The sequence below is a fragment of the Hemiscyllium ocellatum genome, chromosome 7 (assembly GCF_020745735.1).
Source record: "Hemiscyllium ocellatum isolate sHemOce1 chromosome 7, sHemOce1.pat.X.cur, whole genome shotgun sequence".
NCBI lineage: Eukaryota > Metazoa > Chordata > Chondrichthyes > Orectolobiformes > Hemiscylliidae > Hemiscyllium > Hemiscyllium ocellatum.
In genome coordinates this window covers 46,397,690-46,519,643 of record NC_083407.1, presented here as the reverse complement: position 1 = coordinate 46,519,643, position 121,954 = coordinate 46,397,690, and the positions used below count along the sequence as shown (strand labels likewise).

General features: G+C 38.8%; 2 protein-coding genes across 2 annotated transcripts; one reads left to right on the top strand and one right to left on the bottom strand.

Annotated features, from left to right (window-relative positions):
- Window positions 1–3,308: 3,308 nt before the first annotated feature.
- On the bottom strand, window positions 3,309–83,996 carry osbpl11 (oxysterol binding protein-like 11). Its single transcript, XM_060827157.1, has 13 exons — window positions 83,693–83,996; window positions 59,713–59,781; window positions 55,523–55,698; window positions 50,814–50,893; window positions 50,241–50,423; window positions 48,658–48,862; window positions 42,854–42,999; window positions 31,013–31,156; window positions 23,550–24,042; window positions 18,154–18,340; window positions 15,050–15,232; window positions 6,624–6,777; window positions 3,309–5,054 (listed from the first exon to the last, which is right to left on the bottom strand). The coding sequence occupies exons 1-13, from the start codon at window positions 83,809–83,811 to the stop codon at window positions 4,977–4,979; spliced, it is 2,217 nt and encodes a 738-aa protein (XP_060683140.1). The 5' UTR covers window positions 83,812–83,996; the 3' UTR covers window positions 3,309–4,976.
- A 7,679-nt stretch (window positions 83,997–91,675) lies between these two features.
- LOC132817425 (glycerol-3-phosphate dehydrogenase [NAD(+)], cytoplasmic-like) lies at window positions 91,676–118,201 on the top strand. Its single transcript, XM_060827859.1, has 8 exons — window positions 91,676–91,836; window positions 97,538–97,715; window positions 104,567–104,707; window positions 109,342–109,480; window positions 112,848–112,960; window positions 115,057–115,290; window positions 116,643–116,749; window positions 117,391–118,201. Exons 1-8 carry the CDS (start codon window positions 91,793–91,795, stop codon window positions 117,485–117,487), a joined length of 1,053 nt encoding a protein of 350 aa, XP_060683842.1. The 5' UTR covers window positions 91,676–91,792; the 3' UTR covers window positions 117,488–118,201.
- Window positions 118,202–121,954: the final 3,753 nt, after the last annotated feature.

The following is a 121,954-nucleotide window of genomic DNA, read 5'->3' as shown; positions in this document are numbered from 1 at the left end:
CTACTCCAATGAACTCCGATGAGACATCCAGGTTTTGAAATGTTGGACTCCAATAACCACAACCTGATCCTATGTGCCAGGTATGATTCCCACCAGCCTTTAACCCTCTAATTTCAGTTTTGCTGGGGCTCCTTGACACTACATTCTGTTTCAAAGCAGCCTTGATGTCAAGGGTTATCATTCTCACCTCACCTCTGGAATTCAGCTCTTTTTGTCTATTCAAAGTTTGGCAGAAGATTTCTAGCTCGGGTGCTCGTTGTTGTGGTTGTGTTCGCCGAGCTGGGAATTTGTGTTGCTGACGTTTCGTCCCCTGTCTAGGTGACCACCTCAGTGCGTGGGAGCCTCCTGTGAAGCGCTTCTGTGATCTTTCCTCCCGCATTTGTATTGGTTTGAATCTGCCACTTCTGGAAGTGGAAGATTCAAACCAATACAAATGCCAGAGGAAAGATCACAGAAGCGCTTCACAGGAGGCTCCCACGCACTGAGGACGTCACCTAGACAGGGGACGAAACGTCTGCAACACAAATTCCCAGCTCGGCGAACAGAACCACATCTTTTTGTCCATGTTTGTATCAAAGCTGTAATTAGGTTAGGAGCAGACTGGCCCTGGTGGAACCCAAACTGGACATCATTGATCAGGTTATTGCTGAGCGTATGCTGCTTAATAGCAGTGTTGATGAAACTTTTATCTCTTTACTGTTGATCGAGAGTAGATGGATGGGGCAGTAACTGGCTGGGATGGATTGGCCCTGTTTATTGTGCACAAGAGATACTAAGGAAACTTTCTACATTATTGGGTAGATGCCAGTGTTGAAACTATACTGGAAAAGCTTGGCTAGGAGAGTGGAAAGGTTTCAAACACAAACCTTCAGTACTATTGCCATAATGTTGTCAAGGCTCAGTCTTTGCAAACCTAAAGTCTCTAATTGTTTTCTGAGATGACAAGGAGTGAATCAAATTAGCTGAAGACTTGTATCTGTAATGCTTGGGGCCACTACAGGAAGCTGCGATGGATCATCTTCTCAGCACTTCTGGTTGAAGATTGCTGCGAAAGCTTTAGCCTTATCTTATGCACTGATGTGCTGGGCTTTTCCATTCTGGAAGCTGGGATATTTGTGGAGCCTCCTACTTCAGTGAGTTGTTTAATTGTCCACCACCATTCATGACTGGATGTGGCAGGACTGCAGAGTTAGATCTCATCTGTTGGTCATGGGGTTGCTTAACTTGGTTTGTCACTTATACTGTTTGGCATTCCAGTAGTCCTGCTTGCTACCGTCATTAAGTTGACACCACATTTTCCAGAATGCCATATATAACTGCATTAAAGCTGGCTCTTAAATGATCCCTGAGAAAACCATTCAATTATATGAAATAGGAATAAAAAATACAAATAATAAAACCACTTATCATCCAGCATCAACCTAGATTTAAAGAAACCGAAACTTATCTTTATTTGGAACTAGCAGAGGCCAAGTGCTATAATTTCCACCACGTCCCGGGTGTTCCAGCGCATATGGATAGTAGGACAGGCTGTGCATACAATGCCCAGCATTCTCAATTCTCTCCATTACTGCAAAAATCAGGCAGTGCATGATCATTCACAGAGTAGTGAACCTGCCTGGTATGGGGCCCAAGATGGCAATAAATAGCAAATTCTGTGAAATGTTAGTCACATGAAGCACAGCAGAGGAGTAGGCTCCATTCAAAAAAGTGTTGCTGAGAGGAGTGTCATTGGCTTTGGGTAATAGGGTTAGGAAGCCGTCCTAGGAGCCATTTTATTTCTCCATGTAATTAGTGCTTGGGTGGAGCTATGGAAACCATTGATCATGCACTGCAGCTGAGAGTGTGGGTAAAGGAAGACCACAGGTGAATTTGCTTAGTGCAGCTGAGAAGTATTGGAGCAATGTCAGTTTGATAAAGCTAGTTGTCTGTGGAAGAGCTCGAGGGGAATCTTGGGGGAAAAGATTGAATTACCAGAACATAAGCAGTTGTTGAATCTGTGAGGGGGAATGGCTTTGAGGGAATTTCAATACTTGATCTTTGAAGATGAAGAATTGGAATATTTCAATCATAAACAAGAAATTGTTGTAGAGATTTCATAACCTAAAATTTCACTAACGTCCAAGGGGACTGCTGAGAAGTCTATGGGACTCTTAAGCCATATTTATCACCACGTTAATTCTGGATTTGAGACAGAGTATAAATTACATATATGCTGTAATGTGTTTTACAAGTTTGAAAGAAATTTTTGTTTGCTCAAAACCACGGAGTTTGATTCTTTATTTGTTGAGTAGGCAGCTGTGATCTAAACTTCATCTAAATAAAAGCGCTGCTCCCTAACTACATCACTTTTTATTTGATGATTTTTCTGGAATTACCCAGTTGACCCTGAAAAACTTCCTTACTAAAACATGGAGAAAGTTATCCTCTCAACCCATTAAAAAAAAGTCACAGAATTACCGCTTTCAGCAGCATTCAGATCCTCTATTATCCTTGTGTATTCCTGTCTCGTCTGAAAGAGGCACATCAAAAGATGGCAGCACTGTGGTCAGGAGGGTATAAAATATGTGCTGGCCATACCAATTACACTTTCATCCATGAACAATAAAAAAAAATTGAAGTTTAAAACCATTTTGCTTCAAGTCAGGAACCTGCAAGTAAAATTAATAGTTAAGTTATTAAAAGAATCGCTGAGATAAAATCACAATCTCAAGCATTTGAGTGTAAATTACGAACACAGTTGTCATACCAGGTGTGACCTCATTCTACGCACAAGAAAAAAGGTTTGTTTGAACAAACATATAACACAGGATTTTGACTGTTTTTAACTGTAAAATCTACACATTGCATCAGTTTAGCTTGGTTGTAATTTCATATTAATGCAAGACACAACATTGATATTCCCTTAAGATCCTAGTCTTATCCTACTGAATAACTAGACTAGGGCAGGAGAAAAGATGATATCACATCGGAATGATTTCTATCTGCTTCAGGATTAACCAGTGATCTTTAACACAAAAAAACAGCAGAAGTCGGCATGGACGGGTTGGACCGAAGCATCTGCTTTCATGCTGTACATCTCTAGACTCTATATCCCAATATTTTTGACTAGAGGTTATTTTATACTTGAAACTGAGAAACAGTTCTTTCCGAAGCATAGCTATATTAACTAATTTGGTGCATTTATAATGACTTGAGACATTTTTGAATTCTTATACATCAATATCATTTTTGCATCGCATTCTGCATTTTCTTTGACAACTCCCGAGGCGCAACTAGATAAATTTTTAAAAGAAAATATCACAAAATTGAGCGTTTTTGCAGTATGTTTAATTCAATCTTTTCACACTTGCTACTACTACAGGAGTGTCATTTTGAGTTTCCTTCAGTGCATTATATATGATTACAAAATATACAGGACTGCAGCCTCAAAGTGTTGTGTAACAATCAATATGCTTTCAAATTCATTTCTGATTTTAAACGCAAGTAATAATGTTTTCTGCTTTTACTGTCTCATGATCAAGAACTCAAAAAAAGTACTGCTCATTTCTTGCCTAAACATCCCAGCAACAAAACATTCTAAGATTCTTTTGAATTCAGATCTAACCTGTTAAATTACAATTAAAGTTATAAAAAAATTATACAGAATCTCACATAAATGTGTGCTTAACATGGAATATTGCACAACATGTAAGCTTATTTTGTAAGTTATGTTTTCTCACACATTAGAAAATACCAACTTTCAACTGTCAATGCATAGATGACAAAATTTATTCTTTGTAGCATGAATGGTACTGTCATTCTCACAAGATCAATATTTATATTTGTGTGAGACAACAATTAAATGGTCATGAATAAACTGACATTTCAGATTTATTGCAACTCTCAAGAGCCATACACACACACACACACACACACACACACACAAAACAGAATATCTCACCAGTGATGACAACATTTGAGTCTTTCTTAAACCCTAGTGTGCTCAACTACAGTTTACCAATGTGTCAACAGCATTATTAGGAGAGATATTCTCCACATTGTTCCCTTGAAAGTAATTCAGTTAAAATCACATTCTCTTTTTTAACACTCATATTATGGAGATTTGCTTACTAAGTTGCTTCTGCAAATAAATTGAAACAAAATCAATTCATAAAATTCTTTACATTTTCACTTCATCATGAAACATTAACTCAGCCATAATTCAGCTACAAAGATCACACACTCTAATCAGAACACAATACTAAAAAAATACAATATAAGGCACAACACTTTGGATACAAGGTATTTTGAATGACATTACTCAATGTAACAAGTATACTGTTTTCAATTTGCTTACCCTGTTTTGGGAATTTTTAAAAATTGCCTGCAATGTTTAAAGAAATGTACTTAAAAGGAACTTCATATGACAAATTTCTCCTGAATAGACTTTTTTTTAAAAAACAGCTTAAATAATAGATTAAGTCAAAAAGGTCACCCTGGCATTTTTTTAGTTACAACAATTTCAGACTGAATCAACAGTCCTGACTCTCAGCTATTCTTGTCAACTGCATGAACAAGCCGAAAAAAAAGCACTACACTGTGCCAGTTAGAAATAAATCTTTGTTTTGAGGCAGCAACGATCATTGAAGCAATACCTCATTCAAGTACTGGTGTCAAAATAATACAAGATCCTTGCCAAAAAGTAATTTAAGTCAAAAGGCTATAGATAAGATACAAAACGTAGTTGAGGATAAAAATTGCTTTCACTTGTTTTTTCCCGTAGCATTAAAGTGCCCTTCACGTTACCATGCCAATGTGTACTTGGAGTACGCAATTTATCATACAGACACACAATATTGGGTAAAAGCAGCTGAAAGATTAACTGCATTTTACATTTTAATATTAAACCCCATTATAGCTAAACAACATTGGTCACAGCTATGTTTTTGAATGATTATTTAATGCCATGTTGCTCTAGTCCAGTTGCAGAGAGTCTAAGGTGTCGGTGCACTTATCTCAATGTTGTCTCTTGTAGACCTCCATAGAGGCTTGTAGTAGATCCAACCGTCACCCTAGAAAATATGGATAAATAAAAATTAAGGTGCCTGTAACAGGTTTAAGCTTGTAAGTTAAGAGAACTTTTATTTAAAATAAAGGAGGCTAAAATGTTGCAGCAAGATCTGGAGGAAACTTTCTGATTTGAGTCCAAGGAATGTACAAGTATAGCAACATGAGGTAGCAATTGTTACATTAACCTTTACATCAGGGGATTTAGAGTATATAGGGTAAGAAGGTTAAAAACAATTGAAATTATATATCTGGCATTTAAAAGAATATGGTCTAATAACTAAACTAAATAGCAGATTTATTTTTTTAAAAAGTATTAAATAATTAAAGTTATCTGATGAAGCAACGGAGAGAGTTGATGAGGATAGTGCCATTGATGTTGGTTGTCAAAAGAGTTTTGGTAGTCTAAAATATTACATGTTAAACTTTTTGGAAAATTAAGGTCAATGAGATTAAAGGCAGAACAACATGAAGGAAATACGTATAAAAAAAGCAGAAAACACTTTTTGTTTGCAGATTACAGAGAATTTTTTGAGTTGGATTCCACAACTGTCTTTTTAATTGGTAGCAGGGAAGGACAAAGGATACAAGGTGTGTGGAAATTCAACAGAACTGCTGACATAGGAGCTTTAACTTGCTGTAGTTGAGTGGAAGCAAGTGCTGACATGGGATCATAAGGGACCATTATGTTGAGTTGAGGGGCATAGGTTGAAATGTAGGGCACGAGGGACCACTGGGGTTAGATGAAGTCACAAGTTGACATGAATGGGCATGGGAAATGGATGGGGTGGGTATGATCTAGAGGATATAATACAAAAGCTCACAATTGGCATATAATCCAACAGCTTAAGGTGGGCCTGTTAACCTGCCTACACTGGCATTTGGTAATTTATGGAGCTGGCTATGAACTGTTTTCTGGGGGTGGTGGGCCTGTTTCTAGCACATAACTCTTACCATCCCACCACATCATGTCAGAACGAAGATCTTAGGGCACCCTTTTCTCTCAGCGAGCTGGGAAGTTTCATGACTCTGCGCAAAACTTCAGGATAGAAAATCTAGGCCAAATGCTGAATGGTCTTCTTTAATAAAGATTTGAGACAGGGTTGGTGAAGAATGTCAGACATTAGATTGGATTGATCTATCGAAAGGGCTTGCACAGGCATTAAAGAGCCACATTGTCTCCTTCAGTGTTGCAATACAGTTAGTGAAAACTAAATTTCTTATTGACACCAACTTATAGTGTAAAATAAATCCTGCGAAAATATTCACTGAACCAGCAAGTTAGAATCATCAGCCTGTTAAAGTTCAGGTAAAGTCACACACACAAAATAATTCTAGCACGGAACTCCCAAAAGGTAGCAAAATTGGCGGAAGTGGAAGCAATAAACAAAATGGTAGTGAGGCTTCCTCCTTGACAGTGAAAAATAGCAGCAATTAAAACAGCATAAAATCAATTTCACAAATCTATAATTCTACAGCTTGCAACAAACACGCTATTTATATTCTCAAGCCTCTTTTGATGAATTGCAAAAATTTACAATTAACAGCAAAAATTTACAATTAACAGTCATCACCTCCTGGTGGAAATATTTCGTTTCCCATGGTGTCTCTGTCTCTGCACGGTGTCGTGCTTCTGATCTCTGACGTTCCTCCAATAAGCTCTTATATTCAGTTGCCTTATCTATGTTGTTTACCTCCAAAGCTTCAGTAACATGTTGCCACAAGCGTCTGTCAGAACACACAAAATACTTAAGTGAACATAATATACAGAAGTTTTTAAAAATTCACTTTCAGGAGAGATGTTCAATTTTTTTTTAAACTACTGCAGTAACCATTACAAAGATTAAGGTAAGTAGCTCCAAAATTTTGAACAAGTCCAATGGATGAGCATGGCAATCAAATAGATTGCTTTGCCCGAGACAGCATACAACTTCTTGAATACTTTTGGAACTGCACCAATACAGGTAAGTGAAGAGTATCCAATCACATTCCTAACTTATGACTTCTCTGTGATGAGTAGGTTTTGGCAAACCAGGCAGAGAGCCCGCCACGACAGAATACCAAACCTCTGACCAGCTCCAGTGACCATGAGATTTATGTTACTGAAACTGGTGAACTGAAATAATTCCTCAGAATGTTGAAGGTGTGGGACTGAGCAATTTTGTCATTATTGAATGTCATATGGAGGTAGTTATAATCTATCTTGTTGTAGAAGGTAATTTACTTGTCAGTAAATATGAGTCAGATCTTGATCCAGAAGTATCTGGCTCTGTTGTATATTATTGAAAATAGAGATGTTATTAATGTGTACAAGAGAATTTTCTAATTCACTATGTGGACGTACCTACTAGAGAAGGTGCAAAACTTGACCTACTCTTGGGAAATATGGCAGGGCAGGTGACTGAGGTGTTAGTGGGAGTGCACTTTGGGGCCAGCAACCATAAATCTATTAGATTTAAAATAATAATGGAAAAGGATAGACTGGATCTAAAAGTTGAAGTTCTAAACTGGATGAAGTATTTGACGGTATCATACAAAAACTTTCAAAAGTTGATTGAGGCAGATGTTTGTTGGTAAAGGGACAGCTGAAAAATTGGAAACTGAGAATCCAGACACAGTAAGTTTCTATTAGGGTGAAAGACAAGGCTGAGAGGTATAGGGAATGTTGGATGACTTGAGAAATTAAGGTTTTGGTCAAGAAAAAGAAGGAATTATGCTAGGTATGAACAGCAGAGATTGAGTGAATCCTTAGAAAAGTATACTTCTACTGCTTTATACTCAACAGGCAAATCAGGAGGACAAAAAGGGGGCATGAAATAGCTTTGGAAAATAGGGTTAAGGAGAATCCAAAGGGATTTTATGATTATATTAAGGAGCAACGGGTAACCAGGGAGATAACAGGGTCTTTCAAACGTCAGCAAGGCAGCCTGTGTGTGGAACTGCAGGAGATGGGAAGATATTAAATGAGTATTTTGCATCAGTATTTATTGTGGAGAAGGGTATTGAAGATATAGAATGTGGGGAAATAGATGGTGACATCTTGAAAAATGTCCATATTACACAGAGGTGGTGGTGCTGAATGCCTTAAAACGCATAAACGTAGCTAAATTTCCAGGACCTGATCAGGTGTACCCTGGAACGCTGTGGGAAGCTACAGAAATGATTGCTACAGGAGGTGCTGGAAGACTGGAGATTGGCTAATGTGGTGCCACTTTTTAAGAAAGGTGGTAATAACAAACTAGGGAATAACAGACCAGTGAGTCTGACATCGGTGGGGGCAAGTTGTTAGAGGAAGTACTGAGGGACAGGATTTACATGTATTTGGAAAGGCAAGGACTGATTGGGGATTGTCAACATGCTTTTGTGTGGGAAGTCATGTCTCACGAACTGGATTAAGTTTTTTGAAGTTGTAATAAAGAGGATTGATGAGGGCAGAGCAGTGAACGTGATCTATATGGACTTCAATAAGGCGTTCAACAAGGTTTCTCATGGTAGACTAGTTAGCAAAGTTAGATCTCATTGAATACAGGGAGAACTAGCCATTTGGAAACAGAACTGGCTCAAAGTTGGAAGACAGCGGAGGGTTGTTTTTCAGACTGGAGGTCTGTGAACAGTGGTGTGCCACAAAGATCGATGGGTCCACTATATTTGGTCATTTATATAAGTGATTTGGATGCAAACATAGCAGGTATAGTTAGTAAGATTGCAGATGACACCAAAACTGGGGGTACAGGGACAGGCAAAGGAGGTTCTCTCAGTGTACAATGGAATCTTGATCAGATGGGCCAATGGGCCAAGGAGTGGCAGATGGAGTTTAATTTAGATAAATGTTAGGTGCTGCATTTTGGGAAAGCAAATCAGAGCAGGACTTACACCGTGTAAATCCTAAGAGTCCTTGGAGTGCAGGTTCATAGTTTCTTGAAATTGGAGTCGCAGGTAGATAGGATAGTGAAGGCAGCGCTTGGTATACTTTCTTTTAATGGTCAGAGCATTGAGTAAAGGAGTTGGGAGGTCATGACATGGTTGTACAGGACACTGGTTAGACCACTTTTGGAATACTGGGCGCAATTCTAGTCTCCCTCCTATTGGAAGGATATTGTGAAACTTGACAGGGTTCCCAAAAGATTTACAAGGAAGTTGCCAGGGTTGGAGCACTTGAGCTATTGGGAGAGGCTGAATAGGCTGGAGCTGTTTTAGCTGGAGTGTCAGAGGCTGAGAGGTGACCTTATAGAGGTTTGTAAGCTCATGAGGGGCATGAATAGGGTAAATAGACAAGGCTTTTTCCTTCGGGTGGGGGGTGGAGTCTAGAATTAGGTAGCATAGGTATCAGGTGAGAGGGTAAAACTTTAACAGGGACCTAAGGGGCGACATTTTCACACAAAAGGTAGTGAGTATGGAATGAGGCAGTGGCGGAGGCTGGTACAATTTCAACATTTAAAAGGCATCTGGATGGGAATGTGAATAGTAAACGTTTAAGGGCGATTTGGGCCAAGTGCTGGAAAATGAGACTAAGTTAGGTTAGGATATCTGGCCAGCCTGGATGAATTGGATCGAAGGGTCTGTTTCTGTGCTGTACATCTCTATGACTCTATTGATCATTTTTGTCTTTAACTCAAGACAAAAAGAAACAATACCAGATTTCAAATTATCACAAACTGCTTCTGGTCAGTTATGACAACAGCTTTGCTGCAGGCAGGTGTGGACTGTTTTATTCTAAGTTATGAATGGAAATAAACATTGTGCAATTACCATAATGAAGAAGCCAACTGGACTCCAACAACCATAACTGTTTCCGTATTTTAGCATTCCTCCCAAGTGTCTTTAACTTCAGTTTGACTGAACGCTGCTTGGTGCCATAACCCACTTATGAAATTCGGGCGACATCCATGCTTGGATTAAGACTAACAAAATTTGAACACAGTACTCTGGTGGAATCCAAACTGAAAACACTGGGTAGCTAACCAATTACTTCCATGAATTTGATGATTGGAAGAAACAAGATGAACAAAATGTTTTGGGTTTGTGTTCTGCTTTTTGGGGGAGAAGTAGTATGAGAAAGAAACAGCTATTTGCTGTCATGGGTGGGGGATAGTGTATACAGGCACAGCAACCTGGGAACCCCCCCAGAAAGGGTCAAAACACTTCTTAAATGTGACCTCCAGCATTTTCATTTCAGAAAAGAATGTGACCAAGTCTAGTCAGCATTGACTTAATGCTGACACTCATGTCTCTGAGACAGAAGATCATAGATTACTTTATCCCATCCCCATAATTCCAAGGGACTATTCCTCTTCTCTTGAGCATAGATTTCCATTTTTTTTAAAAATAGGAATCCTAGCTCCTTGGTGATACCATCTCTGGGCGTGGCTGCTGAATAAACAGCTTCACTGTCGGAATGTAACTTTTTTTAAACAAAATTCATGAGATATAGCACTGCTCCTTGCCTTAATTACACTTGAGGAGGTTGCTCACTTAAGTGTACATGGTGCAGGTATACCCTTTGCATCGTTAGGAAGGGATTAGGATTTTGACCCAATGACAGTTAAGGAACAGCAATATATTCCAAGTTTCAGCGTTCCAGTAGCCCAATGTGGCAGTCTTGCAGCTTGTACTGTCTCCTCCTGAACCCAGGAGCTAGGAATTGAACCAAGATGGTTTTTGTCTTTTTTTCTCTCTTATCTATGCCTTCTGTCTATTAATAAAGGTGCTGTTATATGGAAATTTAAAGACTCGTTTTTGTAAAACATCGAAGTGACAATAAATGACTATTCTATTCAAAAACATGGTTGAAGTTTAACTTGGAAATGGTGGTTTCCCCATGTAGCTGTTGTTTTGTCCTGTTAGATGGCAGAGGTCACAGTTTGAAGATGCGGTTGCCAGTTAATGCAAAGCATCTTGTAGATTAGGCTTGGCCACCTTTTTCCACGTGGAGGCAATCATATTTAACTTTACTCTTGCACAAGGAACAGATGAGCAAATTTCAGAAAGATAATGTTTGCCACAACAGTAAACTTGAATTCCAGAAAGAAACAATTCCTGAGCAATAAACTGATCATTTTTAGTTTAATTATTATTAATTATAGAATAATTATTAAAAAGCATTATAAAAATGCTAAGCATCAGAACTAACTTCTTTTTGGCCTTGTCACCTGAAGAAGAAAGTAGAGGAAATGTAAGACTAGCCCGAAGTCCTGACAACCAGGGAAGAGGTAGGGGCCAGAATGAAATTTAGGAGTCAGGTTGAACTAACATTGACCTCTGTTAAGGCACACTGAGCTTGCAACAATGGATTTGCATACAAAAGTAGGGTTTGTTGCAGGTTGCTGCTTTGTGGATAGGTTTTCGTGGGTGTTTACATGTACATTGATATTTGATATTATCAGGTATGTGGGCAATTACTCACACCCTCCTCCTTTTGAATTCCCTCATTCATCCTCCTACTTTCATATCCTCTCACTAACCCACATCCCCAATGATTCCCTCACTTATTCATCTAATCTCCTGCCTCTCCTTTTATGCACACAACTGCACCTCCCATAGCCATGCTAACAACCCCCATGCCCACCTCCACAATTTCACTTTCACCCACTTACCTTCTCATCCACATTCTTACTCACCCACCCAACCCACATTCACTCCTCCCTCTACCAATAGCATGCCTGACTCTCATTCTGACGTCCACCCAACTCTCAACACTACCCTCTCTCTCAAAAAGGTCTGACTCTCATTCCTGTCAAGTACCAGTCCTTTAGCAGAATGTCAAGATGATGGTACTTGAGGGTTGTTAAACTGGACAAGATTATAGAGAGTTAGTGGGAGTCTTTAACAACAGAAGGATTTGAAGATGCATGGAGAAATTTAAAATCAAGGTATTGTCCAGGAGTCAGTGCAAATCAATGAGCACAAGGATGAAAGGTAATTAAGATTTGGAGCCAATTCACATAAGTGAAGTTGATTCCAGGGACGGAATGTGGGAAGCTGCCCAAGTGTACAATGGAATAGTCAAAGAGTGTGGTGCTGGAAAAGCACAGCTGGTCAGGCAGCATCTGAGGAGCAGGAAAGTCGATGTTTCGAGTATAAGCTTTCTGCAGTCCTCACTTTCTCCTGTACAACGGAATAGTCAAGTTCAAAGCTCAAGAGCACAGACTTAAGGTGAGGGGGGAAAGATTTCAGAGGGACCGGAGGGGCAACTTTTTCATGCAGAGGGTGGTATGTGTATGGAACAAGCAGCCGGTGGTCAGTTCAATTACAACAATTAAAGGGCATTCGGATGGGTACATAGTGGGATATCAGCAAAATGCTAGCAAATGAGGCTATATCAGTTTAGGATATCTGTTGTGGTTCTGTTCGCCGAGCTGGAAGTTTTTGCTGCAAACGTTTCGTTCCCTGGCTAGGGAACATCATCAGTGCTATTGGAGCCTCCTGTGAAGCGCTGCTGTGATGTTTCTTCCGGTATTTATAGTGGTTTGTTCTTGCCGCTTCCGGGTGTCAGTTTCAGCTGTAGTAGTTTGTATGTGGGGTCCAGGTCGATGTGTCTGTTGATGGATGTTCTTGCCGCTTCCGGGTGTCAGTTTCAGCTGTAGTGGTTTGTATATGGGGTCCAGGTCCATGTGTCTGTTAATGGAGTTTGTGGATGAATGCCATGCCTCTAGGAATTCCCTGGCTGTTCTCTGTCTGGCTTGTCCTATGATGGTAGTGTTTTCCCAGTCAAATTCATGTTCCTGGTTGTCTGAGTGTATGGCTACTAGGGATAGCTGGTCGTGTCATTTTGTGGCTAGCTGATGTTCATGGATGCGGATTGTTAGCTGTCTTCCTGTTTGTCCTATATAGTGTTTTGTGCAGTCCTTGCATGGTATTTTGTAAACTACGTTAGTTTGGCTCGTGCTGGCTATTGGGTCCTTTGTTCTAGTGAGTTGTTGTCTGAGTGTGGAAGTTGGCTTGTGTGCTGTTATGAGTCCTAAGGGTCGCAGTAGTCTGGCTGTCAGTTCTGAGACGCTCCTGACGTATGGTAGTGTGGCTAGTGTAGTTTACAAAATACCACGCAAGGACTGCACAAAACACTATATAGGACAAACAGGAAGACAGCTAACAATCCGCATCCATGAACATCAGCTAGCCACAAAACGACACAACCAGCTATCCCTAGTAGCCATACACTCAGACAACCAGGAACATGAATTTGATTGGGAAAACACTACCATCATAGGACAAGCCAGACAGAGAACAGCCAGGGAATTCCTAGAGGCATGGCATTCGTCCACAAACTCCATTAACAGACACATGGACCTGGACCCCATATACAAACCACTACAGCTGAAACTGACACCCGGAAGCGGCAAGAACATCCATCAACAGACACATCGACCTGGACCCCACATACAAACTACTACAGCTGAAACTGACACCCGGAAGCGGCAAGAACAAACCACTATAAACACCGGAAGAAACATCACGCAGCGCTTCACAGGAGGCTCCAATAGCACTGATGATGTTCCCTAGCCAGGGAACGAAACGTTTGCAGCAAAAACTTCCAGCTCGGCGAACAGAACCACAACAACGGACACCCGAGCTACAAATCTTCAACCAGACTTTAGGATATCTGGTTGACATGGACTAGTTGGACCGATCTATGTTGCATAACTGATTCGATAAGTCAGAGATAAAAAAGACAAGGATGTGGATTTCACCAAAGATGAACTGATATAGGGAAAAGTTAGCAATGTTCCAGAAGTAGAAGCAGGCAGTCTTAGGAATAGACCAGATAATGTGATTTGAAGCTACTCATAGTCAAATTTAATAACATCGTTGCAAACAGCCTTCTACAACATTAAACAGTTATCGAAGGGAATGGAGATGAAAGCTAAGAAACAGAACTTGTAGTTAGAATCAAAGATAATGGTTTTACTGTATCTGATATCTAATTGTAAGAATTTTCTGCTCATCCAGTAGTGAACAAACAATATCATAGTTTAAGAGATGTGGAGAAGTGGTTAGGTGGGGCTGAATTAGTCAAGTTACATGTGAATACAAGTGCGTGTTATTAGGTTGTGTTGCTAAGGGACAACTTCTAAACAATAAACAGGGATCTTCGAGCCAACAATGCAGTAGGGGGAAACCACTGTAGATTCACAACACTGAGTGATGAAATACCCCCTCATTTCGGTTCTAAATGGCAGACCCTTTGTCCTGGGGCTATACCCTAGTGTTTACCACTTTTAACTCCCTCAAGAATCTTGCATATTTCAATGAGATCATCTCTCATCACTCAGCAGACTGAGTTGTCTCATCCTAGAAACTAATCCATTGATTCATTGCTGCATGGTCTCCAAGGCAAACACATCAATCCTATTATATGAAGACTACAGTTGTGCACAGTGGTCAGCTTTGTGTAGTTCCTCCCAGAATAAATTCTCCAGATTATAAGAAAATAAGAAATTGGATCAGGAGCTCACGGAACTTGCCATTCACTAAGAGCATGGCATATCTGATTTTGGATGACAGTCACAAATGGTACTGAATATTGCAATCATTGGTGAACGTGCCCACTTCTATTTGTGGCTAAAGCGAGGACCAGTCAATATTTCAATTAGACATTAGTGTAGTACCAGAAGTGACAATACCATGCCAGAGGAACCTTGATTATCTGAAGTACATGGGCGGGGAATATTTTGTTCGGTTAATTTAATGCCGGATAACCTTGTTTCGCTAAGCATCGGGACCTTGCAATCTCACCGGATCATCCAAAATTCGGACAATCGCGGTTCCTCTGTACTGTGCTTCAATACAAGCAAAACTATTCATTGTACATGGGTACATATGGCAACAATAAATCAAATCACCCATCATTATTAGTTTCCTTACTGCAAAAGTAAAAAGAATTCCGGATGTTGGAAATCTGAAATAAAACAATAATATTGGAAAATCAAGCAGATAAGATAGCAGGTGAAGAGGAACAGTTAACATTTGAGGTTGAGTAATATTCTTTTATTGATTTCCTTACCTAGATTCAAAAGGGCCTTGTTTTTCAATTGGTCGCACTCGCTTTTTAGTGACAGGAAGTTTAGTTACATCTACAGTTCTACTGTTTCCATTGTTGTAAGTAAATTCGAGCAGACCATTCCATTCACCCTGCACTCTGCACACAACAGTGTTCGTCGCATTGTGTTTTACTTCAGCTGTCACCCTGAAAGGAGAAGTTACACATTTTTGTGAGATGTAGAAATGATTAAACTAAAAAGAACTACATTTCTAGTTTCTTCTTATGCTATTAATACTCTCAATCACAATGGCTTGGAGCAAGAATGAATGTCATCATCTTCACCCAGCGTTATCTTCATCTCCCTCAAGTGGAGCTCCAAAATTTAGACAGACTGCCTTTATCTTAACTTTTATCTCCTTTCCCACATAATCTGGTCCAGCTCCTCAATCATGATACGCCTGATTCCCTGTAATTTTGCACCTTCCCCATCCTCTTGCAGCTCATCTCTTTCAGGAAACCAACAGCTGACTATTGACTCTCCCCAACTCAACCATTCTAACTCCTGATAGTAGATACTGCATGGTGTAGTTAATAACTCTTTTCCCTCAAACCATTATTCACCCTTATTCAAACCATTATTATTCTTTGTTATGAAAAGTGCAGTCTAGAATCACCCATCCTTCTTCAACTGGCAGGAATGTGCACCTGTAACTAGAATTTTAAAGGCGGCGGTTTTAGGTTTCTAGGACATTGGAAGAAGGTAGAATTAATACTGTTCAGATGGGTTTTCCTGAACTCAGCCAGAACCAATGTATTTGCAGGGCAATGTCCTAGCACCTTTGTGAAGGGTTTCAACAATACTGCTAAAGATGGTAACTTGGATGTAACATTAGAGAGGAAAACTAAACAGCACATGAAATGGGGGTTAAAATTACACAAGAATAAGAAACAGTCAGCTATGCGTAGTTAGAATAAGAGGAAATAAAGTAAGATCTAAATTTGGGATACAGTGCATGAAAGTAAGCGTGCAGAATATGGTAAATATGGTTAATTATCTGCAGTTGCAAAGAATCAAGAGGGAATGTTATGTCAGGATGAGGTCAGAAACCTGGCTCAAAAAATGTCAAAAAATGTAGATTTTAGCATTCTTGGATAAAAGATGTTCTGATGTATGTTTAACAGAAACATCAAGATCTCGAGGTTTTTGGCCAAGCTTGACCTACTTCCAATGGCTAGTTAGGGATAGTGATCGTATGGTTCAGCATGGGTGTGGAATAGAACAAGTTATAATCTGGATAAAAGACTGACAAATAATTGGTCAAGAGCCAATTACAATTGAGTGGGAACAGATCTGATCCAAGTAAATAGAATTGCAGACTGCCAGGCAAAACTAAATGAAGAATACGACTCTAGCTTATAGGCTAACAGGTTTATTTGAAATCACAGCAGCTTTTGGAGGGCAGACCCTGCACCTGACGAGGGTCTGCACTCCGAACGCTCGCATGATTTCAAATAAGCCTACTGGACTATAACCTGGTGTCGTGAGACTTCTGACTTTGCCCACCTGAGTCCAATACTGGCACCTCCACATCATAAATGAAAAATAGCTAGTTTTTTAAAAGAGAAGATATTTTGGGTCGAGTAATGGTACATGCCCACAATGGGGGAAATGTAGGGAAAACAAAGTCAGTATTCCTCAAATGATGACAAAAGATGAAAAGTCGGACAAAGCATAAAAAAGATACACAAGACAAACTCCCCTGTGAAACTAAAATGAAATAAAACAAAGACCTGTTGATGCGAAACAAGCAAAATAGGAATTTCTGGGGAAACTCAGCAGGTCTGGCTCTGGCAGCATTTGTGAAAAGAAAACAATATTCATGGTTTGAGTCTGGTGACCCTTCTTCAGAACTAATAGTAGCTATGAAAAGGTGGCATCTATGCTGATGATGGTGAGGGTATGGGGCCAAAAATGGAGGAGTGAGCGGATAGATGGAGAGGGAGTCCAGAGACAGAGAAAAACAGAAAAAGGAGTAGACAAACGGATTGTTAATAGAAAGGTGGCTTCTCTTCTTTCCAGGCAAAGTGATAGTAGAGCTATGAGTAGGTGAAAATGGGTTGCCTCTACTGAAAACATGACAGGACCTGGCGGGTGAGGGTGGGTAGTGAGCATAGGTGGTGTTCGTGCTCTAAAATTATTAAGTTTAATATGAATCTTGAAGGCTTTAAAGATCTCCAAGTGAAAAATTAGGTGTTGTTCTTCCAGCTTGAGTTGAGCTTTGCTGGAGTACAGCAGCTATCCTGAGATGGAAATATTGGCATAGGAACACAGCAATGTGTTGAACGGGCAGGCATTTGGAAACTCAGGGTCATTTTTTGACAGAATGTAGGTGCTCTGCAAAGTGGTCATCCAGTCTAGTCTGCACTTCAACTCCTCTTTTATTTGCTCATTGTCTCCATTAACACCACATAGTACACCTGGGCAGAAGAGAAACTATCAACAATCCCTTTGTCTGCCTGTATTTTTTCTCTCTGGACTCCTTTCCCTTCCTATTTCCAGTACCAGCATAAATACCATCTTTTCCCAGCTTCAATCAGTATCAAAACATTAATACTGTTTCCTCTTCACTGATGTTGCCAGACCTGCTGAATTTCTCCAGCAGTTTCTGTTTTTGCATGTTCCCACATGAAACTCTTTTCTCTAGCTCAATTTAGCTTTGTTTTAATTCAAACTCACATTCAATCAAGCATTCCGTCACTTCTCATTATGTTTTGATCTTTGTTTCAAACTCCTTATATCGCATTGGAATGCTATTTTAAGTTAAATGCAAACTATTTCTGGTACTGTAATATTATCTTGAAATGATTTCAGAACATTAAACAAATTAAAAACAAAGATCATCACTTTAATCTTTCAGTGATAGACTGAAAAGAATTGAATGTCTATCCTTAAGCATTCCTCAATTATAGATGATTCATACTTCATAGTTTAATGGCTTTCATTAGCTTTTCTTTACACATTTTGCAATTTTTTTTACACTTACAAGAAAGTGTTAAAATTCTGTGCATTTCTATTAACCATGCCACCGCAGATCATTGGTGCATATAATTAGGAATAAGTGTACCTGTGAAGTTTGCCACCATAAAATGGTTTTGTGTGGAAAGTAATAGCTGCAGAGTAACCAGTCTTTACACAGTTGACATTAACTTTTCCTCCAAGTTCTACCCAAGGAACAGTCAAAATGGAACGAGCATATGCACAAGGAAGAGTAAATGTGTACTCCTCGCCATGTTCCAAGAGGCATAGAAGACCTAAATGGCATAAAAACCATTCACTTATTATGTTGTCATTTGCATATTTGTAAGAAACTACTGCAACACACTGTTTGAAAACATACCAGACAATTAAATTTAGTCAACAGTCGCAGCCTTAAATAAAAGCTCAACACATTGAACTAGCAAATTGTTACAAATTAACTTGCATATTCTAAGTTTGAAGAAAAACGCCTATAAAAATACATGTTGAACATTGGCTTATGTATTCATTTAGAAAACAGGGAACTATTTCAAAATACCCAAATTTCCCTGTATTGGGATTAAGGACTACCTAATATTACCACACAGGAGAATTCAAAATACAATATTTCTTCATATTTTCCAATGTGGTATTTAAAAAAAAACATCAGGTGTTATAGAAGTGACTGGAGTACCTAGTTTCAGTCTCAATTTAAATTATTGAATAAATTGTTCTGCTCACGGTTCTCAGGAGGGTTAATGCATTGCATGGTACACACATTCATATAGGATAGCCCAGATTCATCCTCTGGCTTAATTTGTTGCCAGGTCTCAGTGTTTAAGGCAAATTCAATGCAAGGTGCAACGTAGAGGGTTTTTGCATTAGGGTTAAAAAGAAAGTCAGTCAATCATGATTTGTCCTCCTAACCTCTCAAGGAAGATGTGATTATTTGGATCTTGATTAAAGAAAGGCCCAGATCTAATTCAGATATCATCATTGCACTCCTAACCTAAGCTTAGAACTAAACTCAAGCACCATACAAGGCTGTTTCCATGGAACCAGTATCAGTCACTACCTTAAGAGGAGAAAATTCAAAACACGATTAACATATACTGACTCAAATAAAGGTAAGCAATTCCCTACCTTGCATAGCATTCTTCATTCTTCAAAAGGATGCATCCGCCATTCCACAGGATCAGTCCAGGTTGTCAACAGGGAAAATCACAAGGGCCCTTTAAGATAGTTTTGACATCATGTGATCTTCCCTTCTTGCGCCATATAAAGGCACCTCCCTACGTTACTTTGTAGCTCTTAACCAGAGGGAGTAGAACAAAGAAATTGTAAACAGATATACATTTAGGTGGATATATGGATCTTAAAACCCTTCAAAGAATTGGGAATAGAAGGCCTGAATCAAGTGATCCTCAGTACATGGAGGAAACTATAAAAAAGAAAGGAAGATAATCTCATGGGTAAATACTCATTCTGGTAGCTGCCATATATGATCGGGGTTTGACCTGGTGTTTCACTTAGTGGGACAGGGGTTTTAGATGGAGGCTAAGAATATGTTATTAGAACAAGTCATCCAAATTAGAAGGTCATTCTTGACTCCAAGCTAAGTCAAGACAAACTTGATATAATTATTTTCAGATGCATGACTGCAGATGCTGTCTAAGGTAATTTCTAAAGTGGAAATTATATGAGGCTCAAAATGTACCACATCAGAACTCTTGTTTCATGAAAGTTTCTTGACTAAAATTATTAGGAGGATAAAATTAAATAAGTTAATCATTGTTTGGAAATCCTAGTTCTACATGAGGCAAGAAACCAGATTTGCACTTTGTTTTTCCATGTAAAATAGAACCTTGTGTATACAACCTGTGTTCTGATGGGTCCCTGGGCCCAAAATGTTAACTCTGATTTCACTCCACAGATGCTGCCAGACCTCTTGAAATTTTGCAGCAATTTCTGTTTTTGTGTCAGATGGCCAGCATCCACTTTGGTTTTAAAACAAAACCAAGTCCATTTGACATCGACATATTTGCATCTACAAACAGCCGATCTTTAGAGGTAATTAATAAGAAAAATTATTTCCTGTGGAGAATTAAATTCTAATAGCACAAATTAGGGATGGCCGTACAGTTACTGGAAGTTTTGCAAATATGGACAATTTAATCAACAGTGCAAGCTTTTACCACGACTATATATGGCCAGTGTTATAGAGTGCAGATGTGCATTAAATACAACTAAAACTAAGTCTAACTGGTATCTGAGAGCTGTATTATATAACCATGATTCTTGCATATACGTATAGGGATATTCTCCTCAATATGTAGTTATACTGAAATGAATCATTTCAATATTATGTTGTGCAGGGAACCAAAATTGCAAAGCTTCACTAGTTACTTGCATCTATTTACCTTTAAACTTTCTTCTGTGTGCTAATGCTTTTACCCTATTTTGTTTACAATTACATTTATAAAAACTTAAAACAACTGCCATGTTTGTTCCTCACTCAAGAACACCTCAGCCTGCACTTTGCTCTCAGAAAAGAGATGTAGTCCCATTCTCACTTTGGGCTTTGTTATGGATACACAATTTGCAGCCCATCAGCCGTCATCTCAGGTCAGACATCATTCCAATAAACCTATTATAATAATAGGTTATGCATAATACTTCTAAATCCAGGCTGCCCAAATCAATTATCAATTGAAATTAACTCTACCAAATACCAGTAAGATTTGCTAGGCCCTAGGGTAATACTGATTATAGACAACCTTTATGACCACCTTTGGGGCGTTAGCAAGCTACTGTACCATTGACAGAGTGGCAGTTCATAATACATATCATTTCACAATTAGTAACACTGAATTTCTGTCCTCAGGTGAACTGTTCTCCTTGAGCTAAAGTTGCATTTGAAAGGCAAAAATAGGATTGCTTGCCAGTGCAATGTACACATTCTAACGAGGTTTGTAAAAACACGTTCTAACGAGGTTTGTAAAATCTCTGCACATATTGTCCGTTTTGGATTTAATTTGTTTATTGAGCCAGTTTCAACTCCACTTGCCCTCTTACAGGTTACAGGAATAACGAGAAAGAAATGCCTCTGCAAAACTGGGAAGTAGTGACATAATGCCTAACAATGTTCTAGAACATTTCATCTTCAGGGCTTAATCACACTGAGAACAATGCCTTAGCAATTGAATTAATTGTTCTACATGTAAAATCAGAAACTGGTAGAAAGCATTTTAGCAAACATAAACTAAAAGTTTTGAGACCTAACGTAGCCTAGAGTATGCAAAAAGAGGTCCTGATAGGAACTTGCCTCACAAACAATGTTATAAATGCAAGAGGCACTGTCTCACACCAAAAGTGAAACACAATCAATCCTAATCTCACAATGCTAAAGTAATGTGGAGGAAATTCAGTTCCTCTGTAACATCAAAAAGTTAACGCATGGCTGTTTTTATAAATCCTTTCCTGATCTTTACATCCGTAGTTTGCTGTGTTGTAAAGGCAGCTACCTTCAGGTACAACTGACAAATCAGAGGACAGTAAATGCTAACAAAAGATAAAATTCCTGTACCTCAACAGTCACTATGGAATTTAGAGTGCTCAAATCTCAAAAATGATTACTGCCTTACAAATTACATTTTTGTAAACTAAGTGAGTGAAAGTGCAATATTTCTTGTTTTCTTCAAGAATTTACATAATATGAAAACTCCTAACAGCAATGATAGAAATAGTTCTGTTGAACAATAGTTAATAGAACTGAACACCACCTTAGGGAGGATCATTTACATAGCACAGTCATCTGGATAATATACAAACAAACACATCTTAAAAAGATTGGGTCCTTATGATTTTTCCTCAATGACAACTTGGCTGATCCTACAGAATGTAAAGGATGCTGAAATGAAGGAAATGAAAATGAAAACTATTTCTCGTAAACTTGAAAATGCAAAGCTCATGTTGACTCAATCAAAATTCTAACACTAGCTGAAACATTGACATTTATATTAAGCAGATGTATACAAGACAATGGAGATTCACCTTGAGAACCTACAGAGGTACAATACTGGAGACCTTTAGTCAGTTTTAAGAAAACACAGTATAAAATAAACCTGTTTAAGATAAAGCAAGGCAAGTTACAAGTAATAAAAAACAGAAATCACAAACCATAAAGAGCAAACATTTAAGTGGGTTAAAACAAAATAAAGTCTGAAATGAAACCATGACCTCCCAAGTCAATTATTGCTATCTATTGCAAATGTATGAAACTTAATAGTTTTCATACAGTTTGTAAAATGTGAAGATAAATGATGTGATATGATACAGGAGAATTGTCATTACTGACTTCCTCATAAGAGAACTGAAGGTTTAAATGAATGAATTGACAATATCTGCATTGTTAATGTCAGTACAACATACAGAATTTGATCCACCAAAATTGTCGTGTGATCCATTAATCTATATAACTAAAATGATAACTACCAACAAATCAGAAAAGTGCTGATCTATGCTGACCAGGAACTGAACATCTCAGATACAAAATATATTCACAGTAAATTAAATCTATACAACTCTGAAACATCTCTTCAGGTTAGTTATAAATCTGTGACTTGGGTAACACAACATTTCAAACTTGACGTCTGTCAGACTTTTAGTTGGTTTTGTTTAAAGCTTTTGGGTAGTCTTAATGTTTTCAAAATAGAGATAACTGTCATGCATGTTCAAACACTACTTACTTGGCAAGATAATTAAAAGGAAATCAAATGTTTTCAGCTATAAAGTAATGCTCTCACTGACACTCATGATTACTGAAACATGTTTATAAATTTTGGACTAATGTTAACTCTATTCAAAAGAGAAGGCAGGTGGACCAGTTATTAGGTGGCTCAACAAGTTACAAACAGTAGCTTATCAAAAATCTTCCACTGTCTACAAAGGTAATTGGATATTGGATAATAGATCCTCCACAATTTTATTAATCATTTTCTCTGTATTTTAATTATCTTCTTCACTACTCCTAATAGAGAGAGAGAGAGACAAAGCTGTTAGAAAAATCCTGACCATTAACATTGTTTCCTTGAATTTCTCTGACAAAAAAGGGGAAAATCAACAATTATACCATTCCTTGAAGCAAAACATTAGAAGTGCAGTTTAAAGTGCTAACATGGATCATGACGTGGAGGTGCTGGTGTTGAATTGGGGTAGACGAAGTGCCATCATGGTGAACTATCTTTAGCTTTTAATCAAACATCATAGGGTGCTTAAATCCTATTATATTGGTGTTTGTTTCAAATACCACACATGAACCCTTAAATTCAAATTGAATTCAACTTTAAAAAAATCAGAACCCAATAATGGTAAATTTCAGATTTCATAATCAAACCCAAATAGTTGGTCTGTTCTCAGTCCTGTGCATATTAGCTTTAACAAGGTGACATTTACATTGCAACCAATTTCTTTCATTTTTCAAGTCAGAAGCAATTACATCCTTACCTTCTCCAATCATTACAACTCCAATAGACATGCCCATAAACTTGCTTTTCGTCCATACGTGTGTATTTGCACACATGTTTTTCTCTTCACACTCTACATAAAATCCTGAAACAGGTGGATGGTGGGACACCTGCTCTGCCACAAATCTCAAATGATAGTCTGATTGGCTTCTTCCTTCTGTCCCATCAGAACATTTTGTCTTTTGCTGACAACTCTGTGATGAGGTATTGGATGATTTATTGTTTAATGTGGTTTTTGGTACATTCCATGAACAGTGAAATGTTTCACCAATAATTGGATTGTACGGTTTCTTAGCAATGGCTCCTTTGCGGCCTTCATGGAATGAGGTGAGGTAATACTCAACAAAGCAGATCATCCTTTCTTCAGGGGTAGCACCATCTGTGATAGCAATGAAGAGGTCTGGATGGGACATAAAATCAGCATACATCTCCAGTAATGAACGTTTTTCCAATATGAAGGTTGGAAGCACTACCTATGTCAAATACAGGAAAGCACACTTCAAATCAATGCACCAGTCTGATAAAATTTAACAAAATGTAAATTAGCAAAAATGGGCTCTTTATAAATTGACTAAAAAAAACTGTGTGGTCCACCTGTTTTACATATTTGAGAGACTTTACGAGTGCCACAAAATCACAGCTTAAAAGATGCAATTAGTTCCATCACAGGTGTGCTGCTACTTTAAAAATGAGATTCAATTTGTCCCACTTCCCCCACTCTTTCCCACTGATGTACAAATACTTTTACTTTCTTTTCACTGTTACTACCGAATCTGGTTCTACTTTCTTGCATGTAATGATTCCACATCACAGTAAATTACTGCATTGAAGAAACATTTTCATCTGTTCTTTTTGTCAGTTGCATTAAATCTCTGTCCTCCAGTCAAGCTCTTTTGTCAATGGAAAGTATTTCTCTTGGTTTACATTATCAGGCCTATTACATAGCCCTAAGATATCATAAATGCAACCCAGGTCAATAGGCAACCCATGACACTTAATATGCCTCTTGAAATCTCACACAGCAATTCATTGATACTTAAATTAGAAATATTGTCATAATCATTTTAAAAATAAATTTAAGAGGACTAGAAAAACAATTTTTTAATATTCTTATAAAATTTAATTATGGACTGCAGAATGCATGCCCATATTTGATTGGAATGTTATGTATACTTTTGAAAGTAATTGCGGTTTCTTTTCATTGGGATTTTGTTCAGATTACTTTAGCCTATATTTTATTTCTACACAGTATAAAGCTAATGTGCTAAACATTTACCATGACAAAACATTCATAAGTGATTATATTTTGCTTCTACAATGTTTATAACATCAATTATATATGAAATACAAAGCAATTTATGCAAAATACAATGTAATTGTATTTAAAAGCAATTTGTTTTAAATACATTCTGCATTCCATTTTCATCCCAAATTCCAAACCAGTTCTCGCCTGGCAAAGCTCTCACCAAAGATGCATTTCTCCTTCTCAAAGTAAGTCAGTCAATATGAAATAGAAATCATTTAGCATGTTTGAACTCAAGTCAAGAACGCTGTCCCAACTTGCAAGCTTCAGCAAATGCATAATGTGCTTCTCTACTTGCATTCACCTGTGGTCTAATGGCTAGTATGTGAAAAGAATAGAGAAACACACTGTGTTAAGAGATAAAAACAAACCAAAGCTGCATAAATCACCACTTTGGAGCCTTAACTTGAATGTCTATTTGAACTAGAATCAGACTAAGTTTACAGCATGGAATAAAACACTTAGCCTTTTCTGTCTGAACTAACCAAAAGAAATGGGTCAACCAGACTAATCCCAGCTTTCAGGTTTTGGTCTGTAGTCCTGTACTGTTTAGGACTCTGATTGAGAAGCTTTCTCAGGTTATAACAAAGAAATTACAACTTCAAGAGTAATCACTGGAATATACTCAAACTAGTATAATTTTAAGCGTATCTTGTGGGAATAGGTGGATCAACTTTCTGTTAGGAACCTTAAATTATTCTTAGTGGTGATTACCATTCTGCAATCAGAATACAGAAAGACGATCCTTTGTCCCGCAAGGGATTGTGGAGTAATCCGTGGTATTAAATGAAACTTAATTTGGATGAATGTAAACACATTCTTAGTTTTTGTTGTCCATTAGATCACTTGCAACTTGTAGAGTTGGATGATCTAGGTAGTTGCCCGAGTCTTAACAAAACAGCTTAAAATATATCATTCAGGTATTTTGCAAGACCTCAGCTTTCATTATGCATTTCTAAACAATTTACCAGTGTATGATCTCTTACTAAAGTTTTATTAGCTGGTTGTCCAGCATCCCTTGAAATCATGGTCAATTCTGGGTTCAAAAGCCAACTTTTGACTCTTCAGTTTCACAGAACATTCTCTCATACCTCTTAGATGATTTAGCTATTATCTGACCCTATTAATGAAGATTCCTTGCTACATATAACTTATGAGTTAGCATAATTTTAATTCCTCATGAAATGCTATGCTAAAACTTCATCTATTCCTTCAGTAGATCAATGTCAATTCAGTTCTTTTGTATTTACAGGGAGAGCTATTAATACCTTCCATAAATTTAACAAAATTGTCAACTAAGCTTTAAAATTTCCACCCATAATCCTTCAATTTGTCTTTTAGTTGATATCATTTTTGAATTTAAATTCTGATTTTTTTTTCATCTCCCTCTGATAAAATGTCACCAAGCAGCTCAATTTCTCTTTGGCACCACAGATCTGTTTTCACCCCAATAATTCTTCAATCTCAGAACTACTGTATTGAATTTTGCACTTTGTTTGTTTGATCCAACCAACTTGCGAGAAAACTAGAAGAGCACGCCTCTCTGATTGGCAGAGTCTCCTATCTGCAATTACAATTCACACCAATTTTTCTAATCTACCTTCCATGCAACTTCCTATAACTTTTAACAGTTCTATCATGTTCGGGGCTCCTCAGTATGTTTTTTCTCATGTCTAAATTATTAAACAGAGAACAATTCAACCTTTCTCTATTTATCTGGTAATAAAGTGAGTTATTTCATCATCCCTAGGCTGACTTTAAAATCATAAATGCTCTCATCCATTAGTCTTTGGTTTATCCTACAATATGCAGGTTTTTGAAATTTAAGTTTTGGTAGATGTAATCCAGTAGTACTTTTAGATGATCCTCATGCCATTTGTGGCCTGCAACCCACTCACCAACCCGCCACTCATTGTTTCTCTCTATTTGCTGCCTCGCTCCTACTTGCCAACTGCCTTGCTAACTCTTCCACCTGTAGCTCCTATCATCCCCTTGTTTGCTTCCGATCTCTCATCTCGCAGGAGAAATGCAATCCGGCCAATTACTGTCCTATCAGTCTACTCTCCATCATCAGTAAAGCGATGGAAGGTGTCCAAGTGTCATCAACAGTGCTTTCATGGAGCACCTGCTCAACGACTCCCATTCTGGGTTTCGACAGGGCCACGTGGCCCCTGATCTTAGCCTTGGTTCAAATATGGACAACAGAGCTGAATTGCAAAGGTGAGGTGAGTGACAGCTCTTGATATCAAGGTTGCATTCAACTGAGTGTGACATCACTGAGCCTTAGCAAAACTGGAATCAATGGGTATCGGGGGCAAATACACTGGTAGCTGGAGTCATATCTGACACATAGGAAGATGGTTGTGGTTGCTGGAGGTCAATCATCTTAATTCCAGACATCTTTGCAGAAGTTCCTTAGGTCCCAGGCCCAAACAGCCATGCTGCACGTCTCTGTGACTCTATGCTTCATCAATGCCCTTTGTTCTGTTGTAAGGTCAGAAGTGGGGTCGTTTGTCAATGCTTGTACAATATTAAGCACCATTTGTCACTCGTCAGATACTGAAGCAGTCCATGTTCAAATGCAACAAGGTTTGGACAATATCCTGGCTTGGGCTGAGAAGTGGCAAGTAACACTGGTGCCACAAATACCAGGCTATGACCATCACCAATAAGACAATATAATCATTCAATGGTATTACCATTACTGAATCATCCACTATCAACATCATGGGGTTATCATTACCAGAAATTCAACCGGACTCACCACATAACCAGTAGCTACAAGAGGCTAGGAAAACTGCACAGAGTAACTCACCTCCTGACTCCCGAAACCCTGTCCATGATCTACAGGGCATAAAATCAGAGTGTGATGGAGTACTCCCCACTTGCCTGGATAACTGCAGCCCTAACAACACTCAGCAGCTTGACACCATCCAGGTCAAAGAAACCTGCTCAATTGGCATTACATCCAAAAGTATCAACTCCCTCCACCACCGATGCTCAGTAGCAGCAGTGTTTACAATCTACAAAATGTACTACAGAAATTCACCAAAGATCCTTAGATAGTACCTTCCAAACCCACAACTTCTTCCATCTGGAAGGACAAGGGCAGCAGATATATGGGAACACCACCATCTTCAAGCTGCTCACTGTCCTGACTTGGAAATATATTATCAATGCTTCACTGTCACTGGATCAAAAATCCTGAAGTCCTTTCCTAATGTCATTGTGGGCCAACTCACAGCTGGAATGTAGTGGTTCAGGAAAGCAGCTCATCACCACCTTCTCAAGGACAACTAGGGATGGACAATAAATGCATGCCAGCCATATCTGTCCATATCCGACAAAGGAATAAACTTTTTATTTAAATATCCCACTCTGTAGCTCTCAAGGATTTTGAACAGGAAAGCATCAGGTTGAGAGGAAATATTGATTGGGAGAGGTAAGTGGAGAGTAGCAAGCAAGAGGTAAGTTGAAAGAGGTAGTAAATTAGAACATAGAACAGTACAGCACAGAACAGGCCCTTCAGCCCACGATATTGTGCCAACCATTGATCCTCATGTATGCACTGCACCCTCAAATTTCTGTGACCCCATGCATGTCTAGCAGTCTCTTAAATGTCCCCAATGACCTTGCTTCCACAACTGCTGCTGGCAACGCATTCCATGCTCTCACAACTCTCTGTGTAAAGAACCCACCTCTGACATCCCCTCTATACTTTCCTCCAACCAGCTTAAAACTATGACCCCTCGTGTTAGCCATTTCTGCCCTGGGAAATAGTCTCTGGCTATCGACTCTATCTATCTATGTTCTCATTATCTTGTATACCTCAAATAGGTCCTCTCTCTTCCTCCTTTTCTCCAATGAAAAACGTCTGAGCTCAGTCATCCTCTTCTCAGAAGATAAGCCCTCCAGTCCAGGCAGCATCCTGGTAAACCTCCTCTGAACCCTCTCCAAAGCATCCACATCTTTCCTATAATAGGGCGACCAGAACTGGACACAGTATTCCAAGTGCGACCTAACCAAAGTTTTATAGAGCTGCAACAAGATCTCACGACTCTTAAACTCAATCCCCCTGTTAATGAAAGCCAAATTGGAATAAGAAGAGTGAGGAAGAGGACTTTTGTGCCAGTTTGGTTCAAGGCAACCAATATGATTTTCAGATAAAAACCATTAGGATCATCAATCACCTTATTATTTTCTTATTGGCAACTAACTTTTGTTTAGCATACCATTTTTAGGAACACTTCAGGGAAGTGAACTAAATAAGGGAAAACTACACGGCAAAGTTCATTCTTAATGCATACAGGTTAGATCACACTGAGTACTGTGCACAGTCATTAATTCATCTATCTTCCCTCACTATTTTGTGTTTTGCATTCCAAACTACTTTTTGAAAGAATAAACGTTAATGAATCCAAGTGGTTTTTAAACTTTCTCCTTGTACCCTGGTTAAAAATTTCCAAAATCTCAAACAGATCTCACTGTTTTTCTGGTGAATACTATTGATCTAGTCACTATCTATTGGTTCTTCTGTACAAATCTTTTAAAATTGGCTGTGCACAGCAGTTTCATCATCACCTTCCTAATTTTAAGAAAACCCCCAGTCTATAGCTTATAAATAAATTATGTTTGGAGAAAGCCTTTTAGGGCAGTTGAACTCTGACTTCAAGCACAGGAATGATATTTTTAACAAGCTTGGACATTGAAGAGAAAGCATAAAGGAAAATCTACCATTTGGATTACTAACTTAAATTATAGGTGAATTCATTCCACAAATGGCTCTGTAATTTTAATTGTTAAAGGACATAGTTCGTCTGTCAGGCTCAAAATTCCCTGAATTAATACACTATGGCTATGAACACTTAAATCATACAGACCATCAGGTTCCTTAACTCTTCATTTCAGAAGACCCTACAGACACAGTTGAAGGATGAGGAAAGTATGACAGAAGCCAATCTTTCACTCCTATTCACAAGGAACTCAAGCAAGAAAGAAGGTAGAGTTTTCTTTTAAAAACAAAAGGTTTAAAAATAAGAAACTGAAGAAATTAATAACAATCTAGGTTAACATACAGATACTGAAACAATTTAACCAGCGCTGAAGAGTGTGGTGCTGGAAAAGCAGAGTCAGTCAGGCAGCATCCTTCAGGATCAGGAATGACGAAGGGATCATGCCCAGAATATCGAATCTCCTGCTCGTCAGATGCTGCCTGACCGGCTGTGATCTTCCAACACCACACTCTTCAAATCTAATCTCCAGCATCTGCCGTGTTTACTTTCTCCTAGTTGAATTTAACCAGTGCTGTATGACTGTATAAATCTATACGTAATTTTTTTTACAGCAACATGATCTACTTAAAAACAAGAATGGGGCAACACGGCGGCTCAGTAGTTAGCTCTGCTGCCTCACAGTGCCAAGGACCCAGGTTCGATTCCAGCCTTGGGTGACTGTTGGTGTGGAGTTTGCACATTCTTCCTGTGTGTGAGGGTTCCCTCCGGGTGCTCCGGTTTCCTCCCAGTCCAAAGATGAGCAGGTTAGGTGAATTGGCCATTCTAAATTGCCCATAGTGTTAGGTGCTTTAGTCAGAGGGAAATGGGTCTGGGTGGATTACTCTTCGGCAGGTCAGTGTGGACTTGTTGGGCTGAAGGGCCTGTTTTCACACTGTAGGGAATCTAACATAATCTAATCTCGTGTTTATATCACCAAATAATGGAAGGCATTGGGGAGGTGACAACCAAGTGGTTGTATTACCAGATTGTTAACCCAGAGTACCACAATGTTCCGAGCATCTGGTTCTAAAGCCCAAAGTAGATTGTGGAATTTGATTTCAATGAAAATCTGGCATTAACAGTCTAATAATGTCCGTGACCCACTATCAATTGTCAGGAAAAACCCATCTAGTTCTCTAACGTCCTTTAGAGAAGGGAACGGTCATCCTTACCTGGTCTGGCTACCAGACCCACACCAGGTGGATGACTCTTAACTGCCCTCACTGATAGGTAATAAATGTTGACATAGCCAGTGACGTCCTCATGAATATATTTTTAAAAATTCCAAAGTACTTTATAACTAATTATGTATTATTGCAAACGTTAACATCAACATCATGCTGACTACCTTTTATATTGCATACTTACTCGTGTCAAATCCATGCCAAGCTTCAGCTGAGACAGCAAGTGCAATATAACGCTACGTTGTTCTTCTACAACTCCAAGATCATCCTCCTCATTGTTCTCAAAGGTATCTTCTATTTCTTCATCTGGATTTATTCTCTCAGGTTCCTAAAAACAAAATTATGTCAGTAAACATTATTACCAGTGTACCTTGTTTTGTAAAGTTGATTCCAAATCCATATTTAGGAATCTCCTGTAGTGTTCATATTTTAGCGTGAAACATTTGTCAAAAAAACCAATGAGAGCGCTTCTGTACCTTGAATGACAAGTGCTGGGAGTTAGGTCCAATTATAGTATTTCATACAGAAATCTATAACAAACTGTAACAACAACTTTTACTTGTAGCATACTGAATTTTATTACTTATAAAGGCACAAATGTATGATCACAAAAAAAATAGGAGCAATGCTCTATACTAAGTAGTTCTTTGAGGATGTGACTAGAAAAGTTGATGAGGGTCAAGCTGTGGACTATATGGACTTCAGCAAGGCATTTGATAAGGTTCCCCATGGTAGGCTCATTCAGAAGGTCAGGAGGAATGGGATACAGGGGAACTTAGCTGTCTGGATACAGAATTGGCTGGCCAACAGAAGACAGAGAGTGGTAGTAGAAGGAAAATATTCTGCCTGGAAGTCAGTGGTGAGTGGTGTTCCACAGGGTTCTGTCCTTGGGCCTCTACTGTTTGTAATTTTTATTAATGACTTGGATGAGGGGATTGAAGGATGGGTCAGCAAGTTTGCAGATGACATAAAGATTGGAGGTGTCGTTGACAGCATAGAGGGCTGTTGTAAGCTGCAGGGTCATTGACAGGATGCAGAGATGGGTTGAGAGGTGGCAGATGGAGTTCAACCTGGATAAATGCGAGGTGATGCATTTTGGAAGGTCGAATTTGAAAGCTGAGTACAGGATTAAGGATAGGATTCTTGGCAGTGTGGAGGAACAGAGGGATCTTGGTGTGCAGGTACATAGATCCCTTAAAATGGCCACCCAAGTGGACAGGGATGTGAAGAAAGTATATGGTGTTTTGGCTTTCATTAACAGGGGGATTGAGTTTAAGAGTCGTGAGATCTTTTTGCAGCTCTATAAAACCTTGGTTAGACCGCACTTGGAATACTGCGTCCAGTTCTGGTCACCCTATTATAGGAAAGATGTGGATGCTTTGGAGAGGGTTCAGAGAAGGTTTACCAGGATGCTGCCCGGACTGGAGGGCTTATCTTATGAAGAAAGGATGATTGAGCTCGGACTTCTTTCATCGGAGAAGAGGAGGAGGAGAGGGGACCTAATTGAGGTATACAAGATAATGAGAGCATAGATAGATTCGATAGCCAGAGACTATTTCCCAGGGCAGAAATAGCTAACATGAGGGGTCATAGTTTTAAGCTGGTTGGAGGAAAGTATAGAGGGGATGTCAGAGGCGGGTTCTTTACAGAGAGTTGTGAGAGCATGGAATGTGTTGCCAGCAGCAGTACTTGTGGAAGCAAGGTCATTGGGGACATTTAAGAGACTGCTGGGCATGCATACGGTCACAGAAGTTTGAGGGTGCATAAATCAGGATCAGTGGTCAGCACAACATCGTGGGCTGAAGGGCCTGATCTGTGCAGTACTGTTCTATGTATGACACGGACACTGATTTTTATTCAATTCTATAAATTTGAAGTATACACCCCCTATGTGAAGCATACCTCAGTTTCAGACTGTATTTCTTTACAAAACAATATGTTCAATAAATTTGTCTGGATATGTTATAATAAACTTCCAAGCAGTTGGGACTTAAAATCTGGACTTTCTGGCTCAGGGATAAATGCTACCAATGCCACTAGACACGTGCTCAGCTGCATTTGCTAGGCAACCAGATCAGTTGGACCAAAGGGTCTGTTTACATGCTGTACATTTCTATGACTTTTTGGCCTCTGGAGAAGATGGAACTTGTACCTGGGTTTTTGAATTCAGAGGTGCAGACACTGCTACTGTACCAAAAGACATCCCCTACCCATGCTTAGACAATCTCCAATTAATGCTCTACTCCTACACAATTAAAATTTGATACATAATTAACAGCAGGGGTGGGCCATTTGGTTTCCTGAGCCCCTTCACCATACACAGGATCATGTCTGATTTTCTACCTTAACTGTACATTTCTGCAAAGATTCATCAGTCTCTCTGGCTTGAATATATTCCACGAATGAGTATCTAATATTCACTGGGGTGGAAATTGTCAAAGATTCAAAAAAACTTAGCTAAAACATTGCTCATGTCAGTCCTTAAGTAGCAATCCTTGATTCTGAAACTCCCAGCTAGGGAAACATCTTCTAAGTTTTCACACTCCCTTAAGAATTTTATGTTTGATGTAATCACTTCTCACTCTTCCAAACTCTAGGGAACATGGACCTAATCTTCTCAATCTCTCTTCAAAGAGCATTTCCAGAATCAATCTAGCAAACCTTTGTTGCATGCCTTGAAGACAGATATATCCATTCTGAGGCAAAAAGACCAAACTTCAAACAATACTGCAAGGTTTTACCAAAGCCCCACAACATTTCAGTAAGACTTCATTTTACATATCAATCGCTTTGTAACTAAGATTGAGATACTATTTGCTTTCTTCACAGCTTGCTGCACCTACATGTCAACTTTGTTATTGACATATTCAGGCACCTAGGGGCCTCAAAATACCAACATTTTAAAATATTCTACCTTTCTATTTTTCCTAAGTGGATAGCTTATACTTTCCCTTTTGTTAATGTATGTCCTTATCCACTCATTTAATCAGTTCATATCTCTTTGCTCCTTCTCTGCATTCTCCTAATGGCTTACTTCAACAATTAATTCTGTAGGAAGAAAGTGCAACTGCATGCCTCTTGGTTGCCTGATCTAAATCATTACGATGTGCTGAAAATAATTGAACACAAACACTAATTCCTATGATAGCCTAACAATTAGAGCCCACTAACACAAAAATTCCTTGTATATTCCTATTTTTGATTTGCTGCTAACCAAACCTTAAGCCATTCTAATATATTGCCCAATCCCTAATTTGATTCCTAATTCTGTGCACTTCCTGTATGTTATTTTGAAAACCCAAATGCACAAGATCCACTGGTTCCTTCTTTTGCATTCACCCTGTTAGAGATCAAGATCAAGTCCTCTTTCACAAATCTGTGTAGCCTTTGCACAAACATATGATTTTTTAAATTGTCTGACTGTGTCCCTAATAATGGAATCTGTTTTCCTCCTTCGCTTTCACAAACTTCATAATTATATATTTGGTGTTTTAAAATTTTTGGTGCCTGGGAGATATAAACCTTTCTATTCTCGATTTCTACAGCTCATCTCTTTAAACCACTGCCCATCCTTATTTGATCTGAAGGCAGTGGTGGGTTGCCCTCTTGTGCCACGACAGGTCTAGGGATACCAACAGCATTGTGAGGAAGAGAGCTGCAGGATTTTAGTCCAGTGACAGCAGAGGAACAGTAATACAGTTCATAGTGTGCAGCTTGAAAGGAACTTGCAGCTGATGCTGTTCCCATGCATCTACTGGTCTAGTCTTTCTAGGTGGTAGAGGTTGAGCGCTTGGAAGGTGCTCTCAAGGAAACCTTGGAAGATATTGCTGTGCATCTCGGTAGATGGCACACAGTTTTGCCATTGTGTTACATTCATGAAGGAAAGTTGAAAGTGCTAGTTAGGTTGCCAAAATAGATAAATTGCTTTGCCCTGGGTGATAAGGTTCTTGAGTGTTGCTGGAGCTGTACCCATTCAGGTAAGTGTAGTGTGTTCCATCACTCCTGATTTGTGCCTTGTCGATGGTCAAGTGTTAGGGAAATAGGAGGTGAGTCACTTGCAGGATTCTTAGCCTCTGACCTGCCCTTGTAGCCACAATATTTACATGGCTGATCCAGTTGAGTTTCCAGTTAATAAATATACTAAAGATGTTGATTAGCAGGGATTTCAGTAATGCCAATACCATAGAATGTCAAGATGCAAGGGTTAAATTAGCTTTTGTCAGAGATGGTAACTACCTTTGGTGCAAATGTTACTTGCCACTTATCAGCTCAAACCTGGAAGCTGTCCAGATCTTGCAATGAACGGACAGAGTGTTTCAGTTTGAATTGTCAGGAATTACGCCAAACACTGCAATCATCAGTGAGCGAAAATCCCCATCACTGATCTGATTATGATGGAAAATTTATTCAAGAAGTTGTTGAATTTGGTTGGGTCTATGATAAAGCCCCATAGAACTCCAGCAATGATATGCTTGGATCATAAGACATAGGAACAGAAGTAGGCAATTCAGCCCAGAGTCTGCTGTGCCAATGAGATCAGGGTTAATCTGATAATCCTCAACTCCACTTTCCTATTTCTCATAACCTTGATTTCCTTACAGATTAAAGATAGAACATGGAACAATACAGCCCAGAACAGGCCCTTCGGCCCTAAATGTTGTGCCGACCTGTGAACTATTCTCAGCTTGTCCCCCTGCACAATCCCAAAATCATCCATGAGCATTTCTAAAGGATTGTTTAAATCTCCCTAATGTGGCTGAGTTGACTACATTAGCAGGTAGGGCATTCCACGTCCTTACCACTCTCGGAGTAAAGGACCTGCCTCTGACATCTGTCTTAAATCTATCACCCCTCAATTTGTAGTTATGCCTCCTCGTACACGCTGACTTCATTATCCTAGGAAAAAGTCTTTCACTGTCTATCCTATCTAATTCTCTGATCATCTTGTATGTCTCTATCAAATCCCCTCTTAGCCTTCTTCTTGCCAATGAGAACAAGTTCAAGTCTCTCACCCTTTCCTCATAAGGCCTTACCTCCAGATCAGGCAACATCCTGCTAAATCTCCTCTGTACCTTTTCCAATGCTTCCACATCCTTCCCGAAATATGGGGATCAGAATTGTACACAATATTCCAAGCGTGACCGCACCAGCTTATTGTACAGTTGCAGCATGATATTGCGGATCCGGAACTCAATCCCTCTACGAATGAAACCTAACACACCATATGCCTTCTTAACAGCACTATCCACCTGGGTGGCAACTTTCAGGGACCTATGTACATGGACTCCAAGATCCCTCTGCACATCCACACTACTAAGAATCTTTCCATTGACCCAGTACTCTGCCTTCCTGTTATTCTTCCCAAAGTGCATCGCCTCACATTTAGCTGCATTGAACTCCATTTGCCACCTCTTAGCCCAATTCTGCAGTTTATCCAAGTCCCCCTGCAACCTGTAACATTCTTCCACACAGTCCACTACTCCACCGACTTTAGTGTCATCTGCAAATTTACTAATCCATCCACCTATGCCTGCGCCTAAGTCATTTATAAAAATGACAAACAGCAGTGGTCCCAAAACAGATCCTTGTGGCACACCACTAGTAACCGGACTCCAGGCTGAATATTTTCCATCAACCACCACTCGGTCTTCTTTCAGAAAGCCAGTTTCTAATCCAAACTGCTAAATCACCCTCAATTCCAGCCCTCTGCATTTTCTCCAACAGCCTACCATGCGGAACCTTATCAAAGGCTTCATTGAAGTCCATTGTACCACGTCAACTGCCCAACCCTCATCTACATGCCTGGTCACCTTCTCAAAAAACTCAATGAAGTTTGTGAGACACAACCTGTCCTTGACAAATCCATGTTGACTAGCTGAAATCAAATTGTTGATGGCTGGATGATAATAAATCTTATCTCTTATAATCCTTTCCAAAATCTTTCCTACAATAGAAGTAAGGCTCACTGGTCTATAATTACCTGAGTCATCTCTACTGTCCTTTTTGAACAAGGGCACATTTGCAATCCTCCAGTCCTCTGGTACCAAACCGACAGACAATGACGACTCAAATATCAAAGCTAAAGGCTCTACTATTTCCTCCCTAGCTTCCCAGAAAATCCTCGGATAAATCCCATCTGGTCCAGGGGACTTGTCTACTTTCATTCCTTCTAGAATTGATTACACCTGTTCATAACTAACCTCAATCCTTTCTAGTCTAATATCTTGTACCTCATTCTTCTCCTCTACAATATTCTCCTTTTCCTGAGTGAAAACCGATGAGAAATATTTGTTTAGCACCTCTCCGATCTCCACAGGGTCCACACTCAACTTCCCATTTCTGTCTGATTGGTCCTATTCCTACCCTAATCATCCTTTTATTCTTCACATACCTATAGAAAGCTTTAGGGTTCTCTTTTATTCTATCCATTTCAGCATATACATTTGTGAAGTTTTTTTAAAAAAAATCTAAAACAGCCATCAATCATAACTCTGAATTACTATTCCAGTCATATGAATTTCTATCAGAGTTACTAGGGACTAGAACTAAAACATGAATAATTTATTTTTCAGTCACTAACTTATCTGGGGAAAACGAGCTCATTCAAAGAGATCAGATCTGGGATCTTCCAGTTGGTATGGCCACGCTATTCTCCACATTTACTTTACGGAATAATCTGGGAGTCCAAACATAACTTTGGCCAAAATAAAACAAAAAGATTACAGCTCATGTATTAAGTGTCAACATAATATTGGATAAATATACTTGCCACCAAAAGAAATACCAATGCACCTGGTATTGTAACATTCATTGAAAAGTGAATATCAGAGTATCTGGACATTCTTTGTGATGGCTCAAGACGTGTTTAGTTAAAACCTCTATTACTAATGGAGAACAGTGAAAATAATATTGTCACATGCCTTACTGCTCATTTCAGTAAGCTGACAACTATTACAGAAGGTCGACCATTTACAGTAGTAGTAATAGGATACATAAACTGGAAATATATTGCAAGTTTATTCTGAGTTGAAAGTAAAAAGTCTGTTCATTCTTAAATTCTTATGCACACCAGTTCTGAATTGCAAGAATACAGAATTTTAGTAAAAAAAGATTGTTAATATTTATCCAAACACATCCTTGTATTGCCAAACAAACTGTAATTTTTCAATATTTGAGCACAGATAAAAATATCAGGTAAAGCTAAATTGAACCGTTTTCTAATTATTCACATCAAATGGAGGAGGCAGACAAGACCAATATTTAATGCTGGTCGCTAATTGCTTGGGACTGTGTGAGTTAATGGGTGCAAGTCATTTCACAATGCTGTTAGGCAGGGAGAGTCAGGTTTTGGCACAGCGACAATGAAGAAAAAGTGATATTGAAGATAATAAATCAGGAATTTATAGGTTTTCTCCACAAATGCTTGCAAGCATCAGTAGGGCAAAGGGATCCTTTAAATTCTTTGGTCACTTATTTTTCAGTTAACATTGAATTTTAATAGTCAGATAGATTATAATTGAACAAATAAATCCAATATACTATATTTTGAGCAGACCCTTGATCCATTATTAAAGCATAGCAATACCAGTGTGTATCCTATGCAAGATGCACTGCTGAGCACCTCTGACCTTTCAAGCCCCAGATGACCAATTAGGACAAGAGCAGATGCACGAGAATGCCACCACTGCACGACTCCCTCAAATCAAACACCATTTGATTTCCAACTATACCACCATTCCTTCACTGTGTCTGAGTTAAAATCTTGGAACTCCCTCCGTGGCAGCACTGTGAGCATACTTACACCATATGGACCACAGTGTTTAATGCAGTGGTTTACCTCAATCTTTGTACAGATGGTTAGGGATGGTCAACAGATGTTGACCTTGCAAGCATCACCCATATCTTGTGAAAAGAATATAAAACTAAAACATGTGTTTCTCTTCCATATATTTATATTGGCATGGCATTGCACAACATATGAAAATATATCGGGTGCAATTTAATGGAGCCAGCCCAGCGGGTCATGATGGTGGGACAGCCAGGAGAATCAGGCAGGAATACCAACATCCATTTCGCAAATTGAAAACTGCTTGAATACAGGAGGAGTTCCATTAAGGAATCCTAATCGCTGATAGCGCAATGATAATTAAGCTCATTAATAACTGACTTAAAACCAATTACTCGAGTCGAACATGATTTAATGGTGGACAGGGATTTTGTTTAACTCAGACATGAGCTTCTCTATCTTCTGAAGGTTGTCCAGCAAACTTCAAGCTTACCAGTAGCCTACCTGCTGACAAGTTGCCGAGTTGAGGGAACTGACATCAGAAATTGTTTGATTGGGTGCGAGGCAGAGAGGTTTAATGTGAAAGACCACCTTCTGTTCTCGTTTCTGACACTTCCATTCCCTCTTCACCAGCTACACTCTTCCTGCAAATCTGTGTCCTGTCCCACCCAACTGTTTCCAGCTGACATTGATTTCTGGCAAAGACTTCAGAGCATTACCAGCAGGAGCTGAGGTGGTGCCAGTAGCAGCAGGATTTCCATCCTACTGTGGCCTTAACTGAGAGATATTTACTATTGCAGAGTACTTCTGCTGCTAAAACTAAATTCTGCCCCTTGTTACAGTTTAAACTTAACATGAACAGTTTATAAAGCTGTTTGTATCCAAATTTTTCCATTACAGTTAAACCAGTTGGAATGTCTCAGACTGGACGAACAACTTTTGGGCGTGAGTTTAACAATTTCATTTACACGCCTCATTGTAGAGACTTGTTTCAACTCGAGCAGTCAGTGAGATGTTTCAGTCAATGAATCACCATGACTCAAATTTACACACACTATTCTTGCTTGATCATTTTTTACAAGTGGATTAAAAGTAGGAATATAGATATAAAAACTACTTAGAAAAACTATCTATTGGTAAACCTATGTGGCAGCTCATAACAAATGTTTATGCAATTGAAACTGCACAAAATAAATGCCTGTCCCAATAGTGCGAAATGAGCTTTAACCGATATCCATACAAGGCTGATGTAGATTTATGTATACAATAAACTATTTCCACCCAAATTTGGTTTGCAATGCTTTCACAGAACATACGACACTTTCAAATTAATATGCCTTCCCAAGCAAACTTAAGAGTATAAAATATGGCATGGTCTCATCATTCCCCCACAGACATCATTACTCAATCACAGGACAGAAACATGAGCTTGTACGACAATATACTTCGTCACTGGAGTGCAGGAGATGGTGGGAAGGATCAGAAACCTGATCCAAATCCTGACAAAATTTAAAATTGATAAAAATAAAGAGCAGCAAGTATAATTGGGTGCTTTACATTTCCTTCTCTTTTTTTTAAAATACATGTACAGGTTTTTAAATTAGCTTTATATATTAAAATTAGCATTTGTACTGGCAAAATAGAGATGCAATCTACAAAAAGATGCTTTGAAAAGAGTTTCAGCAAAATACTGCAATTATTCAGAATGTATCCTGAAGATACTAGGTGCTTATCTGTGCGCACCATTAAATGTAACAAGATATTTCTAACTCTCAAGGAAATCTCAACAAGTAAAATCAAAATCAAAATTTTTCATTGAGAAATCAAATTAGTGCACATATCACTCCAAATGAATTAGCAATTGTATCCAATTGTCTTAAAAGCTAACCTGATTAAAACAGCGATTCCAAGTGTGTGTGAGAATACTGACCTCAAGTAAGTAGTGAAGAGCATCACACTGTACCAAGTCAACGGCATTTATGTAACTACTGCTAAAAAAGGGATTTGTCACAGACTAACTTGGTCAATATATATTGACACTTGCCTCATTTTTCTGAAACATGAGTATGAAATTTCAGATAGCAGGATTTCTTATTCCACCACTCAAAAAGCCAATGGGGAATGCTTTTTCAGAGCAAGGCATTAATTGGCTCAGGAGAAAGTGAGGACTGCAGATGCTGGAGATCAGAGCTTAAAAATGTGTTGCTGGAAGAGCACAGCAGGTCAGGCAGCATCAAAGGAACAGGAGAATCGACGTTTCGGGCATAAGCCCTTCTTCAGGAATTAATTGGCTCAGGACAAGGCATCCATTCTCATCTGTGAAAAAATACCCCATTTTAAGAGTACAGCTGGCCAATCCGCTTAGCCAATAGTGCTGTAATCCAATAGTGCCAGGTACCAGAAGTGGCCACTGCTGGGACTGCAGGCAAGCCCTTAAGGAAAGGAGCTAATGGAGACTGGTGATAAAAGGTAATCAGCGCAATATCCAAATATGCAAACACATGTCTGATAAAGGCAACATCAAATGGCAACAAGTTTAAATTTAATTACGTAGTCAATTGGCTGAAAGATCTAAAGCAGACTTCACAATAACTTGGTGCTTAGCATGGTGTGTTCCAGTGATTTTGATACTTATAACCAATAAAACTCAAATCGCAAAACTGTTCCTCAATCAAAATAGGAGATGCTTCGTAAAACAAAACTCAACAACTTTCTAATACATCAATGATCCAACAAAAGCCCTGTGAATGAGAACAAACTGCAAAGGTTCACAATGCTGCTCTTTCCTTTTGAAAACTGGCTTTCATGTTTGAGTTGGTAACAAGGGAAAGAAAGCCTTCTTACATTTTACAGTTTCTTTTAAATGCAACACTGAACAAATTTGGTTTCCTCATAAAGGCCTGATTGAAAACTAAAATTTCTGAAACTAGCATTAATAGAATTTTACCTCCAAATTGAGAAACTAAATTGAAAGAAAAGAGAAAACAACATAAGTCAAGAAACAGTGATTAAGTGATAGATAGCAAGGACAAAGTTAACAACCTGAAGCTTATGGGAGGAAGGAAAAAAGGTGGGGGGCGCGCAAAGAGTTCCACAGTTTGAAGTACTGTAAAAAAGCAAGTTAGTGCAAAAGACAATATACAAACATTGATTTAAATACAAGGAAGCTGGGAGATGCAAGACTGTCACATTTGAAAAGGAGAAGGAACAAGACAGGACAGTTACAGTACAGTAGCATTTAGTGGGATGCGACAACAAAAGAAGCTTTCACAACAGGATGTGGCTCAAGAAGATCAAATAGAAAAACTGCTGATGCCTGAGAATACAGACCTTAGAAAAATTGCAATGAAGTACCAGAGGACAAGTTACAGCTTTCTTATTGCCTAATGCATTCTCTTGTAACCCTGGCTCAGCAAGTTTCAACTGGTCACTCCACTTCTCCTCAAAATGATGAAAAAGTATACAAGGGCATTTCTGTAAGGAGAGATTGGATTTCAAAATGGATAAAATTTAATTGTGGTTTCAATTCACATACAAAAATCCCATTTAATTATATAAAGGGTGAGGATGAAAACAGTAATAAATATAGCGTTAGGCCAAACTTCACAATAATATTAAAATAAGAAGTGAATGATTCGAAAAAGCTTAAGTGATTTGGAATTTTTGATACGTGCACTCTTCCTAAGTTACCTCACAGTATAAAATTCTTAACCCTGTTTCTTGTGAGGGAATTTCAATGTTTTTAAATGTAAGCTGACAGAAAGTAGTGCTTCCATTCTACAACTTGTAAACAGTCACTTGGTTTTCAAAATTTAAAATTTAAAACTATCACATTATTAAAGCAAAAAGACTTTCCACATTATAACAGAGAGATGAGGTCTATCTGGCTGAGTCCAAGATCAATAGTTTTTGCTACTTTTAAAATCTTTACTAAACTCATCCTAGTACATTTTCAAGGTAAATGGTGCAGTTCTTCATTCAGAGAGCAAAAGAGTAGGGATTCTTTCAAGCAAACCACACCCAACCATTCTAAGATAGGAATGTATTCAAAACAGGATCAAAATTTAAACTACTGACCCAATCGTAAGATACAAGCATTGATATACTTGAACCACCATCATCACTTTCTCACATTTACTGCTTACTTATTTCAGTGGTTCATAGGTCTCAATTTGATACAAGAGATTTTGAAATGTTATAGCATAGATCCAGAATAATTACTTTCTGAAATTACCTTACCCGTGTTGATTGGCAGGGTTCAGAAACAGGCTGTATTCCACTAGCTGCTTTTGTCTGATCTTTTTCAATCGATGGCTGTCGTGCCTTTCCATTCTTAAGATGGTCCGATAGTGGCAATTTAGGTTCCAACCACTCAATTGTTGTCCCTGAAACATATGGCAGTTCAGCTTCAAACTTTTTCATAATCACAACTGGCAGAAGATTACTGCCATTGAAACTAATCGCATTTCTTAGTAACAAATGAAATGTTCAAAAGAAAAACATATGACTGAAGCCTGAGGGAACGCCCATTGTCGTCACTAAAGGTATCAAGATTCTGACTGGTGCATTCTTATTAATCTACGTCTCTCAAAGCTACTGAAATATGATAGGGGCAAGCAGATCTCGAAAATCATTTGAAACTGGAAAGTACAGAAGTAATACTCAAAACCCTTTAAAAGTCAGACTAAGAAACAAATAGAAATGCGATGTAATTTAAGCTAAAACAATTGAACACACTGAATACAAAAATTAAAAATAAAGAGACAAGTAAGGAATCATAGTAAAATGTCCTTTTACAGTATATTGTTGGTTAATAATTAATATTCTTCTGTCATTGATAGAAGTTGAGCTTTGCATTGGCAGAACAGTCCAGTTAATGTTTCATGGATCTCAGGTTGCTGCACCTCTTATCAGAGTAGCCTTGCTTCCTAATAAATTATTTAACATTCATCAGTTTCAAAGACAAAGCAAAATTATAATGATTCAAAATGTTTCCAGGCTAGGTCAACACAACTAATCTGTACCTCATTTCAGAACTTCTGAATTGCTTTCAAAAGCACGGTCAGTAATGTCTTTAGATTCTCTCCTCTGTTGGTTGAGAGAATTCATAAAGGAGCAACATCTCTTCCTGTGACACTCGAGCATCAAGTAAAATTGTGAAGATGAGGAACAATCTTTCCGATTTTCTACATGGAAAAGTTCTTCTTTGCATGCCTTAATTAACAAAGTACGGGCCAAAAGAGGATGAAGACTGTCTTGGCTTTCTGTGCTCTACGGAGAACAACCCCAGTTTCTCCAATCTGCCAATCACTCTCTGACATGATGGATATAATGAAGATTCCCAGAAGATATTTGATAGAGTCCTACCATCAAACATTGGGAATCAGTTTAGCTCAGTTGGCTGGATGATCAGTTTGCAAAGTAATGTGATGCCAACAGCGTGGATTCAATTCCCATCACCAGTCTGAGGTTACTGTGACGTACTCTCCTTCTCAACCTCTTCCTTCACCTGAGGTCTGGTAGCTCTCAGGTTAAATCACCACCAGTTGCTTCTCTCTAAATAGAGAAGACCCTGTGGTCTGGTAAGATAATGTGACACAAAAACAACCACCATCAAACATTACAATGGAAAATAAAGACTCAATTTAGGGAGGTAGTATACTGGCATGGATAGAAGACTGGCTGGCTAACTGGAAGCAAACAGTACATATAAAGGTTTTTTTTAAGATTAGCAAGAGGCAATGAGTTGTGCCGCAAGGATTGATGAGATCTCAACGGTTTACAATTTACATAAATGACTTGGATGAAGGGATGAAAGGTTTGTTGATGTCAAAGATCAACAAGAAAGTAACTCGTGAAGAGGACATAAGGAACCTCAGGAAGATATAGATAGGTTAAGTAAGTAGGCAAAGATGTAGCAAATACAAGTGCAATGGGGGAAATATGAATTTTCCCTTTTTGGGAGGAATCACCATTTAAAAGGTTAGAGATTGTGGAGATGTGAAGCATACAGAGTTATCGGTGTACATGAATTATAGATACAGCAAGTAATTCAGCAAATTAATTGAATGTTATAATTTATTGCAAAGGGAATTAAATATGCTTCAATTACAAAGGGCAGGTGAGGCAGGATTTTACTGATCACCAATATGTTGAAGGCAGTTCAGAGAATTTACCACTTTAAGACCTGAAATGAGAGGGTTGCCTTCTAAGTAAATGTTGGACAAGCCAGGCTTGAATCCGCTGAAATTTAGAAGAGTAAGAGGCTACTCAACTGAAGCACAAGATGTCAAAATGTCAATAGACTAAATGTGAAGAGCATGTTTCCATTTACAGGAGAATCTATAACTACACTCACTGTATAAAAAACAGAGGTAGCACATTTTAAAGAGAGATAAAAGTTTTTTTTCCTCAAAGAAGACTGAGCGTTTTCAAAACTGTCTTCCTGAAAAGGTAGCGGAAATAGAGTCATTGAATATTTTAAGACAGATATGGATGGTGGTGAGATGTTATCATGGGTCAACAGGCATGGGAATTTGAGGTTACAATAATATTAAACAAGATCTTGTTGAAAGCCACAGCAAGCTTGAGGGGCTGAATGGCCTCCACCTGTTACTAATGGGGTATGCTCATATGTATGTAGCAACTAAACACTGCAACAGTTTACAGCTGATCAAAAAACAGCAGGGTGTACTTGCAAATGCCTAATTGAACATTGAGTTTTTCGTAGAAATGTCTAGTATATGTCTAATAATGTCAGGAGAATGTCAGTGGTACTTACACAGACTTCAGAAAGCATTTAATAAATTTCCTAAGAGGAGATATCTGGCTAAAGCTGAAGCACAAAGCAAATTCATGACTTGGTTAAGGAATTAACTGAACAACAGGAAACAGAAAGCAGTGATAATGGGCAGGTGCTCTAATTGGTTGAATAATAATAGTGTTCTATAGAGATCCATGTTATACTTTCAACTATTCAGTGTATTTAATAATAACTTAGATGATGGGATTGAAATCCACACATCCAAGTTTGTTGATACCACAGCTAGTTGACCTTGTACTTAAGCAGCGGAGGTTAAGAGAGGTATTAATGGACATCAATGAATGAGCAAAACAATGGTAAATTATTTCAATGTTGGCAAATGCAAGGTCATCTACTCTATGCCTTTAAAATACGGAGGAGGATACCTTTAAATAGTGAGGCATTAGAAATGGTAGATGCCCAAAGTAATTCAGGAAGCCATGTTTTTAGGACATTAAAATGCCGTGTACAGTAACAAGAAATAAATCAGAAGGCAAATAGAATGGTCACTTTATATAAAGGATGAAAATAAAAGGAAACAGAAGCTGTGCCTCAGCTATACAAAGCTGTGGTTTGACTACACCTGGAGTACAGAGTAGTTACGGATGCCAAGTCTGGAATTATTGACCACAGAGGGAACATAACAGACTTACCGGAATGTCATCTGAATTCCAAAGGTTGAAATAAAAGGACAGAATTACACTATTTACAATTGTATTCTTTGGAAATTAAAAAGGTAAAAGAAAGGTTTGATTAAAGTTTGAGAAATTAAGTCAACAGAGGCCTGTTAGGAGTAAAATTAGTAAACACTGCTCCACAGAAAGGATCTTTGGAGTTTGGGATTCTCCTGCGCAAACAACAATTTAGACTGGATCATTTTGAGTCTGAGACTGATAAATATTTTTGGTTAATAAGAATCTAGAGAGAGACAAGTGGATATACATGAGTTAGTTATGGATCAACCATGAAAACATTGCACGACACAGCAGGGTTGATAAGCTAGAAGGTCTACCCTTGTTCCGATATCTTTCTGAAGCCTCTTTCCACCTGTCATTGCTTTCATCATCAGGAATGTTCATATAATCAGCAAACCTTGACATTATGCCCTGTACATTAAGTTCAGACCATTAACAGAAACGAGAAGAGCAATGATCCTAATAGTAACCTGAGAAGTACCAAAGCATACTCCCCTCCGGTCTGAAAAATAACCAACCATTTACCATCACTGTGCTTTCAGTCCTTTATCTAATTTTATATTTGTGCTGCCACTGTCCCTTCAATTCCACGAGCTTTAAATTTGCTCTATCACTGATACTTTTAGAACTACATTTACACACCATCCACTGTCCTATTTCATTGGTTTATTTTGAATTAAATCATATTTCCCAAACATAACTCGCTGTGGCACTCTCACCTCCATGTCTGAAGGTTGTCAGTCAGAGTTCCATTACAGGATTTGAACGTAACAATCTAGGCTGTCAATTCATTGGATTGATACACTTTTAGAGGTGCTTTCTTCTGGATGAGATGCTTATGTTAACAGAGGATCCCTCAGGTAGAACAAAAAGACCCAACTGTATTCTTTCAAAGTAGACTGGAGTGTTATCCCTGCTTCATGGCCAATCCTTCAATCAACAATACAAAGATAGATAAATCTGGCCCTCATTGCACTGCAATTTGCAGAAAATGTTGAAAATAAACTGAATGCAAGGTTTTCTACATTGGAACAATTACCACACTTCAAAAAGGTACTTCATTGATTGTAAAGCACATCATGAAAGGCTTATATAAATGCAAGTTTTGATTTTTCTCCCTTTCGGGCTGATTTTCACTTTTCTAATTGTCAGCCATTTTTCTCTCAAAGTTTACAATCCATTGACCCACCTGTAGTTGTGAAGTTTCTCCTTTTTTTAAAAAAATGGAGTAAAATATGTGCATTTCTACAGTACTCATACATCTCATCGACATCCAAAAAAAGGGAAATGCAATCATTGCGGCAGAGCCTTGCAATTTTCACTCTTACGTCCCTCCCATTTGGACAAGAGACTTTACTACTTTGAAACCTGCCAAACTTCTAAGCACCTCCTCTTTATCTGTTTATTATATCCAATAATGCTACTGACTTATTCTTTACTGTTACATTCACAACTTTTGGAGATGCCGGTGTTGGATCGGAGTGTACAAAGTTAAACATCACACAACACCAGGTTATAGTCCAACAGGTTTATTTGGAAGCAGTAGCTTTTGGAGCGCTGCTAGTGCTTCCAAATAAACCTATTGGACTGTTAACCTGGTGTTGTGTGCTTTTTAACTTAATTCACAACTTTGCATCTGTCTTCACAAAAAGAAAAAAAAAATACACATTTAGTATTGCATGTAACTGTCTGCACAGGCACATCACCTTTTTGAACTTTAATTAGCTAATTATTTCTACTACATACTTGGAAGTAAAATTCAAAAGATTTTCCTAGTGTCAGCCACTACTGTGTCTTCTTTTAGCCTTTATTTCTTTGCTTAGATCTTCACTGCATTAAGTAAATGCCTTTACATTATCAACTACATTATGAAACATCTAAAAACCAGTTAGTTCATCTGCTAATTTAATCGTTGGTTGAAGGATAAATTTTGGGCAGAGTACCGGAATTCCACCCCACCCCCCAAGTAGAGACATAAATCCTTAACCTTATCTAAATACAAAAGGCAGGGACAGATTTTTCATTTGAAAGTGGACATTCTGTCAATGCTGTATTGTAGTGTCATCTTAGATTATATGATCAAATTCAGGTTTAAACCTACAAACCATTGGACTCAAGAAATGAGAATGTTACCACCTGAACTGGGTTCATTTCCAAAAGGGAATAGGAATGGTCACAACCAATGCTGCAAAATGTATAGTTTCAAGGATTGGCCACTGTTATACTGTGAACTTGGAACCTAAACTCAGATCTGTACAAATGTGACCATGCCAAAAAACAGTGACTACCAGTGCCTTTATCACTCTTTTCTTCCCCCCACCCCCCAACTAGCCATTAACTGTGCGAAAACATCAGTAAAAAAGTTGATACTACAAATGTTGGAAATCTAAAACAAAAAACAGAAAGCGTTGCCAAACTGCTATGTTTCCAGCATCTATACAAAGAGAACTGAGAGAAACACCTTTTCTCTCTCAATTTGCCAGATCGATTTCCAATATTTTCTGTTTTCATTCGATGAAAATAGTTCTAATCTTCAAATGACTAACCTGTAGCAAAGGAATTCCTCTGGTAGGCAGCCTGCTGGAGCTGGAGAATATGAAAGCAATCATTCAAACAGTTCATTGTTGCCATTGTGGTGGCTTTGAGCATAAGCAGGTCTTGGTCCAGTGCTGATATTTGTTCTCCAAAGGGAGGCAATCCTTCAATGGCTCGCACAAGATCCTTATGTTGTCCTTCAGCCTGGTTCATCATCTGCTCAAAGTAAAATGTTTTTGAATTGTAAATGCTTCCTTTGTTTATTCTTTTTAACAAAAATACACAAACATTCTCTGTAATTACAGCAGTGTATTCAAAAAGCATTGAGGGCCAATTGGACATTGGAAAATCAAAATTTATGACAATACAGATTCAGTGCCATTTATTTCTTCAAAAAGGTATCTATCTTGATATATAAAATATTCTCAAAACATAAAAGCACTTCACAAAATGCTAAGTGTACACAGAGCACAAAGTCTCTTCTTTTTACTGCTATCCCTCAGGTAGTCCTCCTCATGTGTACCGAAAATGGTGTAATAAAGGAAAATCATTCTCCTTTTTAAAAAAAAATAATACAAATGGATTTGGTTCCAAACCCGCAGTTCTGAATCTAACTGGGCAAAAGAATTCTCTTGCACACTAATAACTTAAGAGCTGTCAATTACTTACTGGCTCTTTCAGCTTAGCTTCTGCTGGTCATCTCGCTCAAGTTGCTGCTTCATTTCCTATTTGCCCCATTCACCACTTCCCTCCCAATTCTGTCACTTGCCCATGCATGAGGGTTCAGGAGAAAAGCTGTGAAAAGGAAGCAGCTACCAAGGGAATGAAATGGACTGCAAGTGGGGGGATTCTGGAAGGGAGCTGGTGAGCAGGAGAGGATACAACCAGAGGGCCAGGTGTGGAATACAACAGAACAACCAAGGTAATCAAAAACAAATGGTCCAACGTGACTATTTCACTCTGGAATGCCAAGGAAAATATTGCTCAGCGCAACACATCACTGTGCTGTTCCTCACAAGATCAAACTATGTTTGTAGCATAGTGGATGGCCATTCAGCCTAACTTGTTCAAAAGAAATCTTTAATTAACTTCTCTGATATGTTATTATACACCTGAGGCAGATGGGACTTGAACTCAGATCTTCTAGCCCAGAAGCAGAAACACTGTTTCTATTGGGACAATTGGGATGACATCAGATCACTAAGAGATTGTTACTGCGCACACTCAGTTGACGTGCAAATCACTCTCCTCAACACTGTGAAATTCATATATCCAAAATATTTTCTCCACACATGCTGCCTGACCCGCTCAGAATTTCCAGCATTCAGTTTAAATTTTGCTCAGTATTAAATAAATCAAAACTCAGACATTTATTTCTTGAATTATATGACAAGTCTCATGCTTGTGCCTCACTCCAACTTTTCAAGACATAATTCATCAGTGCAACATTAGGGAAGACAAGTGGTTGGAAAATTGAAAAGGCTGTGCTCATTTATCTGGCTAACTAATGCTGAAAAAAAGCCTTAAAATATGAAGAGTAAGATTTTTAAACAAAATAAAATACAACCAATACAGAGCAAACACATACACCAACCTCACGAACATCCACCAAATGATCTGGTTGCAGGACATGGGATCTCTTTGACAGCCCAAGTCCCTTGTGATGAGTTACACCAAAGAAAGCAGCAGCACTCTGACTTGCTCTTCTCTGTACACCTGGAGAACTGTTTCCCTGAGAAGCCAGGGAAAAACTTCGAGATTTCAAAGGGGGATTATTCTACAGATTGGGATTGAAATAAGACACGTACATTCATGTTTAGGTTTGGTATAGTGGCTAATATCATGCTTAAAAAATATACTTGGGGAAGATAAGGTTACTAAAATATAAAGTATTATTTCTCTGTTGCATAAGAAATTAGGCATTGAGCAATGAAAAAAAACTTAAAGCCCTACTGTAATTGCAAAGTTATGAACTGAAATTTACTGATTTGTCACATTACTTGGAAACTATAATGTTAGAATGGTTTTAAGTTATGCAATTAGTATTATTATAAATGTGCTGAACTTATTTCAGTATAAATAAGATGAATATACTGGTTATCATACATGTTAATTAGTATAGAACATGCAGAACAATAAAACTGAGTACAACACAAATGCATCTCACCTTCCCAATAGCTTCTGTATGGTGTTGAGTACATATCTGAAGTCTGCTAACCCAGTGTTGACGTTCCTTTGCATCAGTAGCTAGAAAATAAATTTAGGTTTACATAAGCAGAGGAAGCAAAACGAAATCATTTCCTCAAAACAATTTCCAAGTACCTGCAAAACTAATCCATAAATCATGACAATTACAAAAGATCATTAAAATGAAAATCTGCGAACTATCCGTGAAACTAAATGAGGGAATGCAATCACAAAACTGTGCTCAAGATTGGAAGAAAGCTCATATTCTCAGGATATTTGAAAATAATTCACAACTAATTACTTAAATGAAAAAGGTAAAGTTGTCATAGTCCTAACAGACCACTAGGCTGCTCTCTCATTAAAGAGGGGGGACAAATGGTGGCTTAACCTAAGGGTCACCACACGTCAGGTGAGGGGAGTGGTTGAGAATAAGATTCCTTCATGGTAATCTCAGGTAGTGCAGGAATTGTACCCATGCTATTGTCATCACTTCGCATCATAATCCAGCTAACTGAGCTAACCTCTTAAGATCAGACACTGGTATCATGAAAGCAAATATGGACAGTAAGATCTCAGGCTGCAAGTGAGATAAATGACCAATTTTTATTCTGATGGCAATGGCTAGAGATACATTGTCTAAGAACTACAGTCACTCTCCTTCCTTTTTCAAACAGTGCTTTTTATGCTCAATAGAGCAGGTAAATAACAACTGGCATTTTGTAGAAGATTTGTAGCTCAGGTTGTTGGTTTGCTCACTGAGCTTGAGAGTATGTTTTCAGATATTTCACCACCTTGCCAGATAACATGATTAGTGAGCCTTCGGTGAAGCATTGGCTTTCTGTCCCATTTGCTATTTGGTGTCTTTGTTTGTTGTGGTGGGTGGTATCATTTCCAGTTCTATTTCTGAGGGGATATTAAATAGAGTCCAAATCTATACATTTGTTAATGGAATTCTGATTGGAATGCCAGGCCTCTGGGAATTCCTGTGCATGTCTTTGTTTGCCCTGTCCCAGGCTGAATACATTGTCTCAGTTAAATTGGTGCCCCACTTCGTCTGTGTGTATGGATACTAGTGACAGTTGGTCATGTACTTTGGTGGCTAGTTGGTGCTCATGTATGCTGGTGGCTAGTTGCCTGCCGGCTTGTCCAATATATTGTTTGCTGCAGTACTTGCAGGGTAGTTTGTACGTTATGTTTGTTCTGTTCGTTGTAGTTACAGTGTCCTTTACATTCATCAGTAATTGTTTCAGTGTGGTAGTAAGTTCTTGGGCTACCATGATGTCTTAGGGCTGGAGTAGTCTGGTGGTCATCTCAGAAATGTCTTTGATGTATGGTAAGGTGACTAGAGTCTCTGGGCGTGTTGTGCTTTCCTGCTTGGTCTGTTGTGCAGGAATTGGCAGACTGCACAAATCAGGTAAGCGTTGTCCCTGAATACGTTGTATATGGTTTTCGCCTTGGCCCAGGGGGCTGCAGTGTGTTGTGGCTCATTTAAATAGTGTGCTGATGCAGCTCTGTTTATAAGTGTTGGGATGGTTGCTTCTGTCGTTGAATATCTGGTCAGTATGTGTGGCTTTCCTGTAAACACTAGGGCATCCTGGGCCAAGCCAAATGAAGATACGGTGCAGGAATTCCTAGAGGTCTGACATTCAAACTGGAACTCCATTATCAAGCATACAAATTTCAACTCCATTTACCAATCTCTCAGAAACAGAACCGAAAACGGTACCACCCACCACATTAGACCAAGATACAATTAAGAAGCGGGACAGAACACCAGCGCTTCAGAGGCTCATTAATGATGTTACCTAGCATGGTTACAAAATAAGTGAAAACAAACCCACCAGCTCAGCGAGCAAACAGACAGCCCAAATAACTGGGTTTGACTTGGTATTACATTAAAGCCTCAGCCTGAATTGTACTTTAAATACATAGAATGGAGCTTGAGCCAACTGTGAAGATATGCATGCTATAACCTGAGGCAAATGAAAACAACAAAAGTTGAATAGAAATTACACAACAAAGGCAGCAAGCATATAACATAGATGAATGTAAAGTCACACAAATGTGAAACACATGCAGGTCAAAACATGTATTACATAATTAACACATGAAATTGAATTAACATGGCAACTATGAAAGGAATCCATGAACTTTATCAAACAAAAAATATAAGAAATACTCAGCAGGCGAGGCAGCATTTGTGGAGAAAACAATATTTCTGGCCATTGACTTTTCAAAGCTGGAAAACATTACAGATATGGAGAATAAAAGGAAAGAATTACAAGTAGGTCAGTGGGAACATGGGAGGCAGGAATGATTAATAGAAAAGCAGAAAGAAAGTAAGTATGGGAATAGTGGTTACCAACTCAAACTGTTAAATTTGATGTTCAGACCAGATAGTTGTGAAACGTATGATCAAACAATCAACAGTTCTGGCCCAAAAGCTTCACTGGAACAGTATCAGAGTCCGAGGTCAAAATGGATGGAGAATTACAAAAGCAAGCAAGATATTTAATGAACATGAAATGCATAAGCTTGGCTTGCAAATGCTTCAGTTTAGAAGGTTCCATTGTGACTTAAGGTAATTTAAGTTGATAAAGGAATTCAATATTGTTGAAACAGAAACTACTTCTCCTGGAACAAAGAACTAAACCAGAACAAGGGATCTTAAATGAATAGGAAGCAATTTAACAGTGAAACCAGGAAACTTAATTGCACACAAAAAGGTAGTAGAGTTCTGGAACAGAATTTATTCTCTTTATAAAGGCCAACGATGCTGGTCAATTGAGATTTCACGAAATAGACAAATAGAATTTTATAAGGTAAGTCATAAAAGAATATAGACCACAGTCAGATAAATTATCATCAAGTATCATTCTGCCATGATCTACCTGAATGGCAAATTCCTATTCCCACTTTTAATAAAGTGACTGTTTCAACATATAACAAAATCAAATCAGTAGGCAAGAGTACAAATGCAGTAAACTGCAGCATATATGTCAACCAGATATGCAAGATGTCAATTTTCAGGTCTCAAAGCACATGTTTTTGCCTGTACTCAGTCTATAAATTGCTTCAGATTTATAGCTGCAACATACTATACTCGTGCTCAGAGGCAATCTTAATTTTCATGTTCAAATGCATGTCTTGTTCACTCCATCCTATAGCTCAGTACAACTGATAAAGCTGGTGATAAACTGTGTTGTAAAAATGTACAGGAGCATAAGATATGCCTACCCTTTGTACTGGATGCTGCTGACAATTTAAAACGGCAGCCACCCATACCAATGGTTCATGTTTATGCTCGACATAAGTTGATCCCCCAGAATCACAGAACTGTTATGGTGCAAAAGGCATTTAATTTGGCAGCATCTCTCTGAATGAACATTATGAGAGTGTCATTTGCTTTTAACCCTAAACATTGCTTATAAATGACTTTCAGTAATGTTTCAATTGGACCTGCCTCCACCACACTTGCAGGCAGTAGATCTACAGGCACTACTCACTGTGTGAAAATGTGTTCTCGCAATTCATTTCCTTCTTTTGCAAATTATTTTAAGTCTGTCTTCCCAATCCTTTTATGAATGGGAATAAGTTTTCTATATACTGTACTCTGTTTAAGGTCCCCATGATTTTGAGAACGTTTCTTCAAAAATAATAGATTGGAGAAGTTGAGACTACCTTTACAACTGAAGTTGCCCATCCCTGGAAAGGCTTTTGTCGATCTCTCTTGCTCTCGTTCCAACATGTTCATAGCCTGTCTGAACTAGGATGCCAAAACCTGGATGTAATACTCGTGGAGTTCTAACCAATATTCTATACAAGTTCAGCAGAACCCCCATGCTTGTGTTCTATGCCCCTAATAATAAAGGCCTTTCCTTTTGGGATCAAAGATAAACTTGACAACTGATATTTAATTCTGGATTTAATGCTGGAAGAGCACAGCAGTTCAGGCAGCTTCCGAGCAGTAAAATTGACGTTTCGGGCAAAAGCCCTTCATCAGGAATACACAAGCTGATATTTAACTTGACTTAACAATTAATCTATTTGCATTTCAAAATGTGTTGCTTTCTGTAAACATTTAATTTGTTTGGTACGAAGCAGGCAAGCTGCTTTCAACACAGGGGCCATTTTCATTTTGTGCGCAACATTTTAAAAACAATAAAGTGAAGCTAGAAGCACGGAGAAATGAAACATGGGCAAAATAAATCCCATTTTCTCCTCTCCTACTGCCAAATAACACTCAGTATGGTCAGTTCTATAACATGATGGTTGTGTTCTTGTGCAACCTCATATTATAGAAAAACTGCACTTTAGAAACAGCTCTTAATGTGCTAGCACTGTAATCGCGATACACCCAACACGTTTTAAAAATTTGCACTGTACAAACTGTCCCCAATTCGTCACACGTGTTACAGTGGATTTGCGTTAATGAAATGCACGTTATAACAGAATGACTTGTACTGTTGAACTTCAGTGTACAGCACCCAAAATTTCTATCATACCGCAGGGTAATGGGTGCTGCGGACCCGAGCAGGTTGGGAGGCATAACCCAATCAAGGATGTTCACTGTTTTGCTTCAGCTACAAAAAAATTCATCCCATATACAATGACTGTAACAAGTTACAATCTCAACAGCACAAAGCAATATATGTAAAAAAAAGTGAAGCAGCATCCTTAGTATTGTACCTCTTAGTTTATACTGTTCTCCTATAGCAGCATTAACTGTAAAGGTGTGAGAGTCTTCATCACTTGGTGAGATGACCGCCCCTGCTAGCTGCAAAGTGCCTCTTGGCTTTTGATTTCTGGATTGCTCGTTGACAAAATATTCTAGTAGTCCAGCTTCATTATTTAAAACAAAGAATCTGGTGGAGGAACAAAAAAAAGACAATCACTACAGAGGATTAAAACAATAGCAGCTTGCTTGCTAGTTAGGAAAATCACACAGTAATGATGGGTAGAAAGGAACTTATGTTTCTGTTGAAACTGGGGAAATATCAAAAACTGAAAAGTGATGAATTACTTTCATTTAATGCACAAGTTCATTTAACATGCACAGCATGATTCCAAAAATAGGAAAATAAGCTTATAGCCAATGATTTTATTTAGGTTGATAATGGAAGAGCTCTTCTTCACAAAATCTACCTTTTACATCAACTGAACCATCACATAGGTTTACAGTTTCATACCTAATCCAAAAGTCAACTTTGAGAATGCCGATCTCTCAGATCAGCACCTATTGTCAGCCTAAATAACATATTCAAATGTTGGAAGGGCCAAAGAAAGGTAACATGATTGCAAAAAACGTAAAACTCAGCAGGTCTGACAACACTTGTGGACGGATAAATAGAGTTAATCTTTCAAGTCCAGTTTGACTCTTCAGAAGTTGAATTTAATTTTAAGGCTGAATTAAAATGTTATATTATTGAAAGTACTGGATTGAGAGAATTTTCCTTTGGCGTAGAGTCATAGAGATGTACAGCACAGAAACAAACCCTTCAGTCCAACTCGTCCATGCTGACCAGATATCCTAACCTAATCCAGTCCCATTTGCCAGAACTTGGCCCATATCCATCTAAATCTTTCTTATTCATATAGCTATCCAGATGCCATTTAAAGGCTTGCAATTGGACCAGCATTCCATACATGCACTAGCCTCCGTGAAAAAGTTGCCCCTGGGGTCCCTTTTAAATCTGACCCCCTCACCCTCAACCTATGCCCTCTAGTTCTGGACTTCCCCACCCCAAGGAAAAGACCTGTCTATTTACCCTATCCATGCAGTGGAATAAATAAATAAATCAAGTCACAGCACTAAAGCTTAACTAGTTTTGTGAACAAATGTTGTATTTATTAGGTACACCAACTATTTTTCTAAAAAGCTATTCCAACGTGTAATATTCAAATGTTTGGATTCATGAAATGTTAAAATTGTGTTTCGAGACTAAACATGCATTCAATGTTGCTCCCACTATTTCATGGAGCAGAAGTACCACTTGCAAATATATGCTTGGCATATTATGTTATCAATAACAAACACTTATGCATAAATCACAAATATAGAAACTTTTAAAATTTTAAAATTCTGAATGAGGTACAAATACCCTGCCCACAAACAATCCATCCCACAATGAAGATTTTTAGCCATTCTTTTCTGTCAAGGTTTAGTCAAGTTACTTATTAAATCAACATTTTGACTCATACTTATGGTCTTAAGAATTATGATGTTGTTGAACACACTAACCACAGGAGTCCTATGGCACTGTGGTAGTGGGCTTAGCATCTGGGCTAGACAGGTTCAAACATAACCTGCTCCAGTGGTATACCACAATATGTCTGAACAGGATGATTAAAAATGACCATATAAATATGCCCTAACAGCCAATTTCACCTGTAACATTGCTATCACATCAATCTATCAACTATTTAATCTGTTTCTTTGTTACCGCAATGTTTTTACACGTGTTCTAATGTTCCTCTGAATGATCTTCTATTTTCAATACTCAAACTAGAGTTTGTTTTCTGTTGTCTGTGTTGAGGTGAAATTCAGGGAAAACACCACCTTTGGAATTTAAAATTTAGAACACACTCAATTCCAAAGTGGTTAGACATTGTCATTCAAATCTACCTTGTGGCAGGGGTTGGGCTCACCGCAAGGACTTAAGAAGTCACTCAGAACAATTCAGAGATCACTGAAAAATGGTTCTGGGAATAGAGTTTAGTTACAGACAGACAGGCAGACAGCAGCAGACTCCATTTTACGAGTACTGATTTTTAGCTGCTGCCAGGGAAGAAGTCAAGAATAATTGGATAGCTCCATGCTTTTTAAAAGAAATGCCAAGTTATAGCTGTAAGATTTAGTAAGCAGCTAAAAGTTGGAATTAGGGCTCAAACTGTCCTGAAGAACCAAGAGGGTGGGAAGATCACAGATGTTGCGTGTTGGGAAGTTGTGAGAGGCTCGCAAGAAGCCCGTGAGCATTAATACACAAGTGCAGTTGAGAGAGTAGGGCTTGAAAAGCAACAAGCAGTACTTGCTGGATGCAACATAGCAAGATTAGAGAACAGAGAAAACTCTGGAACAGCCATCAGCTTGGTGAAATTAGCTGTTGGTGAAGAGCTAAGTTAAAATTGTGAATAAAGAGAGTACAGCTTTTGGAGTCCGAGAGGTGTACACAAGATCAGGAACAGTCATCAAGGACGTGGATGACGGAAAATTCCTTGATTGAGAATTGAGATCAGATCAGCAAAGGTGAAGAATTGCATTTTCTTGGGAAGTTTGTTGAGATGTGATAACCATGTATCATGCTAAAAATCACACAACACCAGGTTATAGTCTAACAGGTGCAACCACCTGATGAAGGGGCAGCACTCTGAAAGCTAGTGTTTCCAAATAAACCTGTTAGACTATAACCTGGTGTTGTGTGATTTTTAACTTTGTACACCCCAGTCCAACCCGGCACCTCCAAATTAATGAATCATTAAATTTAGGAGGAGATCTGAGAATTGAGTGGGATCTGCCCTTCTTGCATTTGCTATGTGATGTGCTTTTGGGATGTTTGATCACTGTTTATTACTCATGCTTACAGCATATTAATTCTGTTTGTTAAAATAAGTTGTGGGTGTATTTTAAATTATATTACTGTTCTAACTTAAAATAGTGCTGTCATTATGATTCCATATCAAATCAATGTCCTATTCTGCTCCATGTTTAATTATTTCTATTCTTGGTGACCTCTATTGACTCCTATTCTTTCAACACATCGAAAATGTAAAATTCTCATCCATATTGAAATCACTTCATGTATTTTGTAAAATTTTTTTTTTTTAAAAACCCTCAACTTTGTAACCTTCTCCATCTCTAAAGCTCTTTTGAATATTAGAAAACTAAGCCACATTTTAAAATAATAAAATGGTTACTACACAGATGGAGGCACACAGACTTTCCAAAAAAGCTATTAATCTAACCTCAACACCACCTCCATTTTTTCTCCATAATTTTCATTTTATCTTTAGATGTTTATCCAATTTACCATTGAAAGCAATAATTAATCCACATCCACCACCCAGTGCAGTTCACTCCAGATGCCACCCGACTTGACTTTTTAAAAGTACTTTCTTGGCCAACATTTAAATAAGATGAAATTGTTTTATAATTGTCTCAATTGACATACCCACAATTTGAAATAGCAACTATTTTTACGACCGAAGGCACAGATGCAATCTTCCAAAAAAAATGCTTTAGTCTTACATTCATTGCACAAATTGAGCCAGTTGATAAAAACAGATTTTACAGAGGTTCATAAAATCATGAGGGGCACAGGTGAAGTGAATAGCCACGAACGTTTCCCCAGGGAATTCCAAAACTAGAGGACATAGATTAAATGAGAGGGGGGAAAGATTTAAAACAGACCTGAGGGACAATTTTTTTTCCCACACAGAAGGTGGTCTGCAAATGGATCGAGCTGCCAGAGGAAGTGATAGAAGCAGGCATACTTACAACATTTAAATTACATTTGGACGTGTACACAAATAGAGGGATATGAACCAACCACAAACAAATGGGACTAATTCAGTTTAGGAAACTTGGTCAGCATGAACGAGTTGGGACTGAAAGGTCTGTATTTCCATGCTGTATGACTTGAGGACAATTTTTTCCAAATTAAAATGTAACATTTATATCAGAAGTCTGATTTATGCTAACACTGTAGAGATAAGATACAGCTTTGCAGTAGTTATAGTGTAAGCACAATTTCAATTCGGCTTCATGAGTGAAACACAGGTAAAGCCAAAACTGCATTGCACCACCACAAAATTACACATTAAAGCAATCTAAGTTAATTGAAGATCTTAACTATTTTATAATTTCTGCTAAATGAACTCACCGATACTGCCAGCCTGTGACAAGATTTGTATATTTCATCAAATATCCATGTACATTCTCCATGTGATCACTGTAAGCCAGAAAAGAGAGCAGTGATATGTGAATCTATATAACCAAAACACCCAAGTGCAACCTAAGACCGCACGTTTCACTTCAGTCACGCAAAATATCAAAGCGTTGAGGCAACCATAATATATTGCATTTCGAACACTAGAAAATTTTAAGAGCGATTAACCCTTGAAACTTATGCTATTAAGGATCTGAACCTGAATACAGGCTGAGGTAACAAGTTGTTGTCAGGAACAACTACTTAACTGATGTTCTTAAAAACTTAGGTGGCAGTAAAATGGCTTCTTGATGCAAATAACATGACAAAATGGCTTCTAGGCTGCAAATTGACAATTCTGCTATAGCTGCATTATTGACTAACCACAGTCTGCTTCAATAGAGATTAGCAGACAATGCTCCTTTACAGCACAGAAATAACTAGACTAGATAAGACATGACTGGCCATCCTAACTGACCTTTAGATGCAGGTACAAAGGTTCGGTTAGTGAGGTAAGGATGGCATGAGTGTTGGAAAATAAAACTGCTTCCCAGGAAACATCATTGGATCAAGTAACTGTCAAATAAAGCAATATCATGTATTGATTGGTAATTGTCTAAATGTACTATGTGATCAAAGCCTGCACCCTTCTTTAAGCAAAGTATAAAAATGTCTTTGTTTTAAGCCATGTGCACACCTCCTCTGAGGAACATGAAAGTGTATAACCTCTGTTTCCAGATGTCCGGCCACATGAAGAAATGAAGAATGAAGTCTTTAAAGGAACCAGACTGATTGCAAGTGCTTATTGACTGCTCATGGAACAGAGACACCCCCCCAACCCGCCCCCCCCACAACCGCCAGGGGTCTAGATCTTCACTATAAGCTACCACTGATTTTCAATAAGAACAAAGATCAGAGATTAGAAGGAGGCATAAAATAGATTGGAAAATTGGGTGGGTGCTTTGGATAAAAAAGTAGAAAACAGAAATATACTTTAACTTGAAATAAGTGGCACAGTGGTTAGCACTGCTGCCTCACAGTGCCTGAGACCTGGGTTCAATTCCCGACTCAGGCGACTGACTGTGTGGAGTTTACACGTTCTCCCCGTGTCTGCGTGGGTTTCCTCCGGGTGCTCCGGTTTCCTCCCATAGTCCAAAGATGTGTGGGTCAGGTGAATTGGCCATGCTAAATTGCCCGTAGTGTTAGGTAAGGGGTAAATGTAGGGGTATGGATGGATTGTGCTTCGGCGGGTCGGTGTGGACCTGTTGGGCCGAAGGGCCTGTTTCCACACTAAGTCTAATCTAAGTCTAATCTAATCTAATCTAATCTAAAATTTATGGGCATTCTTAGGCACTCCATTAAAGAAAGGTTACTAGTGCAAAGAAAAAAAACTGCAGCTTAAATCAAATGGCACCAAGATGAAATGAGATACTTGAAAAAAAAGTGAAAAATAAAGACAGTCTAGTTGTTGTGTTGTAAAGTTTGTAAGGATGAAAAGGACAATCAGTAAAACATTATTTCTTTGAATCAGTAAGAGTGCATTAGTTTAAAATTAGTGCTGGAAACAAAAGTGGTTAGAAGTTTTATTTCTCAAGTCATCAGAATAAGCTGAAAACTAATGGAATTTAGTTCAATCAACCTCGTGTCATACATAGATAGAAATTCATTGCTGCAAATTCAGGCTCCAAAATGCCTGAAAATTAGACCATTAATTTCTGTCAGGTCAATTGGCGTACAGAGCAACCTCAATTATCCGAACACCTCGGGCGGGGAGTATTTTATTCAAATAATTGAATGTTCAGATAATCGAATGCTGGATAACACAATTTAGACAAGCACTGGGACCTTGTGATCTTGTCTGAATAATCCAAAATGCAGATAATCAAATGCCGGATAACAGAGTTTAAAGTGAGGGGTGCAGATGCTCCTGATGAAAGGCTTTTGCCCGAAAGGTCGACTCTCCTGCTCCTCGGATGCTGCCTGACCTGCTGTGCTTTTCCAACACTCTCAGATAACAGAGGCTCCTCTGTATATACTATTTCAGTATTATTTCATTTCTCGCTTATTCAAGTCCAGACATCTTAAGCCCCATGCATTGCCAACTAATTCCAAAGAAACACCAAGTATTGCTTTGGTATGGTATTTAAATAATTAAATTGTGATGTTCAGATGGTAATTAAAATATTTTCAGATCTGGAAGAGCTACATTACACAAATTTTCAGGGTTAATGTATTCAGCTTAGTGAGGGCAACATAAGCAATTTTGGCTTTTCCTAGGATGCTCAGTAGAGAGATGTCACAATCATCAGACAGGGTTATAATCAGTGCAGACAAAAATAACCTAAGCATCTTTGGGAAGGCCAAGTCCACCAACTCAAAGATTGTACTTGATGCCAAATTGCCAAGCCATAATATTTCTCCTGACTCAGCCACAATCTTGGGATGGATTAATGGTTGCACACCCAAACACTTACGGTGAACTGACCACTGGACCACAATCACATTGTTTATGTGTAGGGAAATTGCAAAACTCTGCAGTACACAGGCATCTGGTTCTCCTGATAAATGAATCAAAGTTAGTACGTGCATACAACAAAGGATTAGGAAGACAAATGAAGTGCAGTTATTTATTCCAAGGGGAATTGAATATAAAAGAGAGAAGTTTAGCTACAGTTGTACAGGACATTAGTGAGAACACATCTGGAATAATGTATTTAGTTTCAGTCCCATTGTTTAGTAAGCCATATAATTGCATTAGAAGTTTAGAGAAGGTCCATTTGACCAATTCCTGGGATGAAGGGATTGTCAAATGACAAAAGGTTGGACATGTTGGGTCTGAATCCATTGGCATTTGTAAGAAAGAAAAGCGATCTAATTGGAACATTGAAGGTCCTGAGGGAACTTGGCAGGGAGAATGGTGAAAGGATATCCCCCTTCGTGAGTGATGCAAAGGACACAGGTTAAAAATTAAAGCATCTCCCATTTGAGATGGGGACAAGGAGCATTTATTCCCCCCACAGTTTGTTGTTAGTGTATGGAATGGTCTTCCCTCGAGAGCAGTGGAGGCATTGCTTTTTTTTAAAAGGGTGATTAAGACAGGTTCATGACTGACAAAAAAGTCAAAGAGTTTGGAGGATACATAAGGAAGAGGCCAAAAAGCAGAGCAACAGAACGTCAACCATTCAGAACTAAGAATGTTCTTGATTAAGCATAAATGGACGTTTAAACCGGAAACTAATTCACAAGATTAGCTATAGATTCAGATATAGACCAAGGAAGCGCATTTCACAGATAACTGCCGACCATCTTGGAAAAGTTGGGAAAATTGAACACAAGGTGCCACATTATTCTCAGGAGTAATGCAAATCCAATATGCTTGTATACACCAAGGAAAGTATCGCATATATTCTTAGATAAAGTCAAGGAAGAAATAGAATATATGCTCAGCTAAAAAGTTTACATTTTACAATATCAAAGAGATGGTGTTCAGAAATGGTTATGTTCCAAACCCAAATGGTTCAAGAACCTGGACACTCCTAATTACATGTTCCACTGTTCAACTGAAAAGAACAGGTCAGAAAAAAAACTTCATCCATCTGGGTGTGAACCCTGACTTCTGGCAATTATCTCTGACTTAAGACTCGAGAAAGCTGATTACTTTTATTAAGCCTTATGCATTATTGCATAAACCGGTTACACTTTGGAACTGCATCCACATCTGAGAGTTTTCAAAGGTCAATATCAAACACATTGGAAGACAATGATGGGATAATGTGCCACATGGATGACATGCTAATATATATAGCCATAAAAGAAGAACTTAACCAAAGAATTAGAACAGTTGTGGAAGTGCTTCAGAATGCAGGCTTAACAGTGAATGCCAAGTGTGAGCTTGCACAAACAAGATAAATAGTTATTCAACACAAAATCCAGGCTACTAGAATCAGAATAGATGTCTTGAAAACTGGGCCAAAGAACATCTGCCACTGAGACATCACCAAGCTTCCTGTGGATCAGAAACCAGCTGCAAAAAAGTTTACAAACTTTGCAGAAGCAAATGAGCCTTTGATACAACTACTCCAGGAGAATCAACAATGGTGTTAGAATGAAACAGCATTTGACAAAATCAAAAAACTACTGAATTTATCAGGATTCTTCAATGTTATTATCTGGATCTATTGTCCTTAATAGCAATTGATGCAATTTCAACAAGATTGTGCCGGTACTCTTTTAGGTGCAGAAAGGTAGAAAGCATACCTGTTTATTGTGCTCCTAGATCACTCACCAAAATGGAACAAAGGGATGTAGCATACTAAGGAAAGGCAGACTTTCCAGAGAGGGAGTACAATAAAGGTTCTCCATACTATTTCCTGAGAGAGAGAGATTGATGACCGTGACATTATTCTCTCATGTTTAGAAAAAATTAAAGCTAATTTCATTCAAACAGAAATTTTTTACAGGGCTCAACAGGGTGAAGGCAGGAAGAATGCTTGCGCTGGCTGGGACCGGGGTACCTGTCTAAAACCAGGAAACACAGTCTCAAAATAAGCTCACCAACTGTACACCGATATTGCCATGTGGCAGAACTTTACTTTATAAACCTCTATTAGGTCATCCCTTAGCCTCAGACACACCAGGGAAAACAGCCTCTCCCTATAGCTCAAATCCTCCAACCCTGGCAACATCCTTGTAAATCTTTTCTGAACCCTTTCAAGTTTCACAACATCTTCCAGAGAGGAAGGAGACCAGAACTGCACAATATTCCAAAAGTGGCCTAACCAATGACCTGCACAGCTGCAAAATGATCTCCCAACTTCTTTACTCAAGGCACTGACTAATAAAGGAAAGTATACCAAATGCCTTCTTCACTATCCCTACTGTACTGCAACTCCACTTTCAAGGAACTATGAACCTGCACTCCAAGGTCCCTTTGTTCAGCAACACTTCCCAGGACCAAACCATTAAGTGTATAAGTCCTGCTCTGATGTGCCTGTCCAAAACGCAGCACCTCACATTCATCTAAATTTGGTGGACATTATCTGTGGATTCACATGAGCTCCTATACAAACAGTTAAACTGTAGTCGTTGGGTTAGTAGTACATGTTTGTAAGATGTCCCAGTAAGTACACAAGTGTGCAAAAGCTCCAGAGGGCACTTGCGGAGCAATGGTAGAGTCCCTATCTCTGAGCAAGGAGGACTAGTTCAAGTTCCACCTGCTCAAGAAATGTATAATGACATCTCGGAACAGGCTGATTATAAAATATATTAAGGGACACAGTTATTGATGGCCAAGAAGCTAAAAGACATACTTCTGGCCCTATCAAATGCTGCCTATTTGAAAACAAAGATACAGTACAGATCATCGACTAGTAATAACTGGAACAGTTGTAAAGATTACCAGAACTGGTTGATTTAAAGTTATTTCAGATCAACTGTAACCGAAGAAAACATTTATAATAAAATAATGATACATTTTGCTGAAGAACCACCCAAACATTTGGAATTACTAGTAAATCAGCAACTGCCTTTAGGAGAGGGGGATAAAAGATAGAGTATGCCATATTTATATTTCAACCATATTGAAAAACTGCTATGGTAATCAAAACTAAAGATTGCCCTACGTATGCAGGATTTATGCATTTCCGTAATGGGAAATGCATTGATCATGACAATAGGTTCAATGTGTTGTGGAAGTGGGTGAATTATTAAAGGAATAATTGTCAACTTTATTTATCATTAGCATGCTTGCCTTTGTATCAGCTGTATGCTTTTATTACAGGTTTGGAACAAATCTATGTTGACACTCATGCTCCACTGAGGGAATGTTGTGTTGGTAAACATGCTGACTTTTTGAAAAAGATATTGACCCAAGGCCTTATCTGTCTCTTCACGTGGATTTTTTGAAAATCCATGACATGGTACAAGGAAGAAAGGGCATTTTTCTGTTATCTTAGCCCAAGATCTATCCCTCATCAAAATATACTGATCATTTATTTCATTTCCTGATTGTGAAACACTGCTGTGCAAATAATTGGCTGCCACATTTGCCTACAGAAGCAGTGTCAGCACTTAAAAAAAATCAATTGGTTATGAAACTCTTAAGGTTGTCTGCAAGTTGCGAAAAGCAAGATATATAAATGCTGGCCCTTCTTATCTATGTAGTAGCCACTGCTGGCTATCAACAACATAGTTTTAAAGCATTTTAAGAATAATTAGCTTTTGATTCACTATTAAGTCATATACAACTTGAATTAAATGCAAGAACATGATGTACAACTATGAAACAGCATCCCAGAACGGAAGTTAACCTTTTGGCAGAATGTTCATTTTGTCTGTAATCAGCCAACCAGCTACCAATGAATATCAGCGTTGTTTGCATTCCTTCCATAGGCTAATTGATCATGTATCTAACAATATTGCAGAACTACTGGAAATTAATCCAGTTTTACGAGAAAAAGCCAATGCACTGGAATGCTGGCTCAGATAGCATATATTTGTGGATTGTCTGCTTCTAGTTCTCTTTTACATTCAGCATATACATTGACTCTTGTTTTTTAAAAGGATCATTACGATTTCAATGATTGACTTATATGCCAACAACTAGAGTATCTATAAAATCTGGAAAGTCAAAGAGCAGAAAGCGTGGAACCATTTTAAAAAGGATGTCATTATAGGTTGCTTAGATTGCTTTCAAACCCTTCCATGATTTCACACCTCCCTATCACTGCAATCTCATCCAACATTACAATTCTCCAAGATTTGTGTTCCTCCAATTCCAGCATTCTTAAGCATCCTTAACTTCAGCTACCCTAACATTGGTGTCAGTGTCTTCAGCTGCCAAGGTTCTAAGCCCTGAATTCCCTCCGTCAACTGCACTGGCTCGCAAACTCTTCCCTCCTTTACGGGTATTTCATAAAATCTAAACTTTTGATCATTGGCCTCTATCTCCTAATGCAGCTTAGTATTAAAGGTTGTTTGTTATCACTCCTATGGAACACCTTGGGAGATTTACTACATTAAAGACACTATATAAATCTCAGAAGATGCTACTGCTGTTAGGAGGGTTGACTTGGGATGGCGCAACCAAACTCTATTGTTAGCTTTTCACTGACCTTTGGAGTTTACAGGAATGAATAATTATTACATTTTAATGTTAACAGATGGGCAATTATCCAGTGAAAAGCCAAAATGTCTAAATTTCATTTGAACAACTTAATGTCTGAATTATATCCTTATTGCTTCACCAGCACATCTTTCTATTGATTACCAGGTAAAAATTTCAAGTACAAAAGCATCCACACATTTTCTAGACAGGTAATAATTTTATAAAATCAGGAAGGTACATCCCAAAACAATGAAAGATTAATCTAAACATGGTTGTCTAGTTTGCCAGCATGCTGTCCATTTCTGCTGATGCAGTCAAACAATCTGCTGGTTGTCACTTCCTTCATTATATGAGGGTAGTATTAAAGGATTTACAAAATAAAGTGAACACACAAAAGGATTAATGCTCTGCCACAAGCCTATCTTTGAGATAAAAATGCACAATAGTATAAATTCAATTATAGCTTCACAACAATTTAATTTAGAAATAAATTACCAACAATAATGGCACAATTTTTATGCTCCAATATTAAGTTGACACTACACGTGACTGCAAAAGAAACTGCAGCAATAAGCTACAACCTACAGGATTTTAATACAGATCAAGAGTTTAAACACTTTGTATTCCCAATACCGAAGAGAACCACAAAAAATGGCTAAAGACCAAGCTGGCAGGGATGACCTCCACGATTGGTCAGTTGCAGCAAGAATCTGCGTGCCTGGCAGTATTGATGCATCCATGAGAAGTAACAAAAATAGGAGACAAAAGCAACAGCTACTAAGAAGGTGGCAGCAAAGAAACACAAGATTCACAAAAAAGGAGAAAAAATGTGGTCTAAGACCCAGTCAAAACTAACAGAACTAAAGCAAGAAAAACAGCACCCAAACAGAAATAAATACAAAGAGCATAACATAAAAATCTGAATCCAAAGGCTTTTTTTGCTCAGAGCCACCATACCCCTGCAAACAGAGCTGTTTGGTATATGTGTGAAGATGATGGTGTTGCTAAGATTGCTTCTTGTTACAGAAGTGTTTAAAACAGAATATTACTGACCAGTTCATTGAAACAGAACCATATTTAAAAGCTCCATCATGGGAAATATATGGGCAACACCATCTCCGTGACATGAGTTGCCATTCTGTCAATTCCAAAACAGTGATGCTGTGTTGCTATGCATGTGTGCTAACTGCGCTGCCTAGTGGTGTTGATGATAAATGCAGCCTAAATGAACAGTTATGCTGTAAATTATTCCTTTAGGTGAAAATAATTCAGCAAATCAGTTTATGTAATGGTAGATTTTAAAATAAAATTCCACTAAGGTTTAATGACATTGCACAAAAAAGTTCCTTCAATAGTCAGCCAATAGCATTTTCCATAAACATTTCCAAATGCCAGAATCACAGCAATTTTAAGAAAAAAATATTTAAAGTAAATTCTGATACTCAAAATCTGGAATTCAGAAGATGGAAAGCAAAATATACCTACTGATTAAACAGTAGTAAGGTTTCATACACAGTATTAGCATATTAAATTTAAAGAGATTTTAGGATGCTTTATTAAGTATGCTATATAAATGAATGTTGCACTTTCTGCTTTCCAATATGGCATTATTATTTGAACCCTTGAAATCCTCATTTTGCTCTAGTTGCACCCCAAATGAACGCATGGTGAGATGAATTCCCAGTACAGATCATTTTCACATCTTGCTAATCAAATGTTACATTTTATATCCTACATTAATTTCTTACCTCCCAGCTAACTAACAGCCATAAAGTTTAAATGGTTTCAAAATTACGCAGACATCTCCTTCCGAATCATACATCTTCTATCCATAAAGACAACATGCATTCACACTCTTCTATTCATTTTGCCAGTGAATTAATCGTATTAACATGGCATGATCCTCCCTTCTGAAATACATGCAAATTCCATCTGATCACACTACATTTGTCCGAGAGTTCAACTGCTGTCTCGGATAGTAGATCCTAGTAACTTTTGCCACAATGTCATGCAAACAAAATGTGGTAATCTGATTTCTCCCTGCCTCCTTGAATAATAGTGTGGCATTTTCAATTATCTAACCTAGCCATTTATAGGATCAAGAGGTTCTAAATTGATCCAAGGTCAGACCGTTATAAAGCTCATTGAAAGTGGAATAAAGCCTTCTCAGTATCAGAATATGCCATTTGTGAATGGACAAATTACTTTGTAGACTTTCAAATATGTGAGAAAGCTGAGGTTAACATTTTCACCATGAAACAAGAATGAATCAAGATCTTTTGCAAACTTTTATTTGGGAGGTTTTTATTAATATTGGCGAAAGGCACCTATTATCACAATTAACCTGGAATGGTTAATGATACAGAATAAGATTCCTCTACAGCACTAAAGTTATGCATACTGTACTATATGGAACATCATTATTTTTGCTTTCCACATGACTGACCATTTAATTAGAGAGAGATCAAGGATGCCTAGCTTTTTGGAATCTGAAGACAGGTACTCATGTCAAGACAGGTCTAAGAAAATACATACATGCACACACTCACTATATTAGACTTACGTAAAATTTATAAAGATGGCTGTCAACTAGTTAGTAAACATAATGGATGAGATCTTGCTGTGAAAATAACAGTGTTATTAGCACTCACCTTTATTTAAATGCAAAATACACAGCAATATTTGGCAAGGACTAAATGCACAGCTAAATGTTAAAGTTTCTGTTTGGGATCGATCACCTATAGCCATATCTGCAATGATGACAAACTCCACCGTGTTAAAATTATAAAGCAAAAACAAAAAAAAAGATATAATCTCCAGAAGACCACCTTAGACACAAGTAAACAGGCACAGGCTCAACAAGATTAAAGAGGTAAATGTGTGACTCAAAAGATTTGTTGGGGAGAATTTGGTTTGAATTCATGGGATGTTGGCAACAGTACTGGGCAAAGAGAAGGATGTCCAATGGGACAGGCACTACCTGAATCATGCTGAGAGGATACTCCTTGCAAATCATATAACTAGGGCTGTGGATAGGACTTTAAATGAAATACAGAGGAACTCGGGTTTCCGAACAAGATTGCAAGGTCCTGATGCTTGGCTAAACTGTTATCTGGCATTCGATTATCCAAACAATTCCCCTCACCTGTGTCATTCAGGTAATCGATGTTCCTCTGTCGTGTGTTCATGTGTGCACACATGCACGTGCATGAGTGCATGGGGGTGTGCAGCCACGTGGAAAATTATGGAAAAAATTAAAAAGGAGGGGGAAGGCTCAGCAGATGCTCTTACAGCTTCCAAAACAATTATTAGGACAGAGTATGAAAGGGTCAGGAATCTAACTTCAGATACAGTAGATGTGGGGACAACTATGAGAAGTGGAGCATTCAACACAGGATGGAGAATGTTGTACTTAAATGCACACAGAATATCAAATAAAGCAAATAATATTAGTGCAGATTGAAATTGCAGTTACAATGTCATGGGTATCACAGACATGGCTGCAAGGCAATCATGGCTGGGAACTAAATATCCACGGATATATGTCCAATCAAATGCACTGGCAGATGGGTACAGGTGGCAGAGTTACCTTGTTAGTACAAGTGAAACTAAATTGATTGCAAGAAGTGATAGCGAGATGATTTTAATAGGTGATAAAGTGTAGGAAGGCAAAAAAAAGTGGTACAGTTAAGGAACCACAAGGAAAAACAAAAGACCCTAACAAGAGTTATGTACAGGGCTCCTAGCAAGAATCAGGATGTGGGGAAGAAAATAAATGAAACAAAGTAATGTAAGAATGCCACTATTACAATAATCATGGGGGACCTCAATATGCAGGTGGACTGGGAAAATGGAGTTGGTAGCAGATCTCAAGAAAAGGATTCCTGAAAGATTCAGATTTTTTTTTGAGTAGCTGGTGGTAGACCCCAGTAGGGGACAGGGAGCTCTGCATTTGATGCTGTAGTGCTTAACATGAAGGAACTCCGAGGGAGCAGTGGCTGTGACAAGATAGAATCCATCCCTGTGTTGTGGGGGAGAAACTGGAATCAGATTTAACTGCATTACAATTGAATAAAGGTAACTACAAAGACATGAGGAAGGAGATGGCCAGAGTTGACTGGAAGGGGAATTTACCAGAAAAGATAGTAGCCCAGCAATGGTAGGAGTTTGAGGGCAATTCGGGAGATCAGCAGAAATTCATCCCAAGGAAGAAGAAACACACCAAGGGGAGGGCAAGACAACAGAAGGCAGGGAGAGCATAACAGCAAAAGAAAAAGCATACAATGTGGTGAAGACTAGTGGGAAACCAGAGGGTTGGAAAGCCTTTAAATACCAGCAGAGGATAACTAAAAAAATGTAATAAGGGGCGAGTTGATGAAATAGGAAGGTAAGTTAGCTAGTAGTTTAAAAAAGATTGCAAGAACTTTTTTAAAGATATATGAAAGGTAAGATGCGCAAGAGTGGACATTGGCCTGCCGGAAAGTAAGACTGGAGAAGTAGTAATGTGGAACAAAGAAATGGTACTGAATAGGTACTTCGCCTCAATTTTCACAGTGGAATAAACCAGCAGCATATCACAGCTTCAAGAAGAGTCAGCAGGCAAGGTCACGTGTAGTGGCCATCATTAAGGAGATGATGTTGGGGAAACTGAGAAGTCTGAAGGGGGACAAATCACGTGAACTAGATGGACTACACCCCAAAGTTCTGAAGGTGCTAGGTAAGGTGATTGTGGAGACATTGGTAGTGATCTTTCAGGAATCACTGGAGTCAGGAAGGGCCCCAAAAGAATGGAAAGAGGCTTTTTAAGGAACTAAGGAAGATGGAATACAGGAAACTATAGGTTGGTTAGCCTGACCTCTGTCAAGATTTGAGTCCATTATTCAGGATATGATTTCTGAGTACATGAAAGTGCATGGTAAAATAGGACTACATCAGTAGAGCTTCATCAAGGGTAAGTCATGCCTGACAAATTTGTTAGAATTCTTTTAGGTGGTAGCAAGCAAGTTAGACAAAGGAGAGCCAGTGGATCAAATTAATTTGGATTTGACAAGGTGCTGCACAGGAAGCTGCTAAACAGGATGGGAGTCTATGGTGTCTGCTGCAAGGTACTGGCACGCATAGAGGATTGGTCGACTGGCAGACGGGATTTCTTTTCAGGATGACACCCACTGACTTGTGAAGCTCTGTAGGAGTCAGTGTGGGGACCAAACAGGGTGGTGAGGTAGGGATGTGAACACAAGTAGAAGGTATGATCTGGTTGGTCGATGGGAAGAATGAGTCCGGTTGATAGCTGGAAGGAAAGGGTGGTCAGAGGAATGGAAGGGAAGGGGCTGTGAAGACACCAACCCCAACCTCACCAAGGACATCTTCTCCCCAGCCCTCTCTTCCTTCCCTTTCCAGATCTTTGGTTCATGCCACTCTCCCCACCAACCCCCCCAAAGCCCTGGTACTTTCCCCTGCAACCATAAAAGACACAAAACTTGCCAGCACACCACCTCCCTCTCCTCCATCCAAGTCCCCAAGCAGTCCTTCCACATGAGATAGAGGTTAAATTGCCTCTCCTCCAACCTAGTTTACATACCACTGTATGCAGTGCTCCTGATGTGGTCTTCTCTACATTGGGGAGAACAAACGTAAACTCAGGGCACGTTTCGCCGAGCATCTCAGCCAGGCCCGCAGAGGCTGACCTGACAGCCCAGTTACCTCCCATTTTAATTCCCCTTCCCACGCCCTTCAGATATGACCATTCTTGGCTTCCTGCATTGCCACAGCAAATCAGACCACAAATTAGAGGAACAACAGCTCATCTTCTGCCTCACCAACCTACAGCCCGGAGGACTCAACTTGAAATAATCTCCCTTCTCTTCCCTTTCATTCCATTCCTCTGACCAACCACTCATTCCTCCCATCAACCAACCAGGTCATACCCTCTACCTGGATTCACCAATCGCTACCTCACAACCTTGCATGTCGCACCCCCTTTATCTGCAGCTCCCCTTACACCCACCGCCAATCCTGAAGAAGAGTTACACCCGAAATGGTGATTCTCCACCACCTGATCTGTCTGGCTTGATGTGTTCGTCCAGCCTCCTGCTTGTCTACCTTATTTTCCAAATGCAGCCAGGTTTCAGAAATTTGGGAATCCTAGTTCAGAATTGTCGAAGTGAATGTGCAGGTCAGTTATCAGCTAGTTAAGGCAAATACAGGGTTTGCATTCATTTCAAGAGGACTAGAATACAGGAGCAGAGATGTATAGCTGAGCCACATAAGGTTCTAGCCAGTCCACATTTGGAATACTGTGAACAATTTTAGGCGCTGAAGGATGTGTGGCTTCGGAGGGATTCAAGACGAGGTTTACAAGAATGATCCTGGGATGAAGGACTTGTCACACTAGAAGTTGTTGAGGATTCTGGATCTGCACTTCAGTTTAGAAGGATGAAGGGGGGATTATTGAAAATTACAGGATACAGAAAGGCCTGATAGAGTGAATGTGGAGAAGATGTTTCCACCCGGAGGAGAGATTAGGATCGAGAGCACAGCTCAGAATGAAGGGACCATACTTTAGAACGGAGATAACAGCAGTTTCTTCAGCCAGTGGGCCGTGATTCGTGGCACTTATTACCACTGAAGGTTATGGAGGCCAAGTCATTGAGTGTATTTAAGACAAAAGTAGATAACTTTTTGATTAGTAAAGGGATCAAGTGTTACAGGGAGAAGGCAGGAATATGGGGCTGAGAAATATATCAGCCAAAATTGAAAGGCGAAGCAGACTCAAGGGCCGAATTACCCAATTATGCTCCTATACCTTATGGTGGTCTCAGTTCTTTTCGCTGAATCATACACGAGTTGCAGAACTCTTGTAACTATCCTTCCATTCTACGATCAAGTGTACTCATTCAAAACTTTGTTTCACGTAACCTTGCAATTGTTTGCTTCCCAGATCTTGCTCTATTTTACAAACATCATCAGTGCTTTCAAGTTGCAGCATGACATCACTTCACCCCTATCCTGGAACCTCCTCCAGCCTCTTAATCTTTCAATGTCTGCGTTTATCCAATTCTGGCATCTACAATTTTAACTGTCCTGCCACTAATGGCCATGCTCTAAACTTTCTACCGATCCAATTTTCTCTTCTAAGATGCTTTATAAACCTGCTTTTTTGACTAAACCTTTGGTCGGCTACCTGTGTGTAGTTTACACATTCTCCGCACATCTGTGTGGGTTTCCTCCGTGTGTTTAGATTTCCTCCCACAGTCCAAAGATGAACAGGTCAGGTGAATTGGCCATGCTAAATTGCCAATAGTGTTAGGTGCATTAGTCAGGGGTAAATGTAGGGTAGGGGAATGATCTGGGTGGGTTACTCTTTGGAGGATAGGAGTGGATTCGTTGGGCCAAATGGCCTGTTTCCATACTGTAGGGAATCTAATCTGGTAAAGATAGCAGCCATTTTGCTGAAAGTATTTCCTCTCCAAAAAAATCGTAGCATCTTGCTATCTAATTCCTCATTCAAATTCATTAAAGGGCTTGAAATTTGTATTCAGATGTTGCACACACAAACTAAGTTCACCATGACATTTCCTGAGCTTGCTATCATGACAAAAGTCTCAGACATTTGCTTGTGTTTTGGTGAGAACCATCTTTTGTGTGCTAGAACGTCACACAAGCAATCATCTGAAGATCCCAAAACTTATCTGGTTTATGTCTTAAAGAATTAAATTAAACTATTTGCCAGAAGTGTTTTGTGTTCCCCAAACTGAATTGCAGCAGAAAAAAAAATGCAATGCCTCCTTTACCAATATGGGTGTGCACGCATATTTGGATTATTCAGAGGGGTAAACATTTATAGTTTCATACCATAAAAGAAGTATCAGCCAGTTTTGCATCTTGGCTTTGTTCCATAATATATCAATAATTTTACTTATGTTAAAGCCTGGACGAGGGACCTTTTCATTTCAAGCCTGATATCAAGCTAGCACACAACTGACCATATTCAGGACCAGAGTTTAGATCAAAGTGGTGCTGGAAAAGCACAGCAGGTCAGGCAGCATCCGAGGAACAGGAAAGTTGACGTTTCTGACAAAAGCTCTTCATCTGCACCGCATCTGCATTCCTCACTTTTGCCATATTGGTGGAACTAGAGAAAGACAGTGCATTTCTTCCATCTTAGTCAGAACAAACCTTAATGTAGTGAAGTCTCAACTGTATTGCAAGGAACAACAACAGCAAATTAACTAACACAGAGCATGGTTCCAGAAACAATGGTAGTCAGATAATCTGATTCTAGGATGCTGGTTGGGGATGCAAGGTGGTTAGGAAATCACAACAACAACAGGATCTTTAGACAATATGTGCAGGAATAGGCAATGGGCCCTTCGAGCAAGCACCACCATTCATTATGATCATGGCTGATCATCCACAATCAGCATTCTGTTCCTGCCTTATCCCCATAACCCTCAATTCCATTACCGTTAAGAGCTCTATCCATCTCTTTTGTGAAAGTATCCAGAGACTTGGCCTCCACTGCCTTCTGGGGCAGAGCATTCAATATATCCACCACTCTCTGGATGAAGAGGTTTCTCCTCAACTCTATTCTAAATGACCTACTGCTTATTTTTAAGTAATGCGATTTTAGTTTAAACTTTAGTTTTCCAGCTGAAAATGGGAGGCATCTCTGACAGATCAATAACAAAAAAATGCTGGAGATCATAGTGGGTCAGCTAGATCCATTGGGAGAAAGCAAGCTAACAGACAGATTTCAGCACCTGCAGTAACTTGCTCTGACAGCTCAACACTCCTTCAGCACTGCATTCGATGCCAACTTTGATTATGCGTTTGAATCCTTACAGTGGAACTTGCATTCACAATTTTCTGAATCAGAGTGTCAGAAACAGCAATGACTTCATAACTCGTGCATGAGTGTGGTATGAACATATTAACTTATGATCAAAAAAGAGGGGATATAAAAACAAGCTTTCTCTTCTCTTTATCGCTACCTTGTTTTCTGTAAACGTCTGGCTCACTAAGAAACTTCTACAAAGGAAATAATGTTTGGTATGTAAAAGATAAGCACATGAACAAAACAAAAACAAACTATGCCTAGACGCTCAAATATGCATTATCAAACTCTGCAAAATCAGCAAATCAACCACCGTTAAAACACAGAACAGTAACAAAATCAGAACTGTTTTCAATTTGCCCCAAATAACTTCAAGTCCCCTGAATACTTAATCAATAGTACATCCTCATTCTATTTCCTACTAACAAGAGCCTCTCCCTAAATGTTTCTGGTTACCTTTTGTCTCTTTAGTCCTTTTCACCATGGTCATAACTTTTAGTTTCTTCCATGTATTTGTAAATCCCCCAAGCATGTCACATCAATTACATTTTGATCCATTTTTAACATGGCTGCATCACCAATTACTAAAACATTCAATCATATTATTAAAAAGTTTTCACTATCAGAGTTTGCCTTTTGCTCCAAAATACTGACCTTGTCAAACTAGTATAATTCAAACAACCTGAAAAATATGGCAGCTTGCCTCAGTCAATGGCTCTCTCACTGCAACAGATGATTTTCAGTTTTACTCTTGTTTTAAAAGAATGGAACGCAGTTTAAGTTGCCATTCCTCTCCCAAGATATTGTTACCTTTAAAATCTATGCCCATCTTTCCCACAACTCCGATTAAGTTTTCATCAGTCCAACATCCTGACAAAAAAAAAATTGCCATCATTTAGAACTCATAGATCTGTCGGAACACAACTTCTGCTCCTTTTGACTAAAACACCTTCTCTAATCCCTTTCCTCCACTGTACAAACTTATTCAGATTGCCTTTGTCAAGTTCCATTCTTTTGACCTCTAAACCTTCATAGACTTGATGTCAGCTTCAATATGCACTCTCTCCCTACTTCCAGCTCTAAAACAAAGCTTTGACTCTTCCTCAACCCACCTGCTACTTTAACTTTCATCCACGGCTTTTCTTCTCCGGGCTCAAAAACTGCAATTCTTGCAAAGTCACCTTCCACAAACTTTAACTCAGCCAAAGTTTAATTATCTATCCTACATCAAGACTGGTTTCCCAATACAGCAATGACTTCTAGAACCCCCATAGTTCAAATTCAAAATTTTCATCTTTCTATTTAAATCCCATTATGGATTTGTCCTTCAGTCCGACCCTACATTCCTCCCTTCTGTGCTCTGTTTTTTGTATTCTCTTGTTTTGTGTTTTCCTTAGCATGCCATTAGAGAAGTCTAAGCTTTAGAAATCCTTTTCATTTTATCATGTGCGCCTCAGTCAGATTCTCCTAAAAATGCCCTATTTCAGAAAAGGGACTATAATTTCAAAAAAAGCATTACATTTGCTGCAAAGTACTTTGAAATACACAGGTTGTGAAAGGCATTACATTAATGCAGCCACTTCTTACCCAACCTCCCAATACTTTACAAAACATTTTCAACTGCGGATGCTGGAAATCAGAAACTCAGTCCTTGTTAGTTTACTGATTAGTATCTCTGCCTGTCCCACAGGAGACTGGGGTTCAATTCCTCCACAGAGAGGAGTTAACATTTGGAGCTACACAATGGTTCAGTGTTTAGCACAGTTGCCTCATGGCACCATGGACCAGGCTTGATTCCATCTCTGGTGACTGTGCGGAATTTGCACATTCTTCCTGTGTCTGCATGGTTCTCCTCTGTGCGCTCTGGTTTCTTCCCACAGTCCAAAGATGTGCAGGTTAGGTGGATTAGCCATAATAAATTGCCTCTAGTGTCCTCGAATGTGCAAGCTATAGGGTAGGGGGATGGGACTGGTTGGGTAACTCTTCAGCAGGTCTGATCTGCTTCCACACTGAAGGGATCCTATGATGTTATATGCTGGCAATACATAATTCAATCAAAGACATCTAAGATTAATTTATTCCATTATGGATAAGTTAAAATTTATTCAAACAGACATTTAAGATTAAATTGCATGATTATTATAAATGAAAAGTAGAAATTCTATTCCTATTTAAGACTTAATTAATCACCAGTGACTTGGCCTTTGAAATGGTAGAATAAAATATTGGTGATTCCCCATATAACCTCTAATTTCAAATGAAATTATTACTGCGGTTTTTTTGATAAGTAACATTATTTCCATTATCTATCTTCCAAAAACAAACCAAAGCTTTGCAAACAGCATATAAAAGTTTAACAGTTGGAAATTAAAGTTTAAATTATGGTCTTGTTAACAATCAGCACAACCAAGGGTTTTATTCTGCATTTTTAACTCACCATCCTTCTCTCTGCATTATTAGACATGAACATTGATAGATACATTACAAATAGATCATAATATTGTGGTCAGTAGGAAGAATCTTCACAATCCTTCAGGTATCAAGAAAGGGGAATGAAAGCTAGTTAATGCCCAGCTTCAAAAGCATTTAAATTCAAAACTTGAAAAGGTATTTTTCTCCTTTTCCTCTTTGTAGAGATTCTACAGTAAACAATCCATAGTCCAACATAAAACATACAATGGGGAGGGTTTAAATCACTAACATGCACAATGCATAGTCATAAACAAACATCTTCTTGAATTCAATGAACAAAACATCTTGTTAAAAGATTAAATGGGAATGTCTCTCTTGACAATCATGTAATACAGAGACTGAGGGTATGAGCAGGTGGGGAAACAGTTAAATTTTGAGTTCTGTGAAACAAAAGGTTCAGCTGAGCATGACTCAGATCAGATAAGAACTTGCAGTTGACAATGGGGCTAGAGGCAAGAGTAATGGATTAACAAGGTGGAAAAGCATTCATTATGTCAAGCCATTTAACAATATTGGAAGCATTTGGTACGTAAGGTCAGTTTAACAAGGTGAAAAGTATTAATTATGTGCGGGAGCGTACTGGGCCCATAATCCAGAGGTCAATGGATTGAAATCCTCTGCTATTGCTCAATGTTTCCTTAAGCAGCTTTCGTTTGTAACTGTATCTTACCTTTGCATGTGCTTCCTGAGTGTCCAAATAACATGTATCATACCAATGCACTCGCCAAATTCACACAGTTGAAGTGACGGTGGCTTGGTGGCTCACAGCGCCAGGGACCCAGGTTCGATTCCAACCTTGGGCGACTGTCTGTGTGGAGTTTGCACATTCTCCCCGTGTCTGCGTGGGTTTCCTCTGGGTGCTCTGGTTTCCTCACAGTCCAAAGAAGTGCAGGTTAGGTGAATTGGCCAAGCTAAATTGCCCATAGTGTTAGGTGTTTTAGTCAGGGGTGATTATAGGGGAAATGGGTCTGGGTGGGTTGTTCTTCAGAGGGTCAGTGTGGACTGGTTGGGCTGAAGGGCCTGTTTCCACACTGTAGGGAATCTAATCTAATCTAATCCTGGGGACTTGTTATGCAGACGATTTTCTGACTCAGTGATTCACCAACACAATGCAGGGCATTAGTATCTGCATTATCTCAGGGGATGATCTCGTCCTGCCATTGTACCTGGGGTAACTTATGACTGTAACTGGGTTGTCGAGTGGTATGTGACTGTGGGGAGTGGCCAGAGTATCTGTAAGCATGGCCAACCAACCTCGATAGAGAGGATGTGTTTTCTTTGTTCAGGGTCTCACTTTGACACAACCTCACACGCCTGCGGTGGGGGGGGGGGGGGGGGGGGTGGTTGCCAGCTTGTCCGAGCTTTACTAAACTTTTAGCTGTTTGCAGAAGTTGGTATTTGCGAAACTTCAGAAAATCTAACAAAAGCTACTTTCACCTTATACAATAGCATTCAAACATGAATTGCAAAACACAGAAAACATGTTTTTGAAAACCCCTTTGGTTATGGATGGGAAATGAAAATTAATTTAAAATAACATTACTCAGTTTCTGATGTTTCTAAGTTCTCAATTTGAAACTGAACACCAAAGATGACAACTTTTCACAAATTCCCTTTCTCAAATTCAGATTACAAACACTATTAATTGTGGAAAGGGGTACTTTTATTGCCACAACCCATAGAAAATTTCTTAAACAGTCAATGGAAGAAAAAGAAACAGGTGAGATTCAAAAGAAATAAAAGCAACTGGCACTATGCTGCATCAGCAAAGACAAGCCAGGACAATAAAATGGCAAACTGAGGTAACACATCATAAAGCTAATTATTAGCCAAATTTGGATTTTTCTTTAGAATGAGATAACAAGAGTCCCCACAATATTGGTACAGGAAAATATTTGCCTTGATATTTCATCATCTAGGGAGACAGTGGCTGGACGAATAATCTAGAGATAAACACAGAAAATGCTGGAGAAACTCAGCAGGTCTGGCAGAATCTGTGAAAAGAAGCATAGTGTTTACATTTCACATGTTATGACTCTTCGTTAGGTCAAAGGCTGTCATTATACTCAAAATATGAACTCTCTTTCTCTCCACAGATGCTGCCACACTGAACATTTGCTGTATTTATTTCAGATTTCCAGTATCCCTAATATTTTGGTTTAGTATGCAGGTAGTACTCTAATTTCTGCACAACAGAAGGTGGAATTTTCATAAAGAAAAATTGGAATTAAGTCTGATGGTGACCACAAAACCATGGTCATAAAAGCCCATCTGGTTTAATAAAATCCTTTAATGAAACAGCCATCTTTACCTGGTCTGGCTTACATATGGCTAAAGCCCTACAACAATGTTTTTCTCTTAATTGCGCTTTGAAATGGTGGGCAAGACACTTAGTTGCATCAAAATGGTCAAAACAAAGGAATGAAATTGGACAAACCAGCTGATACTGACCGAGGTACCAGAAAAAGCAACCTCAGCTTTGTTGATCCTGCAAAGTGTGGGCTTATCCCATAACAGGGAGGGAGAGGGAGGGAGAGCTGTCCAAGTGTGCAGTCAAACAATAGTGTGGTAGTATAGTCATCACTCAAGGTATCATATATACAAATCACATCTCAGACAACCCCATTAGGAGTCCCTTGGGTATTGTCTATCCAAATGGAAGAACAGATTCAGCAGAGGTGGCGATAGAGTGGTACTCGGTCAGCAATGAATTGTTCTAGTCCTCAACATTAAAGACTCCAGACCCTATGACGTACTGTGAAATTACCATCTCCAATAAGAGAGTATTCAACCATCAGCTTTTGATGCTCAACAGCAACACCATCACTAAATCTTCCACCATCAACATTCTAGAAGTTACTATTGAGCACATTCTGAAATGGACTCACCACAAACACAGTGGTTGCAAGAGCAAATCAAAGGCTAGGATCCTACAGAGAGTAGCTCACCTCCTGACCACTAAAGCCTGTCCACCGTCTCGAAAGCAAAAGTCAAGAGCACGATGGAATAACACTCCCCAGTGGCCTGGATGAATGCAGCTCCAACCATACTCAAGAAGCTCAACACTATCCAAAACAAAGCCGCCACTTAATTACCTCAATCCTCAAATAATCACCCCCTGCACCACCAAAGCTCTGTAGCAGCAGTGTGTACTGTCTATAAGATGCACTGCAGAAATTCACCGAATAACTTTGGATAGCACCTTCCAAACCCATGACCACTTCCAGCAAGGCGGCTAATGGCAGCAGACACATGGGAACACCACCACGTACAAATTCTCCTCCAAGCCACTCCCCACACCTTTTCTTCATTGCCATTGGTCAAAATCTTAAAACTCCCTTCCTTAATGGCATTGTGGATCTGCCCATGCCAAATGTATGGCAGTGGTTCATGAAGGCAGCTCATCACCACCTACTCAAGGACAGCAAGGGTAAGCAATAAATGCTGGCCTGACCAGCGCACCTATACCCAAAGAATGAAGAGACAGTCATGCCAAGGAAAGCTCCTGCTGATCACCACCTAGCACCTCTCCTTGGCTGATGAATCAGTACTTCTTCATTCTGCACACCACTTGAAAGAATTACAATGAGTGGCAAAGGTGTAAAATATACTCTGGGGATGGAGGAGTTCAATACCATCACCAAGAATGACAAAGCTTAATCCTAAAGGACTGGTTCTGCAGCAAGGTGAGGGTACCAGAATAGAAAACTCTACTTCAGCAATCTACTTGTCACATACATCTGTTCATTACAATCTCAGTAACAGCTACAATAATGAAGTCCTTCTGGAGATGAAGTCCTGCCTTTACACTGACCATGACAAGTCTTAAGACTTTCTCAACCATACCTGGCATCATACTGGCTGTCATTACCAAAGTGCTAAATAAGTCAGATTTTGAACAGATCTAGCATCTCAAAACTGGACATTTATGAGGCACTGTGAATCATGAGTATGTTAATGGTCAGGCAGTGAGAACACATTAAGTTTTGTTTTCACTTCAGTTCAGAACACACCAGTGTTTCAATTGAGAAGAATCAAAAGTTAAGACGCAAACTTGAGTTTGTCATTTACTCAGTTTTTCAGCTCACACAGAACGAGTCATGAAGCAGCAGTGTTTTTTCTAGTTTATGAAGTTTATCATAGCAATAAAGTTTGAGACAGAAATCTGCAGGTTGTTGGAGTTGAAAAACCTCATGGCATCAGACTTTGAGGGGAAAAGTAACATTGTAAATTCAAGAAAATAAAACCAGGAGGAATCAGTTCAAGTTGAAAATTGATACAGAGGTATAGTTTCTCTGGACTTGATTGTCTGTAATAAATAATGGCAGGGAACAATTTAAAATATTATTTTATATATTTGCGTTGTAAATGTTTCTGCTCTGCTACAAAAACCTTAAGCCTGAAGAAACCCAATTTTCTTTCCATTAGTAGCTGCCATAAACTGTCACCCTTAACCAAAAAGCCAAAAACTTTGTAAGTGTGAATCAGCCACTGTACTTTCTGCATGTATCTGAAGGAGAATCAAAGAGCAGCTCATCGTGACAAGACAAAAGCACCAGTGAACCATGGGATCAGTGACCTTTGAAATACCTTCCTAGTCTTTCCATCGACCTTTCAAAATTCTGTTTTTTCTTCATCTATGTCAGCGCCAGTTTATAGAAGGAGTTATAGTTTTACCTAGTGGAGTTAAATGTTGACAGTTCATAATTGTTTATCTGTAGTTAGAATCTGTCCTGTGGCTTCTGTCAACCCCACCTAGTTATCCCAATGATGTAGCAGAGTTAAGATGTCTCTAAATATGTGTACATGCACACAAAGAATGAGAGAAAAAACATTTTTTGCATCATAAATTTATGTTGCTATAAACATCAACATCATGTGAATGTGAATATGACAAACCACCATGTTAACTAAACAAACAAGAAAAAATAAAACAAACATGATTTACCAAGCTTGACTTGATAGTGGGATTGACTTGTGTGGCAGTGCCATTAGCTGGGATAGATCGCATAATTGTCTGTCACATCCGAATTATAATAAATACAAAAATTACACAAATTTCTTGCAAAGCCTGCACATTCCAGAATTCAATTTCAAATAAACAATTTTCCAACTTAGCCCTAAACACTAAGTTTATTAACAGCACTGAAAAAAAAGCAAAATATTGATGCAGCGCTGTGACTTGTTTGATCATTTTTCCTATTAATTGTGCTGGAACTCTTACCACCCCCAATGTATAAACTGCTCTAATCAACCTCAACTCCAATCCAGTCAGTACTTTTCAACTTCAGGCCCTCCAGTAGATTCCTCTGTCTTAAACTGTAACCAAGTGGAGTTACTATATAACCCAAAATAGTCTTTCCAAACAATACAGTGAGTTTCTATCAGTGAATGAAACAGCGATGTTGTTCGGTTCACATACAAAGGAGAGTTCACCTCTCATGACACTGAACTACCTTCGATCGTGAAGGGCCCCTGCGCCCTGACGGGGCTCCCCCGCTTTTCCAACCACCTGGACGTACCTGTACTGCCAGCCCTTTCCTCTTCCCAAGAGTTTGTGGACAGGCGCTTCTGCTTTCACATCAGCTTCAGGCACTTTCATGGAGGTAGAAGCTGGAACTGTCACGTCTCCTCCTTGCATCGTCGAGCGGCTGCAGCTCCCAGCCGGGAGCTGTGGGTTTCCAGTCAGGGCGGGTGAGGGAGCAGGTCGGGGGGAGTGGAAGGAGAGTCGCTGGATGGCGGCGGCCCCTGTTACACGCTGCAGTATAACAATGAGCAGAGAACCCCTTCCCACATTGTAACCCGCCGGACTAACCCGGAAGCCGTCCGAGGGCCGGAAACCACTTGACGAGCGGAACGTCTGCTCGCCGCCCCAACCCGCAACACCGAACACATCACAATGACCATCTGAAATGACGTCGCTTCTCAACAATCCCTTCCGGGTTGTTGTTGGTGTTATGCCGCCATGTTTGTGCAGGGCATAGCCAACAGCTAACGCCTCATGTGCAGAAAGATGTCGCTCATCTGCTTCTGTCCGAAATACATTAACTCCTTTTCTACGCTCTCCTTACTCCTTTCACCACAGAGACTGAAGTTGATTATCTTCAAATCCCTTCATGTTCTCCAGTGCTTCCTATTCTGTCAATATACTGGATACTTTCCTCAAGATGAAACTTGATGTCTTGGAAACAAAGGTTTTCCTTGATTCGAAACATAAAAATGCTTGGACCATATTCTTTGTCTGGATGCAGACCTTTTCTATATCTTGTACCACTCGGGCTTTACTCCATATTACTTCTTGAAGATCCCCTTAAACTTGAGCTCATATGGTCATAGTGGAGTCTCATCTGTCCACTGTACTTACCTCCATCTGCTGTAATTACCCAGCATCGATTTCAATATTGTTGTCCTTCAGATCTCTACAGTACTTAATTATTTACTATAAATGTTAGCAGCATGCACTTTAGATAAATAAAGTATTTTTGAACAAAATAAAACAACTGAATGCTATAAATGAGAAACAAAACAAATTGCCAGAGTAACTCACAAAATGAGTTCTGAAAAAGGATCACTGGGCCTGAAACGTTAACTTTGATTTCTCTTCACATGTGTTGCCAGACCTAATTTTTTTTCCAGTAATTTGTATCTTTTTTTGTAATATTTCCTCCTATCTTGTACACATTATTAAAACAGAAGTCAGCATGGCATATCAGAAATATTACAGGAACCTCTCATATCCCTTTGAGTGACAAACTGTCCCAGGTTACCTGCTAACATTGTCCCTTGGTTGCCATGAAAACGAAATCCTGGAATTCATGTCCAGCTTCATCATAAAATTGTCATCATTGACTGAAGCGGATTGCCAACATTTCTCCATGCAACTACAAACAGACAATATATGTGCCCTTGCCAGAGAAAATTAGACCTGGCTAGAACAATTAGATTTTGAAAAAAAATTATTCATTTGGGATTTTCTTCTGCTTTTATGCTGATCAATAATCCAGTAGTGTTAATCCACTGCTTTTAAGTATCGTGAATTTGTGAAAAATGGTGTGACTTATATAAATGCTTGAAAAATTATTAAGGCAATACCATGGGAATTAGATCATAAAAGCTAGAAATTTATGGCACAGACAGGGTTCATTTGACTCAACGTCTGCTATCTGAGTGAGCCAACTAACATAATCCCACTTTCTAGCCCTCATTTTCAATAGTCCTATAGATTATGGACTGATCAAGTCAACGTCCAGGTCCTTCTAAATACAGTAAGAGTCTCTGCTTGAACAGACCTTCCAGGCAGTGAATTCTGAACCTTCTTAAACTTCCAGGTAATAAACATGTTCTAATTCTCTACTAATCCTTCTATCAAAGCCCTTAAATCAGCAACACATAGTTGTTGACCTCTCTGTTAAGTTTGTCATAATTAATTACACATTACCTGTATCTTCCTTCCACCTCCTCTGTTCCAAAGAAAGCAGCAACAGTCTGTCAAATCTTTTAATCTTGCCTCATGGCTAAAACTCTCCAGTCCTGGCAACAAGTTTACAAAACTCCTCTGTACCCTCCCCAGTTGCTTCCTGTAATGCAGTGATTAGAACGCAAATCAATACGTACCTAGTATTTTATATGTAAGTATTACTGGCAAGACTTGCATTAGTGAGTCACCTTATTCAACTGTTGCAGTCCATGAGATGTGGGTGTGTTCATAGTGCTGGTCAAAAGGAATTTCCAGATTTTTGACTTAGTGAAGGTCAAGGAACAACAATATTGTTTCAAGTTTGCATCAGTATTTACTGTGGAAAAGGATATGGAAGATATAGAATGTAGGGAAATGGACGGTGACATGTTGAAAAATGTCCATATTACAGAGGAGGAAGTGCTGGATGTCTTGAAATGCATAAAAGTGAATAAATCCCCAGGACCTGATCAGATCTAACCTCGAACTCTGTGGGAAGCTTGGGAAGTGATTGCTAGGCCTCGTGCTGAGGTATTTGTATCATCGATAGTCACAGGTGAGATGCCAGAAAACTGGAGGTTTTCATCATTTATATAAACGATTTGGATGTGAGCATAAGAGGTACAGTTAGTAAGTTTGCAGATGATACCAAAATTGGAGGTGTAGTGGACAGCGAAGAAGGTTACCTCAGATTACAACAGGATCTTGATCAGCTGGGCCAATGAGCTGAGAAGTGGCAAGTGGAATTTAATTCAGATAAATGTAAGGGAAAGGAAATCTTAGCAGGACTTATACACTTAATGGTAAGGTCCTAGGGAGTGTTGCTGAACAAAGAGACCTTGGAGTGCAAATTCATAGCTCCTTGAAAGTGGAGTCGCAGGTAGATAGAATAGTGAAAAAGGTGTTTGGTATGCTTTCCTTTATTGGTCAGAGTATTAAGTAGGGAAGTCATGTTGCTGCTGTACAGGACATTGGTTAGGTAACTTTTAGAATATTGCGTGCAATTCTGGTCTCGTTCCTATCGGAAGGATGTTGTGAAACTTGAAAAGGTTCAGATAAGATTTACAAGGATGTTGGCTGAAAATGTGTTGCTGGAAAAGCGCAGCAGGTCAGGCAGCATCCAAGGAACAGGAAATTTGACGTTTCGGGCATAAACCCTTCATCAGGAATGAGGACACACTTTCCTCATTCCTGATGAAGGGCTTATGCCCAAAACATCGAATTTCTTGTTCCTTGGATGCTGCCTGACCTGCTGCACTTTTCCAGCAACACATTTTCAGCTCTGATCTCCAGCATCTGCAGACCTCACTTTTTCCATCTTTACAAGGATGTTGCCAAGGTTTGGGGATTTGAGCTATAGGGAGAGGTTGAATAGGCTAGGGCTATGTTCCCTGGAGTGTGGAGGCTGAGGGGTGACCTTATAGAGGTTTATAGAAATCATGAGGGGCATGGATAAGATAAATAGACAAAATATTTTCCCTGGGGTGGGGGAGTCCAGAACTAGAGGGCGTAGGTTTAGAATGAGAGAGGAAAGATGTAAAAGAGAACTAAGGGGCAACTTTTTCACGCAGAAGGTGGTGTGTGTATGGAATGAGCTGCCAGAGGAAGTGGTGGAGGCTAGTACAATTACAACATTTAAAAAGCATCTGGATGGGTACATGAATAGGAAGAGTTTGGAAGGATATGGGCTGGGTGCTGGCAGGTGGGACTAGATTGAGTTGGGATATCTGGTCGGCATGGACAAGTCGGACTGAAGGGTCTGTTTCCATGCTGTACATTTCTATGACTCTCTGATTCTAAGTCAGAGTGGTGCATGGTTTGAAAGGGAAATGGCAGGTGATATGTTACCCTTGTCATTCTAAGTGGTAGAAGTCATTGGTCTGGAAGGTGGTGTGGAAAGATGCTTAGTGAATTGCTGCAATGCATTTTGAAGGTGGTGCACACTGCTGCCAATGCCCACCAATAGTGGAGGGAGTGCTTTTTAAGGTTGTGGATGGGTTACAAATCAAATAGTGTTTGATGGTGTCTAGCTTCTTGAGTAGAGTTGGATCTACATCCATTCGAGCAAGTGAGAAGTACGCCATTACACACAACCTGAAACTGCTGGAGTTGCTGCCAGACCTGCTAAGTTTTTTTCCCCAGCAAATTGTGTTTTTGCTTCTGATTTCCAGCATCCACAGTTCTTGTTTTTATGTTATTGTTTAGTATTACTTCACATGCCTGACGTCTGCCTTGTAACTTATGGGCAGGCTGGGGAGTAAGGTGTTAGGTACTCACTGCAAGTCTGTAAGACTTTGAGTTGCTGTGGCAACATTATTTATGTATATGGCTACTCCCGTTAGGTTTCTTGTCAATGGTAATCCTCGGTATGATGATGGTGGAACATTCTACAATGGTAATGCTTGTAAATACAAGGGAGATTACTGGAATTTTGTTGAAGATTATCATTGCCTGGCACATTGCCTTGCCACTTATCAGTCCAAGTCTGAATATTTTAGAGAGTTTCTGCATGTGGGTTATATGAACATGTGAATTAGGAGCAGGAGCAGATCATTCAGCTCCTCTGTTCTGCTCCACCATTCAATTGATCATGGCTTCTACATTTCTGACTGCTCTTGATAATCAATGACTCCCTTGTTAGTCAACAATATATCTTGAGAAGAGAGTTTCAAAGATTCACAACTTTCTGAGAAAAAAGTTCCTCCTCATTTCCATTTTAAAAAGGAAAGACTTTTTTTAAATGATCCTCTCCCGAAAGGTAGAATAAACTCAAGTCCCCTCAGGATTGTATATGTTTAATAAGATTCTCATTTTTATAAACTAGAATAGATACAAACCTAGCCTGTCCAGCTCGTTGACAGCCTCCTTGTCCTATCTATATTAGTGAAGTGAGCCTTCTCTGATCTGCTTCTTACACATTTATATCCTTTCTTGAATACAAAATTGTATACAATATTACAAACAACTGTAGCAAAACATCCCTAAATGTTATATTTCAGTTCCTTTACAATAAACAATACAAGTTGTTCTCCTATAACTCGTGTTTCGTCAACACACTTTGGCTGTAACGTGATTGGTGAATTGGCAAAAGATTTTTTTAAAAGCGTGAACTCCTGTTGGCTAATATGTGATTCCACCCCCAGTCACCTTAAGTTCATTTTAGGTGAATACTTCAGCTCAAGCGAAAGAGGTTGGTTGATGTGGCATATTTTTCCTGACTTTATTGTTGATATTTTCCAGAATGTTTTTAGAAATTATTGCAGGAGAAAATATTTGGATTTCAAGATTCTCCTCATTCTGGACAAAGCACCAAGCCATCTTTGCACCTTTGGTGAGCTTTCTAAAAACATCAAAGTGCTATTTCTACCTCCAAACACAACTTCTCTCATTCAACCCATGGACCAAGGTGCAACAGCAGCTTTTAAAACTTATTATTTAGGGTGCATATTCAGGAAGCTGACTGCAGCTACTGAGGGAAATAATGAGGACAGTGTTCTTCAATTTTGTAAGAGCTTTAACATTAAGAATGCTATTGACATCATTGTGGAGGCCTGGGATGATGTCAATAATGACTGCTTGCATGCAGTTGACAGATGCTTCTCGCAGATTTTTAAAAATAATTTTAAAGGCATTGAATTGTCAGACGATTTTCCAACAATCAAAGAACATTGTGTCCATCTTACAAAGCAAGATTGGAGAAAGTGGAGGCTGAGGATATTGATGAGTTGCTTGAAACCCATTGTGAAGACCTCTCCACAGCTGATCTATAACAACTTGTTGCTGTGGGGGAATTTGAAGCTCAAGATGAAGATGATGAAGTCTAGGATGCAACACCACTGGGAACTTTCCACTTCTCTTTTGTCTTCTATCCTGAGGTAAGTTAAAAAGCAGTTGCAGCCCTTAGGAGACAATGGATAGCAGTTCATGACATAAAGTATTACCTGGCACCTTATTAACAGCTTCTTCACAAAAGAAGAAAGATGGCAAAGCAGCAAAATCTTTTTTAAGCCAATCCTCAAGAAACAGTCTGAGGACAATGAACCATAGCCATCCATTTCTGGACTAAATATTTTCTTTCTTCATTACCCTGCAACCAGAACTGCATCTGAAAGTAAGGATGATGCAGCTGATGACTCTCAGCCCTTGTCATAATACAACACTGTAACTCAGCAAACTGAGAAATCCCCTAAAGTGTTAAATTTATTGTAATCTTCCATTAAAATATATGAGTTTAACATTAACTTAGACTGTGCTATCATTTGTGTTAGGCTAACTACTATTTTTGTTTCGATTTTTACTGATATTTTGGTGGTTTGTCCCAATCCTGGTTTTCCTATAGGCCCTGTTATTTCTATTGCGTGATTTTCTATAGTATGAGGTCACAGAAGAATGCAACAACCATATTATAGCAGAACAGACTGTAATGCTTCATTTGCTTCCTCATCAATTGCTTTGCCTGCAGACCAGCATTTTGTAATTCATGTATCCTGATATCCAGATTCCTCTGTACCTTAGAGTTCTGCAGACTTCCTGTATTTAAATAATACATTGCTTTTCTATTCTTCCTACCAAATTGGACAAATTCCCCTTTTTCTACAGTATCCTCCAACTGTCAGAATTCTTGTAATTTACTCAAAACTTGCTTTCCAATCTTAATATCAGCAACAAATTTAGCAACTATTGTTCATTCAAATAATTGGTATAAATTGTAAATAATTGAGGATCAACACTTATCCCTCTGGCACAGCACTTATCGCATCCAGCCAACACAAAAATGGTCCATGGACTGCCTTAATATTTAAGAAGTGGCAGATACTACTGAACAACATATAATTATCAACAAACATCTCCACTTCGGCCTTATGATGTAGGGAAGGTCAGTTAAAACAACTAAAAATTATTGATTGTAATCAATGAGAAACGCCTGCATGAATGTCCTAGTCTAAGACGATTAGCCTTTAACAGTCATGACCATTTTCACTTTTTCTCCCTATGGAACAAGTTTCAATTGTGCTACAGCTAAAGGCAAGTTTGCTGCCTGCCTTCTTAACCATCTCTAACTGTCTGACAACCTTCATGGATCAATCAACACACCGTCCAATGTTTTTCTGCACCTTCACACTTCTCAGTATTCTCGCATTTATTGTGCATTTCCCTGACTTGTTCACCTTCCGGAAATTAATTCTTGGACAAGTGATTCAAATGTGATATTCTGAAATGATGTGTAGCTAAATATACTTTTGTGAATTGAAATGTGGGCACTAAAAATGCAAGGATTTCCAATTTTTACTTGAAAAATAAAATTGTTTTGGATATTCGGTACATTTTTTTGTCCTAATTTCTGGTCAGCACACTCTTTCCTAAACGGCAGGAGAATAGTCTGCTGATCTTCAATGTTTTTAAGTTCTTATACAAGGCGTGGCAATATCAGTGTCTCCAGTGAAGTCACAAAAAATGGAAATTAGAAGAGGAAAATATTCAGGAAAAAAATAATTTCTTAACATGTCTATTGTGCAAAACGTATTTTATTATTTTAAAACAAGTTATGTCCTGAATTTCCTTGCTATTTTCAGTTACATATTTTAAGGTGTGGCACATTTCCAGATCTGCTTGAAGGTGGTTTTCATTCGTTAGAATTTACAGCAATTAAAGGGTCCAACGGTTGATCTAAAAGTGGAAACATTAGCGGACTTTTACATGTTGCTTATTTTCATAATTTTCTGTTTCTAGTTTTGATTTCCTTTTCCGATGACTGGATGTGCAGTTATTATGCGTAAATCCTACACTTAAGACACTGCTACTGTACTTCTGAATTTGCACCTTTCCTGCACTGAAAACGACAGATAATTTACATATTACATTGAGTTCATCGGTGACTAGATAGATCTAATGGATATTGGGAAATATTTTAGATGGCAGAAAACACTTAAGTGTTAGCTGAAGCTGGGTTAGACTAAGAAATATCACCTCTTCCGGACAGTAACAGCAATGCAATGTAAATATGATTGTATGATCGACAGGGCTACAAGCCAATCACTGGTTGCAGGAGAGGTAGCAAGGAAGTTACACCAGTTCTAATTAATCTCTCCGTGTGGAACTAGAAACAGTCCAAAGGGCAGGTGAAACTAATCTCATCGTAACTTGTCTGGTATAACAATACCATAACATGTCTGCTCTCAAGAAGATCTGCATAGTTGGATCCGGCAACTGGTATGTTGGATGCGAGATTAGTTTGTTCTTTTTGGACACTGTAAGTACTAGCAATATGGTTTAAATGGGCGGATTCCTTTTTAACTCAAGGATCTGGTGACCAATAATGGGAGAATGTAAATCCACTACCATCTCGTGTAGCTGAGTGCAGCCTGAAAGCGTGGATGCCTCCAATGCTGCTGGAAGATTCAACAGGGAACTTAAAAAAAGCTGAATGTCAAGTAACTGATAATACCAAAGGCACTGACTGGACCACGAATTGTCGGCAGCGCTACTTTCTTGGTGAAGATCCAGTCACAAATACATAATTCTTATTTACAGGCATTGCCCCTCTTTTACCACTCGGGTTTTTGTTTTTGCAAAAGAATTCTGCTAATGTGTCTAAAAAGTTTTTTTATATCTCAATGTTGGTGAGGTTTTCTGGCCACGGGAGATCAGGAGAAACTATTTTCATTAAAAGACGACACAAAAACGGTATGGTAAATAGCGAGGAGGAAAGTGTTTTTAAAAAAATCTATAGATGGGCTGATCATTGGCAAATGGAATTTAATCCTGACAAGTGTGAGGCGTTGCATTTTGGGACTAACAAGGTGAGGGAGTTTTTTTTTATGTTCATTCATTCATGGGATGAGTGTCGTTGGCTAAGCAGCAGCATTTATTGCCCGTCCCTAATTGCCCAGAGGGCAGTAAAGAGTCAACCACATTGCTGTGGGTCTGGAGTCACATCAAGGCCAGACTAAGTGAGGATGACAGTTTCCTTCCCTAAGGAATATTAGTGAACCAAGAGGGGTCCCTGCTCCCAATAATCAACATTAGATTCTTAATTCCAGATTTTAGTAATTCACATTCCACTATCTGCCATGGTGGGGTTCTTACCCAAGTCCCCAGAATGATTAGATTACTTAGTGTGGAAACAGGCCCTTTGGCCCAACACGTCCACGACCCTCTGAAGAGCAACCCACCCAACTCCACCCCGACCCATTCCCCTACATTTGCCGCTTCACCTAACAGTACAAGCAATTTAGCATAGCCATTTTCACCTAACCTGCACATTTTTGGACTGTGGGAGGAAACCAGAGCACCCGAAGGAAACCCACGCAGACACAGGGAGAATGTGTGAAGTTTGCACAGACAGTTGCCTGAGGTGGGAATTGAACTCTGGTTTCTGGCACTGTGAGGCAGCAGTGCTAACCAGTCTCTGAATTAACAGTCCAATGATAATACCACAACATCATTGCCTCACCTTATGATGAAGGACCCTCGAAAGAACAGCCGATCAGAGGGACCTTTGAAGGCAGGGGATCAGACAGATAAGGTTTGAGAGCACTTTGGAAGAATAGTGCATCCATGTAGTCAGCATTGATACTTGTCTTTACAAGACCAAGGAGGTAATGATGGAGCTATATACCTTATTAGTTACAACACACTTGGAGTACAATCTGCAGTTTTAGCCGTCACATTGTAGAAAGGATGTCAGTACACTAGAGGATGCAGAAGAGATTCACCAGGATTGTGCCTGGACTGGAGTAATTTAGCTATGAAGTGAGACTGGATAGGATGGGGTTGTTTTTCTTAGAGCACAGCAGACTGAGAGACTTAGGGATAGGGGGTCCTGATTGAGGTATTCAAAGTTATGAGGGGTATAGAGAGAGCAAATAGGGAGAAATATTTCCACAATGATATACTACTAAGAGCTGCAGGTGTCAGTGTTGTCTTTGTCTCTACATTCCTAAAGCTCTGAAAGGCGGTAGTGTCCCGGGTGTCAGCAGTAGTATGACTAGAGAAAAGTGGGTAGACTGCAGGAGTGAGGAACAATCTACAGATGTGGTATGGACAGAGGATCCCCTCTTCCATTAAAAACCCAAACCTAAATCACATTGGTACAAGTATAACCAGGACAACTTTTTCTCAGAGGGTGAGTTGTATGTGGAATGAGCTGCCAGAGGAAGGGGTGGGTACAGGTACAGTTAAAACACTTCTCCTATTCATGTAGCTGTCCTAATGTTTTTAAAAGTTTAGGGGGACGTGGGCCAAAAGTAGGCAAGTGAGACTAGATTAGTTTGGGAACATGGTTAGCATGGATGCGTTAGACTGTAGGGTTTGTTTCCATGCTGTATGACTATAATTCGTAGTAGGAAAAAGTGAGGACTGCAGGTGCTGGCGATCAGAGTCAGAAAGTGTGGTGCTGGAAAGCACAGCAGGTCAGGCAGCAGCTGAGGAGCAGGCGAATCGACATTTTGGGCATAAGCCCTTCATCGGGAATGTGGGTGGGGTGGGAAGGTGGCTGAGAGATAAATGGGTGGGTGTAGGTGGGGCTGGGGGAAAGATAGGTAGGAAGGTGTTAGTTAGATGAAAGTAGGGGGTGATAGTGATAGGTTGGAGGGGAGGGTGGTGTGGATTGGTGGAAAGGAAGATGGACAGGCAGAGCAGTTCAAGATGGTGGTGCTGAATTGGAGGGTTGGATTTGGGATGAGGTGGGCAGAGGGGAAACAAGAAAACTGGTGAAATTGATGTTGATGCCATGTGGTTGGAGGATCCCAGTGGCGGAAACGGAGGTGTTCTTTCTCCAGGCGTCGGGTGGCTTGGATTTGGTGGCAGAAGAGGCTCAAGACTCGCATGTCCTTGGCAGAGTCGGAAGGGTGTTGAAGTGGTCGGCCACAGGGTGGTGGGTTTGTTTAGTGTGTGTGTGTCCCAAAGATGTTCACGAGAATGATCCCAGGAATGAAAGGCTTGACATATTAGATTAGATTTACAGTATGGAAACAGGCCCTTCGGCCCAACAAGTCCACACCGACCCGCCGAAGCGAAACCCACCCATACCCCTACCTAACACTACGGGTAATTTAGCATGGCCAATTCACCTGACCTGCACATCTTTGGACTGTGGGAGGAAACCGGAGCACCCGGAGGAAACCCTCGTAGACACGGGGAGAACATGCAAACTCCACAGTCAGTTGGCTGAGTCGGGAATTGAACCCAGGTCTCAGGCGCTGTGAGGCAGCAGTGCTAACCACTGTGCCACTGTGCCGCCCACCTATGATGAACTTGTCTTTGTGTTGCCTGCAAATTCACTTCCTTACTCCAATGGCAGGAGACAGAAGAGGTAGGGGTTTGTTTTTGCAGAGAGGAGGGCCATCATCAGTGGTGTTCCACAGGGATCGGTTCTGGGTCCTCTTTTGTTTGTTATTTATATAAATGTTTTGGATGAGAATATAGAAAGCATGGTCAGTAAGTTTACGGATGACACTAAAGTAGGTGGCATTGTATGCGATGAGAAAGGTTTTCTCAGATTACAAAGGGATAGTGATCAAATGGGTCAATGGGGTGAAGAATGGCAGATGGAATTCAATCTGGATACATGCGGGGTATTGTATTTTGGTACAACAAACAAGGGTGGGGCTTAGGCAATTAATGATAGGGCCTTGGATAGTGTTGTAGATCAGAGAGTCCTAAGGATACAGGTACATCATTCTTTTGAAGTTTGCTCATATAGACAGGGTGGTTAAAAAGGTGTTTAGTACACTTGCTATCCTTTGAGTACAGGAGTTGGGAAGTCATGTTGAGATTGTACAGGACATTGGTGTGACCACTCCTGGAATGTTGGTTCTGGTCACCAAGGTATAGAAAGGATATTATCAAGCTGGAGAGGATTCAGAAGAGATGTTACTGGATATGGAAAGTTTTGAGTTATAAAGAAAAACTGGATAGGCTGGGACTTCCTTCACTGGAGCGTAGGATGTTGAGGCAACTCTATGAAAGTTTATAAAGTAATATGGGGTCTAGATAGACTTAATGGTAGTTGTCTTTTCCATAGGATGGGGGATTTCAAGACTAAGGGGTATATTTTTCAGGTGAGAGGGGAGACATTTTTAAAAAAGATATGAAGGGCAATTTTTTTTTTGTGTGGTTCATATATGGAATGAACTTCCTGATGAAGTTGTGAATGTGTATACAATTCTAATGCTTAAAAGATATTTGGATAGATACATGAAAAGGAAAGGATATGGGCCAGGAGCAGGCAAATGGGGTTAGTTTCATTTGTTCTTAGTTTAGTTCAGCATAGACTGGTTGGACTGGAGGGTCCGTTTCTGTGCTATCACCCCACTGGTTACAGGTCATTAACTTGAAGAAGAACCCCTTACCCCCCCCTCCATTAGCAAATTCTCTAACCATATCAATAAACTACCTTTAACGCCATGGGCTGTTATCCCTGTACTCTGCAATGAGGGCCACTGTCCACAATCTGCACCCTGCCGCCAGCTAAGTGATCTCTCCCGTAATACACTTGCTTTCTTATACTTTGGCCTGTTGAAACATCCCTCAATCTCTAAATTGGGCAATTAAATTGTGGAGAGCATTTGAGAAACCTGTTCTTCTATGCAGCTACACAGTAGCCTCCCTGTACTACTACTTGCTTCCTATCCAATCTCTTGCATAAGACTGGACGCCAGCCTAAAAGCAAGGCCAATTTGACAAGCCCTTGAGCTCTTTAAGGAAGAAAGTCCTGTTACTAGCTACCTTGTGAATTATTTCTTCTTAGTTCTTCTTTGGGATTTAGGCATCACTGGCAAGGCCAGCATTTATTGTCTGTCGCTAGTTGCTCTTGAACTGAGTGGCCTGCTTGACCATTTCAGAGGGCAGTTTACTGTGGATCTGAAGCCACATGCATACCAGACAGGATAAAGAAAACAGCTTTCGTTCTGGAGGAAGAATGCCTTTTGTCATAAATAATGACTCCACTGAGAGATTCGCAACAAAAATATCAACAGACAAGTGCTACAATTTGGTATTGGCCTGTAACAGAGTGGCAAATGAAAGGGCAATCTTTCATTACCTGGTTGGTTAAAAGAGCCTTGGCAAAACTATCCTTTCGTTTGTCTGGCATAACTGTAGCCTCTTCTCAATGAAACCATAACAAGATTGGAAAAAAAAAATTAGGTATTGACTAATTTAGAGTCAGAAAGGAAAGGGAAAAATATCTTAATGATTATCACACTGAGGATTCTTCAGGGAATGCTACAAATAGCAATACAAAATAATGAAATATTTTCATCTGTTAAATTCAGTCAACCTTTATTAGCATGTTCTCCCTCGCCTTCTGATAAGGAACAAATCCTTCAATCCTGTTCTTGTCCTAGAATATCACGTATACATCTTCTATAGGACCATGCCAGTATTGATCACTTGCTAGAAGGGGCAATGATGGGGTTCTTCAAATCAAGAGCAAAGGGTTGGTTTTCAGCAGCCTACCACTTTCTTGATGCATGGTCCCTTGATCAGGTACTGAGTGCCTGTGAATAAAAGGACTACTCCCCCATCCCCTGCTTCCTCCTGCATGTTTCAGTGAGACCAGAGGCAAAGCCTGCAAAGGGTTTTGTGAAGCAGCATTTGGGAGGGACTGGAGACTTGTGTGAATCCTATTAAATCTGAAGAGTTAGAAACAAGTGCTTCCTGGCTACTGGAGTTTATTGCTGGAGTTTCTTTAGATATTAAGGAGTATAGGACTCTGGCTCCCATGTATGCTGTGAATTATTTGGTTCCACATTCTCCATGACATTTATATAATTAACACCCTAAGTTGAAATGTCAGAGTAGGTGAACACTAGCAAGTGATGCAAGGATGATTGTGGAAATTCAGTTTTGCTTAGCAGGGAAGAAATATTTTAACAATTTCTAACTGTCTTCTGCCTGTCTCTTTCAGGGGTTCCGCTATTGCAAAAATTATTGGCCAAAATGTCAGAAAGTCAACCCAGTTTGATTCTACTGTGAAAATGTGGGTTTATGAAGAAATAATAAACGGTAGAAAACTCACAGATATAATAAACACAGATCATGAAAATGTGAAGTATTTGCCAGGCTATAAGCTTCCAGAAAACGTGGTAAGTCAAAGATTTGCATTCAAGAAACATTGCACAAAAATTGTAAAATTTTACTTGTTGTTTTTCTGTCTTTGTGGTAATGTAGCCCTCTGCTAAACCAATATATTCTCAATGTTATTCTTCTAAAGATTTCACAATCCTATCTTAATGATTGCTGCCCAGCTGCATTGAACTTCAAACTGTGGAGGAGCCAGTGTTGGACTGGGGTGTTCAATGTTAAAAATCACAACACACAAGGTTATAGTCCAACAGGCTTATTTGGAAGCACTAGCTTTCGGAGCACTGCTCTTTTTCTTCATAGGACCATACGACACAGAATTTATAGCAAAAAATTAGTGTAATACAAGTAAAATGATACATTTAACAAACCTTGATTGTTGTTAAGTCTTTCATCTTTTAGAATGGGTTACAGCTTTTGGTTCATTGATATGTAAATCTCAGAATTTCATTTAAGTCACATTCTCACAACAAGTTAAGCTTTTATTTTTTAAAAAAAGATAACATCTTCGCTCAGACAATGCCTTAAAGGTGTGAGGCCAGAGTCTGTCTGTATCCCAATCTTGACTCAGACTGGTTCTCTTTCCAAAGTGGAATTTAGAAAATATTGTATAGATTGACTGTCTGCAGATTGTGTATTTTTTTTGAGCAAAATAGAATGTATCTGGAAATATAATTCTGCAAATACGAATTCACCCAATAGACTTGTGTTTACACGTGCAGGAGAGAGAGTGAGTGTTTTTTCTGTGTCCGTGAGTGTGATGGGGTAAAAGCCTGAGAGGGTGCATGTGTGGGTGTGAGTGGAAGGGTTTTGTGTGTATATGAGAGAGAGCATGTGTATGAGACAGTCTGCTTAAGTGTGTGAGAGAGTGTGGTTCCATCTGAAGGGTTCCCTCCAGTCGGGGAACACTTCAGCGGTCAGGGATCTTCCACTTTGGATCTTTGAGTAATCATCATCCAAGGTGAACTTTGGGACAGGCAACAACGCAAAGTGGCCAAGCAGAGGCTGATAGCCAAGTTTGGTACCCATGAGGATGGCCTCAACTTGGACCTTGGATTCATGTCACACGACAGGTGACTCCATGACACTATATACTCTCTCACCCTATACCCATACATATACACACATTCTTGCATACTCACATAGTCACGCACACCCTCTCTCAAAAACACGGTCTCTTATACACGCACACATATACCCCACACTCTCACCCATATATGTATCCTCTCACAGGCTTATACCCCATCACACTTGCGCGCGCGCACGCACACACACACACACACACACACACACACACACACACACTTTTTACCAAGCTGGCACACGTACAAATGCACACTCTCTCACGTGCACTCACACTTCTAAGCTGGCTCGCTCGCTTGCTTGCTCATTCTCTCCCTTTGCACACGGACACAAGTCTATTGGGTGAATTTGTATTTGCAGAATTATATTTACAGATACATTCTATTTTGCTCAAAAAATACACAATCTGCAGACAGTCAATCCATACAATATTTTCTAAATTCCACTTTGGAAATAGAACCAGTCTGAGTCAAGATTGAGATTCAGACAGATTCTGACCTCACACCTTTTAGGCATCGTCTGAACTGAGGTTTTTTTTAATATATAAAACCTTGTTATCTTAAGAATGTGACTTAAACAAAGTTCTGGAATTTACATATTAATGAACTGAAACCAGTAACTCTCTTTCTGAAAGATGAAAGACTTAACAGCAATCAGTTTGTTAAATATATCATTTTACTTGCATGACACTGTAATCTTTTTGCTATAAATTTTGTGTCCTATGATCCTGCTTCACAATCACCTGAAGAAAGAGCGGCGCTCCAAAAGCTAGTGCTTTCAAATAAACGTGTTGGACTATAACCTTTTTGTATTGTGTTCAAGGTGGATACATTAAATAGTCTCTTTATACCTTTATGGTACAGACAGATGAATGTTTTATTTTTTTGGTGTTACACAGTAAAGTCAGAGTAACAATCAGGGGATATAACATTAAGATTGAAAAGACAATTTGTGTTGAAAAGTTTAGAACATAAACAAGATTATAATTTTTCAAGTTAATTTGTTAAAGCTATGAAGCGTTTACACCACAGTATCAAGTTGTGTGTTTTAGGAAATAGGACCATTTGGAAGTTATGATGTGAAAGGAGGCAATTCAATCCATTGTATTTGTGCTGACTGAGAAAAAATAAATTAAGCTTCCCATTCCAAACCCACCTTCCAGCGCTCTGTCCATAGCTTTGCAAGTTACAGCACTTCATGTACTATATTAGGTACCTTCTTTAAATAAGCTGAGTTTCTGCTTGCACAACAAAACAATGTAGCAATTTCCAGACCCCCACCATTCTCTACGTGGAAAGATATGCCGTCCGGGTCCCTGTAATCCTTCTACTTGTAAACTTTAAATCTACAGGTAGATAGTGAGGATTAGAGATCAGAGTTGAGTGTGGTGCTGGAAAAGCATAGCAGGGCAAACGGCATCCAAGGAGCAGGAGAATTGACATTTTGGGCATAAAGCCTTCATCAGGAAAGGCTTTACGCAGGAAACGTCGGGGTTTTTTTTTATTTTTTATTTTTTTTCCCCTGTTCTTCGGATGCTGCCTGACCTGTTCTGCTTTTCCAGCACCACACTCTCAACTTGTTACTGATTTGAGACTGAACCACATTGTTTGTTTGCATATTTGATTCCAAACTCATTATTTGACCATATTGTCATACTGTTACTATTTCTGCTTTTGTGACGATTGCTCAATTATCCATCTGATTGCACTTGCTTTTCACTGGAGAATTTAAATTGAGCAAGATAACCTGGAACCACAGTAATGGTAAATAGTTCTTTGACGCCAGATAAATGATCTTTTCCTGGTTATTAAAAAGCATGCAGTAATAAACTCTTTTTTTTTGTAAATAAAAACTGTTCAGTATAGTTACACCAAGAAATGGAGTTATATCCTCAATACTGAAGGAAATTCTGGAGAACCCTGAATTTCGAGCACAATCCTGAGAAGGAATGAGTGGTTGCTTGAGCGTCAAATTACATCAGTAAAATTTTGAGGGCTTATAAAATAGGAACATGGAACATGCAAGTAAAGAAATATGAAATTATTATTTATTTTGGTTGATGGATTAGTGACAAAAGATGACCAATTTAAAATTATTACTCAGGAGAGTAATTAGGAGAAATCATCATAGATATATTGTAGAGTCCCTACAGTGTGGAAACAGACCATTTTGGCCCTACTAGTCCACACCAACCCTCCTAAGGGAATCCCTCCCAGACCCATTTCCCTACCCTATTACTCTATATTTACCCACGACTAATGCATCTAACGTGCACATCCTTGAGCACTTTGGGCAATTTAGCGTGGCCAATTCATCTAACCTGCATATCTTTGGATTATGTGAGGAAACCAGAGAAAACCCATGCAGACACTGAGAGAATGTGCAAACTCCATACAGACAGTTGCACAAGGCTATCATGCCACCCCCAAGTGTTCACACATGGACTTAGTGGAACCTGGAATGCTTTGCCAGAGTAATGGTTGGGGCACCTTTTTAAAGGATGACTGGATAACATAAGAATATAACATTATAACATTAGAACTAGGAGCAGTTGTAGGCAATTCAGCTCCTTGAGCTTGTTTGTTATGATCATGATTGATTTCATCCTGGCCTCAACTCCATTTTCCTGCCTACTCCCCGTAACCCTTTAATCCATTACTAATTTTTTTTAAAAAAATTGTGTCTCCTGGCATCTACCATTCTCTGGGATTGTGAATTTCACAGATTCATGATCCTTTAAGAGAAGTATTTCTCCTCCTCTCTCTCTGTTTTAAATCTCCTACCCTATCCTAAAATCATGGTCTCTCATTCTAAATTGTCAGACCTGAGGAAATGTCCTTTATACATCTATGTTGTCTGTTTTTAATATATACCTCAATTAGACCACCTCCCTTTCCTAAATTCTAGAGTGTTTAGGCTTGTGCTGTTGATCTTTCTTCATCAGAAGAGCACTTTATCTCTCGAACCATTCAAGTAAATCATTAATGAACTGCCCCCAGTGCAACAACTTTCCTTCTCAAGTAAGGGGACTAAATTGTATGCAATATTCCAGGTACAGTCTCATTAATACACTTTACATCTGCAGCAGTAATTTCATAATCTATTTCTTTAGAAATATTAGCCAAAATTCATTCTGGACTTTTTAAATTATCTGCTGTACCTAAATATTAGTTTTTTGCAATTTGTGCATGAGAACACCCAGATCCCTCTGCATCAAAGCACTCTTGAAATTTCCTTCCCAACTTCCAACCGAAAAGGATAACCTCCCCTTTACTCTTGTTAAACTTCATGTGCCAAATTTTGGCCCATTCACCCAACCTATCCATATCTATTTGCAATTTTTAAATTTCTTCATTCCAACTTACTTTTCCCATGTGTTTTATGCTCAAATATTTAGAGCAGATGGAAATACAGGGATGGAATAGAGATGTGTAGTGGATTAATTTTAGATTGTTGTAGAAGACATCTGGCACAGAGCTGCAGCAGCAAATATTATTTTCTGCAATAAGTATCAGTGTTCTTTGCTTTGTAGCTATACACCAAACTGATGATAAACTTTCTGATAGCAGTGGTCTCCAAAGACTTTGCAAGACTGTATAGGTGGCAAACAGTTACTGTTCTGATTAATTGGGTAATAATGTGTGATGGCCTCATCTGCCTTATCGGAATTTCACAGATTGCAAGACAAACCCAATTAACTTCTAGAACCCCAAAATGCAAATTATAATGTATTTTACTTTATTCTAATAGATGTTAGTTTGTTTGGTTCACTCACAGGTCTATACCAAGACTTTACAGATGCCTTTTGCAACAGTCTGTCAATATAACTTCAATTTGTTAAATAATTTTTGGTATTACCAGATTGATTCCTGGGATGATAGGAGTGACATGTGAAGAGAGAATGAATATAGTTCTGATCGATCCATAGGAGTTTAGAAGAATGGAGAGACATCCCATTTGAAACTTCAAATTCAAACCGGACTAGACAGGATAAACATAAAGGGTAGCCCAGAACTAAGGGCCACAGTCTAAAGATGCAGTGTAGGCCATTTAGGTCTGGGATTAGGAGAAATTTCCTTATCCATAGAGTGGTGAGCCTGTGAAATTCTATGCCACAAAGTGCAGTATCTGCAGAGAAGGGTTACACCCGAAATGTCGACATCTCCTCCTCCTTGATGCTTCCTGGCTTGCTGTGTTCTTCCAACCTTCTGCCTGTCTACTTTGGATTCCAGCATCTGCAGTTTTTTTTTGTCTCTAACAGAAGTCTTTTGAGGCCAAAACACAGAATGTATTCAAGAAAGAGTTGGATATAGTTCTTGGGGGCTAAAGGGATCAAAGAATATAGTGAAAAAGTAAAACCCAATGAGATACAGGATAATGTGTTAAATTGGATCAAAGTTGGCTCAGTAACAGGAAATAAAGTGTGTAATGGTTGATGGCTGCCCTTGCAAATGGAAAGTTGTTTCAAGGGGTGTACCACAGGGCTTGCTGTTCCAGGCCCATGTTATTTGTATTATAGATTAATGATTTGGACTTGAATGTAGGGGCACAATTAGGAAATTTGCAGATAATACAAAAATTGATCACATAGTGAATAGTGTAGAGGATAGGTGTAAGCTCCAAATTGATGGGTTGTTGCCGTAGGCAGGAAAGTGGTAAATGGATTTCAACTCTGATAAATATGAGGTAATGCATTTCAGGAGGTCAAACTGTAAAAGGAATACACAATAAATGGGAATGTACTAAGGGGTAGATGAAGTGAGATTTTGGTGTGCACGTGCACAGTTCCATAAAGGTAGTAGTACAGATATATAAGGTAAAGAAGGCACATGGCTGAGGTATAGATTACAAAAGTAGGGATATAATGATTAAACTGTACAAAACACTGAGACAACATAGAGCAATACAATGCAGAATAGGCCCTTCGGCCCTCGATGTTGTGCCAACCTGTAAACTAATCTAAGCCTAACCCCCCAAATATCCCATTATCATCCATCTGCTTATCCAAGGATTGTTTAAATGCCTTTTAATGTGACTGAGTTAACTACATTGGCAGGCATTTAAACAATCCTTGGATACCACAACTGAAATATTGTATGCAGCTCTGGAAGGAACATTACAGGAAGGACGTAATTACTCTGGAGAGAATGCAAAGGAGATTTGAGAATATTGCTGGCACTGGAGAATTTTAGCTGAGGCGAAATTAGAGAAATTGGTGTTGTTTTCTTCAGAACAGAGAAGGCTGAGGGGTGACCATGATTGAGGTATACAAAACTGTGAGGGATAGAGATAGGGTAAACAAGAGGATCATATTTTCTTTGGCAGATAGCTTGTATCTGTTTTTTGTACTAAGTGGCAGAAGGATTAAAGGGAATCAGGAAATCCACTTTTATGTAGAGAGTGGTGGGTGTCTGGACTTTGCTGCCTGAATTAGTGCTGGTGGAAGAGACCATAAACACTTTTGAAAAGTACCTGGATTTGCACCTTATTGCTGTAAGCTGTGGGCCATGTACAAGGAGAGGGGATTAGAAAGGGCTTTGGATATCTTTGGGTCAGCATGGACAAGATGAACTGATTGGCTGCCTTCTGTACTGTATCATTTCTGTGGTCCTGTTTCTATTTTATCAGGAGGAAGCAGGAACAGGGTACTAATTTGGATGGCCAATCATGATCATATTGAATAGTGGTGCTCGTTCAAAGGGCCAAATTAGTTACTTCTGCCCCTATTTTCCATGTTTTATTTGTTTGCAAATGATTTCCTGTTTTACAGATTGCTGTACCAGACATCACTGAAGCATCAGATGGGGCAGATATATTTGTTTTTGTTTTACCCCATCAATTTATTGGACGACTTTGCGATGAAATGAAAAATCGTGTGAAGCCGGGTGCAATTGGAATCTCGCTGATAAAGGTAAAATTTGATAATTCAGTGAATGCAAAGAATTGAGATTCCAGATTTGTGATTTCGGTTTCTTGTAGACCAACGCTGTTAGTTTATCTTATTTTATTCCTTTTTATTACTCTTTTTCAAACATAGATTAGACAGTATTCTCCTTGAACTTCCAGATGGCTCCCTTCTTCATGAGTGTAGAATATTGGCATTTACAATAATTTCTAAAATAATCCTTGCAAGTGATGCAGTAAGTGTTTATACCAAAATATGTACTTTGTGGTTTCCTAATGTGTGTGGTTTATGTCTGACTGTTTCAACAAAGTCTCATGATTTGGAGATGCCAGTGTTGGACTGGGGTGTACAAAGTTTAAAAATCACAACACCAGGTTGTAGTCCAACAGGTTTAATTGGAAGCACACTAGCTTTCGGAGCGACGCTCCTTCATCAGGTGATAGTGGAGGGCTCTACTATCGATCTAGCCCTCCACATCACCTGATGAAGGAGCGTCGCTCCGAAAGCTAGTGTGCTTCCAATTAAACCTGTTGGACTACAACCTGGTGTTGTGATTTTTAACTTTGTTTCAACAAAGATCACTTGTAGTAAGTTTAATGAACTCAAAATGAATTGACTCATTGTAATTTATTAATACTATTTTACTGCATTAATATCTGTCCTGCTAAATTTCATAATTTACTGAGCCTAATTGTATTTTATTTTGCTGTTTTAGAATGTCTAAGAAACTACTTGTAAATTATTTTCTGTTAGACCTGCTGAAGTCATTACTTTTCAAATGAAAGTACAGAACCTAAAGACACCAACTGTTTAACAGGCATTGCAACATGCTATATTTAACATAACACTTTGTCCTAAGGTAAAAGATTAATTTATAACTACACGAGATAACAAATCTGTCATTTCACAATGTGTCATAACTAGAACTCTGGTTATCACAAATTTGATTATGCATTTGAAAAAAAATTGCTATAATTTTAGATCTAAACAATTCTTTTAATAAATCATTTTCTTTCTTCTGTACTGTTCTGAACAAAAACTGTCATGAAATCACTATCCCATACTTAAATGCACTTACAATACTGCTCTAATACAGCAAAAGAGTTTATTGGTATGTGTCTACATAGTGGCCAATTTACTGTTCCAATTAGAAAATGTACAGGACTGTCGTGAAATCCATGTGTTATGTTAATCTTTTTTAAATGTCCCCAGCTAAGATGCTTTTGATAATTATAGTAGGTGGTTAGTTGCCAATTTTGCCCTTGTAAGGATACGATAAAGGAATAAAGACTTTGAGAAAAACATGCGTCCAGTACTTGAACCAATGCCTCTAATCACGAAAGGTTCACATGGCTCATGTGCAGCTTGATTTTCTTTGCAGCAACATCTGCACTGCTACCAATATTTCAAAGGTTTTCCTTATCTTAATGATACAAGAATTCAAATGTGCAGTATCATTCAGTATGGTACTCCAGCATTAGTTCAAAGTACTCCTAGTAAGGTGAAAGTACAAGCAGTTGAGCCAAGTTAACTGTTGAAGATTAAACCTCCACACAGTGAATTCACTGGGATATTTGGTGGAAAAGAAGGGCATATCAATGGCGGTTCTGTAGAGAATGAATATACAGTAGGTGCATTGGTGAATATGTGGGGTAGAGTAGACAATGGCCGTGGACATGCTCATGAGATTTTTCTAATATTAAGACCATAAGACATAGGAGGGGAAGCAAGGCCATTCGGCCCATCGAGTCCACTCCACCATTTAATCTGGTTAATGGGTGTTTCAATTCCACTTAATTGCACTCTCCCTGTAGCCCTTAAATTCTTGATCTTGCAAGGAATTATCAATCTCTGCCTAGAAGACATTTAACATCCCAGCCTCCACTGAATTTCACAGGCCTATCACTCTCTGGCTGAAGAAATTGACTGCCTCTAATTCTAAGGCTGTGCCCATGGGTCCTAGTCTTCCTGGCTAATGGAAACAACTTCCCAGCATCCACCCTTTCTAAGCCATGCATTATCTTTTAAGTTTCTGTAGATCTCCCCTCAACCGTCTCAACTCGAATGAATACAATCATAGGATCCTCAGCCGATCATCATGTGTTCGGCATACCATTCCAGGGATCATCGTGTGAGTCTCTGCTGGACACGCTCCAGTGCCAGTATGTCCTTCCTGAGGTGTGGGGCCTAAAATTGGACACAGTATTTTAAGTGGGGCCTAACTAGAGCTTTATAAAGTCTCAGAAGCATATCGGTGCATTTATATTCCAACCCTCTTGAGATAAATGGCAACATTACATTTGCTTTCTTGATCATGGAGTCAATCTGCAAATCAACCTTTAGAGAATCCTGGATACCTTTGTACTTTGGCTTTATGAATTTTGTCACCGTTTTAAAAAATAGTCCATGCATATATTTTTTTTTCAAAGTATAACACCTTGCAATTGCTCATGTTGAATTTCACCAGCCATTTCCTGGACCACTCTCCTAAACTTGGTGAAAGTGAGTACTGCAGATGCTGGAGATCAGAGTCCAGATTAGAGTGGTGCTGGAAAAGCACAGCAGGTCAGGCAGCATCCAAGGAGCAGGAAAATTGATGTTTCGGGCAGGAGCCCTTCATCACTCTAATCTCCACTCTCCTAAACTATCTAAATCTTTCTGCAGCTCCCCACCTCCTCAGTACCACCTACTTGTCTGCGTAACTTCGAATCATTGGCGAACTTTGCCAGAATGCCCCGTCCCTTCATCAAGATCATTAATATATAAAGTGAACAGCTGCGGCCTCAACACTGAACCCTGGGGAACCCCACTTGTCACCAGCTGCCATTCCGAAAAAGAACCTTTTATCCCAACTCTCTGCCTTCTGTCAGACAGCCAATCCCCAATCCATGCATGTAGCTCACCTCGAACACCATGGGCCCTCACCTTACTCAGCAGCCTCCCATGAGGCATCTTATCAAAGGCCTTTTGGAAGTCTAGCTAGATGACATCCATTGGATTTCCCTGGTCTAACCTACTTTTTACCTCTTCAAAGAATTCTAACAGATTTATCAGGCATGACCTTCCCTTAATAAATCCATGCTGACTTGTTCTAATCCGACCCTGCACTTCCAAGAATTTAGAAATCTCATCCTTATCGATGGATTCCAGAATTTTACCTACAACTGAGGTTAGGCTAATCAGCCTATAATTTTCCATCTTTTGTCTTGATCCTTTCTTGATTAAGGAGGCTACAACAGTGATTTCCCAATCATCTGTGACTTTCCCTGACTCCAGTGATTTTTGAAAGATCAGTCAGCGCCTCTGCTATTTCCTCAGCCACCTCCCTCAGAACTCTAGGATGTAGCCCATCGGGGTCAGGAGATTTATCGAATTTTTTTTAAAATCTTTTTTTTTTGAGCTTTTCTGATACTTCTTTCCTTCTGTAATGGCTACCATAGTCAACTCTGCCCCCAACTCTCCTTAATTGTTGGGATATTACTCATGTCTTCCACTGTGAAGACTGACCTAAAGTACTTCTTCAGCTATTTCCTTAACTCCCAGCACTAGCCTTCCAGCATCAATTTGGAGTGGCCCAATTTCTACTTTTTGCCTCATTTGTTTCTTATGTATTGAAAGAAACTTGTACTATCATTTCTAATATTACTGGCTAGCTTCCCTTCATATTTGATCCTCTCCTTCCTTATTTCTTTCTTTGGTATTCTGTTTGTTTTTGTAGCCTTCCCAATCTTCTGATTTCTCAGTGCTCTTGACCACTTTATAGGATCGCTCTCTTTTTCTTTGATACATTTCCTGACTTCCTTTGCCAGCCATGGCTGTCTAACCCCTCCCTGGATAACCTTTCTTTCCTTTGGAATGAACTTCTGTGCTGTGTCCTCAATTACACCCAGAAACTCCTGCCATTGTTGCTCTACTGTCTTCCTACGAGGCTCTGCTTTCAATCAATATTACAATTCTAGGTTGGAAAGCTTAGATGCAGAATTATTTTTGGAATTCTGGAGAAACTCATTTTAAACTAATTCTTCAAATTCACTGGCAACAATGACACATATATCCTTCTTCCCGTGCCTTCTGATCTGTGTTAGTTAATAGACCATGGGTTGGCCAGTTAGGTCTAGGATGAAGAGATCTTTCTTACTAAGAGTCCTGAATCTTTAGAATTCTCCATCCACAGAGCTATGTCTTTTTAGCTGTTGACTCCAAATGCAGAGATCAATATACTTTTGGACACCAAGGGAATCGAGAGGTATAATGAAAGGATGGAAAAATGAAGTTGAGATGGAAGAGTAATCATGATTGTGTTGAATAGTGAAGAAGACTTAGGAATTAGGAGCAAGCATAGCCCCCTATGAATGAGGTTTAAAAATAATTATTTATTGTGGGACATGGCATTGTTGCCTGATCAGCATTTATTGCCTGTCCCTAGCTGCCCTTGGAAAAAGTGGTGGTGAGCTATCTTCTTGAATCATTGCAGTACCCAGGATTTTGACCCAACAACAGTAAGGAACAGTGTTATATTTCCAGGTCGGGTGGTGAGTGGCTTGGAGATGGTAGTGATGTTCCCATTATTTAAGGCTATTTCTATAAGTTAATAATTTTGAATAAACTGGACTGAAGTTATTTTTATATTTAATTCTTAGGGAATTGATGAAGGTCCTGATGGTCTTAAGCTAATATCACATATAATTCGTGAGAAACTTGGGATTGAAATGTCTGTACTGATGGGTGCCAACATTGCTAAAGAAGTAGCAGATGAAAAATTCTGTGAGACAACAATTGGTAAGAAACATGAGTGCCCTTGATGTTCTTCTAATTTTTTTTTAAAAACAAAACTTAAATATAAACACTAATTTACTTGCATTGTGTCTGAATGATGCTTTATGATGGTTTATTGTCACTTATACTCTCGTATGAGCAACACAGTAAAATAGTAATCAGTTTCAACTGTTGCAACAATCTGGCACCATTTTGAATTGTTTAAGAATAGAAAAATACAGCTGAAAGAGAGTACATTTTCATTCTACCACCTCCGCCATGGGTCCTGAGTCAGCTGACCAATGACACGTGTACTTCCACCCTTCTGCTGCCAGTACCAGATCCACCAATGTTGAAGTTGTCCCTCTTCAGGTGCCACATTTTTGTCACTGGGCCGATCTTGCTGACAGTCCGCCAATGCCAGATACCATGCTGGACCCACACTCTCCTCTCTACCGGGAGCTGGGGTCTCCACTGCCACCTGATTGACAACCAGGAGTCCTGCTCCAGGCCACTCTTCTCAATGGTGTCATCTTCTCTGTCACTGCTGACATGAAAATGATGAAGAAAAAGAAACTAGACAAAAAGGGTAAGGAAATATGGGAGGAAGCAGCCAGCCTGGAGCAGATGGGCCCAGGATCATGAGCACTGCCTCCTTGCTGGCACCACCAACTTAGAAATCAGCTTATCAGTTCTATTAGATTCTTAACTATAAAATCAATGATATTCTTTCAGAATCATTGGTGATTTTCTCTGTAGTATATGAATTAGAGCACTTAGAATTGCTGGATGTTAGCAGCATTACAAACACTGTTATGGAAAAAAAGTGCGATTGAACCTGGAGTCATCTTTCAACATAAGTGGCAATCAACCATCTGTTTCTTCCAAAACCTAAGCAGTAATCAGTGAATTAATCTTAGTCCGTCTGTAGAATTGTGATTTTTTTTTCCTCACTATTTTGCTACTTTTGTCACAATTAAAATGGTAAATATATATTAAAAATAGAAAATCCTCAATATTTGTCAGGTCGCTCCTAGAGGGAAATGCTTATGCCCTTTCTTCAGTTGCCTACTGATTGAAAAGCAGTACATGTCCACCTTAGTTCTGAAGAACAGTCATAGCACTGCAACATTGAGAAGTTCAGGACCTATCTGGGGCATTCGAAAAGGTGGGAGGGGGAAATTCTTTGGGTTAGAGGCTAAAATTTAAGTTCCTGCCATTGGGTTAAAGTTTTAGGATTAAGATCTCAGAAAATGCAGGTGTTCCCCACTGAAATGTTTGGGAATCTCTTTTGCATTCATGAGCATGCCATGAATTCCCATTAACTAACCCAGCCCATTGGAATTATGTCCAAAGTCACAATCTTGTCTCCCAAAAGTGAGAAAAATATATATGTTCACAAACTTGGCTATTTACCTGGTATGTACCTGGAGGAATAGATTTTTTTTTCCCTGGAAACTCTGGTGAATGCAGTCCTTTTCAATAGCTTTGATTTTCATAACCAAGGTATTTATTTGATTTTTTAAATGGTTATATTTGGCCCACCCAGCCAGCGTAAGTGAGGGAGCCACTCCTGCTGATGCTAGCAAACTTAACTTGGCACGTGTGAGGGGTTGATCAGAAAAGGGGCTCAACAAAACATTTCACAGATAAGCACTTGGAAACCATGGCCTGGAATTAAACTTCAGGGTTCTGGTGATTTGAGGTTTCAGAAACAACTTGGACATTGGAAGTAAACAATTGGGACACTGAGGAGAGAACCACAATGATAAGGGTAAGGCGGAGAAAGAAAATTGGGTGCTTCGTAAAGGAAGTGGGGACCAGAATGATGCAATGAGATGTGCTGATGGGGTGAAGCAGCAGGTAATTCGAATAAGAGGCAGTGAAAGGCTAATTTTGGGAGCTGAATGGTTATGGGCTCAGGGTCAAGATCCGGAAGGCCAAGGGACATTGTGAGTTGGGCCACACCGACCGAGGGGAGGTTGAAGCATGACAGAGGGGCATCAGAGGAAAGAAGACCATTTGCAGTGATGGTGGTGGGGGTGGGGTTGATGAATGTAGGTTAGGGGAAGAGGATTAAAGTTGAAGGAATCTAAAAAATACACATGGACCATTATTCTCTTAATGCTCATCAAAACAAATTGTTTCAGGAAAATATGCAATAAAAATGGGAAGGGTCAGTGATCTATTTATATAACTTACTGCAAAGATTAAAGTTTGAATCGCCAACAGCAGCAGAGACCGTGATCAGGGGATTCCAGCTATGGAGCATTGATCAGTATCAGAGAATGGGGAACTAGGGTCTTGAGTGCCATTGAGCTGGATACCACAAGGGCTATGGAAAGCTGTAGCTAACTGCAGCGGAGTGCTGTGCTATACATAACCTAGCTTGATGATGAGGTGGCTCCATAATTGATAGGGAGATGGAGCAACCCCATCTCTTTCGATGAGGAAGTCTGACAAGAGATTCTGAGGGAGGCAAAACTGTTAATGTTGCTACTGAAGAATACAGAGCAACAATGAGACATGGCCAACAACCTAAAGAGAATCTCCTAGTGGCTAGATTTTACTGAGTAATTTTGGGAAAATATGTGGCCACTTGAAGCTAGGAGTCAATTGTGACTGAAAGGCAATTCTGTCCGAAAAACAATGTTTCAAAGCTAATGTATAGACTTTATGCTCCTTTCTAGTGGCATTCAATGGAAGTTATTTCCTTAGTATTTCTCCAGTGAATTCTTGCTCAGTTTCTAGACCAAAATCTCAATATAGAATAATACATGGGGGCTGTACATACATCCCTCAAATGTCAATGAGTAAAGAATATTAATCAATTGCAGAGTTTTAGAGGCTGTACACAATGCTGATTAACTTTACAAACCCACATGTCCAGCTTAAGGTTGTGCTTTTCCAAGGTCTGTTGCCATAATAAAAAAAAGCAAGGTTTCCCATTTTCAGATTTTCTTCAAAAGACAAAATCCCACCCTATACAGATGCTGCCTTAGCTGCTCCATACTTTAATATTTTATTTAAATTACATTTCCAGCTTTTGTTTTACTAGTTCAACACCAAGTTTTTTTTTAAAAAAGGTGAACTTGCATAATCTGGTTGCTTAGCTTTTATTGTAAAGGTGACATTATAAAACTGCAAATTTGCTGTGCAAATGAATATTTTATTTATTCTGATTATAGGTAATTGCTTTAAAAATTAAGATCCAAGTGCATACAAAGAATTTTGTTCAAATGAGAAAGAAACTGTTTCAACATCCTGGTTGTGGTGTAATCACATTGCTAAAATGTTGCAATACATTGTTAAAACCTTTTGTTAAAAAGCTTTGTGAACTTTCACAAGTGATTCATAATTTTACTTTTTTTTTAATGTATATATTTGTCAGGATCCAAAAATAAAACTCATGGAAAGGTCCTTAAGGAGTTAATGCAGACCCCAAATTTCAGAATTACTGTAGTAGAGGAGTGTGACACAGTGGAAATATGTGGTGCATTGAAAGTAAGTGATTATCACATTTTTCATCAGTAGATCTGGATGATATGTTACACACATGCATTATAAGAGCTATACTTTATTTTCATGTAAATCATGAAATCTTTCAACCTTGTTGAAATATCGAAAGATTTTACATTTGAATTGTTTTCTGCTAACTGAATTCAGATGCACCCATCTTAAATTTCCAGAAGTTGACTTTATTACTGACAACATTTGTAATTATGTAACATTTTAAAGCAATAATGTCTCAGATTGCTTCACAGGAGTGTTATAAAGCAGAATCTCATACCCAGTCACCTGTGGAAATAAAGGGCAGATCTCCCAATGGTTAGGAGCATTTTTTTTTATAAAAAAGGAGAGGTAATAAAGATCCTTAGGATGTGAATTCCAGGGGCTTATAGTCTAGACAGCTAAACACTAAGCTACCAAAAGTAAAATCAGAATTGAGTGCAGATTTCTTACAGGGTTGAGGAATTGGAGGAGATTACAGGGATAGTGAGGGGTGGACTTGTACAAATAAGACTTTTTAAAAATACATTCCAGAGATCTAACCTTTGTTTTCCGGGCCAGCATTTGTGTCCTTCACTGATTCCCTTCAAGAATAAGGTGGTGAGCTGCCTTCGTGAACCGCTGCAGTTCATTTAGTGTAGGTACAATTGACATTTTAAATTAACTTTTTTTTTGTTTTTGAATAATATAAACAAAACTGGAAATATTACATTGGTAAATATAATTGCTATCTTGAATAAAATCCCACATGCTCTATCAATAATTTAAAGGAATTGGTGATTGTTTCCCCTAATCTTAGACACCGACAATTCTCTGTCCTTCTTTTCAAATACAATGTCTTTTGCAATGCTTGGAAATTATGTTGCCATCTATTTTGGTTTAGAGTAAAAAGTGAGGTCTGCAGATGCTGGAGATCACAGCTGAAAATGTGTTGCTAGTTAAAGCACAGCAGGTTAGGCAGCATCTCAGGAATAGGGAATTTTGGTTTATACAAGTAGTAGGTAAATGAATGAAAAGACTGAAATACACAATACCCAAACTTCAATTTGGCATTGTTGAAAATGTCTGTGCGTGTGCATGTGCATAAATACAGAACAATTAGATGCATGGTAACATTTGTGTCAGCATGTCAGATGTTTTTGATTTAGGAACTTTTTTTAATAACACATGACATCTATCCAACTGAAGGTCAAGACAATTTGCATGTACTTACTTACATCAGTAGAGTGAGGTGTGTGAGGTCCTTTATAAAATTGTCACTGGATTTTGTGAAGTTAGGTCAGACTGGCTGATTTTAATTTTTTTTTAATGAAGGCCCAGCTGAATTGGTTCAGAAGAATATTACATTAAAATAGGGATCACTTTGAAATATAGCAACAGATTCAAGCCACAACCTGCCATACTGCTCATCTGTTATACATCCCACTCAATTTTCCCCTCAACTGATTTGAGAAGGAAATTCAGACAGAAAATCTAACCGGCAATAAATCTGGAATCCTTAGTTTACTACAACTGCTGAGGTTTAAAGTTATACACAATCATTCCTATATGTTAGAAAATATTGATGAACTATAGTAAGAACTATGAACATTCCACCACCTCTTATCCCAAATCTTTAATAGGAACATTACTCCTATTAGTGCAGATTAGTTTTTTTTCAACTTTTTTTCTGGGAATATATCATAAGTATTGATGTTTCAAACTCCCCTGTAAGCTTTGACCTGTTCAGAACTACGCTATGCTAAGCTCTAACAGACTATTAGCTACCCTCAAAAAAAAGTGCATGCATTGAAGAAAGTGTTTTATTTTGCATTCTTGAAATTAAATCAATTGCTTTCTAGTCAGAAATTGTGGCTCCTCTTAAAATGATCAAAAATTATAATTTTGAGCACTTATTAATAAGATCAATGAGAGAGACCAGGGGAAGTAGGGGTGTGAAGTCTTTTTAAAGCCTATTTCATACTTGCTTTCTTTGGTTTCATACTCAATTGATTCCATATGAAATATTTTGAATTTCAGCCTGAACTACAATTTTGCGAAGCACACTTCATATTTTAATCTCACTTTTATGTAATTCTTTTAATTCCAAGAATATTGTGGCTGTTGGTGCAGGGTTCTGTGATGGGCTTGGTTATGGTGACAATACGAAAGCTGCAGTTATCCGCTTGGGATTGATGGAAATGTTAGCTTTTGCGAAATTATTTTGTCAAGGACCAGTAACATCAGCTACCTTCCTGGAGAGTTGTGGAATTGCTGATCTTGTTACAACTTGCTATGGAGGGCGCAACAGAAAAGTAGCAGAGGCATTTGTGAAAACTGGAAAAGTAAGTTCGTAAATATTTCATGTCCTTGAGTAGTGAACATTGGATAAAGAAGTCATATTTTAATGTTTTGCTTTCCATGAGAAAAGTAAGGAAACTCATACCATCCAAAATGTAACAGTCCTTGGAAGTCAAACCTTTATTGATTTACAAGGCAAGTACTACATACATCATAAATTACAGAGGAACCTCAATTAACTGAATATTAATTATCTGAATTTTGAATATCTGAAGGTCTCAAAATAGAGGTGTTTTCAACACTGCTTCTTGTTTACAATGATTTAAAATGAACCCAGCTCACTGAAATGCTGCCGAGAACAGTCCTGGACTTCAATGGGAGCCCAGGCACTGTCTACAAATGACTGACCTCCCACTCTCTCCCCACACTTTCCCTGGAATTGTACACCGAATGTACCCGAAACACCAACTGCCCACCCCCCAACCTTCTCCAGACAATCTCTCCAACATTGTCCTGTACAGGGCAAAGGTGGAACTTGTCAAAAAGTTGCAGTAAAAAAGTTGTGTGCGCGCACAATTTTGAGACTCCGCTCCCCCCCCACCCCCCCCCCCCCCACCAACCTTCCACCCCAAAAAGGCAGTAGCAGTCTTACTGGTGGTGTCCAGTCCAGCTGCCCCAGAGTGGGTTGGGGAGATGAGGGTGGAGCTGCATAGGAGGGGCAGGACAGATGGGGGCAGGCTGGCCGGCCAGCCGGAGGGGAAGGGGGGTGGGGGGGGGGGGTGGAGGGGAGAGGATGGCGGCGAGGCGAGGCTTCAGCAGTGTTGCAGGTCCCTTACACACAAGTGTGTGTCTGCTCCGAAACAAAATCTGAAAGAGAGGGAGCAAGGCAGGCAGAGCCAAGGAAAAAGGAAACTTCAGAAAACTCCGAGCCACAGAGTTTCAATTACCCGAACGAAATACTGCCCACCTATCTCATTCGGATAATCAAGGTTCCTCTGTGTACACAGCATGAAAAGTAATCAAAAAGGGTGGAATTTAAAGTCTAGTTTTAAACCATAGAAAAGTAAGGAAGTTAAGTGAACAGAAAAATAAATCTTGCTGTGCATTAGACACTAAATTAAAACAAAATTGTGAATGCTGGAAATCTGAAACAAGAACAAAAATAGTTGGAGAAACTCAGCAGATCTTGCAATGTTTGCTGTGTGAAGCAGACTGACCCTAGTTTGCATTTTTGGTTGAGATACATATATCTATATCATGCTTACTTTTTAGCAATGTTAAATCTAAGTATAGACCATATTATGCACAATGTAGTTGACAGCAATTAGACTTTGCTGAATAATCAGAACATAGGCCATATAATCATACCATAATCTTGCATTTATATTTTAACCAGGCCATAGAAGAATTGGAAGGAGAGATGCTCAATGGGCAGAAGTTGCAAGGTCCTCAGACTTCTGCTGAGGTGTACAGTGTTCTTAAACAGAGAAATCTGGTGGACAAGTAAATACTTTTAAATACTAAATGATTTGGCTTATTTACCTATTACTTTAATGAATGTGTTAATGTATCATGTATTGAAGAATAACATTTAACAATCACATTTATATCGTCCATATAATGGAGTACAGCATCCCAAAGTGTTTTACAGAAGCCATATTAAATAAAATTTGATGCCATATCCCATCAGTTGCTTGTTACTCAAAAACTGTCCTGGGTATAAATTCAATAGCTTAGTCACTGTTTTCATTTGTGAAATATGAAAATGTATTTTTCATAAAATCCCTACACTATGGAAACAGGCCCTTTGGCCCACAAGTTCATACTGATTCTGCGAAGAGCATCCCACCCAGACTCACCTCAGTACCCTAGCCCTGTAACCCTGCATTTCCCATTGCTAATCTACCTAACCTATACATTCCTGGACAATACGGGCAATTTAGCATGGCAAATCCACCTAAGCTGCACGTTTGGACTGTGGGAGGAAACCGGAGCACCCAAAGGAAACTCAGTTTAGTGCTAATATACATATGCTATTTGTGTATGCACATGGTCTTCATTTGCTCCTGCCAGGTGTAGGTAGAATGGTCCCATCTCATATTAAATTGTTTCTGACCAACTTTTGTATTTTTCTCCCCCCACAGATTTCCACTATTTGCAGCAGTTTATCAAATCTGCTACAAGAGCAGACCAGTCGCAGATATCATCACATGTCTTCAGAACCACCCAGAACATATGTAACTTGAGCTAACTCAGGCCAGTCCATGTTATAAACACAACCTTTTTGTTTTTGCAACTATAGCATAAGTATAACTATTTTAAATTTATCAATATAAACTGATCACTGAAGATACTTACTTTTTTAAAAAGTGAAACTTAAAATGGAAGTGGTTTTTAATATTTGTATTTTAATTCGTAGTCAAATGCAGTTTTTATATGGACTTGTGAAATCTTGCTGAAATCACCAGTGTTTAATGTTTCAACAATAATTTTTAAAATTTCTTTTGTCAAAACAATTTCTCAGCATTTTATCTTTGGCCTTAATTTTCACTAATAAATGATGTTGCTAATGTTTGTCATTCAGTTCAAACTTAAGATTTCAGGTTCATTGAAACTGACTGCACTAGGGGTAAGTGCAGTATTTAAACAGTAAAAGTAGTTCAATTAAAATAAATGTTTACATTGCAAACATTTGAATTTTTTTGCCCTAGGAAATACTTTAGCATAAATGTTTTCAAAAATATAACTTGGTCATTGTCATGTCTGGCTTCACAAAAATGAAACACGAGAATTTTTTAGAATGTCATTGTAATTAACAGCATGTTTTCATAGAGATTAATGCACATATTAATGGCTGAACTTTTAAAAATCAGCTCAATAGTCAACACAAAAATACTGTGGTTAGGTGGATATGCTATTAAAACTTCCTTTTGAGATTTAAAAATTGTACAACTTTGTAATTGATTTTATGTCAATCACAATAAAATATTTTAATAAGTGGTTTTGTAGCTTTTGAAGTCTATTTACCGATTTGGCTTAAATAAATTGACTCCACAATACTAAGTTTACTACAATCTCAAAGCATATTTATCAAGTATTGGTTCTGATTTTCAGAAGATTATAATGCAGAAATGAAACCATTAGCCGCCTCAACACCCCACTACTGTTCTCTTACTTGCATGAGATGCTGTTCAATATTTCCTCCTTTTTCAAGTAGCTACCTACTATCCTTTAAAATTATTTGAGAGCAATTCACCATAGGTTAATAGGATCCAACTATCTACTGGATAACATTTAATGTAGTGCCTGTACCACCCCAAGTAGTGATTAGATGAAATTGGAATATTTTAATTTTTGAAAATGTTGTTAAAATTGTAGATTTAAAAATTGATGTTTTTGATAGTGATTGGAATTAAATGTTTTGTGTTAAACACAGTATTTTATTTGTCAATATTTTTCAGCTAGGTAGAGTTATGTAAACATGAACTTACTAGTAGGTCATGCTAGTGCATTTTGGAATTAATTTAGTAAGTGGACAGCATAGGATCCAGGACACCACAGCAGATGATGCCTTTGTGATGTGTCCATGAGCCCCACAATAGTACTTCCCTGTTTGGTTACTGTATTTGCATATTAACTTTTGATTTAACTTGATGCTTGATGTCCCAATTAATTTCTTATTGTCAGAAAACCTCTTTTGAGTCTTTTTCCCAGGGTAGAAATGTTAATTGTGAGGAGACATAGGTAAAAGGGGGGAAGTTTAAAGGAGATGTAAAGGCAAGTTTTTAGAGATGCTGGTTAAGTGCCTGGAATGCGCTGCCAGTGGAGATGGGAGCAGACACATTAGCAATATTTAAGAGGCATCTTGACAGGTGCATGAAGAGGCAGGGAACAGAGGGATAGAGACTGCATAGAGGCAAAAGGTTTTTAGTTTATAAGGCATCATGTGTCAGTGTAGGCTTGGTGGGCTGAAGGGCCTGTTTATGTGCTGTACTATTCATTGAGGCACAGTCACTTTAAAAACATCTTTCTGGAAAGACACCACTCATTAATGTTTAAAGTCTTTAAGAAACACACACAACTTGCATATACCACGGGTTTAAAATCCAAACTCTTAAACAGAAAGTATAATATCATCACAACTATTGATTATTATTTGATAAACTTTGATCTATATTTGCTATTAAAAGTACTTCTGAATTTATTCTTGAAAAGACTGATTCAGATTTCTACATCTTATTTTCCTAGCTCCAAGACAACACAATGAGCAGAAATGGTTTCTCTGTTAAATCACATCCCTGATCAAATATCAGTTTTCCTAGGATGTCTGCTATCTTCTTCTACCATAAATACTAACACCAAGTAATTTTTCAACCTGTTGACCATTTTCTTTCTTGTACATATCAGTTTTAAGGCATCTACAATGTACATTACTACATTCGTTTACCTAATAATATAATCAAAGGATTTTATTAACTGCTATATGCCTTGAAAGGTCCTTCCTATATACTCTTCTTGGAGCTGAAGAAATTTCTGATCTCAGTTCTAAAGGGTTGTCCCTTCACTCTGAGGCTGTGCTCTTTTGTTGTCCTTTGCATTTCTTAATAATTAGGATTTAGAGTTTTTGGTAGCTTTTACTTGTCTGGGAGAATGTTCACCTGTACGATTATAAATGGGTTCTCTAACATGTAATTATTTTTGAATACTTCTTCTGTTCTTTACCCACCAACAACTGTAGGTAGTCTGTCACATCACAGTCAAGTTAGAATTACTTAAACCTCTAATTTTAGAGTATAGAACCACAGTGTATTGTTTTAAAATATCACGTTAACCTAAGTGTGTGGCACAGTGGTTAGCACTGCTGCCTCGCAGCACCAGAGACCTGGGTTCAGTCCCCGCCTCTGGCGACTGACTGCAAACTCCAGAGTCATTCTCCTCATGTCTGTGTGGGTTTCCTCCCAGTCCAAAAATGTGCAGATTAGGTGAATTGGCCATGCTAGATTGACTGTAGTGTTAGGTGAAGAGGTAAGTGTAGGGGAATGGGTCTGGGTGGATTATGCTTTGGTGGGTCGGTGTGTACTGGTTGGGCTGAAGGGCATGTTTCCACACTAAAGTGAATCTAGGATTTTTTTGGCTTATAAATATCCAGTATATCATTTATGATGCTCATGATTATCAAGTGAACTGTGCCAAAAAATCATTGGAGCATGTCAAGATAAAAATCTTTTCCCCAAAAGAAGAATATTCAGAGTAAAGTGTTCTAAACCATAAATGCATTCATCAACTAGCAAGCCAATGTGTTATTAGTCTTAAACATATGTTTGATCATTTTACCTATTTATAAATAAAAGTAAACTGGTTGTGCTAGTGTCATCTGTGCAAAGTTTGTCTTATAGTAGTGACGTGGAACATCGAAGAAAGAATATGGTGATGGCTGAATAATTGCATTTATAGGGTGGAGAACAATAAGTTAGGATAGCAAACTTAGTCAAGGCGTAGACCTGCTGGGATTAGCAAGTTCTGCAAAACAATTTGAACTGTGTAGGAAAACTAGCCTCAAGCTCTGTTGGAAACTACCCATTTTGTGCTCATTATGCTCATAAACATAATTCCTTTTCTTAGCATGAAAGTTAATAACAATATTAGAGGTAATGCTGTAACACAAGTGCCTGTCTGTGTTCAGACATAACTTTGAGGGACCCAGATGTAGAAGCTGATAGTTTTTGACTCATTTAATTGACTTTCAATTGCATCAGTTCTGACTAATATTACCTTAAATGGCACATAGCCAAAGCAAGAAAGGGTAGAAGAAAATTAGGCTCGAAGGTTTTACTGTCACCTTTGGCAAGGTGGTCTGGTCAAGCATTCTGAAGTAGTGTATGAAAGAACTTGTAGTTGGATAGGCTGCCAGAGACAGACTCCAAGTCACAAGGCTGATCAGTACTTGACATAATTATGAATATGTTCTATTACTTACTAAAAGTGGATCATATTAGGTGGATCTGCACTGAAGCTGTTATGTATATTTTGAAGAAATGTTAGACCAGTAAGAAGGTCTTGCAATACCTGTGTGGTTTTTTTTTAAAAAAAGCACAAAATTCCCCCACCCCTCATACAAAGATATTGAAATATTTGGTAAGGTAAGGAACGTTGTATTATAACTTCCAAAAGCAACTTCCAAAATTCAGAGTGTAATTTTAAATGAAACATTGGCAATATCAATAAATTAAAATCTTACTATTATCAATATACTGCATGTTTCATTTATGGTCTTCAAAATAGAAGAAAACACAATTACTGCTCTCGCTTATTAAAACAAGGCATTGACTTAGTTCATGTTTTATTTCATGTCAATGAAAACTTAAATAGTAAATTGTCTAATCAGGTGTAATGGTTATTATAAGAGTAATAATGCTTTCAAAAACAGATTTGTCCACTGTTCATAATATTTGACATTTATAATGCAAACATTGCTCAATGAAAATGACTACTTCTTCTAGACCAAATTGTACATGTTAAATTACAACATTTGTTCAATTTTTATAAATATAAAAATACATATTCATATTTTACAAACCAAGTGCAACAGCTGCTAGCCACTTGTGTTTATACAATGAACTTCAAGCATACAATTATTGGGACACAAGCTTAGAGAAAAAAAAACACACTGGATATATTGCACATAATTTTACCTTCATTAGATTCATG

Bases quoted from the DNA above. Each gene is read 5' to 3' on its own strand.
- LOC132817425 (XM_060827859.1), top strand. From the start codon at position 91,793: ATGTCTGCTCTCAAGAAGATCTGCATAGTTGGATCCGGCAACTG. The intron at 97,716-104,566 runs GTAAGTCAAAGA...CCTGTTTTACAG, and splicing joins ATAAGCTTCCAGAAAACGTG to ATTGCTGTACCAGACATCAC. The intron at 104,708-109,341 runs GTAAAATTTGAT...TTTAATTCTTAG, and splicing joins TTGGAATCTCGCTGATAAAG to GGAATTGATGAAGGTCCTGA.
- osbpl11 (XM_060827157.1), bottom strand. From the start codon at position 83,811: ATGCAAGGAGGAGACGTGACAGTTCCAGCTTCTACCTCCATGAAAGTG. The intron at 55,699-59,712 runs GTGAGTTCATTT...TTCCTCCACCAG, and splicing joins GTCACAGGCTGGCAGTATCG to ATTCTTTGTTTTAAATAATG. The intron at 24,043-31,012 runs GTAAGTATGCAA...TATTTGACATAG, and splicing joins TTGGCATGGATTTGACACGA to GTAGTGCTTCCAACCTTCAT.